Raw genomic sequence first — 118,506 nt, forward strand, 5'->3', positions numbered from 1 at the left:
GGCTCCTCCGAGGGGATTAGTGGGCTGCCCGCACGGCTCGGCGGCCCGGGAGCCATGTTGTCCGGGGGGCTTGGCAACGCGTGAGGGACCCGCGGCCCCTCCCGAAGGCTCCGGACCCTAGGCGAGAGCCGGAAGGCGGCTGCGGAGGCCTGCGCCTCGGAGGCGCCTTGGGTCCGCCAGCCGCTGGGACCCGGACCTGCATCCGGTCGCCGCGGGCGTCGGCGGAGCCGCTCACCCTCAGCGCCTCGCCTCGCGACGCGGCCCCCGCACTTGCTGGTGAGTTGGCGGCTGGCGACCGCGCGGGACTGTCCGGCGGACCCTGAGCCAAGGGGGCGGGAGGGTGCTTGGGACGGAGGGCTGGGGCGGGCGCCGGAGGCTCAGGCCCGGCCGGGAAGTTGAGAGAGGGAGGCGCGGCCATGGGAGCTCGCGAGTGCCTGTCGTCCCTCTGGTCCAGCGCGGACCCGGGTTGCCGAGGCATTTCCGGGGGTGGGGTGGGGTGGGGTGGGGTGGGGTATCCCGCGGGCTCCTTCGCGGGAGGCGCCTGCAGTCGCCGCCACCCCCGGTGCGTGCTGCCCATTTGGTCTCCGGGGGAGGCCGGTCTCCCCGTGAGGCCCGGGAGGGAAGAGGCAGAAAGTCCCCCGAGACACAAAGATTCCCCTCGGCGGGGGAGGAGCCGCAGGCACGGGCGGCTGAGGGGAAGGAAGGGCGCGAGTCCGCGGGAGGTGGGCGAGGAGGCGGTGGCGGCCGCGGCGCGTCCTGCTCCTTGGAGACACCGGGAGTGTGAGCGGGTGGCGAGCGCGGAGGAGGAGGAGGAGCTCTCGCGTGGGGCGCCGGCCGAGACAAAGATCACCGCAGCCTCCCGCTGGCGGGTCACACCCCTGAGTGTGCTGGTCAAGGGCTGAGGTGGAGGGAGTGTGGGAAACCCAAAGAACCGATGGGGAGGAGGAAGATGGGGACCTGCCAAGGATTGTCCTCTCCGATGCAGTTGCTTTTCTCAGCATTTTTGTGCCCAACGCTTTTGCTCCCCAACTCAGCTGGATAGCTCCAGATTCCCTGCCTCCTGTCACCCCCTCACTGCCACATTGACTCCCTTGTGGTTTTCCTTTCATTCTCCCCCCTACTTTTCACCCACTCGTTTTCGGGTAAGCGGTATTTTGCCTTCAGCTTGGGGGAACGTTTGCTAATGACAGGATGCCTGAGCTTGTTCTGACCCTGAACTGCCTTGAACTCCTCTCTCTTCCTCCCACCCTTTCCTTTCTGGGATCTCTCAGTGTCACATGGCCACTAACAATTAGCTTTTCTTCAAAAATGGCAAAAGCAAAGCTGCAATCCGTGGCGCTCCTTCTTTATATTGATTCGTCCACTAAAGACACTTCGTTGGTTATGCTTTATCACCTCTTAGCCAATCTTTCTAGGTAACAAAAGTGGCAAATTTTGTTTCGAGTTTTGGCTCTTCCTAGGGTCAGCAGTGTGTTCCTGGCAGCCAGACCTTCTGTCACTTATCAGGAAATGCTCGACTTACAGACAGTTCTTTCCTCAAACTTTGCGGATTCTTTCTTGAGTCTTTGTTGCGGGATTTCTTTTAAAAGGCGCTTGTGTAAGGTCAGAGTAACAAATACGAGTTACTGTATTTTAGACTTGTTAACCACTGAGCAGCAGAAAATGAATGGGATTTTAAGATCTTTGATGCCTTGAGTCAACAAAAGCCTCCGTTGAAGCTAGAAATAAGGTTCAGACTAAAATTTTAAGAAAAAAATTGGCTAGCAGTAGTATCATTGGTTTTTTGTTGTTGTTAATGAAGTCATATCAGTCTTTGTAATTCTAACATCTGCATACTTCCATAAACAATGGCTGTAACAAAAGAAAAATGGCTATAATTGAGGAATAGGCTTTTTATGACAGAGAATTTTGGAGTATAAAAACGTTATTCTTTTATCTGGTGAACTGTCTCACCACCCAGAAATACTGGGTGGACTTTGAATGCTGGACTTCAAGGAAAATAGTTAAGTCTTTGAATTTAAGCTATTTTAAAATATATTTCTTACCCCGAAAATAGACATTGAATTATGAATGGAAAGAAATTAAAAGTGCAGCCTGTCTGATATAGCGAAGTTACTATTGATTCCATTCTAAGAACCGTCATATCTTGCTGCCATTAAAAATGTTGATGCTGTAAAGATTGTGAAAGGGATTTTAGTCTAGGGACAAGCCTCCGAATTGTGGAACTCCCTCCCCCCACCCACACCACTTCTCAGGTATCTTTGTGAAATTAACACGTCATATCATTAGTAATCAGTGTTTTATATAAGTTATCAAATGGCCAGAATGAAGAAGGTACATTGTTTTTTTTTTCCTACATATTTATTAGTATTTAATTAGATTATTGAAGTTTAATTCTTGGAAGGAAGTCCAGAAAGTTACCGAAGATTTCTGGGTGGTGAGATCTGTGGATGAATAAAAATACGGTTCTGTATTTTCTAAATTTTTACTTTCATTTTGCAATCAGAAAAAAAAGTATGAAATATGAATACTTGTTAATAACCTAATTTTCCTATTACTAGAAGAAGCTTCTATAAAATAATTTATTTTCATCCTTGAAACTAATAAAGTCACTTGCAGGTGTTAGTTATTTGAAATGTGCAGGTTGTTAGATGTGCTCTGGTTACCTGAAGGGAGAAAGATAGTCAGGAAAGATGAAATTGGAATAATTGATTCAGTGTATGGTAGTGATCCAATATATGGTGGTAGCTTTGTACACTGGTAATCTTGTTCTAATAAGTCATTGGTTTTACAAAAAATAGAAAAAATAAATTTTATTTTCTGTAGTGCAGAATAGTTGTTGACTAAACAGATATTAATGTATATAGTTTTCAGATACTGCTCCAGTCTTGTGATTATGGAGGAAAGAGATGGCATATAAAATAATTTACTCTATTGAGGCTTTTGTTTTTCCCATTATTTTCAGCAATATTTTTCTCCTTTCTCTTTATTTGTGAAATAGTACTAAACAACTACAACTCTTGTGAATAGTAGAAATTATAATGGCAACTGAGAAAGATGTTCATAAGTGAAGATGATTTCCTTTAATATTAGGAAAAATTATCTGTGAACACAAAATTTTTCCCTGGTGTTTTCTTGGTTATTGTCTAATAGTGCTGAATCTTTATAAGACATTACATTTTGGTCTTTATTACTGTTCTCTTATCTTTATAAAAATTGCAGTATGATGTCATGGCGCCTTTTTTTTTTTTAATAGCTTTTATACTTCCATGGAGGATAATTACTTAGCGAATGTGTTGCTGTGTTGTAGAAAAAGGAAATTATATGTTAAATTCAGTTTATAAAAATATTCATTGGAGTATTTTATCTATTTTAAAAATTGTCTCCTTTATATAATGTGAAGAAAGATTAGTTTTGGGTTCTTTGAATTTTGAATGTGTAATTTTTGCTTAAATTTTTAAATGGGAAACTTACTTAAAATATACTTTATAAATCGATTATGGCATTGTGTGTTTTAAATGACAGATAAAATAATAGGTTTATGGCCTTTAAAATTAAACTTTATGTAGTATTTATGAGATTAAAAAATTGCCCAAATAGGAAACTTGATATAGTTGACTGGCATTCAACCTACAGTCTTGGCAATTTCTTGGAACTGGTGGCGGCGGTGGCGGGGTGGGGGTAGGGGGAGAGGACCTTTTTAAAAAATTTTTGTGAGATATTTACAATATTAAGCCAAGAATTCTTACTGTCATTAGTGGATTCTTTGTCATTATTTTGTTCCCAACCTTTTTAGTTGACAGTCTTTAATATCTGCAAAATTTGACCTGGGAAGAGTAATTGCCAGGGGCCAGGAAATCGTATTGAATATATCTGAGTGTGGCTTACCTTTCATGGCCTGTTTCCTCTCTGATAGCCAACTCGGAAAACCAATAAATACCTACCAATAACTCTAATGGGGGTTGCCACCTATAAATAATAATTCTGCAGTAACATAATACTGTTTGTGAGGAGGTAGATTTACAAATCCATGGCATATTGGGATGAATGAAAATTATCTTGCTTCCCAAAGTCTCCTTTTGAAATTATTTTTTGATATAAACATGTGAAAGAAATTAAACTTAACTTCTTTTGCTAGGTACCATGCCAGGTGTTAATTTGTTAAATCCCCATAGTAAACCCATCCTATATGAGTACTGTGCCTGTTTTTCAAATAAAGACACAGATGCATTAGATTAATTGTCTCTTCGGTTCTACCTCTGTGGTGAAGCTGAGGTTTCAGTTCCAGTGTTCAAACCACTTTATTACAATGTTTCCATGGGGATGTGATGTTAAAAAGTTCTTTTTAAGTGTCTACTGTAGCAAGAACTAAAGTGGTAAATTAAAAAGCTCATCAAAATTTGATTTAAATTCCATTGAATTAATTTCACTACACAGAAAAAAATTGATCTAAACAAAATGTATAAGAGGACATATTTATAGCTCAAAATGAATTAAAGGTACTAAAATGATACTGAAAATGTTTGTAGATTTATTTTTAATCACGGATTTATCAGTTAGTTGTTGAGCACAAAGTAAAATGAATATAGGTACTGAAAAACAAAAATAATTATATTGCATATTTACTCTCATTTTTACTTTTATGTTTACTTACTGATTTTGATTTTATATATTTTAATTTTAATTATAATTTTAAAATTAATTATAAATAAATTTTAATTATAATTTTAAAATTAGTTTGCATTACGCATATGCCACAAAAAAGACAGTCCAGATGCATGCTGCGTAGGTTGCTTCAGTATTAGGTAAGAATTTTGTCTTAAGGTAGATAAAATTTCTGTCTGTTTGTGTACACATATAATTACCTATTGGTTTTTGGCTTGGGTATTGTTTAAGGAGAGCATAAATTTTGATCTTGTGTTTTTAATTTCCATATCTTGTGTATTTTCTTTCTACATTTTCTAATCCAGACCATTTCTTTCCTAGCTACCTCCCAGATATTGCCTCTTAATTTTTTATTGATAGGTAGCTGTATATCACCAAAAATGGAAATATTAGATTATATTACACATTTTTGGCAATAAGTTTTTACACTGAAAGCCAACCCTTATAATGAAAATATTGCAAGTTAGTATTGTTGATATATATCCTATTTCTTTCTTTTTTTTTTTTTTTTAAAGATTTTATTTATTTATTTGACAGAGAGAGATCACAAGTAGGCAGAGAGGCAGGCAGAGAGAGAGGAGGAAGCAGGCTCCCCGCTGAGCAGAGAGCCCGATGCGGGACTCGATCCCAGGACCCCGAGATCATGACCTGAGCCGAAGGCAGTGGCTTAACCCACTGAGCCACCCAGGCGCCCGATATATATCCTATTTCTTACTCCATTTGAAGAATAGAAAATGTTATTGACTTGACCTAAAAGTAGTCTGTTAAAGTGGAAAAAAAAAGATTTGCTTTGGTCTGTTGTCATAAAAGTTAATTGTCAGTATTTTTTTTTTCTAAGATTTTATTTATTTATTTGACAGAGATCACAAGTAGGCAGAGAGGCAGGCAGGGAGAGAAGGGGAAGGAAGCAGGCTCCCTGCCTATCAGAGAGCCCGTTGTGGGGCTCAGTCCCAGGACCCTGAGATCATGACCTGAGCCGAAGGCAGAGGCTTACCCCACTGAGCCACCCAGGCGCTCTGTTTCTTTAGCTTATTTAGCATAAGCTGTATACCCAACATGGGTCTGGAACTCAACAACCATGAGCTCGAGTCACATATTCTGTACCAACTGATCCATCCTTGTGTCCCTTGTCAGCCTTAAAATAACATATCCTTGTTTCTTTTTATGCACTTGTTAGTGTAAATACTTCAAGAATACTCTAAATTTTATATGCATATTTGTAAACAGTAGGGAAAGGACCCAAGAATAATTTCACTATATTCTGGGTTAGTTATTAACTCATTTTGGTCTTTTCAAACATATATTTAGTCCTTCTGTTCTTATAATTGATGGTTAATATTTGTTAATAGTGTGAGTTAATGTTAAAGGTTGGTAAAAATTAATATTTATGAAAAATCAGGTAACAACGTTGAAGCTCTTATTACTCCAAATTTAGAGGCATTATCCTTTAAGTTATCTAATATTTAAAAAAAATAAGCTAATATATACTTTTAAGTATTATGTTAAAATAAATCTTTTTCGTAATTCCAGATTTTAATTAATTAATTTTTTAAAGGTTTTATTTATTTATCTGGTAGAGAGAAATACAGCAAGAGAGGGCATACAAGCAGGGGGAGTGAGAGAGAGAGAAGCAGGGTTCTTGCTGAGCAGGGATCTCAACATGGGGCTTGATCCCAGGACCCTGGGATCATGACCTGAGCTGAAGGCATATGCTTAACGACAGAGTGACCCAGGTGCCACCATAATTCCAGATTTTGATGTTTTATTGTATTGCTATTTCTGGTGGGAAGGAAGCCTTTTGTCAATTTTTGAAAAATTTTGGATTCCTTGAGTAGACTTTAGCCCCTTGAACCAGTCTTAATGAAAAAAAAAATTTTTTTTTTGAAAGAGTGAGGAGGGAGAGAGGTTGAGGGGGGTGGTGCTGAGGGAGAGGGAGAGAGCAAATCCCAAGCAGGGTCCATGCTCATCACAGAGCCCTAGGAGTCCCACGTGGGGCTCCATCCCACCACCCTGAGATCACAACCTGAGTCGAAATCAAAAGTCCATTGCTTAACAGACTGAGCCACCCAGGCACCCTTTATTTATTTATTTATTTTTAATTTTTTAATATTTTTATTAACATATAATGTATTATTAGTCCCAGGGGTACAGGTCTGGGACTAATAATAGTCCCAGGTTTACACACTTTACAGCACTCACCTTCCCCAGTGTCTATAACCCAGGTTTACACACTTTACAGCACTCACCTTCCCCAGTGTTATAACCCAGCCACCCTCTCCCTGGCCCCCTCCCCCTGGCAACCCTCAGTTTGTTTTGTGAGATTAAGGGTCTCTTGTGGTTTGTCTCCCTCCCGGTCCCATCTTGTTCCACTCCCTTCCTACCCTCCCCGGGCTTCCACATTGCCTCTCAGCTTCCTCGTAACAGGGAGATCATATGATAATTGTCTTTCTCTGATTGACTTACTTCGCTAAGCATCATACCCTCTAGTTCCATCCATGTCATCGCAAATGGCAAGATTTCATTTCTTTTGATGACTGCATAGTTTTCCATTGTGTGTGTATATATATATATATATATATATATATATGCCACATCTTTATCCATTCATCTATTGATGGACATCTAGGTTCTTTCCGTAGTTTGGCTATTGTGGACATTTGGGTGCATGTGCCCCTTTGGATCACTACATTTGTATCTTTAGGGTAAATACCCAGTAGTGTGATTACTGGGTCATAGGGTAGCTCTATTTTCAACTTTTTGAGGAACCTCCATGCTGTTTTCCAGAGTGGGTGCACCAGCTTGCATTTCCACCAACAGTGTAGGAGGGTTCCCCTTTCTCTGCATCCTTGCCAGCATCTGTCATTTCCTGACTTGTTAATTTTAGCCATTCTGACTGGTGTGAGGTGGTATCTCTTTGTGGTAATTTTCCTGATCAGGCACCCTTTATTGAAACATTTTTAAGAAATTATCCTTTATGATTTCATTATATGTAATACATTTTGTTTTTTCAATTCAGCGGTATGTATAATCAGTATTTTAAAGCATTTGTTGTGACCTAGGCATTGTGCTAGTCAGTTGTATATGGTATACAATGAGGTGGTATTGTGAGGTAGTATTGTAACATGGGAAATACCAGCAACTAATTGAATGTTCTGTTCTTGGCCCTGTTCTCAGGTTTTACATGTTTCCTGGGCGATCTTATCTATATTTAGTGCTTTTTTTCTTACTACCTATATGTTGAGGATTTCCACATCTTTTCTTCTAATCCAGACCTTTTCCTTCCTAGCTACTTCCCAGATACTGCCTCTTAGTGCTCCTTTACCAGAACTGAACTTTTTTTTTTAACCCATGCCTCTATTCTCAGCCAACACTAATGCTCCACATGAGCCTAGTTATTAAAGCCAAAACCTTTGGCAGATTATTTTTTCTATTCTCTCCTCCCCTTAGTCCAGTCACACCAAATTTTTTAAATTTTATTTCCTAAATATCTTTTAGATTTATCTTTTCCTGTTGTTACTTTCATATGTTGGGTTTTGGAATGCTTTATCTGAATTATGATGTCTAATTTTGCCCGTTTTAATCTAGCAGTTACTCATTTTTTTTTCCATTTATATGTATGTCTTTTTATCCTTCCTTTCCTTCCTTCTGTCTGTCTGTCCATCCGTGTATCCATGTCTGAAGTGCACTTGCCTATGTTTTACTAGCATTTTTTTTTTTTTGTTAAGATTTTATTTATTTATTTGACAGGCAGAGATCACAAGCAGGCAGAGAGAGAGGAGGAAGCAGGCTCCCCGCCAAGCAGAGAGCCCGACGTGGGGCTCGATCCCAGGACCCTGGGATCATGACCCGAGCCGAAGGCAGAGGATTTAACCACTGAGCCACCATATGGTCTGTGCTAGGAGATAAAGATGGGGGAACTGGTGTATCGGTGTTACAGTGCTGGGACACTTGAGAGAAATTCTCATTTTTGAGGACAAATGTCACTTCCTTTGAAGTCATTTTTTTTTTTTTTGAAGTCATCTTTGATCTACTCTGGTGGAGTTATGATTCTGCTGTAGCATTTATGTTTATCATAGTACTTAACACATTGTTTGTAAGTAATTATTTAGAAATTTCTCATCTTTCTGGTTGGCTTTGTGCTCCAAAGGGACCATGCTTTGTTGGGATTCCCTCCAAATTAGGTATTGCATAATTGGATGAGGAAGTGATGGGATTAGGAACTGGCAAATTAGGGTCAGATTAGTCCTCATGTTGAAAGAATCTAGAATCAAGAATCGAGAATCAGTTCTGATACAAGAAAATAAAAAGTCATCAAAAGTTTGGGTATTGTTACATGTAGGTGGTATTTGTGTGTGAGCAATCTGGAAGCAGACTTAGAGGGTAGTAACTTCTCATTAGTGGGCCTTTTTAATTTCATGTAAATTGTGCTAACTTGTTATCTTAGACAAATTGGAAATATAAAATTACAGTATTTATATGTAAATAAAATGCCTATTTCAAAAGATCTGAAAACTGGTCAATATCAAATAAAATTTGGTTTAGCTGATAAAAATGAAATTGAGCTCTTTAGCTATGTATAGTACTAGAGTTAAATGCATTTACTGAAGCAAAGTACAAAATTGCACTCAGAAGGATAGAACAGTGCATTTACTGTCATCTCTTTTACCCTGATAGTTTATGTATACAGTTGGCCAGGAATTTTGTTTTCATTCGGATTATTGTAATTTAAAAAACTGTTTTATGGTCTACTTATGATTTAAAAACATTTTACTGATTCTTTAAAATTTTACCTCTGTTACAGTTGTTTTATTGTAAGAATTAGATTTATTTTAGAAATCAGAGATTAAGGCTTGATGACATCCTGCGATGTGACATTTAAAAATGAATTTTTAATAATTTGTAAGACTGTGCTTTTCATATTTCTCAACTTATGTGGTCTTAAAACATTAAAACATTCCATATCCACTACATTTTCATGATCATGATTTAAATACTGACGTTTTATCATTTTAGTAACAGTGGAGTCATACCTCTTTTGCAGTAGATTTTTTTGCTCATAAATCTTTTTTTAATTAAAACAATTTTTTTAAAGTAAGCTCTAATGCCCACAGTAGGGCTGAGGTCAAGAGTTGCATACTCTCCTGACCAGGAGCCCCTGTCCATAAATTCTTGAGCATAGGTTTTCCCCTTCTTTCTGCAGATATTCTTATTTCATTTCTGTTCTCCTATAATCCCTTTTCTTCCCAAGAAACTATAAAATGGTTGACACATTTTTTATTTTATGTAGAATTTTTTGGAAAAAAAATCTGAATTCTTATTTTTATTGTATAAAGTTAGAATTGGTTATATGTGTTGTTGTTTTTATTTTTTCATAAAGAAACTACTTCCATTGTAACTAATAACCATGTGATCTTGAGCTAGTTACTTAAACTCTTAAGGGTCAGTTTCTTCTATAAAATTGGGAAGTGGCAGAACCTTCTTCAGGGGGTTGTGGGAATTAAATGATATGTAAAAAGCACTTTGCAAAGAACCTTGCAGTTAGCACTCCCAAGTAGCAATTTTTTTAAATATTACTCTTTGATATAATAGGAAGAATTATTGGTAATGGCACTAGACGTGTTTTGCTGATTATCCCTTCAAGTTGATTTCTTCAGGTTAAATAAGTGATTCACAAGGACAGTTGAATCAAAATCATCTCTTTGACTTTTAAAACTATATGTACCTATTGGATTTTCTCATACACCTGCCTTCTCCCACCTAATTTGAGAATCAGTGTTACTAATCAGAGTGTGTTGCATGCTTTAGGTACGTTGTGGGGAGGATACTGTAGACTACTGGACCAAATAATGTAGGATATTCATTGTTGTTTTTTATCTAATGCCCATTAGGAATAATGGCTATTACAGTCTTCCTGATAAGCATATTAATAAGCTTTTTCTTAGGACCAACCAAATTTTTCTTGTAACTGTTTGCCCTGTGTCCCTTCTTCAAACCTATGCTATTCTGCTTGTTTGACATCTTAACAGTCTAGACAGTATTTGTTTTTCTTGTTGATGACTTTTATGTGTGACTCAGGTATTCTGAAGTCAGAATAACTGGTCATATAGCTTATCCATCAAACAAAGAAAATGGTTTTGCTTTTTTTGTGTGTGTGTGATGATGTTTGCTTGGGTGTATACTTTTTTTTTTTTTTAAGATTTTATTTATTTTATTTGACAGACAAAGATTACAAGTAGGCATAGAGGCAGGCAGAGAGAGAGAGGAGGAAGCAGGCTCCCTGCTGAGCAGAGAGCCCGATGCGGGGCTCGATCCCAGGGAGCATGACCTGAGACGAAGGCAGAGGCTTTAACCCACTGAGCCACCCAGGCGCCCCAGATGTATAGTATTTATTGTTTTAGGTTTTTATTATCTTATGTTCTTCTAGGTCAATGGCCTTAACTTGAACTTCAGAAGCACTCTTGTGATTTAAAAAAATAAACAAAAAAGACTAGATGCCTCTGTGTGTGTGTGTGTGTGTGTGTTGTAATATCTGAAGCTCTGTTCCAGAACAACTGAAGTGGAATCTCTGAGCTTGGTTTTTAAAATGTTAAAGGCAGTGTTTAGAAACACTGTTTCAAGATTTGGCACAGTGTTAAAGGGAGCAACCACTCATATATAAATTAAAGTGGGCAAAGTGATTAAAACTTTATATCATTGCATCTTATTTTTTTCTCTTTTTATTCTTTTTTGAATTTTGTAGTTTTATCATGTTTTGGAGGATTTCCTTATGTATAAAAGTCTTATCTTCCAGTTATTTTATTTATATTTTATCTTTTTGGTGAGTATCTTTTTGTTTTAGTTTTGTTAAAAGGTAAACTGAGGCATGTTAAAATTTTTCAGAGTTTAATGAGCATATACGTTGACTAAATTGTGGAGCATCAAGCCAAAGGTTTTTAACCTGTCCACCTAGGGTGGGTGGGAAAGGGAGGAGGTTTTTTTAGAGAAGACAGAAAAACAAAGGGAATTATTTGATTGGTGATAGTTTAAGCAGTTGCCTTATTTGGAAAGCCTAGAGGGCTGTTTGTGATTGGTTGTTCTTAAGTTTCATTTTCTCAGATTCTTGTGCAGTGACTCTGGCTTAGGTTTTGGTTTGCTTACCTAGGGTACCAAGGCATTGGACTCACTTTAGTCTAATGGCCTTATTTAATTACTTTAACAGCTTGAGTGTCTTTACTGCTTTCTATCTGGATTTTATTTGTGAGAGAGGGAGAGACAAGAGAGAGCACAAGCAGGGACAGGGCAGAGGGAGAGGGAAAATCAGATCCCCACTGAGCAGGGAGCCCAACATGGGGCTCCATCCCAGGACCCTGGGTTCGTGATCTGAGCTGAAGGCAGATGCTTAACTGACTGAGCCACTCAGGTGCCCCTCAATTACTATGTTTTTAAAAATTATTTGTTAAATTCAAGAACATAATAATGTAGAAAGTAGGGCATAATCTTAATTTCTAGCAGTGGTTAATCATCTTCAAATATTCCCTTTGTCTTTTTTCATATGTAGAGTTTAATATATTTTTTTTCTTCCTAAAGGTCGTTTTATTGTAAAACCATAAATACAACACTGACATGAAATCATTTAAGTAACTGATCCTCTCTAACCATTAAAAGGATGTCTTTTTGCCTTGGCATCAACCAACTGGGAAATAATGTTGCAAGAATTCGGGGGATGGGGGGTGAATTCTGGGCCAGGGCATTTGGCGATTTAAGGAACCAAGTGGAACCTTCCTCTTCTTCCTGGGAATGTCCCACTTTTGAACAAGAACAGACAGGTAAAAATAACAACATTTAAACAGCTCAGTTTTAAATTTTATTATAGAGTTTAATATTTTTGTTTAAGATCCTTTTTAAAAGTTTTTTTAAGTTCCCAAATAATTCTTATGGCTGTCATTTTCGGTGGTTATAGCAATCTATTAAAAGAAGTTTCACTGTTTCATAGTGGTTGGTAATTAACATACTACTTTTCATTTTTCATTATTTTAAATTGTGCTGGGACAGGCTATAGCATGTGACCACATCATCCTTTCACCCTCATTTTACATTTCCTTAGGGTAGCTAGATACTCAGAAGTGAAATTCTCACATCAAACCTGTGAACCTTTTCAGGTAATGCTTGTTGTGGCAGTGCCACTAGTAAGTAATGTGCCACATCTATTTAGGAGGTAATGATTGCCATTCCCTGAACATTGACAGCTCCAATTTTCATTATTTTGTGATACCATTTTTTAAAATATCGTATTGCTATGTATACTTTTTTCCCCCTTAATTTGAAATAATTTGTTTTGGTTGTCCATCTGTTCTTATTCTAGCTTCAGCTTATTTATCACTGCTATGTAATATGTCTTAATATCTGGTATGGCAAAACAGTTTTTCCTCTAAATAATTTTGATATTCTATATCTATTTTTATTCTACTTTTACTTATTTTTAAACAGCAGGCAAAAAAGATGTAGAATAGGTGTCTCCATTTTTTTCTTTCAAGCTGGTCTCCAACTATAAAACTTAATCCTAGATATGTCAGTACATCTGTAAGAGTTGCATCAGGAATCAGGGTAGACTTCCATATCCTCATTGTCCAGGTTCTACCATGTAAAGAGCATCTCAGTAAAAATTAGGTAACCTATGATTTTATCCATTTATTCATGCTGTCACCAAAGATGGACTTAACAGTTGTCCTTTTTTTTTTCTTTTAAAGATTTATGATTTATTTATTTGAGAGTGTGCACAAGGGAGAAGGAGGGAGAATCTCAGACTCCCTGCTGAGCACAGAACCCAATTCGAGGCTCAGTCTCACAACCCTTAGACTATGACCTGAGCTGAAATCAGGAGTTGGACACTTAATTGACTCTGCCACCCAGGCATCCCAACAGTTGTCCTGAAGAGAAGGGAGGAATGAGATTCAGCCAATGGTGTTAGGTAGATTTCTTGGAGGAGATGATGCTAAATTTAATTAGCTTTAGCCCTTCCTAGGATAAAAGCAGTATATAAAAAGGAGGTAGGAAAAAAGATTTTACATTTTTTTTTAAGATTTTATTTATTTATTTGACAGAGAGAGATTACAAGTAGGCAGAGAGGCAGGCAGAGAGAGAGAGGAGAAAGCAGGCTCCCCGCTGAGCAGAGAGCCCAATGCGGGACTCTATCCCAGGACCCTGAGATCATGACCTGAGGCCGAAGGCAGCGGCTTAACCCACTGAGCCACCCAGGTGCCCAAGATTTTACAATCTTTTAAAATAATTATTATTCTCCTCCAGCCTATTAAATATTTGCATGTAGTAGAAATAGAGAAATAAAGGTTGCATGTGGAGGCTGTGGTAGATGAGATAAAAAATGCAGCTATACCAGTAAGAAGCTTGGATTTTACTCGTCTATAGAATTGAGCTGTTGAGCAGTTTTTAGGCAGAATGTACTCTTTTCTACATTGAAGTCACCGGGAAAGTTCCTGAACAGCTACAAATGAGCTACTTCTGGGTGTTGAACGGACAACCTTTTGTGATGTGTTGATCTTTCAGAGGCAGCTTCAAGGGATTGCTTTCCTACTTTGGGAATGCTAAAAGGAGCTATTTGAACTTTTTTTTTTTTTTTTCCTGGTCTGGTTCATTTCAGAGACAATTACTGTCTCTTAGGAGCATTTAGAAATGTGTATTTGCAAGCCAGCCATTTTTATCTTCCAGTGTTAGAAATTGGTTTCACCATTTTGTCAGAGAAATAGATAAAAATAGTAAGTTTATGACAATGAACTTGAAATAATCCTTTTATTTAACTATAAATGTTAACATTCTAATGAAGGATACAAATATTAATTGTGCCTCCACAAATGATTATTTATTTAGTTCTTTAGACCTTACCTCTGTGCTACTATAGGTAACCATGTAACACTATCCATTCAGTTAATTCAGTTAAGTTTATATACAGGTACAGAGAATAGGCTAATTTTAGCAGCTGCAGTGTTTCAGTACTTTAAAGTCAACTAAATTTGACTTTACAGCTGATCTTGAACCTCACATACCTGACTGCACTGGTCCACTTATACACCTTGTTTTTGGTGGGCGGAAGGTACAGTACTGATTTGATTCTCAAGATTTTTTCAGTAACACTTTCTTTTTTCTAGCTTCCTTTATTGTAAGAATACAGCGTATTCTATATATGTGTATATATATAGAGAGAGAGTATATAATATGTGTGTTGAGTCTTTTTGTTATTGGTAAGGCTTCCAGTAAATGCAGGCTATTAGTAATTAAGTTTTGGGGGGATCAAAAATTAAATACAGGTGTTGGACCACACAGGAGTCAGTGCCCCAACCCCTGCATTGTTCATGGGTCAGCTGTACTTCCATTTTACTAATGCATACAAAGAATTTTTGATACATAATTGTTCCCAAGTTGGAGGTACCTTTTCTCATTGTATTTACTCTTCACAAATGATTATCTCTCTGCCCCATTCCTTTCTTAATTTGAACTCTTCAAATCCTTCCATTTCTGTAGGCATTGAATATTTTTTAAAAAATTAAACTTGATTTTTCTGAATAGGTGATATGATGAACTTAAAACCATGTAGAGAGAGACAGAGAAGTCTTTTTTCCCTTTTGCTTTCTCCAGACTCTCTTTCCTCCCATACTTTTTATAGGTAGACATTTCCTTTTGTATCCTGTTTTGACTTCCAGTGTGTTTTTTGCAAATATAAACAGATACATGTATATTTTATTTTGGAGATTTTTTTTTCAGTGTCTACTTAAAGATCTTCCTTCCTTTATTTGTTTTTTTAAAAGATTTTATTTATTTATTTGACAGAGAGACACAGCGAGAGAGGGAGTACAAGCAAGGGGAGTGGGAGAGGGAGAAGCAGGCTTCCTGCTGAGCAGGGAGCACAACATGGGTCTCGATCCCAGGATGCTGGGATCATGACCTGAGCCGAAGGCAGAGGCTTAACCCACTGAGCTACCCAAGCATCCCTATCTTCTTTTATTTTTAATAGCTGAATTTTACTTCTGTGGATATATGGTAGTTAAGTCACAGTCCTTTATGGACACTTGGGTTCTTTCTTATCTTTTGCTATTACAATAGCAAATGAATAATATACATACACATTTTGTACTTACATAAGCAAATAAATGATTTAGATTCTAAGAACAAGGATCAATCAAGTGATAAATACATCTGTACACATTTCCTTGCTCTGCCGGCTGGGAGGCCTAGAAGAAAATGACACTCCGGTAGCAGTGAGCACAGCTAGTACCCAGATCTTGGTTTCTGATATTAACAGTATTAGTAACTCCCATAAAGGAACCAGAACTCTGGAAAAATGGCTGATTCTAGGACTGGGACAGGAAATAAATGTTTAATAATGCTGAAAAATTAGGAAGTATTCTAACAAAAACAATGCATAGAATAAATAGGTATGTGAAGGGCACACAGGAGCAAACTCAAAGAACTCCCAAGGGCTAATAATAGAATAATTTGAGGAACAAAATAAAATAGAATTTTAAAATTGGATTATAATTCAATTGTAAAATAATATCCATAAGTCCCCAATACTGATATAAATAAATAACTGGGAAAGAATAGACAGATCTCCTGTGCAGAGGAATTCTACATAATTTATGTAGCTACTCAGCCTTCAAAGAGGCACAACAACTTTTTAAGAGTGGAAACAACACTCCTTAAGAGTGGAAAACTATGGAAAAGAGTAACTTGACATGGGGAAAAACCTGACAAACATGACCTTGGCTATGTCACCAAGGTTAAATACTTAAACATACAGTATTAATACTATAAACCAAATGTATCCCATCAAAATTCATATGTTGAAACCTGGTCCCTAATGGGATGGTATTTGGAGGTGGGCCCTTTGGGAGGGGGTTACATCAGGATGTCATGGATTTAATGCCGTTATAAGAGACCCCAGAGAGGTACTTCACACCTCACTTTTTCTGCCATGTGAGGACTCAATGAGGAGATGACAATCTGTGAACGAGGAAGTGGGCTTTTAGAAGACACTGACTCTGCAGGGGCCTTGATCTTGCACTTCCCCGCCTCCCAGAACTGTGAGAAATAAATTTCTGTTGCTTGTGAGCCACCCTGTCTAAGGTATTTTGTTATAGCAGCCTGAACAGACTAACGTTTAACATCAACAATCATAAATCATGTTGATAATATGATGTGGTGGCAAATGCATTTGACTTCTAATGTGGTCTTCCCCCAAAAAACATAATCCCCATCTAATCATTAGAAAAACATGAGGTAAGTTCTAATCAAGGGATATTCTACAAAATACCTGAACAGTACTTCTTAGAACTATCAAGGTCATCTGAAACAGGGGAAGTCTGAGAAACTGTCACAGCCAAGAGGAGCTTAAGACATGAGAGTACAATAAAGTAAAATCTAAATAGAATGGATCATAATGCATCAGTTTTGGTTCATTAATTGTGACAGTTATTACATAGTAATATAAGATCTTAATCGCACAATCTAGGTGTTTGGTGTAGAGGAACTGTGTGTACTGTCTTTGCAATTTTCCTGTAAATCTAAAACTATTTTTCTAAAAAAGATGGATGCTTCTGCAATTCTCTTAGGTATAGCCATATTGCCATTATGTACCTAAATGTTTGAGAGGCTTGTTTTCCCGCCCTCACCAGCTGAATGTGTTGTCGGACTTTTGGAATTTAGCCCATTTGATAGATTAGACCTGGTGTAACTGAGACTTCTGTATTTCTCTCATTATGAATTATGGTGAGTCTTATCTTGTATGTTTAATGGACATTTTTACTTTATTCTCCCTTCTGTGAACTCTCACGTTCTTTATTTCTCTATTAGGTTTGGGCCCTTTTCTTCTTGGTTTCAGGAGTTCTTTATAGAGACATTATAGAGAGCCCTTTTTGTAATAATGGGTTGCAAAAAACACTTTTAAATTTTTTACAGTGTTTCTTATGCAAAAGTTTTCCTTTTTTATATGGAGATACTATGTTTTCTTTAATGTTTCTGGACTTTGAGACATAGTTAGAAAAGTCTTGACCACTCCAAGATTATAAAAGTGTTATGTTCTCTTCCAGTACTTGTGGATTCCGTTCTTACATTTAGATCTTAATACTCGAATCCTTCAGTTCCTCCCAAGCATTGAGGCATTCTGAATGCTTAACTTTCTTTCAAATTACTCTCGTGTAAGCATCCTTGTGGGCTTATAGGTGCTTTAAATGATTTATAGTAAAGGAAATGTTTATACATTTTACTCTTGGTGGATTAAAAAGTCTCAACTCTGTGGAAAATGTATTAAGCATTTCATTGTGTCTTAATTCCATATCATGGTTTAAAAATAATTTTACAGTAATGAAAATTCCTTTAAGTTTCTTTTTACTGTTAAATTGTAGTAAATTTAGCAGGTTTTTTTCTTCTGCTGATTATTAGTGTTGTGAATTATTCATGTTCAGTTTATTCCCCATCCTGTTTCTCCTAAGATTTCTGCTTCAGTTATTAAACCTGTCTGTGATTTACCTTCTATTGTCCTCAGAACTTCTTACTGTTTTGTGGCTGCTCTGATAGTAATCTCTTTATTTGGTATTATTTAGAAATTTTATTTGTGGGCCAAATACTTCTTTTAACTCATTAAGAAAATGGAACCAGTAGTGTCAGCAGATGCTGCCTAATGTAGGATGATAATTTCTTATGCCCTTTTATAAAGGTATTCATATTTTCCTCACATTAGTTGTGATGACACTAGTATTGCTGAACTGAATTTTCAGATATTTGGGAAACTCTGGTAGTACTGTGGAATGTTGACTTAGAAAATAGCACCAGAAACTACCTGGTGAGTTTATTGCATAAAGGGGAGAACTACCAACAGAGTTGGTAGGATCTGCTAGGGCAAGGGAAGGGTATGTGAATAAAAAGAATAGCAAAGTATGAAGGGAGAGCAAAGTTGGGGTATTTATTGAGGATTTGGAGTCTTTAAGACAGCTATCTCAGTGCAGGAGCTGATTGATTAGAATTGGGATCACAATGTAATAATTTAGGATTGATACAGCAAAACAAGGGTTTTGAGGTGAGATTTTCGAAGTATCTTGGAAAGTGAACAGTCATTTGCTGCTATTTATTAAAAAGTTGAATAGTCTGCTGTTGGTTTATATGGGATTTTGGGGAAGTTCCTGAAATGAACAATGAAGTTATTTGCAACTCTTATCTGCCTGGACAAGAGTTTCCTGGAATAGTAAAGTCACGTTGTCCAGGACAACTGAATAGTGATGTTAATGTAGACTGTAAAGTCTGGGTTTAGGTGGTTTCAGTTCGCACTGCCCATTCAGAACTACAATAAACTTGAAAATGTAATTATAAAAAGGATGATTCTTAGGAACAGCTACTCACTGTATTTTCGTGGTGAGAGGTTTGACATTGTATGATTTCCCTTAAAGAATGAGGCTTAACTTTGATAATTAAGGTGTCTGAGATACCTAAATGGCAGTAGGATACAGGATTCTGCAGCTAAGAAAAGAGCTATGAAAGGATCAAAGATAGAAATTTGGAAGTTACTGTTTATATTGAATCCATGTACCAAGATAAGTTTGCCTGATGAGGAAGTATAGAGTGAGAAGAAAAAGACTTTGGCTTTAAAAGTTCTATTGCCTAATAATTCTATGTGGTTGTGTGTGTGTATGCACGCACATGTGTGTGCAAACCTGTAACGGAGTGGCTGGAGAGGTTGGAAGAAAACCAGGATATAGTAATGTGATTTCTGGAGATGTGGCTGAAAACTAGCAGGGTCAGAACACAAAGGCCTTACATGTCTAGGTGGAGAAAGATGTATTGACCTAGCGATGAATTTTCACTTGGTAGTTCTGTGCTTGTACAAAATACAGACTATTCACAGAACTAGTCAGTTTATCATGACATTCTTTACATAAGAATTGCCTAATGGGAAATTCTGTTTGCAGGGTAGTTTTTTGAAATTGAGAATATTTCCTTAGAAATAATTTTACTAACTTGCTCCCACATTACCCGGTAAAAGTTAATCTCTCATTTTGACTGTGAGGAAAGGTCAGCCTGCAATTTTTATTGACAGTACATATATTTGGTGTTAATACTTTGGGAGTGAATAGTGGAAGAAGTAACATTTGTTGAATGCCTACATTATGCCAGGCATAGTCCATACATTCTGATTTATATCTCTCACCTTTTTGAGGTAGTTTATTTTCTTCTCCACAGAGGGAATAACTGAGGTTGGATTTCTCAGTGTCATAATTCTAACTTTCCCCAGTGTCTATAAGAAGGAGTCAGGATTTGAATGGAGTTAGGCTTAGTCTCAATTTTTGCTGAACCAAATGGTCTTCCTGTATGCTGTAAACCCTTGGTCAACCAGTGCTGTGGTTGTATGTAATTCACATTTCACCAGATGTTAATTAAATGTAGGAATATGTTACCTTTCAGCTTTTGAGGAACAAGATTGAACGGGTATTAAGTAATAGTGAAGCAAAGAAGAAAGAATCTAGGCCCATATACTCATCTTTGATTAATTAGAATCTTTTATTAACTATAAATCTCTTTAATTCCTTTTAAGGGAGCTGTTCAGGTTCAAGAACAGTATCCTGTTTTTTGTTGTTGTTGTTTTTGTTTTTTAAAGATTTTATTTATTTATTTGACAGAGATAATGAGTAGGCAGAGAGGCAGGCAGAGAGAGGAGGAAGCAGGCTCCCCACCAAGCAGAGAGCCCATGCAGGGCTCTATCCCAGGACCCTGGGATCATGACCTGAGCCGAAGGCAGAGGCTTTAACCCACTGAGCCACCCAGGCGCCCCTTGTTCTTGTTTTTTGAACAGTATCCTATTTAACAGAATTCTGGTTAATGCAGACATTACTGTATTTTTTTTTAAGTATTTTTCTCTATCCTCATAGGAAATCTTTTTTTAAAAAGTCATTATTCTTAATGGGTATGCACATTTTGTCCTCTTTTCTCTTCATTTCATCTTAGTCTAATTTAGCACTTCATAGAAACAAAAATTACCAAAAAGTTGGAGTGCTGGCATTTTTAACATCTTGCCAGCTGTTGGCAAGGAAACTTGGTCACTGTCCAGTAGGATTTGTCTTATAAAAGCTTTAATAAAGAGCTAGCTTTTAAAAAATGTGATAAACTGTCATTGTGTCATCAGTGATGGAGTAGCACATTCAGTTCAGTTATGTTTTGGTGAGAAAACTTAGAAGTTGCCTACATGCCTTTTTTTTTTTTTTTTTTTAAAACATTAAGAGTAAATTCATATTTACCTTGTGCCGGGCATGGCTAAGAACATTCTCAGTGAACCTATGAATATTTACAAAGTGGGAGATTTTGTGAGATTTGAGCTTTGAAAATCTGTAGAAGATAATACATAATTATTTTGTGGTAATTGAAGAATGTATCGTGAATAGAATTAATTAGCTATTTTTGAAGGGAATTAAAGTTTCATTCTTATTGTACCTATATGAATATGACCTTTTAAATATCTAAATATTTTTATCTTTTTCTATTAAAACAAGGTCCCATAATGCTTTTTAAATTTCTTACTGTTGGAGGGGCGCCTGGGTGGCTCAGTGGGTTAAGCTGCTGCCTTTGGCTCAGGTCATGATCTCAGGGTCCTGGGATTGAGTCCCGCGTCGGGCTCTCTGCTCAGCAGGGAGCCTGCTTCCCTCTCTCTCTCTGCCTGCCTCTCCGTCTACTTGTGATTTCTCTCTGTCAAATAAATAAATAAAATCTTTAAAAAAAAAATTTCTTACTGTTGGAGTTAGGAGGTGTTTAAAAAAGTGAATGACTAGCTGAACCTCACAGGGTATATTTACATTAGTGGGGTCATCATGTATCTCCATGTGGTAAAGTCTGATCTTTTCACTTTCCTGAACAGTTCATTTTGAGGTGACGTGGGACTGTAAAATCCTTAATATGCTTAAGGGTAAAGTATAGCATTAATTTAGAAAAATGCAATGAGAAATAATCTTGCTTGATATAACCAGTTTTGGGGGGATAAGGAGTGATAGGATGGGGGTGGGGGGGACACAAAGATTTAAAAAAAATATTTCTGTCTTTAAGGAGTTTATAGTATGGTGAAACCCAGAAACTTTACATTTATATAACCCACTTAATTCTAGTGAGTAAATCAGTTTAGAAGACCAGATTTAAGATTTGATGATTGGTAGAAAATGTCCTTAGAGCAGCAGCTTTTTTTTTTTTCCTGTTTTAATCCAGGTGTGTTTTATTAATTTATTTTTTATGTTTTTGGGTTTTAAGGTTTTATTTAAATTCCAGGTAGTTAACATACAGTGTTATATTAATTTCAAGTGTACAATATACCTCCCAGTGCTCATCACCACAAGTGCACTCCTTATTCTGCTTCATCTATTTAACCCATCCCCCTACCTCTTTCCCCTCTGGTGACCATCAGTTTGTTCTCTGTAGTTGAGTCTGTTTCTTGATTTGTCTTTCTTTTTTTCGCTTTGCTGATTTGTTTTCTTTCTTAAATTCCACATGTGAATGAAATATATCTTTATCTGGCTGACTTGTTTGACTAGGCATTATACTCTCTAGCCCCATTCATCTTTTTGCAATTGGCAAGATTTCATTCTTTTTTATGGCTGAATAATATTCCATTATATATATGGAACCATTATATATATGTATATCACTTCTTTATATTATACATATATGTTAGTGGATACTTGGGCTGCTTCCATAATTTGACTATTGTTAAGAATGCTGCTGTAAAAATACAGGTGCACGTATCCCTTTGATTTAGTATTTTTGTGTTCTTTGAGTAAATACCCAGTAGTGCAATTCTTGGGTTATAGGGTAGTCCTATTTTTAACTTTTTGAGGAATCTTCATACTGTTTTCCACAGTGGCTGCATCAGTTTGCATCCCCATCAACAGGGCAGAGGTTTCCTTTTTCTCCACATCCTGGCCAACACATTGTTTCTTGTGTTGATTTGAGCTATTCTGACAGGTGGGAGGTGATATCTCATTGTAGGTTTCATTTGCAGTTCTCTCATGGTAGTGATGATGAACATCTTTTCATGAGTCTGTAGACCATCTGTAATGTCTTCTTTGGAGAAATATTTATTTATTTCTTCTGCCCATTCTTTCTCTCTCTCTTTTTTAAGATTTATTTATTCTAGAGAGAGCACATGAGCAGGGGAAGAGGCAGAGAGAGAGAATACCTAAGCAGACTCCCACTGAGCATGGAGCCGGACACGGGGCTGTATCCCATGATCCGGGTGATCCTGGTGAGATCAGGACCTGAGCTAAAACCAAGTCAGATGCTCAACTGACTGGGCCACCCAGGCATCTTCTGCCCATTTGCTAATTGGATTTTTTGGGTTTTGGGTGTCGAGCTTTTTAAGTTCTTCATATAGTTTGGATATTCACTCTTTATTGTATATGTCATTTGCAAATATCTTCTCCCAAATCATAGGTTACCTTTTGGTTTTGCTGAGTGTTTTCTTTGCTGTGCAGAAGCTTTTTAATTTCAGGTAGTCCCAATAGTTTATCTTTGCGTTTATTTCCCTTGTCTCAGGAGACATACCTAGAAAAATACTGCCTTGGCCTGTGTTGAAGAAGTTACTGCCTGTGTTCTTTTCTAGGATTTTTACGGTTTCAGGTCTCATATTTAGGCCTTTAATCCATTTTGAATTTATTTTTGTGTGTGGTGCAAGAAAGTGGGCCTGTTGCTTTCTTTTGCATGTTGCTGTTTGGTTTTCCCAACATCATTTGTTGAAGATGTCTTATTCCCATTGGATATTCTTTCCTGCTTTGTCAAGGTTAGTTGACCATATAATTGTGGGTTCATTTCTGGGTTTTCTGTTCTGTTCTGTTGATCTGTGTGTCCATTTTTGTGCCAGTACCATACTGTTTTGATTACTGCAGGTTTGAATAGGACTTCAAGTCCAGAATTGTGATGCCTCCAGCTTTGCTTTTCTTTTTCAAGATTGTTTGGCTATTTGGTCTTTTGTGGTTTCATACAAATTTTAGAATTATTTGTTCTACTTCTGTGAAAAAATGCTGTTGGTATTTTGATAGGGTTTGCATTAAATGTGGAGATACTTTGGGGACTATAGACATTTTAATGATACTTGTTCTTCCAGTCTTTGAGCATGGAATGTTTGCATTTATTTGTATCAACTTCAGTTTCTTTCATCAGTGTTTTATAGTTTTGAGAGTACAGGTCTTTCACCTTTTTGGTTGGGTTTATTCCTAGGTATCTTAGTATTTTTGATACAGTTGTAAATGAGATTGTTTTGATTTCTCTTTCTGCTGCTTCATTATTAATGTATAGAAGTGCAACAGATATCTGTACATTTGTTATGTATTCTGGAGCTTTACTTAGTTTATCAGTTCTAGCAGTTTTTTGGTGGGGTCTTCGGGGTTCTCCTTATATGGTATCATGTCATCTGCAAATAGTGAAAGTTTTGCTTCTTCTTTACCTATTTGGAAGTCTTTTATTTCTCTTTGTTGTCTGATTGATGTGGCTAGGAATTCCAGTACTATGTTGAATCCAGGTGATGGGGAGTAGACATCCCCGTCTTATTCCTGACTGTAGAGGAAGAAGCTCTCAGTGTTTTTTTCTCATTTAGGTTGATCTTAGTTGTGGGTTTTTCATATGAGGCCTTTATTATGTAGAATTATGTTTCCTCTAAAACTATTTTGTTGAGTTTTGTTTTTGTTTTTTTGTTTTTTTAATCATGAATGGGTGTTGTACTTTGTTAAATGTTTTTTCTGCATCTGTTGAAATGATCTATGGTGCTTATCCTTTCTCTCTCTTTTTTAAGATTTTATTTATTTATTTAATTAAAGATTTTTATTTATTTATTTATTTGACAGAGAGAGATCACAAGTAGGCAGAGAGGCAGGCAGAGAGAGAGGAAGAAGTAGGCTCCCTGCTGAGCAGAGGGCCCAGTGCGGGCCTCAATCCCACGACCCTGAGATCATGACCTGAGCCGAGGGCAGAGGCTTTAACCCGCTGAGCCACCCAGGCGCCCCTTAGATTTTATTTTTAAGTAATGTATACACCAGATATGGGGCTCAAACTTATCAAGATGAGTTGCACACTCCACCTACTGGACTAGCCAGGCACCCTTCTTTCTCATATTGATGATATGTCACATTGATAAGTTGTGGAGATTGAACCACCTTTACAAACCAGGAATAAAGCCCACTTGATTGTGGGGAATGATTTTTATAAGGTATTGTTGGATCTGGTTTGCTAGTATTTTGTTGAGTATTTTTGCATCTGAGTTCATCTGGGATTTTGTTCTGCGGTTCTCTTTTGCGGTGGTGTCTTTATCTGATTTTGGTACCATGGTAGTGCTGGCCTCTTAGAATCAATTTTCTATTCCTTCCTCCCCCCCCCCCCCTTTGTCTTCCATTTCATTAACAAGAGGAAGCCTTCTTAGACTTCAGCTGCAGACTTTTTAGATCCCACCAGCCAGGAATGGAACCTATAACCATTCTCTAGATAGGAAAGGCATGGCTGTGATAATAAGTGCCTGGTATTTTCAGCTTCCTTTTTTTTTTTCTTTTTAATAATTTTTGATTTTTTAAATTAACATATAATGTTCTAGTTTTTGGAATAGTATGAGAAGACTAGGCATACTCTTCTTTAAATGTTTACTAGAATTTGCCTGTGAAGCCGTCTGGTGTTGGACTTTGTTGGGAGGTTTTTTTGATTATTGTTTCAATTTCTTTGCTGAGAATTGGTCTGTTCAGATTTTGTATTTCTTCTTGTTTAAGTTTTGGTAGTTTATATGTTTCTATGAATTACCTATCTTCTCTAGGTTGTCCAGTATGTTGGCATGTAGTTTTTTTTTTTTAATAATTCCCTTGTAATTATATTTCTTTGGTGTTGGTTGTTCTCTCTCATTTGTGATTTTATTTATTGGAGTCATTCCTCTTTTTTTCCCTTCATAAATCTGTTTAGAGGTTTATCAGTTATATTGGTTTTTTTTTTTTTTCAAAGTAGCAGTTCCTGATTTCATTGATCTGTTTTTTTTTTTTTTTTAAGTTTCTATACTATTTATTTCTGCTCTAATCTTGTTTATTTCCTTTGTACAGCTGGGTTTTGGTTGGTTCTTTTTCTAGCTCTATTAGGTGTAAAGTTTGATATTTTTCTTGCTTCTTGAGGTAGGTCTGTATTGCTATAAACGTCTCTCTTAGAACTGCTTTTGCTGCATCCCAAAAGTTTTGGACCATTGTGTTCTCATTTTCATTTGTTCCCTTGTACTTTATTTCTTTTATTTTCTGGTTGACCCACTCATTGCTTGGTAGCATGTTTTCTTTCTATGTATTTGTACTCTTTCCAGATTTTTTTCCTGTGGTTGACTTCTAGTTTCAGAGCCTTGTGATCAGAAAAGATGCATGGTATGACTTTGATGTTCTGCATATGTTGAGACTCCTTTTGTGGGCCAATATGTGATCTATTCTGGAGAATGTTTTATGTGCACTTGAAAAGAATGTGTATTCTACTGTTTTAGGATGCAGTGTTCTGAATGTATCTGTTAAATCCATCTGGTCCAGTGTGTCATTCAAAGCCATTGTTTCCTTGTTGATGGTCTATTTAGATGATCTGTCCATTGATATGAGTGGGCTATTGAAGTCCCCTACATTATTATAACAAAAAGTTTTTTTTTTTTTAAAGATTTTATTTATTTGACAGAGACACAGCGAGGGAGGGAACACAAACAGGGGGAGTGGGAGAGGGAGAAACAGGCCTACTGCTGAGCAAGGAGCCCGATGTGGGGCTTGATCCCACGATCTCAGGATCATGATCTGAGCCAAATGCAGATGCTTAACGACTGAGCCACCCAGGCACCCCCAAAGTCCCCTACATTATTGTATCATTATCAGTTAGTTTCTTTGTGTTGGTTAAACCGTTTTATGTATTTGGGTGCTCCCATGTTGGGTGCATAAATATTTACAATTCTTGGGTGCCTGGGTGGCTCAGTTGGTTAAGCAACTGCCTTCGGCTCAGGTCATGATCCTGGAGTCCTCGGATTGAGCCCCACATCAGGCTCCCTTCTCAGCAGGGAGTCTGCTTCTTCTGCTGACCTCTCTCTTCTCATGCTCTCTGTCTCTCATTCTCTCTCAAATAAATAATAATAATAATAAAATCTTTGAAAAAATATTTACAATTCTTATATCTTGTTGGATTGTCTACTTTATTATTATATAATGCCCTTTGTCTCTTGTTAGTCTGTTTTAAATTTCGTTTTGTCAGATATAAGTATTGCTACCCCAGCTTTATTTTGACATCCATTTGGTAAATGTTTCTTTGTCCCCTCACTTTCAGTCTGCTGGTGTCTTTAGGTCTAAAATGAGCCTCATTTTTAAGATGAGTCTTGTTTTGCTTTTTAGTCCATTCTGTCACCTTTTGTTTTTTTTCCCCTTTTTTTATAATTAAAAAATTTTTTTCTTATAAACATATAATGTATTATTAGTCCCAGGGGTACAGGTCTGTGAATCGCCAGGTCACCCCGTGTTTTTTGATAGCATTTTAGTCCAATAACATTCAGATTATTGGTAGACATGTATTTATTGTCATTTTATTGTTTTGTGTTTTTTTCTGAAGATTTTCTACGAATCTCTTGTTTTTCTCTCTCTCATGGTTTGCTGATTTACTTTAATGACATATTTGGATTTCTTTCTCTTTATTCTTTGCGTATTTATTAGTGGTTTTGGATATATGGTTACCATCAGGTTTGTGTGTAACTTCTGCATATAACAATCTGTATTAAGTTGATGATCATTTAAGTTTGAACCCATTTTTTATTCCTCTTCTCCCCACATTTTAGGTATATTTTGTTACATTTTACATACTCTTATTTTGTGAGTTTCTTGACTGTTTTGTTTGTTAGTTTGTTTTGTTTTGTTTTTTTACAGAAGTATTCATTTTTACTGCTTTTGTGTTTCCTACCTTTGTACTGTCAATTCTGGTCTCTCCTTTCCACTCAAAGAGTTGCCTTTAGTGTTTCTTGCTGGGCTGGTTTGGTGGTCATGAACGCCTTTAGTTTTTTGTTTGTTTGTTTGTTTGGTTTTGGTCTGGAAAGCTCTTTATCTCCTATTTTGATTGATAGCCTTTCTGGGTAGTCTTCTAGATTTTCCCATTCAGCACAACCATACCATGGCAGGTCATTTTGGTTTGGAATATTTCTGCTGAAAAATCCCCTGCTACCTTGTGCATTTTCCCTTTTAAGTTACTGTGTCCTTTTGTCTTTCTGCTTTTAAAATTTTCTTTTTCATTATATTTTGTCTGTTTAACTACAATATGCCTTGGTATGAATCTGCTTTTATTAATTTTGGTGGAAGTTCTCTGTGCCTCGTATATATGTTTCCTTTCTCAGATAAGGGAAGTTTTTAGTTATCCAGATACATAGTCTGTCCCCTTTTCTCTCTCTCCTTCTTGGACTCCCATAATTTGAATGGTATTACATCTGATAAAGTCATTATGTTCCCTTTGTTCTCACTTTGTGTAATTACTTTTTCTCTCTCTTATTCAGCTTGATTACTTTCCATTACTCTGCCTTCTCAGTCAGTAATTCATTCTTCTGCTTCTTCCAGCCTGCTGTTCATTCCATCAAGTGTTTCTTCTTTTGTTTATTGAACCCTTTATTTCTGCTCTCTTATTCCTTATCTCTTCTCTCTGTTAAGGGTCTTATTCATGTCCTCTACTTTTTCTTTAAGTTCAGGGAGTATTTTTTTTTTTTTAAGATTTTATTTATTTGACAGAGAACACAAGTAGGCAGAGCAGCAGCAGAGGGTGAGGGAGAAGCAGGCTCCCCACTCAGTGGGGAGCCCAATGGAGGGCTCCATCCCGGTACCCTGGCATCATGACCTTAAGGCAGACACTTAGCTGACTGAGCCATGCAGGTGCCCCTTCAGTGAGTATCATTATGATCATTGTTTGAAATTCTGCATTAGTTGTTGTACTTACCTCTGTTTTGATTAGCTCTCTGGCCATGGCCTTTTCCTCTTCTTTCGCTTGGGACAGTTTTTTCTGTCTTCCCATTTTGTCTAAGTCTTTGTGCCTATTTCTCTGTGTTAGGAAAATCAGCTTAGATCTCCTGTTTCTAAAGTTAATGGCCTTATGAAAAGAGGTTCTGTAATGTCCTGCTGTGTAGTGTCCCCTGTTCCCCAGGGCCTGGCACTTTAGAGAGTGCCTCTAGTGTGTGTTGTGTGCACTCTGCTGTTGTGTTCTGGCTACTATATCTACTTCAGGTCAGTTGTGTGTGGAAGCTTTCCTTGCCTGCTGTGGGTAGTGAGTTGTCCCTTACTTGAATGTGGTGAGTTTTAACTAGGTGTGCTCTGGTCTGCTTGTGAATTGAGACTTGGTGCCACTGCCACCAGAACTGAGGCACCACAAAATTCTTGGGTTGAGAGACTGGGTGTGGGCAAGAATTTGGGCTGGTCTTGTTGGGGAAGAGGCCCCCTTGCTGGGACTGAGTGAGGCACGTGAGACTGGAAAGGGTGTTTCCACTGGAGCACCAGAGGGCAGGGCTTGGTATAAGTAGGTTAGGTAGCCAGTGGTGGCACTGCACTGATAGCCTCAGGGGGGCCTTTGCTTATACTGAAGTGTGGGGGAGGTAAATATAGCCTCTCCACGAAGGCTGCCTCTCTGTGACATGCGCCAGGATGAGCACTTCAACTCCCACTGTGTGCCTGAGGCGCTCTTGAGATTACTATTTCCATGCTGTGTGTTCATGGGTTGTTTGCCTGCATTCTCATCAAGAGCAAGACAGTGCCCTGGAGGTCTATCCCAGCCAAGCCTGCTGACCATTAAAATTCCAGGCATTAACCCTGTTAGTTGCGAGAACCCAGAGTATTAGGCCGTTTTGTTTTCCAAGCCACTTTTTGTGGGGATTGATTTTCCTTGTGTGCTCCCCTGGGTGCTGGGCTCTTTCACTCACCTTTCTCTGCAACTGTGCTTCTCTTCCCACCTCAGTGGCCAAGATCTGTTTCTCTCCTAAACCGTGTCTCAGCACTTCTACCTTCATCAGTATGGCCTCTTCTCTGCTTTTAGCTGTGGAGTTTGTTCTGCCAGTCTTTGGGTCAGCTTCTGGGGTATTTTGGATGATTTGATAGTTACATGGTTGTATTCATGGGACAAGGTGAGCCCAGGGTCTTCATACTGTGCCACCATCTTCCATTCTCGATCTAGAGTAGGAACTTTTCAACCTTTTTGGTTCCTGGACCTTATGTTCTTCAATGTTAATTTACTTGAGAAACATTACAAATTAATATATCACAGCACATATTTTAAATGAAAAATAACTCTAAAACATGGCAAGAATATTAGCATTGTTTTACGTGTTTGTAAACCTCTTTCATGTCTAGCTTAATAGAAAACAGCTGGATTCTCACATCTACTTTTGCCTTTCAGTCTGTTGCAGTGTTTTTCAGAAAACTCCACTGTACACTTGAGATAAAAGTGAGAATGGCAAATAACGTCTTAGAATCCTTGTAAAAATAATTTTAATCTCAAAGCACAACCCCCTTGTAAAGATTACGCAGACTACACTTTGAGAACTTATGCTTTAGATCAAAATCAAATTGGATCCTAATCCTGCACTTGACCTTCCTCTCTCAGTTGGATACTCTTAGGAGCAATTTTTGATAAGCTCCAGTAACCCAGCAAATTCCAATTTGAAATCTGTTCCTGGGTATCTTCTACTTGGAATAGCCTCAGAGCTCTAGGCTTTGGTTCTTTGTACCCCTCCCTCCTTTTTAATGTCACTTGGACACTATCAATTGGAAATGGTCAGACTTGCAAGCTATGTGATCACAGGTAAATTTGTTAAAATTTTTGAGTCAGTTTCCTCATTTGTAAAACGGCAGAGCAATATCAACTCATGTCTTTCCTGGGGATCAAAAAAGATAAGAGTTATATTCAGTTGCTAATAAAATCTTAATGTTGTTAGAGGTTAGTGAAAAACAGTTTTTCCAATTTTATTGGAAAATGTTCCAATTTTGTTGCATACATTTTGGACTATTTGATTAAATATGCAAAATATTTTAAACTCACTAAGATGTGGATCTCCTTTGTTTATAAGTTATTCTAGAGAGAGACCCCCCCCACACTGCCCTCTGTTCTGTTCTGTCCAGTACTTGGGTCTTATTAAAGCTAAGCCCTTCACTAGGAAATGAATGGGATTTCAAAACACACAGCAAAATGTCCTTCTTTCTCTGAAAGTGTTTAAAATTATGTGCTTAAACTTATTAGGTAGGAAGATGCTATATAAAAGATACATTAGGGGTGCCTGGGTGGCTCAGTGGGTTAAAGCCTCTGCCTTTGGCTCAGGTCATGATTCCAGGGTCCTGGGATCAAGCCCACATCAGGCTCTCTGCTCAGCAGGGAGCCTGCTTCCTTCCTCTCTCTCTGCCTCTCTGCCTCCTGTGATCTCTGTCAAATAAGTAAATAAAATCTTTAAAAAAAAAAAAGATAATGTTATATAACACATTATATAACATATATATATGATTACAAGAGCATAGTGTGAGGAATTCCTAATTCTATAGGTAGAGAAGTAGAAAAAGGAAAGGAAAAAGAATTACATTGTGCCTTATTTCTCAATCACTGATTTTTGAAACTCCCAGAAGAAAAACTATTAAGCAGCCAGGCTTTTATTTATTGAGTGAATATATGTGCTAAATGGGTGATATTACGTAGCAGTGAAAACATGGACTTGGGTAGGGCATTTTACTGTTTGGGTTCCCACTTGTGCTTCTGCTTACTTGCTCTAACAGTGAATTTTTAGCTCATCAGTGACTTTCTTTAGATATGTAAAGTGAGTATAATTTAAATAATTTTATAGAGTTACTGTGATGGTTAAAAGTAAGTAGAGAACTAGAACAGATTGGCAGATTGTTCTGCTTACTAGTTTATTACATAAAAAGGGAAAAAGACATTTCCTTGATTATATTGACTTCTAGTAGTTTTATAGAGATCTTATATTTTAAAATGATTGCTGAAAAATTATATAATGTGGAAGGTTAATTTTATCTTTTTTTATTCCTTTGTTATTGTTATAGCCCATATTACTATGACTTGTGTAAGAGGAGAAAATTGATAAAAGAACAGATCTTTCAGCAATTAAAATGTATTTTTTAAAGATTTTTGTTTGTTTATTTATATATATTTTTAAAGATTTATTTATTTATTTATTTGACAGAGAGAATTCACAAGTAGATGGAGAGGCAGGCAGAGAGAGAGAGGGAAGCAGGCTTCCTGCTGAGCAGAGAGCCCGATGCGGGACTCGATCCCAGGACCCTGAGATCATGACCTGAGCCGAAGGCAGTGGCTTAACCCACTGAGCCACCCAGGCGCCCATGTTTATTTATATTTTTGACAGAGATCACAAGTAGGCAGAGAGAGAGAGGGAAGCAGGCTTCCTGCTGAGCAGAGAGCCTGATGGGGGCTCTATCCCAGGACCCTGAGATCATGACCTGAGCTGAACGCAGAGGCTTAACCCACTGAGCCACCCAGGCACCCAGTTAAAATGTATTTTACCTAATTGACATTAATGATTTTTTAAAGTACTTTTCCCCCCCCTTAAATTCATGATAGACACCTTACATGGTGTTGCAAGAGAAACTAGTGGGTAGGGAAGTACATAAACTTAAACCTCATTTGAGGAAAAAAAATCATTGATATCACTAGATACTAGTCATTTTATGTACATTTGTAATCATTTTTGAAGGATATGGTTCTAGTATATAGGGACATAAACTTGTGAATTGCCTGGTTAACTTTATAAACAAAAGGTTGCTCATATAATATTAAAGAGATTTGCTCAAATAAATCTGTCTTAAGTTGGTGCTTAATAAATTTCATGTAAAAACCAGTGTTGGGTTTTATAATAAGCTATAAATATTACTGCATTCTAGGGTGTTGATTAGTGTGACCTAAGTCTTTTGAAGCATCAATGAAAATCATGAAATTTAATCTCTTTTGTATCCAGGAAGAATAGAAAAAAGAATAGAAACCATTCTCTGTGCTTTTGTCTCACTGAGGATGTCAGAGGGATAGATACTAATGCTAATGAAAGTGTACACAGAGGGTAAATACGCATTGGAGCTCCAGGGAACACCTAATTGAAGTTATATGCGTAAAACATGAGACTTAAGCTGCCACTTTTTAATTTCATAAAAATCAAATTGAGCATCAAAAAAGACCTTTTTGTTTTCTCATGGCAAAAGAATCCATATATTTGGAAGCAGTTGAAACCGCAAAGGAGGGTCTGTTTTGAACTCATTGAGAAGAATTTTAATGCTCTAGGCTCTTTTTAATCCATTAACATTCTCACTCACTGTAGTTTCATGATGATTTCTCTCTCCCTACCCCCATTTTTGAGTAAAGTTAATTAGAGCAAAATACATTCTGGAGTTCAGTAATAATGATTTCAGACCTATTTTACTGTACTTACTATTCATGAGTTATGGGGAGCCTTAGTGTACCATTACATTTTCTTTCATATTGATTATTTACATACCTAATGACTTGGATTTTAATAAATTTTAGCCTGCTCTTAAGAAAGTGGTCATATAAATAAACATGTATTCAGGTGCCTGGAAACTCACTATATACCTTGTCCCAAATCATGAAAAAAAAAACATATTTTTAAGAATTAGATCAAATCCTATAGTAAATATTTATTTTTAATTTCTATATAAAATAGTCAACAAATCTTAGCAGACACCTACATATTTCAAACATTTATTTGTTGTAAGAGTAAATAGGAAAAGTCCTTTTCTTTTTTCTTTTCTTTCTTTTTTTTTTTTTAAGATTTTAGAAAGTGAGGAGAAGGGCAGAGGGAGAGAGAGAATCATCAGGCAGACTCTCGCTGAGTGTGAAGCCTAATGTGGGGCTCAATCCCAGGACGCTAAAGTCATGACATGAGCTAGAGTCGAGAGCAGGCAGCTTAACCAACTGAGCTACCCAGGCATCCTGGGAAAGTTTTTCATATGGAATTTAGCTTTATTTTTTTAAGAAGATATCACATTCACAGAGTTAGGCTAACAGGATTGGGCATTAATTCAAAAAGATATATGCACTCCTTTGTTTATGGAGAATTATTTACAACATCCAAGATATTTGAAGCAGCCTAAGTGTCCATTGATAAGTGAACAGTTATGGATGATGTGGCATATATCTATCTATATAGATATACAATTGAATATAACTCATCCTTAAAAAAGAATGAAACTTGCCATTCATGACAATGTGGATGGATATAGAAGGTATTATTACACTAAGTGAAATAAGACTGAGAAAGGTAAGTATCATATGATTTCGATTATATGTGAAATCTAAAAAATAAATGAACAAACACATGAAAACAAGAAACAGATTCATAAACACAGAGAACAAATTAGTGTTTGCCAGAGGGGAGGAGAGATGTGTGGATAGGCAAAATAGATGAAGGGAATTAAGAGGTACAGACATCCAGTGATAAAATAATAGAAAAAGATTGTGACAAAATTTTCATTTAACTATAATACTGAGTTTAGTTCTTCCATTTTATCTGTTTATTTCTTTGCTAGGTTAAGAATGTTACTTAAAATTGCATGGAAATTTTATTATAGTTCATTAATACTCCATTTAGAAAGGAAATTTCAAATCATCCTTAACTGCAGTTAAGAAATTTATTAACATAAAGTATTTTGGATGTCATAGATGGTTGCATGCTTGCAGAGACTTGTGTATAGCATTTAAGAAAGCAAGTGAGGGTATGTAGTAAAAGATCTGACTAATTTGGCCTTTATTCCTTCTGTAAGACTACTGATTGATGGCTATGACTTGTTTAATACTAACTCATAGGCAGTAGGCCTTTCTTTAGTTTGAGCTTATATTCTTAACAGTTATATTTCAGCTTTGTTATTGTAATCACATAATTTAATCAAATATTACCTAAACCAATGAAATACTAATGCATCAGTAGAGTCATTTCTGTGAAAACTTTGGAAAGACTTGATAAAGGCAGGTTGCTAAAAAATATTCCGTGGAACTGGATTTCGTCGTTGGGATCCCTTGTGGTTATAGCAGTAGTTAGAAAACTTTGTATTCAAGCCATTTCCTTTAAGAATTTTTAGTAGTATTTTGTCCCTAGGTTTTGGGACCCTCTTCTCCTTTTTAGCATTGTTTACCCCTCTTTAAAAAAACAAAAACAAAAACAGTGGCCTCCTTTTAAATTTCTTCTTCCACGGAATCAATTGATTTTTCTAAGGCAGATAGTTGAGCCAGTATAATGGTTTCATATAGAGTTGTTAAAATAGTTCATTTTGGGGGCACCTGGGTGGGTTAAGCCTCTGCCTTCAGCTTAGGTCATGATCTCAGGGTCCTGGGATCCCCTCAGCAGGGATCCTGCTTCCTCCCCATTCTCTCTGCCTGTCTCTTTGCTCAGCAGGGATCCTGCTTCCTCCCCATTCTCTCTGCCTGTCTCTCTGCCTACTTGTGATCTCTCTCTCTCTTTCTGTCAAATAAATAAATTAAAAAAAATTCATATTCTAATGAATGTTAGATGGAAATGTGGAACACTTCAGTTACAGCTTACTTGGAAAATTAAAAGGGTATTTTCTACTTACGTTTATTTTACTTCTTATCTTGGGGATCTAAAAATACCTTTAAAGAATTAGTGGGGGGGGGCACCTGGGTGGCTCAGTGGGTTAAAGCCTCTGCCTTCGGCTCAGGTCATGATCCCAGGGTCCTGGGATCGAGTCCCACATTGGGCTCTCTGCTCAGTAGGGAGCCTGCTTCCTCCTCTCTCTCTGCCTGCCTCTCTGTCTACCTGTGATCTCTGTCAAATAAATAAATAAAAATCTTAAAAAAAAAAAAAAAGAATTAGTGGGGGATCTGAATATATCTTTTAACGATTAGTGGGCAACAGGATTGGCCTATACCCAAATCTTAGGAGGGGCACAGTGCCCAGAGAGGGCCCCAAAGCTGTTTTGCTGGCTGCCTATTCTGGAGCAGCTGACTAACCAGAGGCAGAGCACATTGATCTGGTCATAACTGCTTTCATCCTGGAGCAGGGCAAGTTAACACAATTTAGATCAAGAGCCACATTAGAAGATCCTGACCTCAGGATAACCTCTCATTTCCTACCTTTGAAACAGGGAACAATTCTAGTCACTTCCTAACTTCTAACCACAAAATTGCATGGGAACGTATAGCCACATCTAAAAATTGTGACCTTTTGATTTTCTTTACCCTTTATACAGATGGATTCAGAATAAAAGAAACAATAGTCTTAACCTACTGTTCTTCATTGAACAGAGAAATAATCCCTCCCCTCCTCTACTTATTTTTTTTCCTTTTGAAATCTTCCTGGCCATTCCTATAGATGCAGTATAGGTGAAATAGATTGGGTACTGTGCCTGCAAACTCACCCTTTTCCAAAAAAAGTATATCACGAGTGTGACAACTCTTGTCTGTGTTAGACAGCAGATCATTGTTTCTTGATATACACATTTTCAGATCATTGCTCTTGGTAAATCTAGGCCTTCCATTATTCTCCACATATTCCATCCAGGTTTTATTGAGCTTTATTTTCTAGAGATTTCAACTTTGTTTCTGCTATAATGCACATGACAGAATAGATAGTTTTATATATGGAAAACTGTAAGTTACTGGATAGATAAGAGGGACTGAGGATTGTGAGCAATTTTTAAAAAAGATTTTATTTATTTGAGAAAGAGAGCAAGGGGGAGGAGGAGAGGGAGAAGGACAAGCAGACTCCATGCTGATTGCAGAGCCCAACAGGTGGCCTGATCCCAGGACCCTGGAATCATGACCTGAGCCAAAACCAAGAGTCAGATGCATAACCAACTGCGCTGCCCAGGCACCCCAATTGTGAGCAGTTTCTAACTCCTAAACTACAAAGCCACATTTTTGGGAATGACATTATTATAAGAATAACCCTGAATTTATTCTCGTACATTAAATACAGTTCCCAAATTTCTTACTTTGACTGTTAGTAAGAAATTCAAGTGCTTACAATGTGAGCATAGAATATTTATTGAAAGAATTAACTACAGAATTGAGAACTACTGTTTTACTTTGTAAGTCTTCCTGATACAAAAGGAACTACCAACCACCATGATAGAAGTCTCTGTGCTTAATTCTTGGAAGGTGTATTGAGTTGGAACAAAAGAAGGAGGAAGAGCAGCAGTCATTAAAAATGTCATGAAATGAGAGTAAAAAAGGAAATATGAAAGTAATAAAATGTATTGAGATGTTTTATAAGTATTATAATTTTGTTGACTTAAGTCTTTCTACTTAGAAAAAAATAGCAGAACCCAGATTTCCACACAACGTCACAGCCTTTGTAGCTGTATACCTTCCTGATGATTGATGGCATTAAACCACCTATCATCTTGGCTAAATCTTCATAAGACCACTGAATACATATTTACCATTTCTGAGTGTCCAGAGTTATAGATAGGTGATTTTCCTGGTAGCGCAAAATTGACTAACGTAAGGATCAAATTATGGCTTTTGGCCATAGCCAGTTACTTTAAACAAGTAGGAGTTACCATTAACTGACTTTTTTTTTTTGGGGATAGTAGAATTTAAAATTTTTTTTTGAAGATTTTATGTATTTGAGAGAAAGTGAGCAATGGAGATAGAGCACAAGCAGGGGAGAGTCGCAGAGGGAGAGGAAGAAGCAGACTCCTCGCTGAGCAGGGAGCCCGCTACATGGGGCTTGATCCCAGGACTCTGAGATCATACCTTGAGCCAAAGGCAGATACTTAACTGACTGAGCTACCCAGATGCCCCTGAATAGTTGAATTTAAATAGCAGCTTATAATTCCACTTATTTTTCAGAGATGATTTATTTTCTTCATGTCTTGTTTGTCCTATCTGTTGCAGTACAGTAGAACAACAGATATTATGTAATATGTAATGTTATTGTAATATATTAGTGGCTGTGGTTTATTATACTTAGAACTAAGGGACTTTTCATATGGATATTTATTTTTCTACCCGTATTTGAAGGATTGGGTTATACTGCCTATAAATGTAATCACAGAAATGACTTGTTATGTAGGAGGATAACATCTGTGTTCATACAGTAAAAGAGTGTGGCCTGTTTCTCTGATAGAATGGCTAACACTTGACAGTACTGTTCTCAAAAAGAGTTTATTGATAATTGTAAATATACACTGGGTAGGTCTTTTGAGTGGTGGAAGCTACGCACTCCTCTGCACCCCTCTTAGCCATGCCTCACAAAATGGAAGAAATCAAGGACTTTCTTCTCATAGCCAGGCTAAAGGATGCCAAATCTGTCAAGTTCAAGAAAAATAAAGATAATGTGAAGTTTAAAATTTGATACAGGAGATACCTTTATACATTGGTCATCACAGATGAAGAGAAGGCAGGGAAACTAAAGCAGTCCTGTCCTCCAGGTCTGGCGGTGAAGGAGCTGAAATGAACCTGGCATGCTAATTTGAACTGTATTAAGAGTCTTTTAAACAAACAAAACCTACACAACACACACACACACACACACACACACAGAGGCAGATCTAGAAAGGCTGGATGGCAGTGGAAGGTTTGCTGGAGGTTTTGTCCTTTACTTTGGAAACCTTCTCTCAGAAGTGTTGAAATAAAACCAGGATTCAAGGAAGGAATAATTGAAAATTGTTACAAATCCTTTGTGATACTGAGTCTGGAATTTGTATTTATGAGTCTGCCCAGGGAGAAATGTTCAGAGGCCTACTGAAGGAGGAAAGAGGCATGTTTACAAGTTGCCTGCCTGCATGTTTACAAGTTACCTGCTTTGTATAAACCTAGTTCTAAAAATACTTTTTAAAATTGTCAATTAAAATACCATCATTAGGAAATAATTTACTAAGCACATTTTGCTGTAGCTAAATGAAATTTGGCGACTTACAGATAATTTGGTATTGCTAAAATTGCTTTAAGGTGTGGCTTTTCTTTTGAAAAAGATGGTCATGCATGCTTTGACTTAATTTTACTCAAGAATATTACAGAAATTACAAGGAAAGGCAGTTTGTGGTTCACTTATAATCCGCACATGGGCCAATTTATTGTGAGCAGATTAATGGTAGGAGCACGTAGTTTTTAAATTTCTGTTTTATCAGGATTTACTTAGTAGCTTAAGGATTCTTTGGTGACCCATTTTTGAGCTTTTGTTTTCTCATTTGTATAACAGGAATGGTAAATAATTACACCTTTTTACCTACTAGAATCATTTTAAGACTCAAATAAGATGTAAAGACTGCTTATAAACTCCATAGGACCAGGTATCTAGTGGAAAAGTAATTTCATTTAGATATATTTAGGGATAATTTTAAAGCTTTAAAATTTTTGTGGATAAATACATAATAAATATTAATACAATGTATAGACATTCAGAGGATTATTAAACTGACAAAAAGTATTTGAGGCAAAAAGACAAAGGTTTGGTGTCTGAAAAAGATTTTATCATAACCAAGTGATTTTTTTTGCAAATTAAGCACCTTCTGTATACCTTGTTCTATCTCCTGTTTGTGATGACCTTCTAAGTTCTTGAACATATTTAATAGCTTTCATGGATGAGACTGAAGGTAGAACTGAATTTCTAGCATTTTCCCTAAAAGGGAGGAGTAACTTGCTAAACTTAATTTTTTTTTCAAGGAAGTTTTTGGTTTATTTGTGAAACATAGAGGAAAATATTTTCATTTCCTCATTTAAGTAGTGTAGACCAAGCATACTGAGGTGCTTTTTTAAAATACTTGCTGTGTTTCTTTCTAGTACCCACTGAGAGGGTTATTGCAAGGATATGTTTAAAGCACTAAGGATACAAAATGGGAAGAAACAGAACAATATAAAAAACAAGTGTAGCATAACCAGTTGATTAACATATGTATAATTGGAGTCCCTAAGTGTTGCGGTCTGAATGTTTGTTACCCCAGATTTCATGTTGAAATCCTAATGCCCACTGTGATGGTATTAGAATGTGAAGTTTTAGGAAGGTGCTGAGGTCATGAAGGTGGAGCCTTCATGTGTGGAATTAATGCTTATATAAAAGAGATCCTCTGAAAGCTCCCTAGCACTTTTCACCATGTGAGAATATAGCAGGAAGTCTATAGCACAGAAGAGAACCAAGATCAAAAGCTCCTTGATCTCAGACTTTTAGCTTCCAGATTGTGAGAAATAAATTTCTGTTTATAAGTTGTGTAGTCTGTGGTATTTTGTTACAGTATCCAAGCAGATTAAGACATTGATGAAATGGATAGGGGAAAGAGGCAGAAACAATATCTGAAGAAATAATAGCTATTTTTCAAAAACTGTTAAGACCACTGATGGAAGAAGCTCAGTGAACCCAACACAGGATAAATAATAAACATTTACCTTTAGTGTTTTAGAAACTCTTTCATAACACCACTAAGCCAAAAGAAATAATTAATTATTCTGTTTATTTAGTAGTTAACAACTTAGTATTAGGAGTTTGTAGTACTATGTCTGCCTGCTATTGCTATGTTTCCCTCAGCACTTAGTTCCAGATCACAGTGCTAAAAACCACATATAAACAGAATAATCTTAAAAACAGAAGGGGAAAAAGACACATTAGTTACAGGGAAATAAGAATCTTTTTTTTTTTTAATAAAATTTTTATTTATTTATTTGACAGACAGAGATCATGAGTAGACAGAGAGAGAGAGAGAGAGAGAGAGGAAGCAGGCTCCCCGCTGAGCAGAGAGCTGGAGGCGGGGCTTGATCCCAGGACCCTGGGATCATGACCGGAGCTGAAGGCAGAGGCTTTAACCCACTTAGCCACCCAGGTGCCCTGAGAAATAAGAATCTTCAAAGATGATTTTTTAACCGTGTAACTCAGAAGAGACAGTGGAATGACACCTTTACAGTGCCGACAGAAAAATTGATAACCAGTGATTCTGTAATCAGTGAAAATATCCTTCAAAACCAGAAATGAAATAAATATATTCTTGGATAAACAAAAACTGAGAGAAGGCATCAGCGACATACCCACACTTTAGGAAATATTAAGGAAATACACTGTCTAAAAAAAAAAAAAATTCTGAGGTAGAAGCATGACGGAATGAAGAGTACTGGAATAGCAAAATATGGTGGGCAGGACTGTTAATTGCTTAAACCAGTAGTGTTAACAATTTCCAGTGTTCCATTGCAAATGTTATATTGGAAAACAATAGAACATGTCAAAGTAATTACATGACCGCAATAGCAAAAGGAGGAAGTAAATAGAATTAAATTATAAGAATCTCTCATTTGAGGGCGCCTGGGTGACTGAGTGGGTTAAGCCTCTGCCTTCGGCTCAGGTCATGATCTCAGGGTCCTAAGATCAAGCCCTGCCTCCAGCTCTCTGCTCAGCAGGGAGCCTGCTTCCCTCTCTCTTTCTGCCTGCCTCTCTGCCTACTTGTGATCTCTCTCTCTCTCTCTGTCAAATAAATAAATAAATAAACTTAAAAAAAAAAAGAATCTCTCATTTGTATGGGACATGGTAAAAGCACTAATTTAAGACACAAAATAAAGATGCATTTTTGTATCTTTTACAGTAACCACTGAAAGAATTATGCTAAAAGATAAACCTATAGAGTATATAAAATAGAATGATAAATATTTGATTAATAGAAAAGGAAGATCAAAGGACAGAACAAGGGGACAAATGGAAAATAAATACAAAGATTATGGACTTAACTACATCAGTAATTAAATGCAAATGGACTAAATGTATCAGGTATCAGAGTATCAGGTTAAATCAGAAAGGCAAAACCCAACTATGTGCTGTTTACAAAGCATAAACAGGTACAGAGTAAAAATATGGGAAACAATGTACCATGCAGATGTTACCTAAGAAATGGCTGTGTGACTATACTAATAGGAGATACAGTGTCTTTAGCCAAGAGACATTATTGGAGATAAAAAGGGATAATATTAAAGGGGCAATTTATTAGGAAGATAGAATAGTTCTAAGTTGTATACACCTAATTACATAGCTTCAAAATATGTAAAGCAAAATTTAGCTAAAAGGAAAATCAGACAAGTCCATTATTATTGTTGTGAATTTAATAGACCTTTCTCACAGACCTCTCCGAGAAAATCTTTAGAGAAATAAATAGTGACCTTTACCGCACACCAAATACAAAAAATAATTGAAAATGGTTAATGGTCTTAAATTGTAATGCTAAAAATATAGAACTTGAAGATACAAAATATAGAAAAAATATCCATAATATCCTGGTACCAAAAATTTTAGGATGCAGAGAGAACCAACCATAAAATAGAAGGAACAAAGGAGAACAAAAGGCAAATCACAGAACAGAAAAATATATTTGTAATAGATATGTTGGACAAAGGACTTAAACATAAGTCTTAAGACAACTCTGTTTAAAGTGGACAAAAGATTTGAAGTTATATGAGTGGATCATAAACCCATTAAAGAGATGGTCAACATCATTAGTTCATCATTAAAACAACATCATTGAAAGTCAACATCATTAAAAATATTTTTAATATATTTGTACAGTCATCACCACAATTTAATTTTAGAACATTTGTGACCACCCCCAAAAAACCTTATATCCATCCTTTTTTTTTTTTTTTAAGATTTTATTTATTTATTTGACAGAGATCACAAGTAGGCAGAGAGGGAGGCGGGGAGAGGGGGAGCGCGGAGCAGGCTCCCTGCCGGGCAGAGACCCTGATGCGTGGGGCTCAATCCCAGGACACTGAACCGAAGGCAGAGGCTTAACCCACTGAGCCACCCAGGCGTCCCCTTATATCCGTTCTTCTCCATCCTCTCCCATCTCCTGCCTCAGCCCTGTAAATGTTGAATGAAATTATTTAGCCCATCAGTTGGAAATGAACAGAAATGAACTAAGGTTAATATTTGTACTGTTTGTTGAGTAAACAAAAAGATAAAACTACAAGAGAAATCAAAATAAAAGTTTAAGAAGCCAAAATACTTACATGCACTCTTAAGAACTGGTATAAGAGAAATTGGCAATAAGGTTATTAAAATAATATTCTGAGATAAAACCCCTTAACAGTACATTAGACTATATTTTAAAAACTATTTTTTTTATTACTAGAGAGAGATGGCATAAGTAGAGGGCAGGAGAGAAGGAGAACAGATTCCCCTCTGAGCAGGGAGCCCAACTCAGGGCTCATCCCAGGACCCTAGGATTACGACTTGAATTGAAGGCAGATGCTTAACCAACTGAGCCACCTGCATGCCCCAGTACATTAAATTATAGATTAGATTAATGTGGTGAGTTCCTTCAGGGATTCTTAAAAGTCCATTAAAGAATCCACGAAGCCATAGTTGAACTTACAGCATTTTTTCCCCTTTTGTGATTTATGCAGTAATGCTGTGTTCTATAGTTGATGGCATCTTAAATTTGGTGAAACGCGGTATGTTTGAAATGATGTATTCTTAAGTCAGCTATTCCAAAGGAAGATTCAGAATATTTCATGCAATAAAAATATTAAAATTATTCACTGGGAAAAGATTTGGTCTAAAAGAAAAAGCTACTTATATTTCAAAGTAGTGAAATAGCGCTCATCTAAAATTTTAGTAGGTCAGGCCTTTCATTAATCTACATTAATCTTGTGATGATTTTTGAATATGTGAGTTTTAAAGTTTTCATATACACACGAAATTTGAGCCTTAAGATTGTTCTAGCTCTTGAGGTTCTGATTTTATTTTGAAGATCTGTGCATTGCCTAATTTATGGAGTATAGCATGGGTTGTTCTTTTAAAGTTTGGGGTTCTAAAATAGATACTTTATTTTAGTGTTGATTATTTTATATAATTTCCTCAGAAGTCATGAGAAAAATCAAATGCTGAATTTAACTAGAGTTTTATAATTCTAAATATTTAAAGAATATTACCTTAAGTATATAGAGAGGAGAACTTGTATAGGTGATGATGGCTTTTAAGGTATTTTTTTATCAGCTTCAGACTCTCCTTCTAAAAAAATTTTTTGTGTGTGTGGCATAGGAGCTGAGACCCTACAAACTATATTTCTTGCTTACCGTCTGATTCCCCATTAAATTCTGCCAGTAGGAGAATGGGAAATAGGAAAGCAAGAGAGGGGCAAGGGATTTGCTCCTTTGTGTTTACTTCTTATCAATATTATCTTCACAGCACCGGGACTTCACCCTGGTAAGAAAAGGAGTGGCAGATCACTCCATTTTGCACTATTCCACACTCATAGAACCTCATGACGTTCCTCCTAGATAACATCAACTAACCTTTTGTGCTCTCTCAGAGATTTGTGTCCCCATTTTGCCGGGACCCTCCTCAAGTTCTTGGTTCTTTGTGATCTTCGAGAAGTGCTTTATTTCTAGAGATCTAGGCTTCAGTTTTATGTGGTTTCTCCAAACCTTTGAGTTCCAGTAATTCCAGTCACTTTTGTTTCCCTCAGCTCTGGGGGTCCAAGCTGCTTGCTGCTTGTAATTACTTTCTTTGTAATTATATGAGTCCCTTTTTTGCCTTTCCAGTTCTTCAGTTCATGGTTAACAACTTATTCTAAACTCTGTTACAGTTACTGGTGAGATTTTTGCCTTTTGACTGATACCTAACTAAAATAGCCTGGTCAAAATAATAGACCTCTGCATACCAAGGTCCTGGAGATCACTATTAGGTCATTCTTCATTTAGTCGTTATTGGACCTCTGTAATGTGCTGGGCCTTTCTTTACTGTATTCTCTGTCAGATGTCCTCCCTATCTGTGGTCCCAGAGCTGCTTGAGAAGATGTCATTATTACACTTCATTGTCATTGCCTGCTTTTCTGTATTTCTCAACTTGTGGCCCATGATAGTGTGTTTTGTTTCTTTGTCCTTAGTTCCTAACACAGGATTTGTATAAACTAGATGTTCAATAAATATTTTAATTAATTAACATACTTGTAAATATGGTTGTAAAGGGCAGAAGTCATGACAAAAATTATCGGATGAAGGGGAAGGATCTTACTTTGATTATTTTGGGCATCTGAAGGTCCTCTGATACTAAGAAGTTTAAGCCAGATGTTAATATGGTATCAAAGGTTATTTAATACTCTTCAAAAAGTCACATGTCTAAGGCTTGATTTGGGTTTTCTGGTTCACTTGTTCTGGTTCAGTTGTTCGTGAGATTGAATGTGCTTTATCTCACTACATTTTCACCAACTCCTATACAATACTGTTCTAGGGAAGAATCCAGATCCATTTATCATGATACTTCTCAGGTTATCAGGCCTCTACCTGTCATGTCTCATTTAAGCTTGCCTTTCTCTTCCACCTTCATTGTGCTCATGGAGTGAACCCTATACTTCACCGTACTTCAGTTATTAGTGCATTATTAATGCTTGATACAGGACCACCCAGAAGGTTTACAAGTCTTCGAGTTATTTTGATTGTAATACACTTTCTCTTCAGTATTTAGTAGGGTTACCCTGACCTACAAATATCCTAGTTCCAGACCCTTAACTCCATTATGATAACACCTTATTGGCACCCATGTCATTCCTATTATTAAACTCTTAATTTAGGCTCCCTCTTGCTCAGTTTATATTAAGCAATTTAAATCTATAGTTACTGTTTTTCAAAATGAGAGATTTGGGGACATCCTTCTATTCCCACTTCTTATTTGTAGTAGAGGATCTTTTGATGAACTAACTGGGTAATTTGAATATCTTGGTTTACAGTACTGAGATTTTAGGGAAAAAAGTAAATATTTCCCTGAAATTTCTTTATACTTGTTGAAGGGTGTGGATTTTTTTGATTTATCTTTAAGAATTTTGATGGGTATTTGGTCACTTGGCCATTTCTTTATTTACTTTTTTGAGTTTTTATGTTGCTAAATCTTTCTGTTCCAGTGTCGTTAACATACAGTGCTCTATTTGTTTCAAGTGTACAATATAGGGATCCAACAGTTCTGCACATTACTTAGTGCTTATCAAAACAAGTACACTCCTAATCGTTCCACATATGAGTGAAATCACATGGTATTTGTTTTTCCCTGACTAGGTTAGTTTGCTTAGCATTATACTCTCTAACACCATGCATGCTATTGCAAATGGCAAGATTTCATTCTTTTTTATGACTGAGTAATATTCCATTACACACACACACACACACTCTCTCTCTCTCTCTCTCTTTCCTCCCCCCCACCCTATATATATATCCATTCATCTGTTAGTGGACACCTGGGCTGCTTCCATAGGTCAGCTGTTGTAAATAGTGCTGGAATAAACATGAGGGTGCATATATCCTTTTGAATTAGTGTTTTTTTGTATTCTTTGGGTAAATACCCAGTAGCATGATTACTGTATCATAAGGCAGTTCTTTCTTTTTTTTTTTCTTAAAGTAGGCTCCATGCCCAGTGTGGAGCCCGATGTGGAGCCCAAACTCATGACCCTGAGATAAGACCTGAGTCATGATCAAGAGTTGGACACTTAAGCAACTAAGTAGGGCGTTCTATTTTTAATTTTTTTGGGAAACCTCTACACTGCTTTCCTCAGTGTCTGCTGCAGTTTGCATTCCCACCAGCAGTGCATAGGGGTTCCTTTTTATCCATATCCTCGCTTACACTTGTTTCTTGTTTTTGATATTAGCCATTCTGACATGTTTGACGTGATTTCCATTGTGGTTTTGATTTTTCATTTCCCTGATGATGTGTGATGTTGAGCATCTTTTCATGTGTCTTATGTGTGTCTGTTGGCCATCTTTGTGTCTTTGCAGAAATGTCTGTTCATGTCTTCTGCCCATTTTTAATTGCATTATTGGTTTCTGGGGTGTTGAGTTGTATCCGTTCTTTGTATATTTTGGATACTAACCATTTACTGGACAGGTCATTTGCAGATATCTTCTCCCATTGAGTAGGTAGGCTGCCTTTCAGTTTCATTGGTCATTTCTTTTCCTTTGCAGAGATTTCTTTTTTTAATGTAGTTTCAATAGTTTGTTTTTTCTTTTATTTCTCTTGCCTCAGTAGACATATCTGAAAGGAGATTGCCATGACCAGTGTCAGAAAAATTACTTTCTGTGCTCTCTTCTAGTATTTTTATGGTCTCAAATTTCACATTTAGGTCATTACTTAATTTCAGTGTATTTTTGTGTATGGTGTAAGAAAGTGGTCCAATTTTATTCTTTTTCATGTACCTGTCCAGTTTTCCCAAAACCATTTGAAAAGACTTTTTCTCATTGCATATTCTTTGTTGAAGATTAATTGACCATATAATTGTGGGTTTATTTCTGGGCTTCCTATTTGGTTCTTTTAATCTATGTGTCTATTTTTGTGCCAGTACCGTACTTTTTGGATTACTACAGTTTTGTAGTATAACTTGAAGTCTGGAATTATGATGCTTCTTGTTTTGCATTTCTTTTTTTAAGATCGCTTTGGCTATTCAGGGTCTTTTGTGGTTGTTCCATACAAATTTTAGGATTGTTTGTTATAGTTATGTGAAAAACACTGCTGGTATGCATGTTGCTTTGGGTAGCATACGCATTTTAACAATGTTTGTTCTTCCAATCCCTGAGCATGGAATGTCTTTCCACTTCTCTTTTTTTTTTCCTTTTCTTTGTGCCAAAGAATGAATTTGAGAGAGAGAGAGAGAGAGAGCAAGAGAGAGTGGGGAGGGGCAGTGGGAGAGGGATAAGAAGACTCCCCACTGAGCAGGGAAACTGAGACAATCCTAGAACCCCACGATCTTAACCTGAACTGAAGCAGATGCTTAACCAACTGAGCACTTCAGGTACCCTTGTGTTGTCAGTTTCTTTCATGTATTTTATAGTTTTCATAGTACAATGTGGGGCTTGATCTAAGGACCCTGAGATCATGACATGAGCTGAAATCAAAGAGTTGGATGCTTAACTGACTGAGCCACCCACATGCCCCAAGTGTTTTTTTGATTTCTCTTTCTGTTGCTTCATTATTAATGTGTAGAAATGCAACAGATTTCTGAACATTAGTTCTGTGTCGTGCTAGCGTTACTGAACTTATTAGTTCAAGCAGTTTTTTGGTGGGGTCTTCAGGGTTCTCTTTGTACGGTATCTTGTCATCTACAGATAGTGAAAGTTTTGCTTCTTACCTATTTGGATGCCTTTTATTTCTTTTTGTTGCCGATTGCTGTAGCTATGACTTCCAGTACTGTGTTGAATAAAAGTGATGAGAGTGGGCATCCCTGTCTCATTCCTCCGTATAGAGGAAAAAGCTCTGTTTTTTCCCCATTTAGGATGATCTTAGCTGTGGGTTTTGATATGAGGCCTTTATAATGTTGAGTTATGTTCCCTCTAAAACTACTTTTTTGAGGGTTTTTTAAAATCATGAATGGGTGTTAAACATTGTTAGATGCATTTTCTGCATCTGTTGAAATGATCTATGGCTCTTACCCTTTCTCTTACTTTAAGATTTTATTTATTTTTTAAATATTTATTTGAGAGCAAGGGGGAGAGAGAGAGAGAGAGAGCACGCACAGAAACGAGGAGGTAGAAACAGACTCCCCACTGAGCAGGGAGCCTGATGCTGGCTTGGATCCCAGCATAGGGATCTGAGTTTAAGGCAGATGCTTAATTGACTGAGCCACTCACGTGCCCCTAAGATTTTTTTTTTAAATTAATGTATACAGCCAGCATGGGACTGGAAATTACCAAGAGTCGCTCCGCCGACTGAACCAGCCAGGCACCCCTTCTTTCTCATATTGATGCAGTGTGTCACATTGATTGATTTGTGAAGGCTGAACTGCCTTTACAACCCAGGAGTAAATCCCACTTGATTGTGGGGAATGATTTTGTAATGTATTGTTGGATCAGGCTTGCTAATATTTTGTTGAGGATTTTTGCATCTTTGTTCATCTGGGATTTTGGCTTGCAGTTTTTTATGGTGGTGTGTTTATCACACGATAAGGCTGGCCTTATAGAACGAATTTTCTATTCTTTCCTCTTTTGTTTTTTGAAATAGTGTGAGAAGACTAGGCATACTCTTCTTAAGCATTTAATAGAATTTGCCTGTGAAGCCATCTGGTGTTTGTTGGGAGTTTTTAAATTATTATTATTATTATTTTTTAAAATATTTTATTTATTTATTTGACAGACAGAGATCACAAGTAGGTGGAGAGGCAGGCAGAGAGAGAGAGGAGGAAGCAGGCTCCCTGCTGAGCAGAGAGCCCAATGCAGGGCTCGATCCCAGGACCCTGGGATCATGACCTGAGCCGAAGGCAGAGGCTTTAACCCACTGAGCCACCCAGGTGCCCCATAAATTATTATTATTTTTTAAAAGATTTTATTTATTTATTTGACAGAGAGAGATCGAGATCACAAGTAGGCAGAGAGGCAGGCAGGGGGTAGGAGAGCAGGTTCCCTGCTGAGCAGAGAGCCCTGATGCAAGGCTCAGTCCCACGACCCTGAGATCATGACTTGAGCCAAAGGCAGAGTTTTTGTTTTTTTGTTTTAATTTATTTGACAGAGATCACAAGTAGGCAGAGAGGCAGGCAGAGAGAGAGGAAGGGAAGCAGGCTCCTTGCTAGCAGAGAGCCCGATGTGGGGCTCGATCCCAGGACCCTGGGATCATGTGAGCTGAAGGCAGAGGCTTCAACCCACTGAGCCACCCAGGTGCCCCTGAAGGCAGAGTTTGTTTTTTTTTTTTTTTTTTTTTTTTAAAAGATTTTATTTATTTATTTGACAGAGAGAGATCACAAGTAGGCAGAGAGAGAGGAAGGGAAGCAGGCTCCCTGCTGAGCAGAGAGCCCGATGCGGGACTCGATCCCAGGACCCTGAGATCATGACCTGAGCCGAAGGCAGCGGCTTAACCCACTGAGCCACCCAGGTGCCCCCCCCCCTTTTTAAAGATTTTATTTATTTATTTATTTATTTATTAATTAAAATTTTATTTATTTGACAGAGAGAGATCACAAGTAGGCAGAGAGGCAGGCAGAGAGAGAGAGAGAGAGAGGAGGAGGCAGGCTCCCTGCTGAGCAGAGAGCCCGATGCGGGACTCGATCCCAGGACCCTGAGATCATGACCTGAGCCGAAGGCAGCGGCTTAGCCCACTGAGCCACTCAGGCGCCCTGAAGGCAGAGTTTTAACCCACTGAGCCACCTAGGTGCCCCGGGAGTTTTTTAATTACTGATCCAATTTCTTTGCTGGGAATTAGTCTGTTCAGATTTTATATATTTTTTTGTTTTAGTTTTGTAGTTTTTATGTTTCTAGGGATTAACTATATTTTCTAGGTTGTCCAGTTTGTTTACATATGATAAATCTTTTCAAAACGGAGTATGTTGATTATTTCCTTGTATTCTTGAATTTTTAATGCATCATAGTATGTTAACATTTCATTTGATGTTTCCAAATTGTTAAAGTTGTTCACATATATTTTTACTTTCCTTTTGGGAATTTGGTAGATATTTCTGCCAAATTAAAGTTAGGCATGGCTGTGTGACTTGATTTAGCTGTTGAAGCATGAGTAAGAGTAGTGTGTGATACTCCTAGATGGAAGCTCTAAGAGTTAGTATATACTTTGCCATACTTCTCCTTCCCATGATGCCTACTACTTTAGCCTAGATCTCTGAAGACTTGGTGAACTCCAGTCAGCTCTCAATGAGCATATAGCACAAAAGAATAAAATCTTAGTTATTTTAAGCCACCAAGATTTGTTGGTTTTTCTTATTGTAGCCTAACCCATTTGAACCTGACTTACATAATTGGTGTTAATCAATGCAACTTTTTTTTGTAGGAAAATTTATGAGCAAACACATGTCAGATACAAACTTTTGTCCCAGGGTATATCTATGAAGTTCAGTGTAAATGGTTGTAATATCAGTGGAAGTTATGAAGAGAATCTGCTGGGGTGATTATTTTTATTTGTGGGCACCTGTGTAGTGACAGGTATTAGATAACATTGGCAGGCTAGGAAAAGAAGGGAAAACCAAAATGGAATGGTAAGTCCTTCAAAAGTGACAGATTTCATACCTGATAACATTAAATATAGGCCATTTGTTTAAGAAAATAAATCCATCCGAGCATAGTCTATTTTGGAAGGATATCTGTTAAGTGAATTAAGTGACTAGCCTGAGATTACACAGTTACTAAGTGGCAGAACTGGGGGGAAAAAATCAACCTTTTTGACTCTAGCATTGTGTTCTTTTTATTATTAAGACATTTCACTTATTCTCTAAAGATTTTTAATCCACTCAATCTGTAATTATGCCTTTCAGTCCTAATTTTTCCCCCTAAACTTAATTAACATTTTCCCATCAATTTGCACAGAATTGTTAATCATGAGTCTTGGCTCTTGACACATTCTTCTTACTGATTTGTGCATGATCTTATATAGAATACTTAAAAAAAATACTTAAAAAAAGAAAATACTTAAGAAAAATAACTAATATCTGTGAATCCAACTTCTCAAGCATTGCCAATAACTTCAATCTTCCTGTGTGCTCTCCTTGACTCTTCCTAAATGATAGGTATCATTCTGAGCTTTGTATTTCAGTCTTACATTTTATAAAAGTTTTATTATAGATATGTTTCCCTCAACAATATTTTTTTTCTTAATTTTGTTTGTATAAAAATAATACGCTAAAATGTCTGGATTTTTTTTTATTAGATACCGTGTTACTAATACTCATTCTTGCATGTAGTTATAGTTCATTTTTACAACTATATATAATATTCATTCTGCAGACTTAATAGTTGATCCATTTTCCTTACTGTAGACATTTGGGTTGATTCTAGTATTATGCTGTTAGAGACATGTTGTGAGCATCTACTCATATATCTGTTAAACATGTGTTAAAATTTCTCTCAGATATGCAGCTAGAGGAATTGCAGACTCTTAGGGTATGCAATATTTAACTTTATGAAAGGGTACCTAATTAATTTCCACCATTATTATAATATTCATTAGTTTTTTTTCTTGAACAGGATTGCTAAAGGTTTGTTTACCTGTTTTATCAATCTTTTGAAAGAACCAGGGAAGATATTTATGAGCTTTGTTGTAATTAGATAATAAATTATTATGGTTTGAACTAAGGCTTAGCAGTGGAGATAGAGGGGGATGGGATTGGGAACTGTGAGGGATTTAAAATAACACAGTTTGACTTGATGATCCAGTTTGATACGGCATTTTAGGGAATGGAAATTGTAAAGAATGATCTTTGAGTTTCTGGCTCGTATATGAATCAGGAGTGTAAGTGTAGTTACTTTACATAATCTTGTAATTGAAAAGTGCCTAGATCAGTTTTGTTTCATTAGTTTTAGTGTCAGTATTTTCTGTTATTAGAAATAAAGCTTTTGGGGCGCCTGGGTGGCTCAGTGGGTTAAGGCCTCTGCCTTCGGCTCAGGTCATGGTCCCGGGGTTCTGGGATCGAGCCCCGCGTCGGGCTCTCTGTTCGGCGGGGAGCCTGCTTCCTCCCCTCTCTCTCTCTGCCTGCCTCTCTGCCTACTTGTGATCTCTGTCTGTCAAATAAAAAAATTTAAAAAAAAAATAAATAAATAACCAAGAAATAAAGCTTTTAAGGCTTTAAGGATTAAAGTTTTAACCGTCAGTTTGAAATACACGTGCATGTCTTCATCTGAGAGTAATTTTACTAAGTGATGAGAGGCCTTAACTGATCAATTAATAAAGAGAAAAATATTTTTTAAAAAAAATAAAGCTTTTAGGGATACTGTTTATTTTCTCTAATACTTGGGAAACATTTTATATAAACTACTTTACCTTCCTTAAGAAGGACTTTGAAACTGTTGTCCTAAAATTTTATCACTGGTTGACGTTTTGTTCTGTTTTGTTTTTTAGATTTTACTTGTTTATTTGACAGAGAGATCACAAGTAGGCAGAGAGGCATGTGGAGAGAGAAAGGGAAGCAGGTTGCCTGCTGAGTGGAGAGCCCCATGTGGTTCTTGATCCTGGGACCTTGAGATTATGGCCTGGGCTGAAGGGAGAGGCTGAAACCCACTGAGCCATTCAGGTGCCCTCACTAATTGACTCTTAACCAAATAAACTGGATTACTCTAGAAGGAAGATAGGTCAGAAATAACAAAATCTGTAAATTCCCAGTGCTTCCTCTATTGTTTAGAAGTATTGATTTCTAAGGGACTAAGTAATTTAGAGTCCAGGATAATCAGTCTACTTTATCCTTTCTGTATTTCTGCTTTGAGAAATACAGGACGTATATGCAAATTCATTATTAGGCACTCTCATCACTTAACTGAGATGTAGAATGATAATTGGAATTGCTTTTCTGCTTTTGAATTACAGTGGGGAAGTTTAAGTTTTTTTTACGATAGTGGTTTTTCACTAGCTATCAAAGATGATGATTGATTTTCAAGGGTGTAGGAGGTAATTGGCAGAACAACTGTTTTAAAAACAGTTTGTAGGGGTACCTGGCTGGCTCAGTTGGTAGAGCCATCATCTCTTGATCTCTGGGTTGTGAGTTCAAACCCCATGTTGGGTATGGAGCCTACTTAAAATTTAAAAAACTAACATTGGAAAAAAAAAAAATAAAGGAAAGGAGTTTGCATCTTTCAGGGAACCCCTGGTTTTATAATTTAAATTTATAATATAATTTATAATTTTATTTAATCATGGAGAATTTGGTATAAATTTATTTAGCTGGAGTAAATAATAATTTGATCCATTTACAAAAGAATAAATAAAAAATTAATGAAATCTTATATTTTTCAGATACCATTTTGTTTTAAAATCTTTGCTGCTTTCTTGGTGGCCTTTTCCCTTTTTGTATATAACCACTTGTGTATCAAAATGAGGCACTACCTCAAATGATTACAATTGCTCTCTTGGTTCTGCTGTGAGTAAGACCATTATTATCAAAAACATCATATGACATTTCTAATAGATGACTTTCTCAGTTCACCGAAGCCGAACAGCTGTTTCAAACAAATGCCCTTTCTGTGAGCATTTATCATCTGCAGATCAATTTATTTTTATGATGAAGATATCCACGTTTTGAGTGATTTTTTAAAAATCAGAATTTAATATTTTGAATTTCAATGTATTATCCAACAATGTAAGTAAAAATATGTGATAAAGCTTTTTTTTTATTATTATTTTATTTGACAGAGATCACAAGTACACAGAGAGCAGGCAGAGAGAGAGGTGGGGGAAGCAGGCTCCCTGCTGAGCAGAGAGCCCGATGCGGGGCTCGATCCTAGGACCCTGGGATTATGACCTGAGCTGAAGGCAGAGGCTTTAACCCACTGAGCCACCCAGGTGCCCCTAAGCATTTTTTTAAAAAATGTTATTTATTTGAGAGGGAGAGGATTATTATTTTTGTGAAAAATGCTGTTGGTATTTTGGTAGGGATTGCATTAAATATGTACATTGCTTTGGGTAGCATATGCATTTTAACAGTATTTGTTCTTCCAATCCCCGAGAATGGAATATCTTTGCATTTCTTTTTTGTTTTTCTTTTTTCCAAAGAATTTATTTGAGAGAGGGAGAGAGTGCGCGCGCACGCGCATGCACAGAGCACGAGGTGAGAGAGGGACAGAGGGAGAGGGAGAAGCAGATTGCCTGCTGAGCGGGGAGACCTGCGCAGGGCTAGATGCCAGGACCCTGGGCTGAGTTATAATTGAGTCTCCCAGGCACTCCAGCAAAAATACACATTTAAAGAAAATAACTAAAAAAAAACTAACAGTGAAAGGCCAGAAGGATTTGAGGATTATTTATCCCAGAGAATGTATTGAGATGCAACATTAATAGGCCTGTTAGAGGTTTCTTGGTGACTGGTTTAGGTTTTGTCTAAGATGCTACTGATCCCAAGGGATAATGATTAAAGATGAATAAGGGGGAGATCATTGCATGTTCCAATGTAGTGAACTAAATGTCTTGATCTTTTTAGCCAGTCAGATTTTATGTAAGTTGTCAAATTGGTAAAGCAGCTTTCATGCAAAGTACATTTTGAGTATTTTCTTTGTTGAATGAATTGTTTGCCTTTTGTGACAATCTTAATAGCATATAGTGTATTAACTAGTGGTTAACCCTTATTTGCAGTACTACAACTTTATTGTTCTGGAAATGATATAACACCTCTTTAAGACTAAGTTTCTTGTGGGCAGAGTTCATGTTATTTATCTTTCTGCCTTTGGTGCCTCATATTGCCTGGGACAGGATAGGGCCTCTGTGTTAATGTTTGTTGAATGAATGAATAAAAACATAAAGTGAAAGCCTAAGCAGAGCCATCAGAATGGGACAGTGATCTAACTTTGCCAGTTAATAGATTGACTTTAAATAGAAAGATCCTAGTTTATAAAAGATTACTAATCTCTATTATTTGCTTTCATTATTTCGTTCAAGAGGTTTGGTGCCTGTTGAGTGCCAGGTTTTATACTAAATGCTGGGTTTTATACTAAATATAAGAATGAACAAAACATTAAGTCCTTGCTCTCAGAGGTGATTAAATTCTAATGGAGGGAATGAGCAATAAAACCAGTATTTAGAATGTCAGGCCAGGCAGGTTACAGAGGAAATTAAAACAAGGAAGGGGGGTAGGGTGTGTAACCTGGGTACGGAGTTGTCGCTTTTATACAGGGTGACCAGGGAGGTGCTGTGTGAGTAGAACCCAGAAGGAAATGAGACTATCTGGGAGAAGTGCATTACACACCAGGGAAGAGCAGTTACAAAAGTAGCATCAGCAAAGAGACTGCTGTGCTGCTAGAACAGGGTAGGTGTGTGCAGAGTAGCAGCAGATGAGGTTAAAAAAGGAGAACGGCAGACAGGTCCTATAAGGCCTAGTAAGCCATTTAAGGACTTCAGGGTTAATTACTCAGTAAAGTGCCAATAGTTGGATGATTTTGAAGAAGAGGGATGATGTTATTTATGATTTAGTCTCTTTGCTCTTGCTGCTGCGTAGAAAATACACAGCGGTCATGGCCTAGGAAGGGGAAAATGTGGTGGGGTGGAAGCAGGAAGACCAGATGTAGGATACTCTAAATATTCTAGGCATAGAGATGATCAGGGTTGGGTTAAGATTTTAGCAGTTTAGGTGGTAAGAAGTGGTCAGACTCTGGATATATTTTGAAGGAAGATCCTACAGGTTTGGGTGATGCATTGATTGTGGGATAAGATTATTAAGAGGAACAGGGTTTAGAGGAAATGGAAATTCATGTTATTTTTTCCTTGATTTCTGTCCCTGATGCTAGGCTTTAATTCTCTAGCTAGAATAGGAAAGAATTGCTACTTAACCCTGGAATTTGGTACTATGGAAAGAAAACTGAATTGGGATCCCTAAAGTGGCTTTTTAAGGGCTGATGCTCTCGCTTTCAGAGACTTGGCTAAATCATTTTTTTGAGCCTCTTCAAGCTCTGTTTCCTTAACCAGAAAAATGACTTTGTTGACCCTGATGGTCTCTAACATGATTTCATTTGTTACAATTTGTGTCTGTTTCATTATTTTTGGAAGTGCATTGATGACTTCCCCTTTATCCACTCACTAATTACAGGCATTCCTTGTATTTCTGACCTTCCCTCTTATCACCTGTATTCTTCCTGGCTTTAATCAGTTTTATAAATATCTCTCAGACCTATACTTTAAACTGACTTTTTATCTGAGTTCTGGATTCATTAAATTCATTAATTCATTAAATCTGTTCCAGTAGGTTCAATCCTGAATTCATTTTCTCTCCCCTAAACTTGCTCTTCTTCCTGTGCTCAGCACTTGGTAATGTGGATTATTGGAGTCTATTATTAATAGCTGATTATTAACCTTATTTAATTACTAATGTTCATTTTGCTGAGATAAATTAATTGGAATTAAGTTTGGGAAACTAACCTGGCAGATCTCACAGTGTGATCCACGATCCTGAAACCATTTCAGGGAACAGATCCTGAAACCATTTCAGGGAACCTGCAAGACCAAAACTTAATTTTTATAATACTAAAAACATTTGACTTTTTAAAAACTGTGGACATTTGCTCTGATGGTACATATACATTGATGTATACAACTACTGGTTCCTTATTTCAGATCATAGCAGGGGCATTCTTCCCCTATATGCATTTGTGGGGAAGAAAACAATTTCACTTAAGGTTTTTGATGAAGCAGTTAAGTATGTTAATTTTCTTAAATCTTATCCTTAGGTATATGTCTTAATATTCTGTGTGATGAAAAAGGTAATATAAAACATTTCTGCTGCATGGTACAGTCATTTAAAATGATGATGTATAGCTTTGTTCATTTACGTATGTAGATATCCATGACGTAGTTGAAGGAGAAGAGCTGAAATACACTATAATTAGGAAAACAGCCTAATTTGGGTCCTGACTCTGTTACAGCTTTAGTTTTACTTAGTACACCACTGGTATCAGATGTTCTTATTGCAGAATCAAGACTTTCCCTTCATTATGTCTTGGGATGTGAGCACTTGTGAGACTCAAGAAATCTCTTCATGCTTTTTATAGCCCAGCCAACAGTTCATAAAACTGTAAGAGATCTCTGTTTCACAGCCCAGCTGCTGGGATTTTGAGCAACTGAGACGTTTTCTTTTCTCTTTAGCCCCACCCTGGCTTTTCTCTCTTTTGGGGAAATCATTTACCTAATACTCTTCAAGGCATCCTGTAATGAGTGTGGCCTTGCACTTCCTGAAGGCCCTATGCCCATTGGGGACATTTTTCTTTTAGCTTTGCATCCCTGTTCCCAGCATTTTGGGGTCCTACCTCTCCACTCCCCTCTTGCAGCTCTAGTACTTGGAAAGCATCCTTTTTTCTCTGCTCTTTTAAAAAATTTAAATTCAGTTAATTAGCATATATAATGTATTACTGGTTTCAGAGGTAGAGTTTAGTAATTCCATCAGTCTTATATAATACCTAGTGCTCATTATGTCCTGTTACCTCCTTACTGTCCATTACCCAGTTCCCCAGTTCCCCTGACCCTCTTCCCTCCAGCAACCTTTTTGAAAAAGTGCAGATTTGCCTTGGGAATGTGTCTGCTAAATCTGTCTTGCCAGTCCTTATGCTCCCCTTATAAATCTGTTAAACATCGGGCTGATTTTCCCCTTTTGTAGTACGTTCGCTCTTATTTTCACCATGACCGCAGCCACGTGCTTGTTCTTGCAGGAATTTTATTTAATTATGCTTCTTTGCATCTCAGCTCTCTGAATTTAAAAACAAACAAACAAACAAAAAAAACCTATGACTTTATAGTCTCTCTGGCTTGTTCTTACTGTTGAGGAGGTGGGAGCAATGATAGTCTTTCGTGAGTTTCTGCATCCTAACAATAGTAATCCAAGGATTTACTCTGTTGTGTTCAAAATAATTGGTATTGGTTGACAGTTCATATTGAAATTATTTAGCCAGTTCTTTTAATAAAATTTTACTAAAATAAGGTATTGGCCGTATTTAGTCTTGATGAAAAACCGATATTAAATGTGTGCTGACACAGTAAAAAAAGTTTTATTATGGTAGAATATATAGACAAATCAAATTGTACAATTGGGATTAAATACATTCAGAATGTTGAGAAACCATCACTGCTATCTATTTCCAAAACATTTTCATCATCCCAGACAACCTTCAGCCATTGGGTAACAACTCCTCATTGCTCTTACCTTCTTTCCCTTGGTAACCTCTGTTCTACTGTCTCTGTGAATTTGCCTATTCTAGATATTTCATAAGTAGAATAATATAATATTTGTTGTTTTTGTGTTTGTCTTCATTTAGCATGTTTTCGAGGTTCATTCATGTAGCATGTTTCCGACCTTCTTTTTATGGCAGAAATGTATTTTCTTCTGTCTGTGCATCTTTTACATTTTATCCATTCCTCTGTTAATAGACACTTAATGTTTTTACCTTTTGTTTATTATGATTAAATCTGCTATGACTATACAAGTATACAAGTGTCTGAGTCCCTGTTTTCACTTCTTTTTCATCTGTCCCTAGGAGTGGAATTGCTGGGTCGAAAGTTTATTCTGAGTTTAGCTTTTTGAGGAATTCCTAAATGGTTTTCCATAGTGGCTGCATATGTTATGTTCCCGCCAGCAATGCACCGGTGTTTAATTTGTCCACATCCGCATGAACATTTGTTATTTGCTTTCTCTCTTTATTTTTTTGAACAACAGTTGTTATTTTCGGTTTTGGTTTTATAGTAGCCATCCTGGTAAGTGTGAAGTGATAGCTCATTGTGGTTTTTATTTGCATTTCTTTAATGAGTAGTAACGCTGACCCTCTTTTCATGCACTCACTGGCCATTTGTAAATCTTCTTTGGTGCAGTGTCTATGCCCATATTTTGATTGTGTTTGTTGTTTGTTGTTACTGAGTTGTAAGAGTTCTTTATATATTTTGGATATTAAATTCTTTTTTTAAAAAATATTTTATTTATTTATTTGACAGAGAAAGAGAGCACAAGCAGTCAGGGCAGCAGAAGGAGAGGGATAAGCAGGCTTTCCATGGAGGGTGGATTCCAGGACCCTGGGATCATGATCTGAGCTGAAGGCAATCGCTTAACCAACTGAGCCATCCAGGGTCCCTGGATATTAAATTCTTACCCAAAGATATGATTTGCACATATTTTCTTCCATTCTGCACATTGTTTCTTCACTTTCTTGATGCTATCCCTGGATGCCTAGAAGCTTTTAATTCTAATGAAATTCGAATTGTCTATTTTTCATTTTTTGTTCCTGTGCTTTTGGTATCATATTTAAGAAATGATTTTTAAATCCAACACCATGAATATTTCTCTCATGCTTGCTTCTGAGAGTTTTATAGTTTTAGCTCTTAGATTTAGACCTTTGATCTATGAATGAACACACACACACACACACACACACGCCTCACCGCCTTTGTTAGATCATGACCTGCACTGAGATCAAGAGTCTGATGCTTAACCAATCAAGCCACCCACCCAGGCACCCCTTCCCAGCATCACTTTTCCCCTCACCCCAGCAACATTTTTGAAAACTCTGTCTTTTCCCCTGAATGGTCTTGGTAACCTTGTTGGAAAATCAGTTGATTGATCATAGAGATGAAGGTTTATTTCTGGGCTCAGTTCTGTTCGATTTATATTTATGTCTCTCCTTGTGCCTGTACCATGTTTTGATTATTGTGGTTTTGTAGTAAGTTTTGGAATCAAGAAATATGAGTCCTTCAACTTCTTTCTTTTACATTCCAGATTGTTTTGGGTTCCTTGGAATTATATATAAATTTTAGGATGTGTTTTTTTTTTCTTTTTTCTTTTTTTTTTTTTTTTAAGATTTTATTTATTTATTTGACAGAAACACAGTGAGAGAGGGAACACAATCAGAGGGAGTGGGAGAGGGAGAGGGAGAGGGAGAAACAGGTCTCCCGCTGAGCAGGGATCCTGATGCGGGGCTCAGTCCCAGGACCCTGGAATCATGACCTGAGCCGAAGGCAGATGCTTAATGACAGAGCCACCCAGGCATCCCACTTTTTTTTTTTTTTTTTTGAAGGTTTTTATTTATTTGAGATAGAGAACACACACAAGTCGGATGGGGGGAGTGCAGAGGGAGAGGAAGAAGCATGTTCTCCACTGAGTTCTTATGGAGCTGAATCCCAGAACCCTGGGATCATGACTTGAGCCACCCAGGTGACCCATGTGTTTTTCTATTTCTGTAAAAAATACCTTTGGGATTTTGATAGGGATTGTATTGAATCTATAGAATCATTTTGGGTAATATTGTCATCTTAATATTAAATTTTCCAATACATGAATATAGGATATCTTTGCATTTATTTAGGTCTTCTTTGTTAAAGCCATCATTTTGTAGTTCTCAGAGTACAAGTCTTGTTTCATTGTTTAAAGTTATTCCTCAGTATTTCATTGTTTTTTATGCCATGTAAATGTCCTTTTCATTTGTTCATGTAAATTTACAGAAATGCAACTGATTTTTGTGCGTTTATTTTGCATTCTTCAGTTTTACTGAATTCATTTAGTAGCTCACACAGGTTTTTATATGTGGATTCTTTAAGGTTTTCCACATACAAGGTTCTGTCATCTGTGAATAGAAATGTTTTTATGTCTCTCCTTTCAATTATGATGCTGTTTATTTCTATTTCTTGCCTAATTGCTCTGGCAGAACTTCCAGCTGTGTTGAATAGGAGAGGTGAAAATAGACATCCTTGTCTTTTTTGTTCCTGATCTTACGAGAAAAGTTTCCAGTTTTTTTACTGTTGTGCCCGAGTTTTCACGAGAGACCACCATGGAGCCAAGCACCGATGTAATCACATGAGGGTTTATTCGACAAGCTTAAGCTTGGGCCCAAGTATAACTGACACAGTGGAGTACAGACTTGGACCACGAGCTTAGTTAAAGCAGGGGTATTTATGGGTTCCTGTTACTAAAGCAGGGTGGGGATTCCTGGAACCAAAGCAGGTTGGGGGGGGTCTGTTGAACCAAAGCAGGGTGGGCTTACAAAAGCAAAGTAGGAGAAAGTTCAGCCTTGGGCACAGGGGTCTGAGATGACTGCCAGAGCTAAGATGGCTATACTTATGCTAAAGCTAAACCTGAAGTGGGATGGCCTTAAATTTCTCGGCCTCCACATCTCCCCCTGAACAATTTTGACCCTTAAATCTTTTTTTTTTTTTTAAAGATTTTTTAATTTTTATTTATTTATTTGAGAGAGAGAGACAGTGAGAGAGAGCATGAGCGAGGAGAAGGTCAGAGAGCGAAGCAGACTCCCCATGGAGCTGGGAGCCTGATGTGGGACTCGATCCCGGGACTCCAGGATCACGCCCTGAGCCGAAGGCAGTCGTCCAACCAACTGAGCCACCCAGGCGTCCCTGACCCTTAAATCTTTAAGGTTGTTGAAGGTGGAAGGTTTCATCTTCTGTAACTTCTTCTTGCTGAGTAGAGGCATAGAGTTGTCCCTACCTACTCGGTCAACATTGATCAGTTGGGGAATGTATAGGGGAATCACGAAAGACAGAGGCAGCTGAGTCCAGGGGTTTAAATCAATCATTAAAGGAGAGAGGACTGTTTAAAGTGCTAATCTGAGTAGGTCAGAACCCAAGAAATATTTTGTCAGGATGGCTGCACTTACGTCAGGGCTAGACTCGAGATGGGTACAGCCTTGTTCTTCTTGGCCTCCACATTTACTGTTGTATATAGTGCCCCTCCAGTGTTTTTTGTTTTGTTTTGTTTTGTTTTCTGTTACCGATTTCCAGTTTAACTTTATTGTGATCAGAAAACATACTTTGCATGATTTGAATCTTTTAAAATGTATTAAGACTTTTTTTGTGGTCTTACTAATGTCTGTCATGGAGAATGTTCTGTTTGTATTTGAGAAGAAGGTGTATTCTTCTGTTGTTAGGTGGAACATTCTATATATGTCAGTTAGGTCTAGTACAGTAGGTATCTTTGTTGTTCAGGTCTTTTTATTTCTTTATTGATCTTATGTCTGGTTCCTCTGTCTGGTGTTGAAAATGGGGTATTGAAATCTCCAATTTCTATTATTGTAGAACCATCTGTTTCTTTTTACAGTTTTGCTACTTTTTACTTAAATATTTTCAGGTTTTGTTGTTAGGTATGTATACGTTCATAATTGTTATATACTAACCTTTTACTAATATAGAGAGCCCTTTTTTGTCTCCAATAAGATTTTTTTTTCCTATGTAGTCTATTTTGTTTGACAAAAATATAGTAATTCCAGTTCTTTTAGTTAACTGTTGTGTGGAATACCTTACTCATTTATTTTCAATCTCTTTGTGTCTTTGTACCTAAGTTTTCTGTAGACAATATGTAGATAGATGGTATTTTTAAAATCTATTATGCCAATGCCTGCCTTTCAGTAGAAGAAGTTAATCCATTCACATTTAAAGTAATTACTAATAAGGATTTACTGTTTTGATTTAGTTACTTTCTATATATGTCTTGTTTTTTGTTCCTTAGTTCTCTGTTATTGCCCTTTTTTACACAGTTGATTTTCTTATAGTGTACTTTGCGGATTTCCCTTTTTCCTCTTCTGTAATACTTTTTAGTTAACTTCTTTTTTTTTTTTTTTTTTATGGTTACTTGGGAATCACAATTAACAGAGGGAGAAGCAGGCTTGCAGGGATCCTGATGCAGAGATCAGTCCCAGGACCCTGGGATCATGACCTGAGCTGAAGGCAGATATTTAATTGACTGAGCCACCCAGGTGCCCCTCTTTGGTTCTTTTTATAATTTCTGTCTCTAAATTGATTTTCTCCTTTTTCCCATACATTGTTTTCCTTATTTCCTTTATTTATTTTTTTTGTCATTGGGTTTCCTTTAGCCCTTTGAGCATATTTAGGACATTTGATTTAATGTCTTTGGCTACTAATTCCAAATTCTGGACTTCTCAGGAATGGTTTCTGTCAGATGCTTTTTTTCCTGTGAATGAGCCATGTTTTTTTGTTTGTTTGTATGCATTGTAATTTGTTGTTGAAACCTGGACATTGTATTACAGTGTAGTAACTCCAAAAGCTAGATTCTCTAACTGCGTAGGTATGTGTTTGTTGTTGAGGCTGCTGCCATCTGTTTGTGACTTTCCCAGACTATTTTTGCACATATGTATTCTTGGTGGTGTGCGGTCATTGAAATTTCTTTTCCATTACCTTTGCAGTTAGCTAATGCCCTGATGAAGATTTTCTTTAATATCTGGCTCAAACAACAACAAAATGTTGCTGTCTCTAAATCTTCCAGTAGATGTTGTGGGAAGCCCCTGCAGCCTGCAAGGGCCTTAAGAAAGGGAAGTGTCTGCATTTTGTCAGTCTTTGATCGGCCAGACTTATCAAAATATATAACCCCCAATTTTTTGATATCAGGGTTCCCCATTGCCTGTTCCAGCACCAACCAGCTGCTCCAGGAATGCAGGACAGGGCTGAGGAATGGGCAGTGTTAGCTGGTTCCCACAAGGGATTCTCCTAGCAGCCTGTGTCCCTTTTAGCAAACACTCATGGTTGTTTTGAGTGGCCAGTCAGGCTCCAGAGTTTTGAAATAGTTGATTCTGTTTGGTTTTTTCCAGTTTACTGGTTGTTTGGGGTGGAGGGACCAATCCCCATAGCTTCCTACTATTCATCTCAGGTGTCACAGTGGTTTTATATTGGCTTTCTAATGTAGTGTTTATGAATAGAGGAATATTCTTCGTAGGTTTCTTTTTTTCTGGTTTGTGTGTGTGATAATTCTTTTCTTTTCCTTTTATAGTATGAATAATCTTCAGATTTTAACACATAAAAGATTAAGATACTTAAGTGTTTGGGGGGAACATTCCTATAAGCATTATGGAACTTTTATTTCAGTGCTCTGTCCGTGTTTTGTATAATAACTTTGTTTTATGTAAGTAAGAAATTTGTGTCTCTACTGAAAAAACTTAATTTTTAAATGTTAGTTATTCTTCACTGAGTGGTTAGCTTACATTCCTAGAAAGCATTAGGTGTTCATTATGATTGTTGAGGGAAAGATAATAAAAAATTTGCTTATAAACCACTGAATGAATTTACCTCATTTACAACAGGTTTATTTTAAAGCCATAGTCCCTACAGAAAATGTTATAAAGAAATAAACAAAACTGTCTTTATTGTGAAGTCCTGCTACTCTACTTGATACTTTAGAACTTTGATCTGCCTTTTTAAGATTGGATTTTATTTTATTTTATTTTAAAGATTTATTTATTTAACAGAGAGAGAGATCACAAGTAGGCAGAGAGTCAGGCAGAGAGGGGGGAAAGATTGGATTTTAATCCAAACTTTAAATGCTCCAAGTATTTTGCATGTAAATTTTGCTCCCTTACCTAAAGAAAAGTAATTTAGGCATTTTATAAACAATCTTCAGCTTTCTCCTCAAATTTTTCTGTAGTTTTAATAAGACATTATTTTGAGAATATATCAAAGACATTAAGCAGATAATTGCAACTCTAATAAATCCTTTAATGTTAGAGAAGTTTGAATTAGAAGGTAAATTTACGTCTGAAGAACTTCTTACCACAAATGCCAAAAGAGCCACAATCTGACACCATTTTTGCAGGTAAATATGCATAGTAGAGGATCTAGTTTGGGAATGTTTACAGCTATATAGCTGTTGTCTTTAAAAAAAAAAAAAGTGTGTATGTGTGTGTTTCCCATTCTTAGGACAAAACTGAGTTGGCATTCCTGAATGGTTTTCTGTATTCTGTAAGTAAACAGAATGGTTACATTTCCACAATAAACAAAAACCAAAAAATTGTGAAAAAATTTTTTTAATTTGACAGCAGACAGTCCCAGATCCAGTTTAGCCCCAGGTGATAAAGGAAGGTTTTTTTAAAGCACTTGTAGTGGGAAAGTGATATTAAGCTTTTTCAGCTGTATATATACATCTGTGTATAAAGCATGTTACATGCTGTCATTCTGAATATCATTTATTGCCCTTTTACCTTTTTAATTTGATCTAGCTACAACAAAAAGCTTGAGATATTTTTGAAAGCTACAAAAGCATAAACATTTTGCATTGTATACACATACATATGTATATACGTATTTGGGGATATATATGTGTGTATATATATGGGATATATATGTGTGTGTATATATATATGCAGTATATATGTGTACATGTGTATACATGATAAGTGCAGTGAGTAAAAAAAAGGAATAGAGGGGGTCAGAGTCAGGAAAAAGTTCTCTGAAGGGACGCCTGGGTGGCGCAGTTGGTTGGACGACTGCCTTCGGCTCAGGGCGTGATCCTGGAGTCCCGGGATCGAGTCCCACATCGGGCTCCCAGCTCCATGGGGAGTCTGCTTCGCTCTCTGACCTTCTCCTTGCTCATGCTCTCTCTCACTGTCTCTCTCTCTCAAATAAATTAAAAAAAAAAAAAAAAGTTCTCTGAAGATTAACATGCTGAAATTTGAGAATTTATAATGGTTTACTATGTAATTAAGTCTTTAAAATAGCGAAACAGTTGTGGAGTTTTTGTTTAGGGTTTATTTTAAATTATGGTACATTTACTTTTGAGGTGAAAATAGCTTTTTCAGTGGCATGAATTAAACATTAAACTAAAAATGTAGGCATTTACCATAAATCACATTGTTTATTCTATCATTTTCAGGAATATTAAGATAGGTTAAGATCCCAACAATCCCAAATAAAAATTTTTACTAAGCTAGGTAAAATATTTTAGATTTCAGGAAGTCAGTAATTCAGCACTGCTTTATTACACTACAGCAAGATCAACCAACCATAAAGGTAATGTAAACAATTGTTAATTCTTAATTTTTTAAAAAAAGATTTTATTTATTTATTTGTGTGTGTGTGTGTGTGTGTGTGTGTTTGAGAGAGAGAGAGAGAGCGAGAGCAAGAGCGCAAGTAGGCAGAGTGGCAGGCAAGGGAGAGAGAGAGAAGCAGGCTCCCTGCCAAGCAAGGAGCCTGATGCGGAACTCAATCCCAGGACCCTGCGATCATCACCGAGCTGAAGGCAGCGGCTTAACCAACAGAGCCACCCAGGCATCTCATTAATTTTTTTTAAAATATTTTATTTATTCATTTGACAGACAGAGATCACAGGTAGGCAGAGAGGCAGGCAGTGAGAGAGAGGATGGGAAGCAGGCTCCCCTCCGAGCAGAGAGCCCAACGCGGGTCTCAGTCCCAGGACCCTGAGATCATGACCCCAGCAAAAGACAGAGGCCTTAACCCCCTGAGCCAGCCAGGCGCCCCTAATTTTTTTTTTAATAGATTTTATTTTTATTTGCCAGAGAGAGAGCATAGGTAGGGGGAGCAGCAGGCAGAGCAGGCAGAGGGAGAAGCAGACTCCCCATTGAGCAGGGAGCCCAGTTCGGGGCTTGATCTCAGGGATCATGACCTGACCTGAAGGCAGGCACCCAATCAACTGAGCCACCCAGGCGTCCCAGTAATTGTTACTTCTTAAAGGGTGTTTTTATTGTAGCATTTTATGTGTTTTTGTCCTCACCTAATGAGGAAAAATGTTGACATGTATAATTCTACTTAAAGGTAATTAGAAATGTCGAGGAATCTATGGAATTTGGGAGTATTTTTTCTTTAATACGGATCTAGACTGTGACAGTGAAATTCTTTAACTTCTTTAACTTCTGTCTTTACTGATCATTTTGACTCAATTAAAATGTTACAGTTATACTGTGGCTGATTAAAAAAAGGATCTGCATTTGAGGATGTGGCTTTTGAAAATTTTGTAGTAGGATTTAAACTTTATTTCTCTTGCTAATATGAACTGGAAATGGCTTTCTTACTGCTGATAGGATAGAAAATACCTAAAGTTATTTTATAGACCAGAATTATTTTGATAGAAAATATTCTGAGTTATAAAAATAGAATGTCCCTTGATATATTGTTCAGATGCATTTTATGAAGAAAAGATTAAAAGTTATGTGACTCCTTTTTTACATTGTACCCACTTAGAACTACCAAGATCAATTAAGTGCTCTATACCAGCATTGTCCAATAGAAATATGTGGATTCCATACTTAATTTAAAAATATTTTTTAAAAAGAGTTAATTTTAGTAATACATTTTACATAAGCAGATATGTCTGGGATTTTTTTAATGTTATCTATACAACAATTAATGAGTTATTTTTACATTCTTCTAAAATACTGAGTATTTAGAAACGAATTTTTTTTAAAGATTTTATTTATTTTTCAGAGAGGGAAAGAGAGAGCACGAGCAGAGGGAGCAGCAGGCAGCAGGAGAAGCAGGCTCTCCGCTGAGCAAAGAACCTGATGCAGAACTCAGTCTCAGGACCTTGGGATCCTGAGGCAGATGCTTAAATGACAAAGCCACGCAGGCTTCCCTAAGTACTTTTTGTTTTTTAAAATACTGCATCTTCAAGAATCTAGTTTGTATTTTACATTTATAGTATAAGACAGTTTGAATTGACCACTTCTCAAATGGTCAGAATGGGATGTTACTATATTATGTGAATTAATTCTGTAATACCATTTCTGTTGTAGTTTGTTTTTTAGTCCTTATTTGTCATCTGAAACAAGAGGCACAAACTTTTAGAAATGATGTGCAAGATTCAAAAGTGGTGATGTCTGTATAGTTCAATAGACGTTGGTGATTATGCCACTATGAGAATATTGGAATTGAAAACTTGGTAGTGGTGAGCTATCAGCTCTTAAGAGTTTTTGTTTGGGCATACAGATTTCTTGAAGGAGTGTGCCTTGGGGGTTCCTAAGACCATCCTTAGGCTTGGAGATTTGCTAGGAGGACACAGAAATCAGACAAAAGCAGAGGGAAAAAACTCATGATTGTGATTTATTACAGTGAAAAGATATAGATTAAAATCAGCAAAGGGAAAAGCATGTGTAGGGTGGAGTCCAAGGGAAACCAGGTGCAAGTTTTTAGTTATCCTCTCCTAGTAGAGTTATATGGAAACGGCTTCCTTTTTCCAGCTACCTTGTATGACAACATGTGCAAGGTGTTGTCTACCAGGGAAGCTTACCTAAGTCTTAGTGTCCTGGATTTTCACTGGGGATGAGTTACAGAGGCATGGAAGTACCCATATGACTATCTTAGCTACCCTGTCTCCACCAGCTTCTCTTACCCTTCTTCTCCTCCAAGGTCCATCTGATAGTGTGACTCAAACCCCAGGCATAACAAAAGCAGACATTTACCATAATTTACATTGTTAGCATGAGTTGCCTGGTGTGGCCCAAGATCTTAGGCAAACAAAGAGACTTACCAGGCAGTGTATTCCAAGGGTTCGAAGTTATTTCTCAGGAGTCAGTCACAGTTACATCTTTTCTTTGGAAGGCGCAGTTTGAGTTTTTTGCCCCCAATACTGCACCAAGCTTATAGAGTACTTCTTTACAATGCAGGGTGATCTGGATCCTTACAAAGGAGAGTGTCTCTAGTATAAATTCTTACAGTGACAAAAGGGTAGATGAGATTGACCATAGTTCAGTTTATTTTAAATATCTAATATGCTTTAAACAAATGGCATGAATTACTAACAAGGTGAACTGTGTAAGGGCTGACTGAGAAGTAAAGAATCTAGCATGTAGGACAGCCCTACAGTAACAGTTTTCTTAGTTGGAATCAACTCTTACGTTTTACTGACTGCCTCCTATAAATTCACCTTGCTTGGTGATTACATATATTATCTATTTTATTTTATATTAAAAATTTAATTGGAGTATAGTTGACACAATATTAGGTTCACACGTACAACATAGTGATTCAGTATCTCTGTGATATGTTATGCTCACCACAAGTATAGCTACCATCTGTCACCATACAACCTTATTCCATGACTAGAAATCTGTATCATCATCTTTCCTTCACCCATTTTGCACACACTGCTCCCACTCCCTCTGGTAACTATCCATTTTTGTTCCCTGTAGTTGTAGGTCTGATTCTGCTTTTTGTTTGTTTATGCATTTGTTTTTTTAGATTCTACATATAAGTGAAGTTAAACAGCATTCATCTTTCTCTGACTAATTTCACTTACCATAATACCCTCTAAATCTATCCATTGTTCTTGCAAATGGAAAGATTGCGTCCTTTTTTATGGCTATGTAATATTCCACACCACATCCTCTTTATCCATTCATCTATTGATGGACACTTAGGCTGCTTTCAGGTCTTGGCTATTGTAAGTAATATACTATACACCAAAAAGAATAAAATACCTGGGGTTAAACTTAACCGAGGAAGTGAAAACCCTGTTCTCAGAAAACTGTAAGACATTGATGAAAGACATTGACAATAGCACAAATAAATGGAAAGATATTCCATACTCATCGATTAGAAGAATTGCTATTGTTAAAATATCCATACTACCCAGAGTAGTCTACAGATTCAGTGCAGTGCCTATCCAAATACCAACACCATTTTGTTATAGAATTAAAACAAATAATTGTAAAATTTGTATGGAGCCACGAAAAACCCTTAATAGCAATAGCTGTCTTGAGAAAGAAGGACAGTGCTGGAGGTAACACAATTACAGATTTAAAGATCTACTACAAAGCTGTAATAATCAGAACAGTATGGTGCTGTCACAAATATATTATCTCTTTTAATCCACACCTGCACTTCCATTTTTGCCTATTATAGAGCAACTTGTATTATATGACATACCCTGCAGAGAACTATTTGACATACAGGGAAAAAATGAGTTTGAAGGCATTGTCATGCTTTGAAGTTAGTCACACCTTAAGGAGTTAAGATTCAGAAGGGAAGGGAGATATATTCTGGGCTGGTTTCCCCTCTTGAGGTGTTTTCTAACTAAGTTATTTTGGGTAAGATAATGAAAGCTGAACATTGTAGAAGGGATAAACAAAAAGCAACTGAGGAAGTTGATTGGAGCTTTCAATAGTTTTTTGTTTTTGTTGTTCTAGCCATAGGGTTGTAGCTGGAATCCTTTGAAGGGGGCACAGTAAGAGTGGGAACAAATCAGAGGTAGACCAGTATTAATGGTGTTTGAAACCCAGTCTCATGCCAGCTCAGCCCTTGATTGGTTTAAGGTAATCTGCTCCTACTCTGGCTGCTTGTTAGAAAAAAATTGAATAATCTCTGGAAGAAGGTAACATAATCTAGAGCCTCTAGACTTTTTCATACATATTTTCATGCAGTTATTACATACAGTGTGTAACATTCAATTAAAAATTACTAGGCATATACAAGACCAACAGAGATAAGTCAACAATAGAAATAGGTTATGCAGACTACATATTACAGACAAGACTTTAGAGTATGAAAATCTATCCACAAAAATAGATAGCAAGATGGAGAATGTAACTAGAGAACAGGAATCTATAGAAAAGAATCAAATAGAAATTCTAGAACTGAAAAATATAGTAACTATAGATGGTTTTAACTTGATTAGAGACAGCTAAAAAGAGGATTAGTCAACTGGAAGATAACTTAGTATATCATACTCAGTACCATGGATTTGTCCTTTTCTAAGGAAGAGGGGTTTTTCAGTATCTCACCAAAAAATAGCAGTTGTGGGACTCCTGGGTGGCTCAGTTGGTTAAGCAGCTGCCTTCGGCTCAGGTCATGATCCCAGGGTCCTGGGATCGAGTCCTGTATCGGGATCCTTGCTCAGCAGGGAGCCTGCTTCTCTCTCTGCCTCTGCCTGCCTCTCTGTCTGCCTGTGCTCACTCGCTCTCTCTCCCTCTGTCTCTGACAAATAAATAAATAAAATCTTAAAAAAAAAATAGCAGTTGTGTTAGTGCTTAAGGATAAAAAGAGTCCTCATTAGAGTGTAGTTATACTACACTATTGCTATTTTAGTGTGTGTGGTTTTTTAATATTTTTGTTATGAATTTTTTTAATACGTATGTAAAAAGAAGTTGGTAAAATATAATATTGTCACTTAAAAATTTCTACTCAGTACCCTCCCCTCAGGCTTAGAGCCAATAAAACTTATTCATATAACACCTTATGTAGAGTTTACTTGTTCAGGGTATTTAGCTATTTCTGTAGACCTTAGAGTGAGAAAATAAGCAAAATACTTAGAGATTCAAAGTAGATGCCCAGAGCTGGATGGTAAAACATGTATTTAGTATAGGGGAGTTAAAAGGCTCATATTTTTAGTTGGGCTAATGGTTATATTATGTTTGTAATCTGGTAAAGTTCCTTATCCCAAGTAAGAAATAGTGAATTAGAAAAGAAGTTGCAAGTAAATTACTGAGGAATTTGTTTTGGCAGCAAATGCTTTGTTTGATTTTATTTGAGACTCTACTATGAATCATACCATTGCTGTATGTACCACTAAGAAAAAAAAGCTTTTTTTTTTTTTCCCCAACTATATTTTATATCCTAATTCCAGAGAGGTTAAATTGTAGAGGAAAAGATAATCCTAGTTTTAAATCTCAGCTCTATTATTTATTTTCCATTTGACTTCAGCCAGGGAACTTTTTTGAAGTTATTAGTTTATTTGTGAAAATTGGATCTTCTGGCTGCTATAGATAGTCTTCTCTTCAGAGTTAAGAAGACTAAGTGAATTAAGTGCTATGAAAGTGTATATAGTACTGGGTATGCATTTAGTGCTATGAATTTGGCTTTCATTCTTCCTTCTAAAACTTGGCATTGTTAGGATAACAGGAAGAGAGGTTCCAAGGGGGGGGACAGAAATTCAATATATTGGTTAAATAAGAACTTAAAAAAGAAAATTCCTGTTGGAGCTATTTAATAAAGTGTCAAACATCATTCTTTATTCTCTTTCCAGCCCCTTTCACTTCTCCTATTCCCCCATTTATATATAAAGATAACACTGCTTCCAATGTGATGGTTGACATTTATAATGATGGGACCTACGCATCAAAATAGTACTGATATTTTAACTATATTAGTTTTTAAAAAACACATTTTAGGAAAATTTCTAATCCTTCTAAATTCAGTTGTGATGCTGCAAACCTGCATTTTAATTTAGTTTTGTAAAATCCCCTGCTCTACTGGTGATATGGCATAAATATAGCATTAATCAAAGTGACTAGATCTTGACGGGGTTGGATTTTGTGGTGATTGGTGGGCATGAGAATTTCTTTTTATATTCCTGGTTGGGAGATTCTCAGTAAACTCAGAATGACATTTTTCTTAAGCTTTAAAATATTTAAGAGCTTTAATTTTGTTCTCATTCTGTTCTGTTCTTTTAGGATATTTCAAGTCACATTCAGTTGATAGGATGAAAAAATTTAAGAGAAGGCTATCCCTCACTCTTCGAGGAAGCCAGACTATTGATGAATCATTGTCTGAATTGGCGGAACAAATGACTATTGAAGAAAACAGTAGCAAGGATAATGGTAAGTATTTGGGGGCTGGGGAGGGGAGAGAAGGAGAGATGCTTCCCCCTTTTAATTACTTTATAAATTGAATGTGAATTTACTTTTCCGATGAGTTCCTAATAGCTCCTTTTGTTTGTTTCTTTGTCTTGTTCTCTGGTTCACTTAGGAAACAGAAGACTGTTACATTTGCTTACTTACTTATTGGGGTGTTTCATTTTTACTCCAGGAGTGTTACTATACCTAGTCTCTAACCCTTATGGACTCTCCTATCCTGTTTATCTTTCTGTTTTTTATTGCCTCTTAAATGAATAATTTCTATAATATTATCCTGGTTGTTAAATAACTATTTTTAAGTTAACCTAAGTTAATACAGCTTAAAAGTGTAAGTTTGTGAAATTCCTTTTTGAGGCTTCATTGTAGCTTTCTAACATTGTATATGTACGTGGACCATAGAAGACAAGGTTCATGACGTGAGTGAATCTTATTCTCCTTATTTTATATTTACTGCAGGGTCTATCCATAATATTTAGCACACTTAATAGTAGATCGACATACAACATTTCACATGTTTGGCAGTTCTGTAGTAGTACACAGATGTTGATACAAAATGAAAAGAGCTTCTTTGATTGAGTGGATTAAAATGTAAAATCCTGATGAAATTTATAGAACAAGGCTGCATATTCAAAACTGAAATAACCCTAGGGATGCCCTACTAATAACAAGAAAGGAGTTACAGGAATGACTGCCAGTATGTCATGAAGTACTCATTCTCTGGCAAGCCTTTCTTGCCTGTACCTGAAATTCTTCTGTTAGAAATTTGTGGCTGTGGGTGAAAACATGAATGAATACCCCTACCCATTTCTGTTGAATGTAGATGTCTTTGTTGTGAGAGAGGGAAAGATACAATATAAAGGGCTCTAGACTTTAAGTTAGAAGGCATGGATTAGAATTTGGGATACACTAATACACTTACACCCTCATTAGTTGTATGACTCTGAGTAAGTAAGTTATCTTACTCAAGCCTCAGTTTATCTCTTTTCTCAGAGGATCATTATTTACTCAGGTCTGTCTGGCTAGTTGTAATAGGGGAGAGGAGAAATAGATGATGAGTTCAGTAGAAAATTTAACAATAATAATTTGGATATAACTTACATGTAGGAGGGAGACACATCTTGCATTTGGGTCAAAACTCAAAACACAGTTTTATGTCTTACTTTTTGTACCAGGAGCAAAATCCTTAATTCTCTTTCAAACCCCCTTTGAATTCTTGGTATTTTTATTAAGCCCTTTGGGGTTTTTTTGTTTTGTTTTTTGTTTGTTTGTTTTTAAGAGAGGGTGGGGGGAGTGGCAGAAGGAGAGGAAGAAAATCTATGGGGTTCAGTCTCATTGCCCTGAGATTGTGACCTGAACTAAAATCAAGAGTGGGATGCCTAACCTGAGCCACCCAGCCAGGCCAGTGAATGTCTTAATAGTATTTTAGACATACCATAGAAAGTTAAGATATTTCAGGATCTTGTCTAAGTAGTTAACCTTACTCTGATGAGAAGATATATTAAAATTACTGAATTTTGATGAGGGGAATAGGTGACAATTTAAATATGAGATGGGAAATAAATCACAGTTACACTAAAAAAAAGTTTTATTTTATATATACTATTTGGGGCTTTCAACTGCAGCTACAACAAAAATTACTTTTTTTGACAACTGAATTTCTTTTTTTTTTTTTTTAAAGATTTTATTTATTTATTTGACAGAGAGAGATTACAAGTAGGCAGAGAGGCAGGCAGACAGAGAGAGGAGGAAGCAGGCTCCCTGCTGAGCAGAGAGCCTGATGTGGGACTTGATCCCAGGACCCCGAGATCATGACCTGAGCCGAAGGCAGCGGCTTAACCCACTGAGCCACCCAGGCGCCCGACAACTGAATTTCTTCAACTAAGAAAACTGCATCGTAATGTTATTAGGAAGTATAATAAAACTTAACAGAATGTTGCTTCTCATGATTATTTAGAATCTGAAGAAACCTTAAAAGGCAAACAAAGCTTGAAATGTAGTTTTCCAGATAGTCCAGTTTCTTTTCTTTATTACTCAGTCTGTGCACTGGGTCAGTTTATTACGATGTTTAGAGTCAACAAGCCTAATAGTTGGATATTATGAAGCTTTGTTGTACTCCCAGGTTGTTTTCTTTCTTCTGATCTGATACATGATAGCAGTGACAGTTTTTTTTACAATAGTGGATGACATATAAATTCTCAGTAGTACCTAACTGCTACAAATAGCAGAGGTCCATGAAAGGATGAGGTTGAAAGCACAGACTATGGATGTGTGTAGGGTCTGATTAGGGTCTGATATTAATAGTGTTTGTAAGAGCAGGATTAGGAGTAGGGAATGACAAAGAGTACAGGATGGGCTACTAAATTGTATGTTCCTGCTTAGAGTAGTTCACATAATCAGAAGATCCAAATGAATAAGATGCATAAGACCATAGTGATTGACATGTTATGATGTTAAAAAAATCATTGGGAAGTCTTACTTTGAACTACTTTGTAGAATAAGAAAGATCTGCTGTTTTTCATATAGATTTCCATTACTTTAAAAATTATGTTAAATTATACATAATGTGTAATTTACTATTTTAACCATTTCGAAGTTTCTGGTTTTAGTGGCATTAAGTACATTCACGTTGTTATGCAGTGTGGGTATCTCCACCATCTATCCCCAGAACTTTTTCATCATTCCAAACTGAAACTCTATATCCAATAAATAATAGCTCTGTTCTCTCCTTCCCTCAGTCCCTGGTAACAACATTCTACTTTCTGTCTCTATGAATTTGCCTGTTCAAGGTACCTCATATAAGTGGAATCATACAATATTTGTCTTTTTGTGTCTGACTTCTTTCACTTAGCATGATGTCTTAAAAATTTCTATTTTTTAAAATGCAACGTATTATCTTAATGAATTGCCCAGTTCATTGCTGTCATACTCTTGAAATGTTGGGATATTTTATGATTCATGGACCCCTTCTCCTTTCTGTACACTCTCCTTGGGCTGACGTTGTTCAGTCCCATGATTTCTGATAATATGTGTATACTGACTACTTTAAATCTATACTTCTAGTCCGGACTTTTGTCTGGATCTCTAGATTCATATCCAGATATTAGTTGACTTCGCCACATAGGTGTTTAATAAGAGTCAAACTTAATACTACCAAACCAGAATTCTTGATTTCCTTCCCCCTAAATCCACTTCTTTTCCAACTTCCTTCATTTAACCAAAACCACTTAAAATTTAAAAATCAGTAATTATCCTTGATTTTTCTCTCTCCTTCACTGTTTTGTTTCCCCCTTCTCCCCTTTTCTGCCATTCTACTTTCCTTTATATTTGCTACGTAAATAATTTTTAAAAACTATTAATGATAGTCATTTATATGCTTGATAACGTGTTTCTAGCTATTGCAGCTTTAAAATTTTTCTTCAGATAGATGTTTTTTAATATAGGTCCTCACTAAAAGCTGGATGGGAGAATATGTATGAAAATAATTTTGCAGCCATATCTGCTAGCCGTTTGGTTCTATCTTTATAATATATCCTAAATTTGCCTACTTCTCTCCATTCTAGGCCAGGCCAGACTATAATAGTCTCTTCCTTCCATTTCCCCTCTGTTGATTCCCTCTCATCTGTTCTCCAACAGCAGCAAGAGTGATTTTTAAAATTTTTTAAAAATTTTACTTTTAACAAAGTAAGTTGCAAATGTGGTACCGAGAGGTTCCTTGTGCCCTTCTCTCAGTTCCTCCCTTAGTTACATTTTTCTTAACTGTAGACCATTGTCAAACCCATGAAATTAATACTGGAATAAATGTGAGTATAGTTTTTGTCATTTTATCAAGTGTAGATTTGTATAACCATCACTGCAGTCAGGAGAAGGAAGTATTCCATTATCAGAAAGAGATCCCTTTCATGCTACCTCTTTATGGTTATACTACCTCTACCTCCCACCATCCCTGACCTCTCAGAATGATGTTTTTAAAACTTGAATGAGATCATGTTACTGCCTGTTTCAAAGCTACCATAACTGATTCCAATTTCAGAATAAAATTTGAACTTTTATGGTTACATACAAACATGCTTATCTCTTTGACCTCACTAAATATATGTAGTACAGCTACACTTGCCTTTTCTGTGTTCCTCTAACACAGTGTTTTCAGAGTTTGATCCCCGGACCAGCAACATCAGTGTCACCTGAGAATTTGTTAGAGATGCACATTTTTGGATTCTGTGTCAGATATACTGAGTCAGGAGGTCTGGGGGTAAAGCCCAGCAGTCTTGTATTTTAACAAGTCTCTGAGGGTGATACTGAAACATGCTTAAGTTTGAGGATCTAGCAAGTCAAACTCCTGCCACATGTCGACTTTTGCAGTAGCTTTATCTTCTGGAATATCTTTTAACTCACCATCACCTATCTTCCCAAGATGGGCTCTTTCTTGCATTTCAATCTCTGTTAAAAATTCTTCTACAGAGAGAACTTTACTCAGTATCCAAGTGTTAAATAGCTACACCTTTATTTTTTATCACCTCTTTTGTATATTACCTATCATATCTGATGTTTTTATTATTCATTAGTTTCTTATTTGTTTCCCCTCCATAATATCTTATAATCTTAGAGAGTAGTAGCTTGCTTGTTTTGTTCACTTGTTAATGCCCAGGACTTAGAATGGTAGGCATACAATAAATAAATGTCCTCTTAATAACTGAATGTTTTTATGCTCTCCTTTTTTTCCTCCTATATTCCTTAAGACTGTAAAGCTCTAATCCCCAGGATAACTTTATAGAGCAACTAAAATATGTCTATAAACAGATTATTTCTGTATGTTATTATGATTCCGGATATGAAATACTATAACCTAGAAAGAGAAAATTTTTTCTTACATATTCTAGCTTGTATCCTACACTGAATATTCAATTTTTGCATTTGTTTCAGATGCCCCTTCCCCATTCATTATTAAATCATTGGTTATTTTACTAGGCTTAAGTTAAGATCCCCCACATCCCACATCCTTGATCAGGCAGCAACTGCCAAGGAATGTATAAGCCACGGGATGCTTTGGACAGATGTTATCTATTATGAGTTAAGTACTTTTCTTTTTCCCAGTCTGGTATTCTACACAAATTAGATAATCTGGGCTCTATTGGAGCCCTGAGGACGCTTTGGCCCCATCCTCTTCTTCCCATCTTCTTTTATGCAGCCACTATCAGTAGAGGTGCAGGCCACTTCATCTTCTTGTTCTTGGTGTCTGATAAAGCTTTACAGGTAGGAGAAATACCCACATCAGGAGATGTGGGTATTCCTACTCCTGATGATCAGCTCCAAAAGAAGAGCTGGCTCTTTTTTAGAAGAGAAAAGATATTCAGAGAAGCCTAGTTCCTTTTAAAATTCCTTAGCTACTACCAGTAAAACACAATTATAATACAAAAGGCTAATTATTTGTCATAGAAGACTTCATCATGTCTTTAACCTATATTAGAGCTCTTTAGAGGTGGAAAGCAATCATGAAATTCCTCATAAGCATTACAAAACAGGATTTCTCCCATTTATAATTAAATAACTTTTAAGTATTACATATTTTGTAAATGTTTCTGCTTGTTTATAAGTCTGTGATTTTTAAAAAAAAAAAACTTTATATTAAAAATCCCACATTTTGGGTAATAAATTTCAGAACCTCTATATTGATAATGTGCTTAAGTACTTCTGTGTTTATCTATTAACTGACATATCTTTTGAATGTCTAGAAGGGAAGGATATAAATGCCTTTAGATCAGGACTATGTCTTTATATTCTATAGCATGCCTATTTATAAGGCATATATGAGGCAGTTAGTAAATGTGGGGGTAGTTTGGAAACAAGCTTGGGATATATTAAAATAAGCAAATGGATAAAATCTGTGGACTGTGTTTTGTGAATGCTAACCAATTTTAGTTATAAAAGAAGTGGATACTTAAGTGATTAAACCAATTTCAAATATTAAAGCATTTTCTCTAAGTATTTTTCCATGGAAATTATTTTAATTCTGGTTCTTTGTATAGATAGCCAAAGAATTCTTAAATGTTACTGATCTCATAAACCTTTTGTTTTCTGTTTTGCTTTCTCAATCCTTCTCATGTGATCCTGGATCTTGGGCTGTTAATGGAATGATTTTGGATACTGTGAACCACAGAGCCTATTGTGAAGAATGGCAGGCCTCCAACCTCTCACAGTATGCATTCCTTCCTCCACCAGTACACAGGGTCCTTCAAGAAGCCCCCATTGCGGAGACCACATAGCGTTATTGGAGGAAGCCTTGGATCCTTCATGGCAATGCCCAGAAATGGAAGCAGATTAGGTAATTTAATGGTCTTTTTTTTTTTTTTTTTAAACTTTCTGACTGTAGGTCATGTACTGAATGTAGCTATTGTGTGTTTTTTTTTTGTTGTTGTTGTTATTTAAAGATTTTATTTGTTTATTTGACAGAGACACAGTGAGAGAAGGAACACAAGCAGGGGGGAGTGGAGAGGGAGAAGCAGGCTTCCCGCTGGGCAGGGAACCCAGTGCAGAGCTCGATCCCAGAACCCTGGGATCATGACCTGAGCTGAAGGGAGACACTTAAATGTCTGAGTCACCCAGGCACGCCGCTATTGTTACGGTTGTATGGAGTCATCCAGCCTTCATTATCTGATTTTTTTCCTTTTTGTAAAATAAAGATCAAATTGAAAATAACAGAGATAGCAGAAAGATGGAAGGCTATAGAAGGGTACTAGTATTGACACTACAGAGGAGTAATATTTGAAAACCTGTCCATCAGGAAGAAAACAAAACCCTTAGGAGATGGATGCCAGATTTCAAGATGAATGGCATCTCAAGATGGTGCTTAATTTAGGGTCATACCATAGTAACTTCAGATTATCACCGTACAGTAGCCCAGTGCAATGATTCATATACATGATTGTCCCCTGAGTTGCTATTCTTAAGTCACTATTCCATTCTAAGTATTTAGGAAAAATGCATACCTGCAAGTTTCTGTTTATCTCTCTGGTCTTTTTTGATAGCATCTTACTATCACATTGTGGTTTTTAAAATCATTTTAAAATAATGTTTTTTTTTTTTTTTTTAAATAATGGTTTTATAGTCTCTTGACATTTAGTGAAGTTTTTGAGGTTTTTATTTTAGTCCTTGCTTTATCTGCTTGCATTGCTATGCAGGTTATTTCCTCATGTGTTTTGTTAATTTGGGGAATATGAGCTTTTATTTATAGTGGGGTTTCACCTATGGGGACATGTATGTAGCCCTATAGGTTTAACCCTATGGAATGGTGTGCTGGAGTTAGCTCACAGTGGTTCATGAGGGATGATTGTTAAATTTTCAAGAATTTTGCAAGCTGGTTGTTAAATATAGCCATTATTAAAATTTAAATGTTAAAAACCTGTAATTAAGTAAACTAATTAAAAACAAAAGTAATGAATCCTTAAAAGTCACTATTTCCAAATTATTTTACTACACTTTACTAATACCTCTACTTTTGGGGTTATTTCTGTTGTATCTGTAATAGTCAAAATTTTATGTAATGGTTTATACATTTCTTCCCGACTCCATACTCAGTGGTGGTCATGTTGTAGCTTGAGGTTGGCCATGAAGGGAGTGTTTACCTTACAGAAATTGGATAATACTTCAGATCAGGACTTGATTTCTTGTTATGTTGTCTAGATTGGCATACTTTTCTGCAAAGGTCCAGATTGTAAAATTTTTCAGGTTTTGTGGGCCACATATGGTCTCTGTTGCATATTCTTCTTTTTAAAATAACTCTTTAATGATACAGAAAATATTTTTAGCTTAGGAGCTATATAAAAATAGGTCATATTTGCTGATTTTGGTTCTGAATTTAAGAAAGTAATATTGAAAGTGTTTGTTGTATCTGTAGCTTTTACAGTTGTGAATGGCACAAAATTGAGCCATCTGAGAAGTAAATGTTCTTTCAGTACTCAAAAACTATTACCTGATTCAGCGAAGAAGTTGCTCACACCAGTGACAAATGAGTGAAATTTTGACATAAGCCTTCATTGTTTTACTTTTCTCTTATTAATGGAAATGAAAATCCTGATACTCATGTTGGGACTATACTTGTTCGTTAATGACATGAACAATTTCTTGGTTGAGTCAGGTGGTAGTCAAGTATTTATTCATAGTCTGAGGTTCATATGCTCCTTTGTAGTCCTTTTGCAGTAGAACAGATTTAAGTCTGCCCTTTTAGTACTTTGAGAGTCTCATGCCTTTCTTTAGGAAACTTGCACTTGCACCTTGGACGTCTGACACTTCCCCTTTTATCCCAGTATGGCAGCTAAACCTGGACACCTTCTTACCAAGAACTACGACCCCTCTCTGAGAGAATAACAGAGTCAATCTATACATAACAGCTTTTGACTCTCAGTTCTCTTTGTCTTTTCTTCCTTGGTATTATGCACAAATTCTTGCAAACTCAGCTATCCATTTAAAAATATTATTACATTTTACTCAACATTTCCTTGAGGAAGGAAGGTTTCAGATTCTCCCAGAAATAGAAGGCATGGTTAAATTATCTTTAACATTTTACACTTGATCGTAGCCAAAAGGCTGAGAAGTGTGACAGAAAAGAATACTTGGACTCATATGTGTTGTATACCGTCAAATTAGGAATCAGTTACCATTACATTTTATTGCCAAGTTAATTTTTTGTTCAAATCTTCACGTAAAATTTCTCCGGAGATCTTTATGTAATTGGAGTATATTCTTAAATTATATATCAGTCTATTATAAACTATCATATTTGCAACTGATTATGAGTGTAAGAATTTTCTCAATAATGGCTTATTAAGGAGTGCCTGGGTGGCTCAGTTGGGTAAGCATCTGACTTGATTTCAGCTCAGGTGATGATCTCAGGGTTGCGAGATGGAGCCCTCTGTTGGGCTCTGCACTGGGTGTGGAATCGGCCTAAGATTCTACCTCTCCCTCTGCCCGCCCTACCCACCACCCCCACTCATGCACATGCCCTCTCTCTCTCTCTAAAAAAAAGAAAAATAATGGTTATGAAGACAAAAAACAAAAATATGGGAATTTTAAGACTGATTTGATAAGATCCTTGAGTTCAGTTTTCTGTTAAACAGTTCTCATTTTCATAAAGCATATATTCATTAAAAATACAAATTTGTAACTATGAAATACTGTTTTGTTTTACATACTGGTATTTCATACAGCATTTCATTGAAAGAAGAAGTACAGTTATCTAGAGTATTCTTTGATTTTTAGTTAATATTCATTATTGGATTATTTATTGAGCACCTTCTAAAACACCAGGTACTTTTTTCATTTTGGGGAATATAAAAGTGAATAAGCTAAATCTTGCCCCCAAGGATCTCATAACTTGGTACAAAATCATCTGAAACCAAAAAATGCACTTCAGTGCAGTGGATGTGGTAAGTGTGGACACAATAGTCATCTGTGTCTGAGAGTAGAAAGGATTTCACTGAATGATGACAAATGAACATAGTTTTGAAAAATATGTATGAGTTCACCAAATTGGTAAATTGGGGAAAGGCATCTCCTATGGATAAAAGAGGGGGGGAAAGTGTTGTGTCAAAGCACTCTAGCGTGAAACAATATACTTTTTGGAGGATGAATAATTGTATAAAGAGAACTATGGTGACAGATGTGTTTGATATCTAGCATTTGTTTCTGGTGTGCAACTCTTGCTAGATGAATTACAGGATGATTGACAAATGCAGATTTGGAGCAGGTATATACAAGTATATAAGTTTGTTTTTAATATTACCAGATGGAATTAATCTTCCTCCTTAATCTTCCTCCTCTCTATTCCCGTTTAACTTTTTCTTTAATAATAATAATAATAATAATAATAATAAAAGAATGTATTTGTTGTAATTTAAATGTATTTTTTTCCTCCAAACAGATTTTTGGTGTTCACAAACTTATTTCTGTAATTAAATAGATATTTAGAAAATAATTTTTGAATTTTTAAGATTTTTTTAAATTTTTAACACTGTAGAGAGGGGAAGCTGCATTAGTGGCTTTGAAACTTTTTTTTTTTTTAAAACATATTCAGAGAAGTAGATCATTTGGCTGTAGACTCAGTGGCACATTATTTTACAGAAAAAATACTAAGCTAAATAAAAGGCAGAAGACCAGGTTTCTATTTTAGCTCTGTCTCTAGGCTATGTAACCTTTGAAAAATAATTTAACGTTTCAAAGTCTTAGTTCCAGGATCTGGAAAATGAGAGAACTGACTAAATAATCCTTGTGGTATTTCCAGTCTGTAATTTTATTATTCAGCTCTTGATAATATCTTGGATGTTAATTGTTTGCATAGTTTTTCATAATCAGAGTGTGAAAAGTTTCTAACTAGTGTTTCAAGACATCTGAGTTACATTTGGATCTATTAGCTACACAGAGCAACCAGAATGTAAAAATCTTTGTTATGATTTTATGTGTTGGCTGTCTATATATATTTGTAGTGATAATAAATTATGTGATATAGTAAGGTATAATGCCTCTCTTTGAAGATAAATAATGTTTCATTTTGTGATACAGATATTGTTCATGAAAATCTAAAAATGGGATCAGATGGTGAGAGTGACCAAGCTTCTGGAACATCATCTGATGAAGTACAGTCACCTACGGGCGTTTGTCTTAGAAATCGTATACATAGACGGATCTCAATGGAGGTAACCATATGCCTGTGTATGTGTGTTTGTGTGTATAAATACACATATACATCAAATAGTAAATACAAAGGCACATGACAGTGTAAGAAAATTATTTCTCTGTATTAGTAAAGAATAGTCTTGCAAGTATTTACTTTCTTCTAATTATCTACTATCCCAAGGCAAGTCTATGTTAATTGTATTTAACAGTCTGCAAAACACGTGTAGGGTCTCTGTAAGGGAAATGTTAATTTTCAAAAATACTGGAAATTCAGAATGATACTTTAGCAAAGTGTTTTTTTGTTTTTTGTTTTTTGTTTTTTTTTTTCAGAAAATAGGATTTTAATTCTATTTTTGAGGTTCATCTGGATACTTAATATTTTATAAATATTTCAGATTTTCAAATGTATACATAAAACAAGCACCAGCTTTTTTCTTTTTGCTTTATTTTATAAATATAGGTATCCTTTCTTTTATGGTTTATTATACCTACTAATTTCTATAGAACATACAAGTTATGTCTTCATATAAAAGAATTAATACCTCATGTATAACCTTAATATCGAAATTGATTATGAATGTTATTTTAGTGTATATTATAGATTAAAATAGTTTTTTCCAAAACAATTGAGCTTGTTTTGAATTAAGAATATTATTAATTTTTTTTGGTGCTTTTGAGTTGAGATTACAGTGCTTGGGGTATCTGTCCTATTGGTTGATGGCATTTTCATTGATAAAAGATTGCTTCTAAATCAGATAAAGAGCAGTAAAAACAGTATCAGCTTTCTAAATGATAAATTAATATTTTCAGCTCTTGCGATCAACTTGATATCTGTTCATATCACTATAAATTATATCATAATAGAATACATTTATCAGATTATATAAATACAATTTTAATCATAGGTTTAAAAGTTTTTTTATTATTAAAATTTTTATCTGAACTTTCTCATCCTTCCATTGAGCTGTATTTATATTTTGCCCCAAAGGACAGTCTCTTGATGATATTCTTACTTTCATGTATTATTATAGCAGAAAAGACTTCTTTCTTAACATCCTCGACATCTTGCATACACATATGTATTCTTACTTAGAATGTTTTGGATATTACTTTCTGCGTATGCTTCTAGATAGATTTTAAATATTTTGTTCTAATAATGTTATTGTGATTTGTTTGGGATTATCTAAAATGTAAAATTAATATGGGGGAACAATTATCTTTTCATTATTTAGTCTTACCATTTGGGAATATGGTATATATTTCTGTACTTGAGTCATATATCTCTCAGTAAACATTTACATAGTTCCTATATATCTCAGATTTGTTTTATAGTTTGGTTATATTATAGATAATAGGGATTTATGTTTTGTAGGATTTATGTTTCTTCGTGTGACAATATATGCAAGATTCCCTTTTCAGTTTCTCCCAAGTTCACATTTTCTAAGTAAATAGAGTAGAACAGAAATGTGCTCCCCACACCAGCCTTTTAAGAGCCATCTTTGTATCCCTGGAATAAATCCCACTTAATTTGGTGGATGATGTGTATATATATTTAAATTTAATATTCATACTTAAATTAGGCTTTGTTCCCAACATGGGGCTTGAACTCATGACCCTCAGATCAGGAGTTTAGTGCCCTACCAACTGAGCTAGCCAGGAACCCCTGATTTTTTTTTCATGTATTGTTGGATCTGGTTGGCTAATGTTTTGTGGAGGATTTTTATGTCTGTGTTAGAGATACTAGTGTGCAGTTATTTGGGGGTGTGTGTGTGTGTTTGTGTGTGTTGTCTTTATCTGGTTTTGGTATCAGGGTAATGCAGGCCCCATAGAATGAATTTGGAAGCTTGCTCTCCTCTTTTTTTGGAATAGTTTGAGAATAGGTATTAACTCTTACTTAAATTTTTGGTGGGACGAATCTGAAACTGTCTGGTCCTGGGCTTTTGTTTGTTGGGAGTTTTTTGATAACTGCTTCAATTTTATTGCTGGTAATTGGTCTTTTCAGATTTTCTGTTTCTTCCTGATTCAGTTTTAGGAGGTTGTTAACATATTTTTAGGAATTTATCCATTTCTTCTAGGTTGTCCAGTTGCTGGCTTACAATTTTTCATAATATTCTCTTATAATCCCTAGCTTTTCTGTGGAGTCAGTTGTTATTTCTCATTTTTCCTTTATAATTTTGAGTCCTCTTTCTCTTTTTTATTTTAATTTTTTTTAGCCTGGGTAGTGGTTTGTCAATTTTGTTGATCTTTCCTTTTTTAAAGATTTATATGAAAGAGAGAGAGAGCATGTACACACACACAAGGGAGGGGCAGAGGGAGGAGAGAATCTGGAGCAGACTCCCCACCGAGCACAAAGCTCAGGCTCCATCTCTTGACCTGAGCCAAAAATCAAGAGTTGGATGCTTAACCAGCTGAGCGAGGTGCCCCAATTTTGTTGATCTTTTCAACAAACTAGTTCCTAGTTTCATTGATCTGTTTTTTTGTTTTTTGGGTTTTTTTGGAGTCTCTATTTCATTTACTATTATTTTTTTAAGATTTTATCTATTTATTTGACAGAGATCACAAGTAGGCAGACAGGCAGGTCGGGGGGGGCAGGCTCCCTGCTGAGCAGAGAGCCTGTTGGGGGGCTCAGTCCCACGACCCTGAGATCATGACCTGAGCCGAAGGCAGTGAGGGTTTAACCCACTGAGCCACCCAGGTGCCCTTATGTCATTTATTTCTACTCTAATCTTTATCATTTCCTTCTACTAAGTTTGGACATTGTTCTTTTCTGGCTTCTTTAGGTGTAAAGTTAGGTTGTTTAGTTGAGATTTTTGTTGCTTTTTACTTCTTTCCATTGATACAGCAATAATAAAAGATTTCAGTTGTCTCACTGTGTTGTGTACAAAACCTTACAGTATCTGCTTGGTTAGTTATTAAACTGGTCACATTTTGTGGTAGTTTTTGCATCTTTCTACATGGTATAATAATGTCTAAGTAAATTCCATGTGAAATTTACCAGTGAAAGGACTGAGAAATAACTGGGTTGCAGAGTACCATTTCTGTAGAACTATGTTGTACACTTTTGCTTACAGTAAATGCATTTACATTCAGATATTATATAAAGTCAACATGGATAACTTTGGAACTGTAATAAAACTTACAGTTACTTATCATTAATAAATAATACAGTAGCCCATGAATTCAAAAGTGAAGTGCTCTTATCTCTTCTATTTGTGATTACCTACAAATACTTTCTTTCTCCTTTTTTCTTTCTTAAAGGATTTAAATAAGCGGTTATCACTGCCTGCGGATATCAGAATACCTGATGGATATCTTGAAAAATTGCAGATAAACAGCCCACCGTTTGATCAACCAATGAGCCGAAGGTCTCGTAGAGCCTCTTTAGTAAGTTTTCAGTCTCCTATATCTATGCTATCAAATCTGTTTGATTTTTCTGGGTGTAAACATTTTACATTAATTTTTATATTTACTTTTTGAATAACTAAATTTTATTACATTCCTTTTTGGATTTTATTGCTTTCCATTTATTAAGGGTTTAAAGATCTATATTGGAATATAATTTATGCTATAGTCGTTTAGGTTTTGGAAAAATTTTATTGATATGTGCTAGAAGTAAAGAATAAGTATTAAATACATAAACGTATACTAGGAATACAGAAAAGTACATAAACCATAATTGTATAGCTCAGTGTATTTTTGCAAAGTTAACATACCTTGTAACCAGTACCCAAATCAATAAAAAGAAAATTACCCAAATCTAAGGGGTGCTTGGGTGGCTCAGCGGTTTAAAGCCTCTGCCTTCGGCTCAGGTCATGACCTCAGGGTCCTGGGATTGAGCCCCACATCGGGCTCTCTGCTTAGCAGGGAGCCTGCTTCCCTCTCTATCTGCCTGCCTGTGATCTCTGTCTGTCAAATAAATAAATAAAAAATCTTTAAAAAAAAAATTACCCGAATCTGAGAAACTCCCTCCTGCCACCTCTCTGTTCACTTTCTACTCCCACTTCCTCATCTGTAACCACATCCCTGCTTTCTCATGCCAAAGATTAGGTTTACCTATGTTTTCCATTTTTTGTTTATATAATGCTTATAGTATATTTTAATATCTCAAGACTTTTTAAAATCTTCATATACATTCACATTCTTATTTAAAAGATGCTTTTGTTACTTCTGATTATTCATATTTAAACTTTTGAACTTTAATTGGCTATATAAATTATTAAAATACATTTTATACAAATATATTAAAATGTATATTCATGTTTATATTGTACAATATATATGGAAGAATAGACTGTTATATTTTTTTTGGGCTGCCCTCTTGCTGAATGTTATGCTCATGTTTCATCTAGTTTGTTGCATATAGTTCATTTGTTCTTATGATTGCATGGTATTCCATTGTATATTATACTTTATTCAGTTTCCTGTTGATGGACACTTAAATATTTGGGCTGTTTTTAGTTTTGGGCTATTACCAAATAGTGATTCTATCATCATTCTTGTGAATGTATTTTGGTTAATATATGTAAGCATTTTTGTTGAGTACATACCTAGGAGTGAAACTGTTGGATCAGATTGTGTTCATATGTTCAGCTTTCCTAAACACTGTCAAAAGAGTTTCCAAAGTGATCATACCAGTTACACTCACATCATTATTTGACAGTTCTGTTTATTCTCCTTAGCCAATTTCTGATAGTCTTAAAAAAAAAAAAAAAATTTTAGCTTTTCTGGTGAGTGTGTAGTGTTACCTTATTGTGGTTTTATTTGCATTTTTATGATGACTAAGCTGAACACCTTTTTATTTATTCTTTTAAAAGATTTTATTTGTCAGAACGCACAAGCAGGCGGGCAGAGTGGCAGGAAGAGGCAGAGAGAGAAGCAGGCTCCCCACTGAGCAAGGAGCCCAATGCAGGACTCGATCCCAGGATCCTGGGATCATGACCTGAGCTGAAGGCAGTGGCTTAACCGACTGAGCCACCTAGGCATCCCTCAGCTGAACACCTTTTTAATATTTAGTGGCCATTTAGACGTACCATCTTTTGTTATTTAACTTCTGAACTCTGTCATCTCTTTTCTTCTGGTTTTTCTTACTGATCTATGGAAATTCTTTATACATTCTGTATAAAGAAACTGTGAGTTGTATGTCTTGCAGATATCTTCTAGCATATGGCTGTTGACCTTCGCAATTGCATTAAGCATCACTGACTGAAAGGTCAGCTTTCCCTGTTGCAGTGTCACCTTTGACATAAATTCAGGTGATTGTTTATGTAAGGATCTCTTTTGGATGGTTATAGTCCTATAGAATGCATGCATATTTAAGTGCTGTGGAACAACAGAAAGCAAGTAAAATGACTTTGGTTATTGCACGCTTACAGAAGAGAGAGTGCTTGAGCTGGCTTTAGAAGTATGGGTAGGAACTTGTCAAGTTGATAACAAGTAGAAGGGTGTTCTAAGCAGAGGAAACTTGATGTACTAATACCCACAATATGAATGTAGGTATGTTGGGGAAATTATAACTGATATGAAGGGTAAATGTGGAATAAGATTAAAGAATAGGGCTTGAAAGAATAGGATAAATCCAAACTGTAAAAAGCTTTGGCTATCAGGCCAAGCAGAAGTCTGAACTTTATTCATCCTATGTAATGGACCTCAGAGGTATTGATTTAAACAAGGGCTGACGTAATCACATTTTTGTTTCCTAACAGTGGCTTCAGGAAAAGTGTAAATGAAGTAGAAGGGCAGAAAGAGTAGAGGCAGGGAGATAGATTAGGAATTTACTCAGAATTTGGGATGATGTGGCAGTTATGTGGAAATGGGAAGTAGAACCCAGATCCTCAGACCATAGAGATAAAATAGGCAGGACCTCTGGTAGTCAGCTGAACTTTGTGTCTGAAGGAGGAGCAGTTGGTGAGGATTCCTGGATTGCTAGCAGTTGTTATTTTTCTTTTTACATATTATATCATGGAATGTTTTTATCCACCAAAAACTTGTGTTTGGTTACAAATTCTAAAGAATAAAATTACCTTATACTGTGTGTCACATGAGCACATTGTTATTTGACATTCATTGTATAATAAAATAAAAGTATAGTGCCAACTGGATTTTGGTATGTAGGTTTATGATCACCTTAGTTTTGTATCACTGCCTGAGACATTTTTTTTAAAGTAGCTTTGCCATTTGAGTACCCATTTGAAAGTGTTCTTTGGCTATCGATTTTTATCAAAGATTAGTACTTAGGATAAATTTTGGAGTTATTGAATGTTCACATTGGGACTAAAGGTATGATTTAATTACCACATAATTCTTAAAGCTGTCCTTTATGAGCTGTCTTTTCCAGTCTCCATGAAATTAAGGAAAACAGTGCCTTCTAATGAATGTTAAGTGATGGAGTTTTTATTGTGGTTGAGTATTCCTACTCATCTTCCTTGGTTTTTGATCCAAAGTGGTTTATAGATTTCAGATTAATTATGCCAGTTGTGTTTTGGTTTCTACTAATGCACCCTTTTCATTATTTATCTACCTTGCTGAACTAAACCATGTGGTTTCTTTTGAAGTATATTAGGAAATTATTCTTCACTAGGTTTTTATATGAAGAGGGGAAGGGTTAGGGAATGGATGGAAAGGCAATAGGAGAAGAAATACATTCTTCACCTGTGTTAGAGCATGTTTCCATGGATAATACATTCCTTTTGTTGCAAAATTTATTTGTTTTAGAGAGTGTGTATAAGTGGGGGGGAGGGAGTAGAGGGAGAGGGAGAGAACCTCAAGCAAACTCTGTGTTGAGCACGGAGCCCAGTGCAGGGCATGATGCCACAACTCTGAGATCATGACCTCAGCCAAAAGAAAAAACAAATTTTTTTAAAGATTTTTTTATTAGGCAGAGAGGCAGGCAGAGAGAGAGAGGAAGGGAAGCAGGCTCCCCGCTGAGCAGAGAACCCAATGTGAGGCTTGATCCCAGGATCCTGGGATCATGACCTGAGCCAAAGGCAGAGGCCTTAACCCACTGAGCCACCCAGATGCCCTGACCTCAGCCAAAATTAAGAGTCAGATGCCTTACTGACTGAGCTACCCATGCATCCCTGGATAATACACTCTTTATCTAAAAAAAATAAATTTTCAAGATAAAATATAAAATTTTAACCTTGTCTTTCTGAAAGTATAAAACTTTATATTTTTGCATATTTAATAGCAATGTAAAACCAATAGAGTAGTAAAAATAATATAAATCCTTTGAGTAGCAATTAAGAAACAAATCACAATTTCTGATGAAGAGAGACCTATAGTACAGCTAATTGATTCTTCTATAAGTGTATGATCAGCAGCAGCAGTAGCAGCAGCCTAAAATGAACCTTCAGTATTGCTTGGTTACTGTATGTTGTCTTTCTCTGGTTAATCCTTTCCCTCTCACTCTACACAGATGTCCTATATGATAAAGAAGAGAGAAGCCATTAACCAGAAACAGCCCTCATTTTTTTGAATAACAAACATGCAAATCTGTCTCTACTTGTACACATTCTGGTCTTTCCTTTTTTTAAAAGATTTTATTTATTTATTCATGAGAGAGAGCGCATCATAGGGAGAAACAGGTTACCCACAGGGCAGGGAGCCGGATGCGGGACTAGATCCTAGGATGCCAGAATTGTGACCTGAGCCAAAGGCAGACACTTAACCAGCTGAGCCACCTGGGCACCCTCTTTCCTCCCTTTAATTTTGAGAAATTGTCTTTCTTCCTGTCCCTTCTCAGGATGATTAGAATATTTTTGTCATCCTTGTATACTCATATATATTCAGTTTCCCTCTTTTGACTGAATTCTCCCTATTTTTATTTAAATACACTTTCCATTTTAGAAGATTGTTAGATTTATAGAAGAATTGAAAAGATAATATAAAGAGTTCCCATACATATACCCAGGGTCTACTGTTACTAACATTTTAGTTTAGTGTGTCACAACTAAGGAAATCAGCATTTTCTATTATTATTTCCCTAGTTTTCCACTAATGTCCTTTTTATGTCCCAGGATCCCATCTAGGACATGTCCCACATTACGTTTAGTTTTTTTTTATTTGTGTATTGGATTGGTGAAGTGCTGTTTAATATTCATTTATGTTGAGTAGAAGTGAGCTGTTCTAACTCTTAACGTATTTAGTTACACATTAGTTTAGTGAGTGGAAAGCCCACGTGCCAGCAGACAAGATTCATTAGAGCATTGATTCACTTAGAATGATGGCATGCTCAGTGGAATTTTTGTGAAACTATTAAGTGCAGCTCTAGTACATTGAAAGTCTACATATGAAAATATGCCTCATTATATTTAAATTACAGGTTTTACATATTCACAGAATCTGCTCTTCCTAACAATGATTTGGATTCCTCATTTATGGCTTGAGCAATATATATCATATGTAGTCCTTTCTTATTTGTAAGAGTAGGTGAAAAAGTAGTGTATCAAGTTCTGATGTCTCTTAGAAATAGTAAATATATCATGGAGTGTGGAAGTGAGACTCAAAGTCCACTCACAATTTAATGTACCTTTGGTATATTATGAACAGAATTAAGATAGTACCATACTGGTGGTAACATTAATTTTTGGAAGACAAAATTAGCAAGTAGAATAAAGGTTCTCAATCTCTTTTCTGCCCCGGACACTTCTATCAATCAGTAACAGTAGTTCCATAATTCTCACAAGGAGAGAAATGGATGTTTGAAAAAAATCTCCCTTTGTCCCCTGTGTTTCTTACATATGCATTCACTTTTAGGATGGCATCCAGAGAACTTTTGCACATACTTCATTTGTTTTTAAGCTCAGACTACATTGCTAGCATGTTAATACCTCTTAAGGAAGGCACTTTTGTCATGAGCACTGGGTGTTACATGTAAGTGATGAATCACTAAATTCTCCTAAAACCAGTATTACACTATATGGTAACTAACCAGAATTTAAATAAAAACTTGAAAAAAAAATATTTACAGCTATGATGTGGTCATTATGTTGGCAGAGCCAGAGTAATCTGGAAATCTCCCATAATGCTCAGTACTACTTACAGGTTATATTTAATTATAAAAAGGCTATATAAATTCTAATTTATTTTGGATTTTTAAAAATTTTCATGTGCTTATGCTATAAGAGTCACCTGAACAGGAATTTGATTTGGGCTGCCAAAAAAGCCAGCTATTCTCTTGGAGCAATGAAATAACAAAAAATTATCTTCATTTGTTTGGAAAGTAGAATTAAGGAGATTTTTATATTTTACTAGTATATATAAAGTGGGGCTCCTGGATTGCTCAGTTAGTTAAGCATCTAACTCTTAATTTCATCTCATGTTTGGGATCTCAGAGTTTGGGATTGAGCTCCAAGCTGGCTCTGTGCTCAGTGGGGAGTCTGTTTGAGATTCTCTCCCTCTCACTTTGCCTCTACCCCAGCTTGTGGTGGCACTCTCTCTGTCTCTTTTTCTCTAAAACAAATAAATCTTTAAAAAATAAAATATAAAACTTGCTGTTTGATTCCTTTAGCTATTTCTGTTTTTATAAAACTCTTAAACTATCATAAAGTAACCTAATGATGGAACTCAGTCTAGATTGTGAAGTCAGGAAAGCTGGAATCATTTCTGTCGTCTTCACTGTATCCCCAATACCTAACATTGTACTTGGTAAATGTTGAATAAATGAGCTTTGTCCTCTGTCCTCTGAATAATTTCTGTAGGAGAGCATGTCAACAAGCTAGTCATTATATCTATTGTTAATCTTGTCATGTTCAGCAGATAAAAATGCAAGCAAAATTTTCTAAAAATTCCATTTAAAGATTCAGTAAGTAATATTGACATGTAATTATTAAAACCTTGAGGCTGGAAATTATTAAATGAGGTGGTTACACTTTATTCTGGCAGATAATTCACTAGTGTAACTATACCTTTTGTCTGAATTCCCCACCTGCCTGCATGATGAAATTCAATAATGCTCTTTATCTTATAGATTGATTATTCAAATTTAAAATCAACTTTATAATTATAGTACAGTATTTACCTTTTTAAAAAGCAGACTTTCAGAATATTTTAATGATCTCACTAAATATCATTCTCTGAAGAATGACTTTATTATGTCAATATTTGATTATCTCTTAGTTTATTCCTTATATACTTTATATGATACAGTAATCTCTATAACATTTTTATCTTTACAGTGAATTTGTAGTCCATTTACATACTCCTTAAAGCAAATATCAGCGTTTTTGTCATAGCCACTAGACCGTTGGACCAAAGTATATTTAATGTTTTAAAGGAGTGCTAGTATTTATTTACCTAAGATAAAAGAGTGAACAAGAAAATTTCCCCACTCCTGTTAAGAAAAAGTTCTAGTTTGCAGTCCTATTTTTCTTTGTAGTTCTAATTATTGTAAGATATTTTTATTTTTCTCAGGGTCTTTGTTTTGTTTATACTAGTTTCCATTTATTACTAATAAGTTTTTTCCCCTTCATGTAAGATAGGACACAAAACTTAAAATTCATGGCAGAAGTGCAGTAGTTCCATATTTGTGAGTTTCATGAATTCTAGAGATAGGTCTAAGAAAATAAGCACATTCTACCATAGTTTATGTGACCCTAGCAATTAGCTTTTTTTCAAAGTAGTTGTTTGTGATCCTAGCTCAATAGGCAATAGATAAAACACTAAAAGACTATTCAGGATCAGGCTCTCATGTACCAGATAATGGGCTATTTGCCACATTTTCCCTATTAAAGTTAAAAAACTCCATTTGTATTTGGAAAGTGTTACCTATTGTAGTTTTTATTATTCTGTAGTTACTGATAATAGAAAGCAAGAACTTAGTATCTCTCAGTCACATATAAGACAGTGTACATGGGTGGATAGTGTGTGACAGTTCCAGAATCTCATTTTTTTTTAATAAAATTGCTTAAAAATACCACATAGTGAGAAGAATTTTAGAGAGGGCAAAAAGTTTTGCAGTCATCCATTAATACCACCTGTGACTGAAGTTTTTATTAGTTTAGCAAAATTGAATTAAGTACTATTAGACATACAGTTTTCCTCATGGTTTTTAACATGATATAAATCATTGTAACAAAAGGATTAAAAATGCATCAGTTATGCTTTACTAAAAACAATAAAATTTAATTTATAAAGATAACAGATTATTTGGGGGACCTGTGCTATTTTTTTTTTTTTGGCCTTTCAACTTTGGGCAATTTACCCTACCAACGTGGTAAGTGATGTTAAGTCAAATTGTCAAGTACTGTTTTTATTTTATTCAACACCTGTGGGAAAATTGCATATTTGAACCTTTAGAATTGGACTAAAACATATTATTTAAGGACCCAGTGTTATTTATACAACTTTGAGAGCAGAGATTGTGTATTAAAAAACGTTGTTTCCTTTCACTGGCTATTTTTTTTTAAGGGCTTGAGCACCATTCTCAGTGAGAAGTGAATCTTTAGACTATTGCCTTTTCTAGGACCTACAAAGGAGTAAGAGAAAGCAATTTTAAGAAAATTCTTAATTTATCTGTTGCTGCTCTCTCAATCCCTAAGTTTTCATCTCTGTATTTTTTTCTTTTTCCTTAAATTTTTTTGTTGAGGCTTTTTGTTCTTAGTTTTTATTTATTTATTTATTTTTCTTTTTCTTTTTTTTTAATGATCACATTTTTGGTTCTTTATTTGTTTTTAGTTTTTAAATACTAAGTTTCCATTACATATTTGGGTGTATTCCATCTACTTCATTTATTGACTCCATACAGAAATGAGGCAAACAAGCTCAAGGTTTAAAGGCAGTGGTTTTACAAACTTATTTTTAAGGACTTTTTGAGAAAGGGTAGGGGTGTCAGATTTAGATTTAACTACTTCTGCGTTAGTTTCCTGATCCATAATGGAGTGTGACTTGCACTTGTCTTTTTCATTGCATTTTGGTTAGAAAACCAGAAACAAGTAGTATTTTGTTGTTTGCAGGCTTTCCTAGGGAAGTCGAAGATTAGTGAAGGAAAATATGTAGGAAAATTACTTACTTTGCAGTTTTGCTAAAAAGGAAATCATGTAGTTGTCTTTTATAAAATTCTTTTGTATCTTAAAATGCCGGTGGTATCTTAAATCTCAGGGCCTTAAATGAAAACATTTTTTTCTTAGCAGAATGTTAACCAATCTATATAAAAAGATGATTTTTTTAAAATTGGGAACTTTGATGTTTTAGAACCTCTGAATGTTCAACATTGGATGTATTTTAAAACTTGACAGATGTTCAACAATTTAATTATAATCAGATTTTTCTATTTCAAGACACTCTTTAGATCAGGAAAGTTTCAGAAGTTGAGGAAGAGGAGTGCTTGATTGGCTCAGTTGGTAGGTCATGTGACTCTTGATCTTGGGGTCATGCGTTCAAGCCCCATGTTTGGTGTGGAGCTTACCTTAGAAGAAATAATAAAAATAAAGTGCACTCTTTTAAAAAGAAAAAGGATGATACTAAAAAAAAATTGAGGAAGGGACAGATTGAAATTTTAAGAATACTAAATTTATAATTGTTTGCTTTCAGTCAGAAATTGGGTTTGGAAAAATGGAAACCTATATCAAATTGGAAAAGCTTGGAGAGGTAAGCAAATATTTATTTCAATAATATAAAACACCTTTTTTTTTTCTTGTTCATTATCCGAAGTCCACAATTATTCCACAGATTTTTACAACCTGGTGGGGGGGAAATGTAAGTTACACTGTTGTCTAAAAGATTATCTCTTGTACAGAAAAGGCCACAGAATGTTAGAAGGAAGAAAACCTTCAATTCTTGAAATTATGGCATCAGTTTGAAAGGAAATGAGGTGGTTTTTTTTTTCAGTTTGTAATCTTTTATTGAAGCAAAAAATACTGTGCTTTCTTGGTATCAAAATAGGCATCTATCTGTTAGCCTCCTGGTAGTCTGTCGTCTGTGCTGTCATATGGAAAATTAAATGAGTTCAAACCTGTGAGAAATCAAAATTTTATTTCTAAAGATGAAGACACATCTTACTGAAAGTTAAGGAAATTTTTGGCTAAGAAGACCTTGGTTTTCTTGAACTTGATACTAGTCCTGACTAATTTCGAAGTGGTCTTCCCCCCAGGGTGAGAAAGGGCCAGGCAGAAGATAATGGAATTAGCTAATAGGGAAGCTTAAGAGAATTTGTGGGCTTTCTTGGCAATGATAAAAGAAATCTCCTGTAGAATATATTTGAATATATTCAAATTTTCTTTAAAGAAACTTGTTCTTTAAAGGAGAGTGAATGGGGGCGCCTGGGTGTCTCAGTGGATTAAAGCCTCTGCCTTCAGCTCAGTTTGTGGGAAAGTATCTTTGATTCTAAAGCTACTGATCCAGTTGCTAATCAGATAGTCTCTCTAGGTTTTCATACCTTGAGGCACTCCATAGGGTTTTAAGAATATGAAAGCTCTGCATATGGCACTGAAAGTCCTCTTAGCTATAAGAAAACCAAGACAAGACATTGTAGAGTTTTCCTTGCAAAATGGACTTTAACGTATGTTTACAAATTAGGAATTTAGTTAGGGCTCTTTATTGTATAGATGCTATAGATGGACTCAGGATATTTTGATGTGTCTTTCAAAAATATATTTTACAGGGTACATATGCGACAGTATATAAAGGAAGAAGTAAATTGACAGAGAATTTGGTGGCATTGAAAGAGATCCGGTTGGAACATGAAGAAGGTGCACCCTGCACAGCTATAAGAGAAGGTAAAATTTGATCTTTGTGAGCAAAATGAATAAAAGAATTTATATAGAATGTTTTAAAACCAAAGCTGCATAACAAGAGTTTTTTTTGTTTTGTTTTGTTTTGTTTTGGTAAGTAGAAAGAGCTCAGAGATAGATAACTGGGAGATATATTTAGACATTTAAAAAGCTAATATTTAAAGTCAAAATATTTAACAGTATTAATTATTATCATACAGTGAGATACTATGAGGTCATTAAAAATTACTGTCCTGGATAAGTATTTGACATTGGGAAATGTTATGTAATATCAGTGGGGTAAGGAAACTATAAATTAATAAACACAGAAAGTGAATACCAGGATACCATTTTTTTTTTTTTTAAAGCTAGATTATCCAGAAAATGGCTTGAAGCAACTCATGAGCAGTTTGGAGGAAAAAAATGGTATCCTAACCTACATCTAAATTAATCTTATATGTCTCAATAAGTTAATATTTGAGGAAAAAACAGAAGATATTATGGAGAATATTATTGTAACATTGGGAACAGTTTGAAGTATTAAAAATAAACCCAAAGCCATAAAATGAAAGATAAAAAATGATTCTGTTAAAATTTATACAATACTATAGATAGTATAATTTATACTATAGATTGCATTGGTGAAGTTTTATTTTACACTTAAGAGAATCTTAAACTCCGTTCATATGTTAAACTTCAGATTTTTATAGTATGGCTACCACAGACTGAGTAATTGACTTTTTTTTTTTTTTTTCAGTTTCACTATTAAAGGATCTAAAACATGCAAATATAGTAACCTTACATGACATTGTTCATACAGATAAATCTTTGACTCTGGTCTTTGAGTATCTGGTAAGCATTTAACGAAAATTCAGTATGTACTTTTACAATAATAAGACATAGGAAATTGAGTTAACAGCTCCAGGGCATAGCTGTTGAATTATTGATATTTAATTAATTTTGTGTTGCACATAATTGAATTATGTGTTGCACATTTAATATCTTTACTCAAAGGGAAAAACGCTTTTAAAAATTAAATAGTATTGAGTAAATCAGCCATGCCTTCTGAGAAGTATGTATTACATAGTAAAGTACTGTATTTTTCAGGATAAAGACCTAAAACAGTACATGGACGACTGTGGAAACATCATGAGTATGCACAATGTAAAGGTATGTTTTAGTGTGTCATTTTAAATAGCCCTTATATTTTTCAAACATAGAAAGTAACAGGAATATATAGAAATAGTAATTTTAGAGTTTTCAAAACATGCAAATATGTAGTGTGTGGAAACTGCTCCTTAGAATTTCTTCAGGCCTGTTGTTCAGCTTCCTGCCCTGGCTTGTTAATGTCCTAATGCTCTGTTTTTCACCTACAAGTAAACTGGAGATACATTCTTGAATCCTCTGTACTTGATGCTCTTTGTTGTCAACTCCATAGAATCGAAGACCTTCTGTGTTCCACATCCCTTTTTCTACCAAAAAAAAAAGTCTACCATTAGCTTTATAGGAATTGCTTTTTTCAGAGAGTCATTCAGAGCTCTACAGTGCTAATTCCCTTTTCTGAATCATAGCAGATTTTGAAGGCTGTGTAGGAGGTGCAGAAAGTAAAGTACCCAGAGGGTGGGTGATAGAAGCTGGTTTAGGTTATTTTTATAGCACATAATTTGCCAGAGCTATGCAGCACCATTCTCTTTGACACCTCAGAATCTTTATAAAACCACCAGTTCCAATGCCTTATTTTAACAACACTGTCCCAGATCAGGTTTTTTTTGGTGGGGGGTGGGGGGGAGATGTTGGTTAGTTGTTTTGCCAGAATATCATAAATTGTAAGCCTTAGTAGGCTATAAACTTAGGAGGATATATTTATTTTAAATCATTTTCTATAACAAATAGACTATTACTATACAAAGTTTCATTTAATTTTATTTTCAGTGTTTATTTTTGTAGAAATTGTCAGACTAGAAAAATAGATAGATGCTTCAAATAGAATAATAAATTGTAAAATTTGGAGAACAACTATATAAGGAAAGGCTTTGTACTTAAGGATGCAGGTTTTTTCCTTTGACTCTTCTAGGCCAGTTGCTTTTTTTTACCATAACATGCTTACTAAAGTGTATCTTATTACTTGTAAGACTGATTTCTATTCATTTGTTTCTGTAGCTGTTTTTATACCAAATTCTACGTGGTTTGGCATATTGCCACAGAAGAAAGGTATTACACCGAGACTTGAAACCACAGAATCTACTCATTAATGAAAAAGGAGAATTAAAGCTAGCAGATTTTGGTATGGATGTGTGAGATATTTATAAATCGTTCCAAGTGGTTACATTTATAAGAACAACTGTTGACACTGTGTGATTGCTTTTATGTGGTTTGGAAATTCTGTAGGCCACTGAGTAAGATGCTTGGTAGAACTTTGGTGGGTGAGTTATGTTCATGATGCCAGAAGGCACTAATTCCCAAGTATGGTCTTTAGACCCCTAAGCATCCTGACACCCTTTCAGGGCATCTCCAAAGGTGTATATTACCAAAATTATACTAAACGTTTACTTGACTATTTCACTTTGTTAATATTTGCAGTGATGGTCCAAAAGCAGTAAGGGGTAAAGCTACTGGTAGGTAACGTTAGTATAAATTAAGACAGTGGCACCAAATTGTACTTAGTAGTCATTGTGTTCTTCACCACTGTATACACTTGGAGGAAAAAAGTGTCAGTACATATAAAATGGTATTTGATGAAGCAGTAAAACTTACTAAGTTTATCAAATTTCCATCTTTAAGTACATGTCTTTTTAGTATTTTATGTGATGAAATGAGAAGTATACATAAAACCCATCTACTACACATGGTAATACTGTGATTCTCTCAAGTAATAGTGCTTGTGTGAGTGCAAACTGAACTAACTTTTTTTTTTTTTTTTAAGACTTGACAAAAATGACTGATGGACAAACTGGGGTCTCAGACTTAGGTATATTTGATACACGTTTTCTTGGAAATGAAGTGAGCCTGTCACTTCAAGGAAAACAACTGAAAGTATTTCTTGCCAGTAGGAAGGTTTGAGTTTTCAAGCAAAAATCAGGTTTTGGAAATTTGAATCTGCCCCTTTTAGCTCAGTATTTTCCCCTTACTTGAAGAGTAAGAAATCTGTAAGCATTTGGAATATCTGTATAACATAGGGAATCAATATTTCCCAAATGACTAGTACTTACATGATATTATAGAATCATGCTTGGGTAAAAGATCCACTTAAAGTGCAAGATAGACCAATGAATTTGAATGAAACAGGAGTATGAGAAGTTTACTAATATAATTTCAGTTGCCACATAATCTTTAAGAAATTAAAACTGGTGTAGTTTCAGAGAATATGCAGTTTTCAGAAAAGGCTGTTTAAATGCTCTTCCTCTTTCCAGCTTCATGCCTGTGTGATCTGTGTGAGATCTGCTTCTCTTCGTGTAATTCAGTCAAGGCAGCATTATCACAACAGATTGAATGCAAAAGCAGTTGTGAGAATATAAGAGTCTTCTTTTAAAATAGACTGCAAAAATATGAATAAGACCATTTGTACTAATTTTTATTTTCCTTTAGAAAAAATCTTTTTCATAAAAATTCATGTCAGTATATAATTGGTGATTTTAAATGAAAGCTGTTTGGGTCCTCAATAATTTTAAATCTTAATAAAAGGGGTCCCGAGACTAAACAGTATAAATGCCACTACTGAAAGGTTGTTTCTTTAATATGCTTGCCACCAAGACTTTGTATTTGTGTGCTTATTAACTAATTAATGCTGTTTATCTGTCTTTTTAGGTAACCCGATTTTAATGAGATTACATGTTTTTTTTGCTTCTAGGAAGTAAATTTTTTTATATTGAAGAAACTATAGTAATTTTTGGTTTTAGTTTTTTAAATATTCTACATTTTGAGAGTTACAGTACTGTAATAGAACATGGTCTTAAAAAGCCTGTGCAGTTTTCACAATTAGCACTTAATCCTTTTTCGTAAGTGATAATAGTAGTTTTACTTATGGAATATTGCATTACATTTGAAAATATAAGTGTTTCAAGTATTGCTTGGTTAATAACATTAAAAATTCACTAGGTGGTGAATTTGTTCAGGAAATTCCTAACTTTTACTCATTTAACTTTACTGTTTGTTTGAAAGTATGCTATAAAGTAGCATATTTGCATATGTTGATGTATACTATATAGTCTTTTGAGCACAGTTGATGTTATTTTCCTTGTAGTTTTTATTTTCTTTATTTCGTTCTGTGTTTTTATTTTTGGTTTTGTTTTGTTTTGTTTGCTGAGCTGCATTTACTACTGCTCCTTATTCCTTAATCCTAAAATGAATAGCAGTGATAGAGAAACCCTGTTTGCCTACTAGAAATGCAAAAATTTACTTTTTGGAGGGAATGCTATGAGTGCTTTAAGTTTTGCTTCTAACACAGCAAGCCAAGCAAATCTTACCTTTTACAAGCCACCGAGAAATTCTCATTATTCCATGAGATAGTACAATCAGTTTCAACTCTGCTTTTATTTATTTATTTTTTATTGGTTACATAGTAAATATATTTGACTGCAAGTAATGGAGGGTCATATAACTTTGAGTATTTTATTGTAAATTGTTCTTGATCTCTATGAAAATTTTATCCTTTTTGCTGTGATTGATGAAATTCAGATCTAGGGAAATACTAATATAGACAAACATTTTCATTAATAATAGAAAATGGCTTCTGTAAATATACTTTATCACAGTTAATTTGGTTTGGAAGAGATTATTTCATTTCATATCAATATTGAAATTCTAATTGTGAACCAGGAGTCTGTTTGAACAAGCACCCTAGTTCAGAATCTCTCAGGAGCAAGAGAGTAAGGTACTGTGAAAACTGTAACTTGTAGTTGCTTTGATACTAGCTTATTTGTTATAGAATAAATAAATTTGTGATCTTGTCTTTTGTTCCCACATAACCCACTGTTAATATCAGGAAGAGATATTAGAAAGTTGTCCACATCTTGCTACCAAAGTTGGTAGGAAAATAATTTGTTGAACTTATTTTACCAAGTTGGGTTGGTAGAGTAAGACTTGTAATTAAATAAGATAGTGTCAGCATTATTCCAGTTACACTCCTTAGCTGTTATACTCATACAAAATAGTATGAGTACAAAATACAAAATAGTATGAGTGCATACAAAAATAGTATGAGTGCTACCTAACTATTTAAATTTCTATTTAAATTTCTGGTTTTGAGTGCCTTTATCCAGTTTAATAAAGTAATTATTCTTTAATGATATTTTTAATATTTAATATTTTAATCAAATATTAAAAGTTATACATAACAAATCACAGCCTAAAAATGAATTATTCCTTGTTATTTGAAATAGACTATATGTTAGAATAAATTCATACTCAGGTATCTTTCATAGTTACTTCTTCAGGTGATCAGAATTTGGAGGCTTAAAGATAATAAAAACAACTCTCACACCAGTGGTTCAAGAGATAAAGTTGTAACTCTTAGCCTTTATTTCTAGATAATCAGTGAACTCCATTTTAAATTGGAAAGGAATGGCATATGGTTTTCATCAGTTAGCCAAACGCAGTGTGGTCCATTTTATTTAAAATCATCCTTAAAAGTACACAATAGCAGTGTAATTTAGTCTAAGAAAACTAAAATTGGTATAACAAGTGAAAGTTGGAATCAGGTTAAAAAAAGGTAACAGAAGCCTCTAGGTATAAGAAGTAAAACTCTTTATCTCTGTCTCATTGGCCTATTTGGCATTATTTTAAGTTCCACTTGGAAATAATTTTGGCACCATGATTCATAGAAGGCAAGGATCTTAAGTTTAGATTAACCCAGGCACTATATCAGGTATAGTCACATGCATACAAATAAAAATAGTTTCTGATTGTGGAATTGTTACTATTTAATTACATAAGGATTTGCTTACACAAAACCATGCATATTCGGAAAAAATTCATAAAACTGATTTTTTAAACTTTAGGAAACTAGACAGCTATCTCAAACATCCTTTTGACTGAAGTCATGGTAAAGATATGGGTTGGAAAGTCCATTATAGACATTTTTAAATTATTTTCTTTTCCCTATGAAGGGCTAGCCAGAGCCAAGTCAGTTCCCACAAAGACCTACTCCAATGAAGTCGTCACACTGTGGTACCGGCCACCTGATGTGCTTCTCGGTTCCTCAGAGTACTCAACACAGATTGACATGTGGTAAATACATGCAGATGTTATTGCCATTTGAAAGAATGTAGCCATTAACATAGGGCATGTTAATAGATATTTGACTTTTAAGGAGATATTACTTTAAAGAGTGACAATAGGGGCGCCTGGGTGGCTCAGTGGGTTAAGCCGCTGCCTTCGGCTCAGGTCATGATCTCAGGGTCCTGGGATCGAGTACCGCATGGGGCTCTCTGCTCAGCAGGGAGCCTGCTTCCCTCTCTCTCTCTCTGCCTGCCTCTCAGTCTACTTGTGATTTCTCTCTGTCAAATAAATAAATAAAATCTTTAAAAAAAAAAAATAAAAAATAAAGAGTGACAATATAAGCAATAATTAAAAGTTTTGACACATGAGTAAGATTACCTAGGTTTACCAGTTCTGCCACTTACAACTATATAATAATCTTACTCAAATTACTGGACTTACCTCAGTTTCCTCATTTAAGGAAATGGGAATAATAACAATAACTACTTTAAAAGGCTGTTCTGTGGATTATGTTAAGACCAAATGAGCTAATACATATGAAGCATTTAGAAAAATGTTTAGTACATTGTAGTTTAAACTAAAACTATTCTTACCATTTAATATTCATAAAAATCCACTTGGCCTTAAATTGATCTAAGAATAATAAAATATTGTAGCTATCTTCCTCATATCCCACTCTGATCATCACATTTCTTTACTCAAATACCTTTGCTGCCTCCCCATTTTTTACGTATAGAGTAAGGTGTATAATTCATCAATCTGATACTTAATGTTCTCCATAAGATGTCTCTAAACTATCTTTTTCAACTTACATTAGACTGTTCGTCTATATGAATACTCCCTCAGAAATAACCTGGGCTTTCCCACCTTTGCACTTACATTCATACCAGTCCACCCTTCCAGAATGCCTGCTGTGCGTTTCTGTGCCTGAACCTTAAAAACGCAGCTTTTCATAAATCCTTTTTGAATACAACCTAGCATCCAATGACAAATCCCTTGCTCTGAAATGTGGTTGCATTTATTGACTAAGGCAATGATAAGTCATATGCTTCCTTCTGTTGTCTTACATTGAACAATTATATATAATTTTATATAACATCTTAAACTTATTTTTTAAATTGTGGTAAAAGAATACATAAAATAAAATTTACCATCTTAACCCATTTTAGTTTTACAGTTCTTTGGCATTAAGTACGTACACATTGTTGTGCAACCTTACACTCCAGAAATTTTTTTCATCTTGCGAAACTGAGACTCCGTACCCATTAGGCAATTCCCCATTTCCTCCTCCCTCCAGCCATGGGCAACCACCATTCTACTTTCTGTCTCTGAATTTGACATTTCTAAGCACCTCATAGGAGAAAAATGATATAGCATTTGTCCTTTTGTGACTAGTTTAGTTCACATAACATAATTGTCTTCAAGTTTCATCCATGTTGTAGAGATATTTGACTTTAAGAATGAATAATCATGATACATGAATGCTACATTTTGTTTATCCATTTGTCAGTGGACATACGGGCTGTTTCTACCTTTTGGCTATTATGAAATGCTGCTAGGAACATGAGTGACAAATATGTCTTTGAGACTTTTTCAGGTCTTTTGGGTATTTACTTAGGAGTAGAATCCTGGATCTTACAGTAATTCTATTTTAAATTATTTCGAGGGACAGCCATACTGTTTTGCATAGTGGCTCCATCATCGTAACTTTTTGTATACCATTTTAATATGTAAAATTTTACATCCAGTGTTTAGATTGTGAGTCCTTTAACAGAAGGGACTGTGTATTAAAGGTATTGACATGGATTCTAGAAGATAGTGTTCATCCACTGAATCCCCATTCATTTTTTTCCCTTCTCTCACACACATACATACTCCCCATCCTGAGCTGAGATAGCACCTGAATGTTCTATCTCTGCTCCTGCATAGAGGTATCTTGAATAATATGATTCTCCCTATCCCTGCTGCCTACTATCTTAATACATAATAGGCATTAAATCACTATTAGCGATGTTTTTCTTCAAGGGTCATGCAGAAGAGAACTGGACATTTTAAGGCAGGACAGAGGAGGGGAAATGGAGGAATGGACAAAGCAATATAGAAGTTGAGACAAAAAGGCTACATTAACAAATTAACTTAGTTCGAGCTGAAAAAAATCTCTCTGTGGGAGGTTTTCTAGCTGGCTAATACAAAATTGTCCATCTCCAGAGGCAATCTTAAGGAAAAGATAATTTTCTTCATAATATGTAAATGGATTGCTTATTTATTTCCTTTTTTTATGATATCTCTTAAAGGGGTGTTGGTTGCATTTTCTTTGAAATGGCTTCTGGAAGACCTCTGTTTCCAGGCTCAACGGTGGAAGATGAACTGCACTTGATTTTCCGACTGCTCGGTAATTGAAATATTTTCCCAGTAATTTGTTTCCTGCATTTGTGACTAGCTAGATAAGACTATATATTTTAAAAAATTTTTAAAAATTTGGTACTGAGACTAGGATAGCTGTCACAAGAATTATAATTAGTTGGGGCACCTGACTGTCTCTGTCAGTAGAGCATGGGACTCTTAATCTCTGGGTTGCGAGTTCAAGCCCCATGGTGGGTGTAGAGACTGCTTAAAAATAAAATCTTTTAAAAAAAAAAATTGATTACGGAGAAAAGACTTATAATCAGCGTAATTATAGAGGCTTCTGTGTAACTTCTCCTTTTCATTTACTAAGTTCTGCCTTTGCATTAAAAATTGTATGTAAGAACAGTGAAGAGAAATACTATAAAATTGATCTTTAGCTTATTAGGAAGTATTTCTAGGTTAGGTATCAATTAGGCATCATCATTTTTATGGCATCATTGCATAGTCCCCCAAAAAGTCAATATGTGTTTACTATCTCTGTCATTTTGCTTTCAGTTGAAATAGTCAAATCAGCTACTAAATGTAAATTGTTCCTTAAGATGCTTTCTTAGTTCTGCTTATTTATATATATTTGTGTATATATAAATTTTTATATATATACAAATAGAAATTTATTTTTTTTTAATTCAGGAACACCATCTCAGGAAACTTGGCCAGGTGTTTCTTCAAATGATGAGTTCAAGAACTACAACTTTCCAAAATACAAACCACAGCCTCTGATTAACCATGCACCCAGGTATTTTTTTCTTTTTCTTTAAGTTAAAGGGGGAAAACCCTCATGATTCTTTCCAGTTTCTTGAAGCATTAGCCACAGTAAGGATTCAGGGAAAAATATATAATACACATACAGAGCTCTTAGATATTTTAGGATCTAATTTAAATGAATTTCTTCCTTTTGTCAGATTAATTTTATAATTCAGAGACCAGGGTACATAACTCACAGAATTGAGCTATAAATAAAATGAATATAGAACATCCATATTAGAATTCTAGAGTTTATGTAGATTATTTAGTTTGTCAGAAAGAAGACATTGGTTAATGCCATATTCAGTACCACGAAGACCATGATGGAATTTTTGTTTTGCTTCCTACACAATTATTCTGTATTTTCTTAAAAAACCTAAGTGTTAGAAGTGAAATCTTGACTCTGACCCAAGATAACCCATCAATATTTGGCCAGTGTTAATGACATGATTTGTATTTGAGGGATGTAAATTCTCTGACCCCTCACATCCTTAATGGTGGCCATTTCATTAAAGTTTCTCAAGTCTACCCCCAGATCCATTTAAAACCCCCATTAAAATTTCAGTCAGAACATTTCTGCTTATAGAATTATTATATTTTCAATAAGTAACAAAGAATAACCCCTTTGACTGTGTTTTTTCATGATCCCTTAAAAAAATAGAGTATACCCAAATAAGGTCATACATACCAAATAAGGTCAATCTCTGTTTTAATCAAAAGCCATTCACATTGCTCATGATGTAACACACTTGGCTCTAGTTCCATTTATTCTCAAGCTAGAGAGTAGAGAAAACAGTTCTGATACCAAAAATATTTTTCAAGTATTTATGTGAATTGATGTTCTTATTGTTACTGTAGCAACTAATAACATTCTAAGTAGACTTTCTTAGGAAGAATAACACTATGTGCGGGGCTTTTTGTGCATATCTCTTCCTTCTAAGTAGCATAAATCCTATTTTTGTCATTTATATAATGCATGCTATTGTAGTGTCCAGTGCAGAAAGTTGAAGCTATTCTTTAAAGCAGATTCTCTATGACCTTAGCCCCTAGTTTGTCTATGTCCAAGGAGCTCTGGATATTTGTCAGATGGCAAACTACAAAGAATTAAAAGAGTCTGGAGAATGTCTAGGCCACAGCATCCACAGTACCCACTAAGAGCACTTGGGAAATACTTCTTTATTCATAATTGTGCTTTTTTCCAGTGAAAGGCATGCAAAATAGAACCTGTGATTTCTGATCAAGAGGTTATCCCTTTAAAATAGTCCCTAAGTCCTCTACTACTTATTATATGGATTTCATCACTATAATTATTTATCTTTATTGACTACCTCATTGATTTTGTAGCCCTAATTTTTAATTAAGTTTTATGATGTCATTGTGGCATATTTAAATTGAACTTTATAGGTTCTAGTACCCAGTTCTCAGTAGACTACCATATAAAAATGTACTGAATGAATCTTCTGTTTTTATGGTGAACAACAGTGATACATTTGGAGTCACTTGTCTCTTTGTTTTCACCTATACAGTAAGAAAATGTTGCTTTTATAACTTGCCTATAGTGGAACACTATGAAATTGATACACTTAACTTAAGCTTTTGTGATAATAGGGGTTATTTTGAGACAAATGGTGATTTTAAAAAATTATTTTAATTATATAATTTGTTCTTCATTATTGAAAATTTGAGTTGAAGCCCAGTTTTTAAGAAACAAGTGGCAAGATAAGTCTTCTAAAGATAAAACAGATTTGAGTCTATTTGAAAGTAGTAAGAGTGGCTGTTTTAGAGCACTTGAAGTTACCAGATTAAAACCTTGGAAAATAGTTTTATTTGAAAAGTTACTATTGGCTAAGATAAAAGAATAAATTGCTACTCGTTTTTTTGTTGTTTCTAGATTAGACTCTGAGGGAATCGAGCTAATAACAAAGTTTCTTCAGGTAAGTTACATCTTTGTAATCACTAAACCTCAGTTTCTCTGCATCCATAGAATGGGGTCAATAATAAGTATTTGTCATGACCATTAAATAAGATTATTTATGGTAGTATCTGGTATGCTTAAGGCATATGCTTAAATAGAATTATAATAATAATAAATGATGGCTTCTCTTAATGTGTATGGGTCTCTTGTTGTGACCCAAAACAGTCTGAGGTAGTCCCCTCCTGGCATTGATCAACTATGTCAAGGCCATGTTCTCTGTAATTCATATTATCTTATGTTCTTTTTCTTTATACTTAAGTCTTATAGGCTGCTGGACCTACAAATACCATTCATATCTTCTATTCAAAGCAGTAAGAAGAGAGGATAAGGGTGTCAGCCATAATAGTCCATTTGTATCTGGAAAGCAAAGGCTTTTCCAGAACCCCTGCAAAGCTTCTTTCCAAGTCTCATTGGCCAGAACATTAATTGTGAGAGAGACTGGGAATTGGGGAGCAAGATTATCATACTTAGCCTAAATTTAAAACAGTCATCATTCATGATTGATCTGCTGGATTTGGAAGCATGGACACCTTAAACAAATCTAGATTATCTCATCAAAGAAAAAAGGGAAATGAGTATCCAATAGGTAATTTAATAATACGTCATAAAGGTATTGGATATATTTCCAATGATCCTTTGGTGTTCATGAGGAAAAGGAACAGCAAAGGTGAGATTTTTAAATTTTTTTATCACTTCAGAAAATACAGGTAATCTAAATTTTTAGTGAAGATCCAACTTCATCTTGGAAATTTGGAACTGAGATACAGTCTTTACTACATAATCTCAGTAACAACTCACATTAGTGTGTGTCTGGTGTACTCCAAATTGATTCTGAAAAAGCAGTCATTGTAGTTCTAAATGCTAATCTGCCTCCCTTCATATGTGTAGAGAAAACATTAATGAAGCAGTTCTTTGCTTTTTCACAGTACGAATCTAAGAAAAGGATTTCAGCAGAAGAGGCCATGAAACATGTATACTTTCGAAGTCTGGGACCAAGAATACATACTTTACCTGAAAGTAAGAGAAATTCTAAAGTCCCCTTGCCCCCTCATTTTCATTTGTTCAATGTTGGAGACTGTGGTGAATTAGGGGTAGAAGAGATTGTTGTTGGTTTTTAAGCATAAAATTTTAGTCTTTTTGTAAACAGATCAGAATTCCTTGAAGGGAAGTGTCTTATTTGCATATGTTTTCATGTTTCTTTTTTTTTTTTTTTTTTAAGACTTAATTTAAAGAGAGTGAGTGAGTGAGAACATGCCCCTGCGAATAAGGGGGAGGGGGAGAGGGAGTCTTGAAGCAGACTGCCCGCTGAGCTCGGAGCCCAGCGTGGGGCTGGAGTGGGGCTTGACCCCACAACCCATGAGAACTTGACCCAAGCTGAAACCAAGAGTCAGACACCCAACCGTCTGAGTCACCCAGGCACCCCCTTAACTTGTTTCTTTTAACACTAAGCACATTGCCACTACTCTGTAAGAAATCATTAGTACTTAGGTATGGGCTATTAATCTTACCGGACTTAAATTGGAAAATGCCATCTGATGATAGACATTGTCATTAGGCCCATTCTGGATTGCTTTGATTCAGTTTCTAAAAATGGTTTCAGGCAAAGAGTAATGAAGCATAGCCGAAACATAAAATTGTTTTCTTGTGAACGTATTTTCTTTTGAAGATATAAAGATGATTTTTCTTTGCTATGGTCACTCTGACTTTACTATCCTCATGACAGTGGTGAGTATATTGTCAGTCACTAAAAGAGCTGATTTCTCATGCCTGAGTTAACTGCTTCGTTTCACTCATAACCTCCTTTTCAAAGATAACTCCAACATTTTACTTTAAAACCGAGTAAAGTAAATGGGGAGTTAGGATATTTAGGAAGTGAGATTCCAAAAGCTTTCATTAATTTCCCATTCTGATTTATAACTCAAGAATATTGATTCATTGAGTTTTGCTAATTGGAATCAAGAATCCTTAAGATTTCTCACTTAGAAATTATATGGATATTTTTTAATGGAAGATTACCTCTCTGGCAGAGATGGAAAGGAGAAAGATGAAATACAAGTGTTTTTTAAGATGGTATTTGCATTTCATTACTTAGTACCCAGTTTCATAGTTTGAGGTGGCCAGTTAGGGTTGTATGGAACCCTCCTGTTGTTTTTTTCTGAAAGTCTGTCATTATGTTGATGCCCTGATACCTTCGTGCCATTATAGGGAGACAGATATAGGACAGAGAGAGTAAAAATCAAGAAATACCTTTTGATTAGGTCCCCCAACCCCAGTAAGTCCTATAAAGAGAGCGTATATTCTCTGTATGTACATATTTGAGAAGAAACATATTAGAAGCATTATTGACAGATCTTTTTATTTCAGACCTACAGAGTTGGAGAGAAAATGTTCTGAGGGGAGATTATTTCGTTTGGTTTTCTTCTCAAAACATTGGCACAAAGGGGAAAATAGTTCAGGAGTGCCATAACCTTGTAAATGTATAATAAATGTTTCATGTTGAATCAATGTACATTTTTAAACATTCTTTGTGTAGTTGGGTTATATTTGTTTTAATAATGTTAGACCTTCACCTGATAGTTTTTGTCTATGCATTTTAGGTGTATCAATATTCAGTTTGAAAGAGATTCAATTGCAAAAGGACCCGGGTTTTCGAAATTCTTCTTATCCAGAGACAGGTGTGTTTGTCATAAACCATTTCACGTGTCGATCATGAAATTTTGCGTGGAACCAAGTTTTTGGTTTATAAATTGATCAGTAAAATTATTGATGTAAAAACTAATGTACAGTGCATTCCACAACTGTATGTTTAGCATTGCACGTACTCACTTTTCTGTATGATGTGGGCAGCTCAGTAATTCTTCAGAGAGAAATCTGACTCATTCAAGTCAGGGATCCTGAAAGCTGCAGATGGCACAAAGACCTTTTACAAGTGGCCTGGCTTGATCACTTCACACGCCATCCCTGGCACCTGAGGCAGAAGACACATCTTGTGCTTCCCTAGTCTTCAGGTTCATCACTTCGAAGCATAGAAGCTGTAGACTGACCCCATCAACAAAAGGGTCATTTAAGACAGTGCTGATCACTCTTATCGTGGAACATTAGTTTTGCTGGTGGGAACATTAGCTTCCTAGAGTCACCAAATAACTGTATGTGGGATAAAACTGAACCTTGAACTGCCTCATAAAATGACTTTATATTTTAGGACATGGGAAGAACAGAAGACAGAGCATGCTCTTTTAAGTCTGATAAAATGATTTCAAGCCCAGCCCCCAGCCTTTCTTATCAATCAAGGACTCAGATCTGAAGGCAATTATTTCTTTTGGTGGACTTGGAATCTCCGTTTGTCTACACTGTCCTCTTCACAGTGGAGTCTTTTTATTTCAGACCTACAGATTGTTTTTATATTTGTTGTCACAGTGTGACAATTTTTTTGTACAGTTGGTTTTAAGGTCTTCTCTGCCATTAGAGCCAGTAGGTTACAGCTGTTGATGTAACTGTAGCTGCAATTTTTGTGCAGGACTGAGAAACACAGTGCATTATTTATTGCGGAATCATTGCTGCTAAATAACTACTGTCTGTTTATTTAACACAACAGTTAAATGCCTGAAGAAGTTGCAGTGGCTTTATTAGATGTGAATGCATCTGTTTCTCCTCACGAATTGTTTTACTGCTGCATTTCTTGTTTGTTTTTAAAATTAAACTGCAGTGTTTCCTGGAATGTAAATTTAGCTTTGCTTAACAGTAAAATAAGTGAGCCATCTTGAACACTCTAAGTTCACGCTATATAATTTTCTATTGAACATCCGCAAGTAGAGTAGCTAAGAAATTGATGAGCACATTATGTTTAGGAAAGCATGTGATGCAGAAGTTGATTCAATCAAGTGAATACCTTACTTTCTGGGGATCTCACATTAGATACCAGTAAATTAAAGCACTGAAATTATTTATTTTTACCTATCCTCATTTTAGATATATTTACTGCATATTATTGGATATGTGTATACTAATACACTTACCTATTTTCCATTGTGCTTTAATTTAGTTAAAACTAAACCATACAAGTCCAGTGAAATATGTGAGGTCTTGTTTTCATCTTAAATACGATTCTTTTATTAGAAGGGATGATACTTTTTTGGGGAGCCATTTATTTCCTTTGGAGGGGTGCTCTGTGTGTATTTGTATGTTTTAATAACATTCACTTGGAATCAGCTAAAAGCTGTAATATGTCTTTGAAATGAGCCATGATAAATACAAATGAGAGAAACAAGAACTTAGAGGATTGTTTTAAAGCATTGTAGGTATTAATGTGTTTATCAGAGATAGTAAATATTACAGTTTCAATTATGCATCTCTTTGAACATCATAAACACACCTTGATGTTGGTAAGTGTTTTAAGCATTTGTGTTAACTTTTAAGACATTTGTTTATTTAGTGCATCTTACAAACTACAAATCTTAATTGGTATATTTTGAAATGGTCATGTAAATTTTTGGCTTATATATCATGAAAATAATCATAACTTAATTTTTTTTTCCTGATATTCACTGTAAAACATTCAGGGGTCCTACCATTTCTGTTCAGGAAATCTTGTAGTTTATTGCTATTTAACAGTATTAAGTGAACTTTTGTATATTTCATTTTAACTTTATTTGTGAATAGTGATTGTGGCATGTTTGGGTGTTATTTTAATATTTCATGATACAGAAATTTTAATTTTTAAAATAATTTTCTGGAAGAAACAGATTCATGTATAATGGTGAATATTAGACCACTACTGCTTTTCACATTTGTAAATTGGTTTTATGTTAAACCCTGTAGCCTAACAAACTGCTGTTATTTCTAACTGACAGACATGTATTAATATTGTACTTTGAAGGTTATATATATTATGTGGAAATTCCTCCATTTTGTTTTGAAATTTATAACAAGATCTTCATGTTGTTAAAATGTGGTTTTGTTGAGTCACAGTTCTTTCTGGGGGGAAGAAGGCTATGCAGAATGGGATCATTTTCCTTTATGGTTTCATTTTTAAGATCATGAAGTCTCAACTGTGCCAGTTTCGATATATAATTTATATTTGTGCTGGACATTCATTTAGTAATCTTTACTGTAAATTTATAGGATAGTACTCAATTATAAAGCTGTGAGATTTTTCATTTTATAGGTTATATAAATGATACTTTACAAATTTAAGTTTGATATTCTTACATATAAAAGGTGAAGAAATACATCCAGTAGTTATATAAAATTCTTCTTCCTAGGAAGTCCTAGGGATGGTTCTTCATTTTATTAAGGAATTTGATTTTTTTTTTGATACTTGAGCACCACCATTCAGATCCTGAAAACTTTGCAGTGAAGAGAATTGAATCTCAGAAATTTTGAACCTTGAACACTTATGATTCATCTTAAACTGACATGGTTTGAAAGGTAAGAGAGGTTACCTTTTTTGTTTTCCTTCCAAGTGATTTTGTTAACACACATTGAATATGTCACTCTAGGTGTATAGAAGTGGCTCCATTCTATCTGATGCTTTATTACACTTGGAATACTACTTGTTACATGTTATAATAATCTGTCTTTTGGATCCAGGAAAATTCATGAAGTTGTTTTGGGTCTTCTGTTTTATGGTTTTGTTTTGTTTTAATTTACCATTTTTACCCATTGTAAGTATTCAGTTTAGTGGCATTAGAGTTCTGTATAGCAATTACCATATCTTTGTCCAGAATTTTTCATCTCCAAACAAATGCTATACCCATTAAGAAATCCTCCCTCATTTCCCCCTCCCCACAGCCCCTGGTAACCTCTAATGTGTAGGCATAATTCATTTTACTGTGCCGCACTTTATTGTGCTTTGCAAATACTGCATTTTTTTTTTAAGATTTTATTTATTCGACAGAGAGAGAGATCACAAATAGGCAGAGAGGCAGGCAGAGAGAGGGGGGGAAGCAGACTCCCCACCAAGCAGAGAACCTGATGTAGGGCTCAATCCCAGGACCCTGAGAATCATGACCTGGGCCGAAGGCAGAGGCTTAACCCACTGAGCCACCCAGGTGCCCTAGGTATGGCATTTTTTAATAAATTGAAGGTTTGTGGCAACCCTGCTGGCACCATTTTTCCAACTGCATTTGCTCACTTTGTGTCTCTGTGTCACATTTTGGCAATTCTCACAGTACTTAAGATTCTGTTATTATATTTATTATGGTGGTTTGTGATTAATGATCCTTTATATTACCAGTGTAATTGTTTTAGGGGGTGCCACAGATCGCACCCATGCAAGACAGTGAGTTTAATTGATAAATGTTGTGTGTGCTCTGACTGTTATACCAACAGGCTATTCCCCTATCTCCCTCTCCTCAGGCCTCTCTATTCCCTGAGATGTAATACTAAAATTAGGCCAATTAATAACCCTAAAGTTAAAGTGGCCTGTAATTGTTCAAGTGAAAGGAAGAGTCACACATTTCTGTGTTTAAACTAAAGCTAGAAATAATTTAAGCTTAGTCAGGAAGGCATGTCAAAAGCCAACATAGGCTGAAAGGTAGGCCTCTTGCTCCAGTTAGCCATGCTGTGAATGCAAAAGAACAGTTCTTGAAGGAAATTGAAAGAGCTACTCCAGTGAACACATAAATGATAAAGTGAAAGAGCCTTATTACTGATACGGAGTAAGTTTTATTGGTGTGGGTAGGTCAAATCAACTATAAACGCCCTTAAGCCAAAACCTAATCCAGAGCAAAGCCCTCTCTCTCTCTAGTTCTGTGAAGGCTTAGAGAGGTGAAGAAGCTGTGGAAGAAAAGTTTGAAGCTAAGAGAGTTTGGTTCCTGAGGTTAAAGGAAAGAAGATGTCTGCATAACATAAAAGAGCAAGATGAAGCAGCAAGTTATCCAGAAGATCTAGCTAAGATAATTAATGAAAGTGGCTACATTAAACAGATTTTCAATGTAGGCAAAATAGCTTTCTCTTGGAAGAAGATGCCATCAGGGTCTCTCAGCTAGAAAGGAGAAGTCAGTTCCTGGCTTCAGAGTTTCAAAAGATTGAATGGGATGCCCAGATGGCTCAGTTGGTTGAGCATCTGACTCTTGGTTTTTGGTTTAGATCATGATCTTAGGGTTGTGGGATCAAGCCCTGCCTTGGGCTCCACACTTGGTGAAGAGTCTACTTCTCTCCCTCTTTCCCTCTGTCTCTCTCTCTCTCTCCCTTCCCCGCTCTCTGAAATAAATAAATCTTAAAAAAAAAAAAAAAAAGACTGACTTATTAGAGACTAATGCAGCTGATGACTGTAAGTTGAAGCCAGTGCTCATTGACCATACTGAAAATCCTTAAGAATTATGCTAAATCTACTCCCCCTGTGCTCTGTCGATGAAACAACAAAGCCTGGATGACAGCAAATCTCTTTGTAGCATGATTTACTGAATATTTAAAGCCTACTGTTCAGGGAAAAAGGTTTATGAAGTATTATTGGTCACTGACAATGCACCTAATCACCCAGGAGCACTCAAGGAGATGGACAGCTAAAATTCATCTTGTTTTCATGCCTGCTAACCCAACATCTGCTCTGGAGCCCATAGATCAAGGAGAAGTTTTGACTTTAATGTCTTACTCTTTAAGAAATACATCTTGTAAAGCTATAGCTGCCATAGTAGTGATTCCTCTGATGGATCTGGGCAAAGTAAAATGAAAAGCTTCTGGAAAGGATTCACCATTCTAGATGCCATTGAGAACATGGAGGGAACATTCGTGGGAAGAGGTCAAAATATCAACATTAACAGGAGTTTGGAAGAAGCTGATTCCGAAACTTCAGCAGAAGAAGTAATTGCAGATGTAGTGTATAGCAAGAGAACTAGAACTAGAATTACAAGTGGGGCTGGAAGATGTGACTGAATTGCTGCAATTTCATGATAAAACTTTAATGATCAAGAAGTTGCCTCTTATGGATGAGCAAAGTTGTCTCTTGTGGTGGAATCTACTCCTGGTGAAGATGCTATGAAGATTGTTGAAATGACAGCAAAGGATTTAGACTATCACATAAATAAACTTAGTTGATAAAGCAATATTGGGGTTTAAGATGACTCCAATTTTGAAAGAAGTTCTGTGAGTAAATTGCTATCAAATAATAGCATGAAAAGACTCTTCCATCCTTTCCACAGACTTCATTGTCTTATTTTAAGAAATTGCCACAGCCACTCCAGCCTTTAGCAGCTATCAGCCTGATCAGTCAGCAGCTATCAATATCAAGGCAAGACCCTTCAGCAGCAAAAGGACACACTGAAAGTTCAAATGGGTTAGCATTTTTTTAACAATAAAGTGTTTAACAAAAGTATGTATTTTTTTTTAGAAGTAATTGCACACTTACAAGACTGCAGTGTAGTATCAACATAATTTTTATATATGTACTGGGAAACCAAAAAATTCATTTGACTCACTTTATTATGGTAGTCTGGAACCAAACCAGCAGTATCTCCAAGGTAGGCCTGTAATTTTTAAGTTTTATTTTATTTACTTCAGTATATCTCTGCGCCCAACATGGGGCTTGGAATCACAACCCTGAGATCAAGAGTCGCATCCCCTCCCAACTGAGCCAGCCAGGTACCCCTGGTATGCCTCTATTTTTTATGTCTGAATTTGCCTATTGTAGATATTTCATGTAAATAGAGTCTTGCCATAATCGTCCTTCGGTGTCTGGCTTTTTTCATTCACTTAGAAGGATGTTTTCAAGGTCCATGTATGTTGTAGCATGTATCAGAATTTTACTTATTTTCATGGCTGAATAATACTCTTCAAATGTATATTTCATTTAAACATTTATCTGTTGATTTCACATGAACTTTTTTGGCTTTTGCGAATAATGCTGCCATGAACTTGGGTGTACAAGCATCTGTTTGGGTCCTTGTTTTCAATTCTTTGAGGAGTTGAATTGTTGAGTCATTTAGTAATTCTTGTTTACCTTTTTGAGGAACCGTCAAATGATGATCCATGGTAACTGTACCATTTTACATTCCCAGTAGTAAAGTATGAGAGTTCTAATTTCTCATCCTTGCCAACACTTATTTTCCTTTTTTAAAAAAAATTATATCCATTATAATACATATGACATGGTATGTCTTTGTGGTTTTGATTTGCATTTCCCTAGTGAGTAGTTTATTGAATATCTTTTAATATGCTTATTGGCCATTTGTACGTCTAGTTTGGAGAAGTGTCTATTCAAGTCCTTTCCCCATTTTTGAACTGTTCTTGCTGAGTTTAAACTGTAGTTCTTTACATATTCTACTTTTTCTTTAAGATTCATTTTAGAAAGGCATGCAGCAATGGGGTGGGGGAAGGGCAGAGGGAGAGGGAGAGAATCCCAAACCTGCTGAGCACAGATCCCCATGAGAGGCTCAATCTTATGACCGTGACATGACCTTAGCTGAAATCAAGAGTCAGATGCTTAACTGACTGAGCCACCAAGGTGCTCTTCTTCATATATTCTAGATATTAGATGCATATGAGGTATATGACTTGGCAGTTACTTTTTCTATTCTGTGGGTTGTCTTTTACTTTCTTGATGGTGTCCTTTTAATACATAAAGTTGCTCATTTTAATGACATCCAACATCATTTTTTTTTTCTTTAACTTGTGGTCTTGGTGGCATATTTAAGAAACTAGTGCCAAATTTAAGATCATGAATATTTTCTGCTGTTTTAAGAGTTTTATAGTTTTAATGCTTACAGTTAGGGCTTTGGTCAGTCTTGAGTTAATTTTTGTATATGGTGTAAAGTAAGTATCTAACTTCATTCCTCTGCATGTGAATGTCTAGTTTTCCCAGCACTATTTGTTAAAAAGACTGCCCTTTTCCCCTTAAATGGTCTTGGCACCCTTGTTGCAAATCAGTTGGCCATACATGTAAGAGTTTATTTTGGGGCTCTCGATTCTATTTTATTGGTCTACAACTCTGTCATTCTGCCACTACCACAATGTTTTGATTACTTGTAGCTTTCTAAGTTTTGAAATCAAGAAGTGAGTCTTCCAACTTTGTTCTTTTTCAGGATTGTTTTGGCTATTCAGGGTCCCTTGAAATTGCATTTAAATTTTACGATGGGGTTGTCTTATTTTTTAGGAAATATGCCATTAGGATTGTGATAGGAATTGCATTGAATCTGTAGATCCTTTGCTACTATTGGGATTTCCAGTCCATGAATGCAGGATAGCTTGAATTTTTTTTAAAGCAATGTTTTATAGTTTTTCAGTGTATAAGTCTTATGCCTCCTTGATTAAATTCATTCTTATTTTATTCCTTTTGATGTTTTTCTAGGTGGAATTATTATTTTTTGAGTTTTTCATTTGCTAATATGTAGAAATAGAAATGATTTTTGTGCTGATTTTGTATCCTACAATTTTGCTGACTTGATTAACTTTTTTGTGGATTCTTTAAGGTTTTCTACATATAAGACCATG

General features: G+C 35.9%; 1 protein-coding gene and 1 pseudogene across 1 annotated transcript; both read left to right on the plus strand.

Moving 5' to 3' along the window:
* Positions 1-206: 206 nt before the first annotated feature.
* Positions 207-113,025, plus strand: CDK17 (cyclin dependent kinase 17). The gene is made up of 17 exons (XM_044227876.1): positions 207-276; positions 72,184-72,330; positions 78,521-78,685; positions 82,918-83,051; positions 86,290-86,415; positions 95,560-95,616; positions 96,629-96,743; positions 97,495-97,589; positions 97,845-97,907; positions 98,898-99,021; positions 102,842-102,962; positions 105,248-105,345; positions 105,990-106,095; positions 107,995-108,037; positions 109,005-109,095; positions 110,676-110,753; positions 111,281-113,025. The coding sequence occupies exons 2-17, from the start codon at positions 72,213-72,215 to the stop codon at positions 111,316-111,318; spliced, it is 1,572 nt and encodes a 523-aa protein (XP_044083811.1). The 5' UTR covers positions 207-276; positions 72,184-72,212; the 3' UTR covers positions 111,319-113,025.
* LOC122891874 lies at positions 37,869-38,159 on the plus strand (annotated as a pseudogene).
* Positions 113,026-118,506: the final 5,481 nt, after the last annotated feature.

This window comes from Neovison vison, chromosome 12, assembly GCF_020171115.1.
Source record: "Neovison vison isolate M4711 chromosome 12, ASM_NN_V1, whole genome shotgun sequence".
NCBI classification, from domain to species: Eukaryota; Metazoa; Chordata; class Mammalia; order Carnivora; family Mustelidae; genus Neogale; species Neogale vison.

Excerpts from the sequence above, each read along its gene's own strand:
- CDK17 (XM_044227876.1), top strand. The coding sequence starts at position 72,213 with ATGAAAAAATTTAAGAGAAGGCTATCCCTCACTCTTCGAGGAAGCCAG. Across the intron at positions 95,617-96,628 it reads AATTGGAAAAGCTTGGAGAG|GGTACATATGCGACAGTATA; the intron begins GTAAGCAAATAT and ends TATATTTTACAG. Across the intron at positions 106,096-107,994 it reads CTGATTAACCATGCACCCAG|ATTAGACTCTGAGGGAATCG; the intron begins GTATTTTTTTCT and ends TGTTGTTTCTAG.